Source organism: Python bivittatus, unplaced genomic scaffold, assembly GCF_059951505.1.
Source record: "Python bivittatus isolate LINGU-HERP-01145 unplaced genomic scaffold, Pbiv_v1 ctg000060_np1212, whole genome shotgun sequence".
Taxonomy (NCBI): Eukaryota; Metazoa; Chordata; class Lepidosauria; order Squamata; family Pythonidae; genus Python; species Python bivittatus.
Window position 1 is genome coordinate 108536 of NW_028277044.1, and position 144179 is coordinate 252714.

A 144179-nucleotide genomic window follows, 5' to 3' on the forward strand; every position below is an offset into this window, starting at 1 on the left:
TCCAGAACGGTTTTTAGCTTCCCGTCTAGCGTACAGCACTGGTTAGCCACCCATCCAAATACTAACTTAAAATATTTGCTCAGCTTGGCTGCTTAGCTTCCAAATCTAGAAAAGGTCAGCTAGGTACTAGTTTTCAATACATTTGTTTCTTCATTGTTTTTCTTCTCAAACTCTTACAAAAGTGCAACTTTTTTGCATGTCTGTTTAGAAGTAAATCCTTCTGAATTTGATACAGCACACTTCTAAATTAGCTTGTCCAAGAGTGTAGCCAAAGTGCATCAGATACATTATTTGAAATGTCTCCAAGATACATTTTTCCATCATATATACACTTCTGCTGTTGTCAGAAAGTTTATAATTAATGAACAGTTTTTTTAAAAAATGATTTTCTTGTAATTTGGACTTTCTTGCAAAATGTTTAACTGTGTTTAACAGCTAGTTAAACATGTTGCTAAAATAACGTTTGTAGCTTAACAAGTGATGAAAGAAGTTTAATCAATGCAGTTGCAATGAAATAGCATTGGTTCATCCTTAATACAGAAGGCACCAGTCTGTCCTACGCACACACACACATACACACACACACATGTATGTCATTGGAAGGCATTTCAGTCCAAGTACTTAATATTTCCTCTTTGTCTGTGATTAATCAGTGCAACTGAAGCAAAACTGAAAGAGGAATTATATTACCATTTTTGTTATGAGATGATTTTCCTACAGTGAACGTTGTCATTTTATTCAGGGCTATATCCAGTTTGTCCTAAAATAAAATAAAAACACAAAAATTAAGCGGTCAAAACATAGAAAATGGCATCAGAATGTATCTCTTCCCCATTTTTCCTGTACACAAGAACCTTGCTAGATCAGAACAAAGACAAACCTGCTTTCTGTTCCTATGGTGACCAACCAGATATATTTAATCACAATATGAATCCAATAACTTTTCCTTAATGTTGCTTTCTGCAGTTAGTGCTCATTGGCATTTTGCTTCTGAACTTGAAAAGAGCATAGTCTAGTTTTAGTAATTCACATTGATCAGAGCTGCACATTGTATTAAACTATAATTTACTTAATCACAAAGTGATTTGTGATTCAGAATCACAAGTGGTTAGGTTCATGCAACCCACTAATTTAAAAATTATGGGTTATAAACTACACAGAAAATCAAAAGCAAATAAATCACATTATGCCTTATAATGATGTTGGAACTCAGCAAATTCTTTAAAGGTGAGTGTCTGAATTTTTAAGGAAGTGCTGAAACTCTCACCAAGAGACAATCAAAGGCCATAAGAAAGACTTTGGGACTGACTTCCAACAGCTCATCCTTTCTGATTCCTTCTGATCCTCTTACAAACAAGACAGGAAAAATGGCTTCTTATACCAAAAGTAGCTTTTGGGGTGTGGAGATCTGAAGTATGCACTCTTGTTGGCTCTGGAACCCTTGACTAATCAGAGGAGATTAGCTGCTGTCTGATTCAAGTCCAAAGTAGCAATAGGATACTGTAATAGTGAGCCAAGGCTTGCAACTCACCTAAAATTTTAGAAGTACCCACTCAAAAATGAAGGGCTCTTTAAGAAAATTTGCAAATACCCATTCTTATTATTAAGACTATTATTGGGGAAGTTCAGGGAGATGTGCATTTCCTGACATTTTATGACCTTAGCTTACTTTTGATTGTTTTTCCTAGCAAGTTACCAAACAAAGTATGCTTGATTATTAAGAATGCTTCCAGGGTGAGCAGGGCAAAACATTGCTCTTCATCAAAGCCCTTTGCTAACTGCCTCTTCAGCACAATGAGATGTGCAAGGTTCTGTTATTATAGTGACTCTCAATACAAGTAGTTTTAGCCTTCCCCTGGAATTCCCCATCACATCAACCCGTCCCTCCCGGTCAGGCAGAGAGGGCATGTTGTGGACCCTGTCAGTGAGAGAATGTCGGCTGGTGGGGCCGAGGAGAGCGTTCTCTGCTGTTGCCCCCACCCTTTGGAATGTTCTCCCCCAAGAGGTGCGGCAGGCCCCTACCCTCCCAATCTCCTGGAAAGGATTAAAGACCTGGTTCTGTCAGCTTGCGTGGGGTGACAACAATCTTATCCAATCCTGGGGGTGGCTGGCGCCTTGATGACGCTCCCTGAGTGACTGCCAATTTTATATCTATTCTTTGATTTATTTTCTATTTATTAAGATTATCATATATTGTAATTTAATTGATTTTAACTGTTTTGCAAACCACCCAGAGTCGTTTCAACGAGATACATGGTGACAAATTTGATATATAAATTAAATAAATAAATAAATAAATTGATTTCCTGATCTGGTCTAGCTAGTGGGGCTGGCATTTACTGATGGCTTTGGTCTAGTTTCTCTCAGCCCAACCTACCTCACAGGGATGTCTTGTGAGGAAAACTTTGAGAAGACACATATTATTGCCTAAACTCCCACGGAGATAAACTGAAATTTAATCAATAAAAGATGCCATAACTTAAATGATTTAGAATTCTAAACATTTCCCTTCATAGCATTTTGGTTTAAAAACTGACTACTTTCAAGAAAACACGGAGAACTGTGCATGAAACACACAGCAAGTTCCAAAGGTTTAACTGTTCACAAAATTTTGCTATTTTATGTTCAAGCAAGCAAAATGCCACTGGTAGTTTTCCTCCCAAATTTGTGCTCATGCCACTTTCATTCAGATTCTTTTGAAAAACACTTTTTTCCCATTTTCCCTAACTGCCCTTAAAACACTGTTTAAGTGTACTATCTGCAAATGTTTGGAATGTGACTTCAAAATTTCAACAATAGTCAAATTAAAAATCAGACATTACTTTAATTTCCACACTTCTTATTCTGAAGCATCAAATAAGCATATGAGCATTGCTCTGCACATCCTGCAAGCATGTCCCAAGCCAATTTGTATTTGCCAACTGTAGTCATAGGAGAAAAAGTCAGTATCAGATGAGGAATGAAAATAATATTACTTGGCTCAGCAGCTGAGAGAAGAATCACCAGTAAACCAACAGTAACAATGCTCAGTTTAGAGGAGATTCCAGCAGCATCCCTGAAACATGAAAAAAAGTAATTAATGTAACTTTTCACATGTAGGTGTGAAAACAATTGTCAGGCACAATCAGAAAAACTTGGTGTTACAATGCTGACTTCAAACATGCTTATATACATTTTAAAATTTAGCTTGCTGATCATAAAATATTAACATATTTTTCCTTTTCATTTATATCTTGTTACAAAACAATTCATTCACATAACTTTATCAGAAGAACATGAGACTTAAAAGCTTTGTTTCTAACTCAGAATAAGAAATTCTTGAGCACAGCATAAGAAATTGTGAAAAGAAAAAAAATGTTGCAAAATGCCTGCTAAGCATTCTGCCAACACAGAGCATTTCCTTAGAACCACAGCATTTATAAGCTTTTGGGGTTTGAGTTTTATTGCCTCAAAGCTTTTCCCCATCGCTGAACTGCCGAAAATTATGTTGGGATGAACTTTGCTGTCCCCATTGCTGTTCCTTCCCCCACCTCAATCACCTCTGTTTCCAAGGCCTCAGTCCCAGACTTCTTCCAAAATCCATAGCTTTTTGGGACCACCCTTGGACAGTGGTAAAATAAAGGGGAAACACTACTCTGAACCAGTTCAGCAAATAATGTAAATAAGCCATAAAAATTACAAATTACAAACTCTTAACTCAGTGCCAAACTGGAAATAAAAGCTTAGAAGTGTATTTTGCTATTACTTTTGTTGTTATCTCAGCTTTTTAAAAAAATTCCACATAAGCTTATTTCTAGTTTTTATAAGCACATCCTGTTTGCACAGGAAAATATTACTAGGGTGTGATAATTAGTACAAGAATGATATTCGGGGGATGAGATGGAAGGAAGAAGTGACTTAAAGGATGTAGAAGTTATTGAATGAGTAGAGGGAGGAATATTTTTGCTGTCTGGCTCTGAAACTGGCACCAAATTGCAAAAAAAAAAAAAAGGTGGGGGAGGAAGTTAAATAAAAGTCATAGAACCAAAACTTTATGTCAAAGAGGTGCCACTGAAAATGGCATTCCTAGAGCAATCAATCTCTGTTTAGTTAAAAAAAAAAATTAAAATATTTAACATACAATTTACCCATATTATGCTTTGAGTTTCCAAGTGTCCTAACAACAGTTGCTTGAAAAATATTTATAGATTGAAAATCAGTTTGGGGGAATGATATTAACCACAATGGTGCTGTTCTAGTTGAATTTGCAGGATCTGAACCATCTACAGTTTGAGAAGAAAAAGAAAGTAGTGGACCCACCACTTGGAGAAGATGGCAAGGTGACAGGAAGAGGACAGAGTTCCACGACTCCTATTTTGCTGCAGATACTTGGGATTTTAAATTGCAGGTGTGTTTCTTAGCCAAATATTATACTAGACAATGATAAGAAATGGATCTCTCTTCTCTAAAGCCAGCCTGAGCTTTAATTGCCAGGGTCATTTCTATTTTTTTTTTAATATAGGAACCATAACTGCTATACTCCAGTCAAGCATGCGACTGGTTATGGAAGGAAGGAAAATAGAGATGCCAATATGGGGATTGTCTAGGGGGTCCCAGGCTTCAACAGTTTAGCCTCCATAATAGATACTTCAAGCCAGCTTTGAAATGGTCCACAAGCAAGTTCAAAGTAAGAGAATCAGCTTATGTTTTGCCATATAAGGCAAGAAAATGGGATTTCTGTGCATTAATTGGGATACAGCAAGTCAGTTGAGATAGTCCCGCATATGTATATATCAAGAGGAGGAGGAATCTGTCATTTTTTTAAAAAGAGAAACAACTATACCCACTTGGCAACAGCTGATTGAGTATAATTGCTTCTTTAAAAAATAACAATTCATGGAATCATAGAAGAAGGAACCTGAGAGGTCATTGAGTACAACACTCTGCAGGATTCATTACACCATCCAACCAGATTCAGCCAATATTTGAAAACCTCCAGTGAAGGGGAAGAGGGGCTTCTTCAAAGGAATTCATAGTACCTTTTGGATCCAGCAGTCCATCAGAACTCCAGAGCGATTTGCTTTCTGGTTGTTGAATATGCCTAATAACCATTTTTTGACAGCCACACATTCACAGTTAAACCATTTTGGAGAGTTGCACAGATCTAGCCTTCCCTCTTGTAACACAGTCCTGAAAGACTCCAAATTACTTTCCATACACCTTCAACATCTTGTGGGGCCCTAATTGTGTGTACAGCATTACATCGAGCTTTTTTGCTCACTAGGGAAATCAAAACATAATCAATAGTTGAAGATTTATGATCTTGGATTATTGAATCTGTATTGGTCAGGGTGGTCACCTTGAACAATTTTATAAGATTGAAAGATCTTGACTATCTGGCAATTATGTGAGGCAACAGCCAACAACATTACAAATATTATCTATTGAGACTCTTGGATCAGATTTAACATCCAGAGGCCACAAATGAAATAAGTGTTAAGTGCTTGGCGATATAATTCTGACTCACCTTGGCATTTAAATCACCACCAGTGATAAAATAAGCAAGAGAGCAGAGGGCTAAGCAAAGCTTCAGATATTGTCCATGTTTGCTTATTAGTTGTTTGAGTTGTGCATGGGCCATTCTGATTTTCAAAAAGGGGAAAAAAGAAGGCCCAGGTAAGTACAAGGCTGTTTGATGTCAAAACCAAACAAAACTCTGGAAGAGATTACTAAACAGTCAGGATTAGGATTAGGTTCTTGTAGAGAAGATGGTAAAATGTGGGCTGGACTATACTGCCATTAAATACTGTAGATACTGGTTTAACAATTGTACCCAAAGAATGTGTGTCAGTGACTTGTTGTCAAGCTGGATGGAGGTATTAAGAGCATACTGGAGAGCTCCGTTCTAGGCCCTGTAAACTTTAACATAAATGACTTGGATGAGAGGTTAGAAAAACTATTTTCACATTTGAGGATGACACAAAGATTGTGTGAATAGCATTTCTATCTATGATTCAGGCGTGCCCCCTCAACTGAGTCAGTGGTTTCCATGGTCTCTAATGTATTCTAAAGCCACCTTTACTAATAATGCTAAAATAACACAAAGGTTATTACACATGGTTTATTAATTAAAGGCTGTTGGTTTAAAACCTGGGAGAATTTTTTAATTACTATTTTTCTTTCCCTGGGCTATATACTTTTCTCTTTTTGTTTTTGTTTTGAGTTCAGCAATGCACTGTTTCATCATTTCTCCAGTCACTTGAGATAAAAGAGTTTCATTCCCTCTACACTTCACGCCTCACCCAATATCTTAAAATATAGTTTAAATTTGGAAATATATAACGTTATATAATATCATAGAGGATGCAGTGGCGCAGCGGCTTAATGATGCTGAAAGTTGCCGGCCAGAAATGGTCGACACTTCAGCGGTTTGAGCCCAGCTCCACGCAGCAGAGTGAGCTCCTGCTTCCTCCCCAGCTCCTGTCAACCCAACAGATCGAAAACTTATGTGAGTAGATAAATGGGTACTCTCACCCCGGTGGGAGAAAAATGCTGGTGGTGCCTTGCAAAGGAGACGGGAGCAGTTGCTGGTAACGCGGAAGCCGCGCACACCCAAAAAAGGCACGAAGCAATGGAAACCCTGCCTCCTGCGCTCGCCAGCTGGGCTCTGCTCTAGGAAGGAGGCAATGGCAAACCACTTCTGAAACACCTTGCCTTGAAAACTGTAGGGACTCGTCCAGGCAGTCGCCGCAGAATCGATAACGATTGAGTGTGGATAAGAAAAATATATATATATCATAAAGTTGTGATTATATACAGGGTTTTTAATAACCCATTGTATTATGTGGCAGCTATGACTTTGGTACTGTACAGTGCTATGAAACACACAGATGTTTATTTGGCAATCAAAAAGAACCAAAGTAGAAACTGATCAAAATGCAGTTGTCAAAGCAAGATTTTTAAACCATATAGAGGTTTTGAAGTCGTAGCTTTTGTGCCTTGTGTTAAGCTTCCATACAATATACAGTGGTAATAAACTCAAGATGTGAAGATAATAAGCTATCTCAAATTGATCACTTTTTACCTATAAACATTTACAGCATATACTCAAATCAATTTTACCCCCTGTCCTCATGATGTTGGTCTTGTTTCTACCCTAGGCCTTAACTTATGCAGCCCTGTTCTGTTGTCTTCTATACTTCAAAAGACTAGTCAACCATAAAACACAGTGGAAAATAAAAGAATCCAGACAATTTCTCACTATCATTTCTGTTGCCACAGCAAGGGCTGGAATCCACCATGTTCACTCCTCTGGAGAGGCTATAAATGGAGGAGTCTAAAGCTTTGTTTAAGGCAATGTAAATTTTGCAAGATTTTAAAATCTCCATTGGGCATTGGCCAGAATCAGTTCTCAGTATTATCATCTGCCTGTCTTACAACATTCACATAATATATTATTAACTAGCATGTAATCCAGTTTACATTTAGGAATTACTTTCTCCATGTTGGTAACCATCATAGCTCCAATCATAAAACAAGATTACGTATATAAAAGAAAAGGTTTGCTATCTGAGTACAAAACTGGAGACCAAAAATCACTTGTCTATTCAGTATAACCACAAGCTGCAGGAACAGGTTTTTCAGGATTTGGGTGGAGATGAAGATTCTGTCTTGAAAGAATTAAAATAGTAAGTAGCTATGGGATCAGCTAATTTCTCTGTACAATTTTGATATGTGTGAGTTTTCTGTTAACACCCTAATTGTTCTTTTTTTTTCTTTTTTAAGGCACTTTTTTACAATCTCAAACTTAATTCTTTAGTTATTTCTTTGTTCAATATAGTGTTTTCCTAAATGGCATATTATGCTCTTGCAAAATAAAGCAGAATAAATAGTGAATGCTTCCTTTAAATCCTTCTCTCGTCTCTGAAGATTTGCCTTTTCAGTGTCTAATACTTTGCCTGTGAAAGACAGATAGTAGCCTAGTTTTACTATTATGCCAAAGATATATTTGTGTACAATTTTAATCCTATGGTCATCTCCCACTGGTGAGATTCTAGGTTTAAAAAAGCCTCCTTCTAAGCAATTCTTTTGATCAGCAGAAACAAAGTACAAATGATCACAACACAACTGTCAATGCAAAATTTCTTAGGTCTACAAAGGTTTTGAAGGCATTGTTTTTGTGCATCCTGTCTGAGCTTCCATGCAATATACAGTGGTAGATCAAATTCAAATCAGGATAAGGGAAGTTCATAAAATGAACTGCCCCTGCCCTCTAAATATCTCAAATTGAACACTTTTGAAAAAATCACATGCTGACCTATAAATATCTGCTTACCTCTTTATGTAATCAGTGTCAAAATCCAGAGTCCCCAGAAATACTGTGCAGTTCAGCTTACAAAAAAGTAGTATTGCCTCTACCTGAGAGTCTTCACAGCTTTGAGTCTTCTCCACCAGGGGATGAGGCATTCTGAGAGGAGGGAGGAGGTGTGGAAAAGGGAGGGCACCTTGTTCACAGTTTAAATACAGTAATTTAAATATATTTATTGTTGTTTTACACTGGTACTTGCCCAATTTTTATTATATGAGGGTGGATGGGTGATGGAATTCTACAATAGGATGAAACAGTGTGTTCACGTGTATCTATATACAGTATAGTATAAGCTTATGTGCATGCATATATCAACAACATTTTGAAAAAAACCCAGGCTTTTCTTGGGGAAATGATGTATAATAAATTTAAAAATCTAATATTGCATATTGGCTGTAAATTTAAATTGCTACCAAAAGAAATTTCCCAAAGGAAACAGAACATGGGAAATCCTGTTTATGTACTAAGTGTTATATAAACAAAATAATTTAAGGATTAATTGCCTATAAGTTATTACCTATTTATTAATGCAGTGTATCCTTAACTTTTTTCTCTTTTCTCAAATTAATCCCAGCTAAGCCTTTATTTCAGAGCCGTCGGCTCTCTGACTCTTCGATCTCATCGTCAAGTTGCACTCTCCCTCCACCCTTCCTTCAGGTACGTGTTCCAGTTCAATTATCATTCTGTGCTCTTTTTCTAGCCACCTTGCCTATGGGGCCAATGTCCTTTTGCTTGTCAGAGGGCAGCATGGAACATTTACCCCAAACTTCACTTTCGATATGCATGGCATTTTTATCTCCACCAGATGGATCTCTTCTCTCCTGCACAGAAGCTGAAGTGCAAACCATACGGTTCCCTGCCATCACACTACTTCAGCCAATTACTACCAGATGCTTCACTACCACAAGTAGAATATATTATAATTTCCCTGCCAATCTTTTTCGAGTTTTTATACTGCATATCCTGAGATATTTTTAGGCGTTCTACTTTGACAGATAGCATTTTTATAGAAAGAGAAGAAAAATTATTTCAAAATCATTAAGTTCTCAATGTCAGAAATCCATTAAATCCATGTTTCTAGAATTCAGGATTCTAGGATATCATAATGAACATTGAATAGTTTTGAAACTAAACAGATAAACATAAATATTGATGAACATAGATGAACTAAATAAATCAATAAATTTATTAAATAGACTTATAATAAAAGGAATTTTTATGTAAAAAACATATAATATTGTCTAGGAAGATTAATGTTTATGAATTAGAATATATGAGATTGACATATTTGTTTAAAGGTGTGGAAATCAATTAATCTCTGATGCTACCATACTTGCTCACCAAAATATTTGTTCTCAACGTCAACAAAATATAACCTGGGATGAGGGTTGCTTCTCTTTTTAAACCTGGGCAGAGTGGCATGAACTTTTCTACTGCAAAAGAATTTCAAATATTATGCTGAGGCAGAACAAGACAAAGTTCTGCCAATATATAATATACTAGGAACAGAGGAAACTCAGATCAGAAATTCAAACTGAAGATGCTGTGAAATGTTAATAGAACTGCAAATGTAAGAATAAATAACTTTGCAAATACCTTGTTCCACGACTGACTGATGAAAAATGGCCCTTGCTAGAAATACTCTACTGCTAGCCTTGAGTTTCAGGCACAAAGCAGCAATGTGCTCTCATTCTACATCTTAAGAAATAAGAAAGAGATCACTGTTGAAGTGGTTATCAATTAGCAAACACATAGTTTAGATGCTAAGAGAGCTTTCAATGGGTGTGGAAAAGGCTTTTGGCAATACATTTCTTTCCCACAAATTTCAGGAAAATTCATAAGAGCAGATAAAGATGAGTTGAATGCACGTAACACCTCAGCTGTCAGCTTCTGTGTCAAAAGGTTAAGGCAGCTAACATTTCAAATGCTGTGGTGAGAGGCAGCATGAATCTTTGAATCACCCCTTTTTCAGGTACACTGAATGCATCAAAGGCATGCAAAAAGGGGCAGGATTTCTATCATCCTGCTTGTGCCTGCCATTTTGATGCTGTTGAACCCTCAGGAGATACTTCTGCCCTTTAAAGATCCTCTTGGTGGGAATGTGGCAAAAAGCTTTATCCCATGATGTTCCCAAACTGAGATGCCCTTCCTTCAGAGCTAAGATGGCTTCTCTGGTTTTAGCAAAGGTGTAAAGACACAACTTTTTATCTTCACATTATAAATTACTTTAAGGCAAAGATTCCCTTAAACTGAGCATGATTCTCAGTGGCTACTGCCATAAACATCAATGTACTTTTGGGGCCGAGCAATATGCAAATTGTTTGTCAGTCCTTCCTACAGCCTTGGGATGTCCACCTCAGGGCCAGCCAGTACAATCCTGCTTAACCTTGAGGGATCAGCTACATTGGCTGGGTGCTGCCATCTACTGTAAGCAAGTAATTTTTAGTAATTTACTGTTCTTGTAATACTGTGACATAATTTCATTTTTAATATTGCAGTGGTTCTTTTTAATTTAAATTTGTTATAACCCATCTTAATATCTTCTTAGTAGAAAGGCAGTATAAACATTGACAAATAGATAAAGATAATGGATAAAGAAATATTTGTTGACATTTGTGTCCTGATGCAGCCTGTACATTAAATTAAAGGAGTTTCTTTATACATTTGAAGAATCTCCAAATATACAGTACATTTAAATATTTATAGCATTTACTATATCAATGGATAAATTAATGGCTGTTAATTTAAGTTCATCATCCTGCCACCCTGATGCCACAATTTCCAGTATTCCTTTATAGCAATGCCAAAGGTTTTTTCTGTCCCAATATATTTTGAGGCAAGTGGTTGAGAAAGACATCCAGGTATATGTATTGTACAGATTATGATGATACTCCATCAGAGTCGCTCTGGCTCAATGTCACATTGATTCCTTATTTGGCTTGATAGCATGATACAGTTCACAGGTGTAGAGACTAAGGAAGATGCCCTTGATGGAAATATGCAAGAGATATTACCTCTGCAAAAGGGCCTGAAGAAAAACAAGAGTACATTGCTATACATGCACAGACTTTTGTATCTTCAGAATCCCAGCTCTGCCTGCACCATTTTTTACTCACTGAAAAAAGTGCTGTTTGTCTTTGTCAGCCGGAAGCAGAGATGGTCATGTTAGAAATACATCAAATACTTGATTTCTGGAATTGTAGCTAAACTGAGTGATTGGAGTTCTCAGCCATTGAACTACAGTGCAACTTAATGACATGCCTGACTTGGGTGTGTATTTAAATACCTAAAATGTGTTGCATGATAAATCACCACACTTGATTTTACTCCATTAGCAACTTGTCCTTATAGTATGGGAAACTTTCAGGGAGTGGCAAGAAACTGGGAGAGGTAGAACCGGTTTAAGAACATTTTTACTGTCAAGCTTGAAACATAACATTTAATCCATTCCTCTCCACTCCCCACTTACCAATGAAACACTAATACCAATGAAGGTAGTTGCCTCTTGTCCACACCTGTGTTCCATCTCAGAAGGAACTATTCTATGTCACCACCACAGGACTACTGTCTATAGATAATAAAGCCTTCCCCAACTTGGTGCCCTTTGAATGTGTTGGAGTTTACCCCTCATTTACCTGACCATTGTCCATAGTTGCTAGGGCTGATGGGAATTATAGACCAAGATATCTGAAGGCCATCAGGTTGGCAGACTGATCACATCTTGATTCTCTTATAGAGCACCACATTTAATAGAGTTTAATGGGCGTACCATAATGGTATGCCTTAGAAATCAATATTATGGTTGCATTTTGCTGGTATTACAGCTGGGTTGCATTGTCTTAAACAATAGTTATTATAAATCTATGCATATTTCTTCCAAGAATTTTATCAGCAGTTATGGAGGGAAGAGAAAGTCTAAAATGTATCTTTGCAGAAGAAATAATAGGTAGTTCCAGATTATTAGATTGGGTGTTAAGATTTTTTTGGGTCTAAACAAGGGTTAGCCAAGTCATCTTACCAAGCCAAACTGACTATGGTTGAAGGGTTAATTATAATACTCAGGAAAGTACAGAGATGTGGTGCTGCAGCCAACTGTGAGCACATTCTGTCTGGTAATTATCTGGGAATTCTGCCTGACAGACACGTGTTATCCTTAAAGAGTTAGTACCTATTGTTTTCCATATATAGAACCCCTGAAATTTGTCACAGCTCAGAGGATTGTCATCTCATGCCAGCTGGAGCCTAAGGGTGTACTTCTGCACCCTTCTCTCAATCTGGGTAAGAATCCTACACAGCAATGAATGCTGCATATCCAGCTGTCCTGACTGATTCAGTAGCTGGGTGTGTTTTACCTCTTCTAGCAGAGTTTAAACTTTCCCCTTTGGTAAGAGCATAATTCACACTGGGATGATGAAAGAGCAGGAAAAAGTCACCAGCCAATTAGCTGTTTGTGAGAGTCAACCAAGGTGTGTGTGTGTGTGTGTGTGTGAGAGAGAGAGAGAGAGTCCCCCCATTGTCTCATCCAGTTTAAAAACTATTCATTGGGCACTCCAAATACATATTTGTATGGGCCAACCCATGTACTTTACAAAGAAAGCATGAGAATCTGTCCATCACAGTTTACATCATTGGTATAAATCAGCACAATTATAACTTTGAATACTGTATGCTTCAGGAGCCTGATAATTTATCTGAGTTCCTTTCAAAGCACAAACTTGCCTTTCTGGAACTTCAATGTCTGGTTCACACATTATCTTCAGTGATCATGCCATGACGATCTTCTCCTGCTTCTTCCTGTAGATGGTGGAGCCAAGACCGCAGTTTGCTAGGGAGACTGCAACTTTCACAGCAGGAAAAAGACTGCCCATCCTTTCTCCTTCCTAAGTGACAAAGGATATTTTTGGCTGTTAATTGCCAGGAATTTTGGAGAACATATTTTCCTCAGGGAGCTGTGGGGGCAACCCAGAGGAGTATAAAACTTCCAGAGACTTGACATCTTTCTCTAATTAAGTTTTCTGCAGTTGACAGCTGGAGTTGCCCAACTTACAGCCACCCATGCTGAAATTTTAAGTCTTAATTTTAATTTCTTCATATTGTATTTTATTTAGATTATCCGACTGGCTGAACTGCTTCTTTTGGAATATTTGCTGAAACATTCCTGACAGGGATTTTTTCATTACATTTTTATTTATTTAACAAGCTTTATAGGAGGGGGAGAGAGAGAGAGAGAGAAAGACACACACACACACACACACTTTTTTGTGTTTGTAATTGTAACTCGTATTATAATTGCAAATTGTAATTGTAGAAAATCTACAAAAATATAGCTACCCAAGTTAACAAAAAACAAAGCAAAACAAAAAGGCAGAAAAGGAGGAAAGTATCTATATATGTCACATATAAATGAAATGTCAAACTTTTTTAAAACTATGTTTAAAAATATTTTTTCAAATCCTGAAGAGTATTTATTATTATTTATAATTTATGACCTTTTTATGCTTGGAAGAATACCTTGTTTGACTGCTTTATTCCCTATATTTTATCATATCTTTTTTCTTTTTCTGTTAATGGCTCATTGTTTATGTTTTAATAAAATATAGAAGTGTAATTCTAATCTACAAGGAAGATCAAGAAAAAGAGTTACTTTGGTCTATTCTTTTTTACTTATTCAGTTTTATTACCTTCCTTTTCCTTCTTTATTAAATAACTTAAAAGGAACCATGCTTTGATATTATCAAGCTGTTTTTTCAGCACAGTTAAGAACTTTGTTAATCTGGAGATATTTGCTCTAGATATTATATTATTATTTATTTTGCTGAAATCAGATACACGTCACCAATTTGTTTAAACTGGCTGAAGCTGGCCGTTTCTTTTTGCCACAAGAGGGTGCTCTAACATAAGGAATAAGATGAAATGAAATTTCTACTTAATATGTTAAGTATTTAGGACTTTATATTCCTGAAACTATTTCCAAATACAGGGAAACAAATATGTTAAAAGTTTTAGAAAAGGTTGCCTTGGATATTAATAGATGGATAATAGATGGAGTCTAGAAAAGTATATAGCAGTATATACAGGTAATCGTCATTTAGCAACCACAACTGGGACTGGTAATTGGTCAGGAATCGGTCATTAAGTGAAGCGGTTACTAAGTGAAACAGACTATGCTTATGATTTTACTTCAGCTTTCCTTTGCTTTACAGACATGCAAAGGTTGTAAAAGCGAGGATTGGTTGCAAAGTTACTTTTTCATCACCGTTGTAACTGTGAATGGTTGCTGTATGAGGCCGTCACTGAACGAGGACTACCTGTTACTGTCACACTGGCTAAAGTTAATGTTCTTTCCTTGTGGGAACCCCTAATTCTTATGGATAATTTTGAATCTGCCTGGAGAAGATCAGTTTACCAAAAATTACAGAGTTATGGCCTCTTGCAGGACGTATTACTGGAACAAGGATAACTGTGTTGGCATTTAGCCTCTGTACACCACCACATTGAAGTTGAAAGGAAACACACATAGATGGGAGCGAAGTCAGGACTTTCAAATTTTCAGTCCGGAGTTTCAATTCAAGGGGTTTGATAAAAGTGGGGCACTAACCATTCAGGAAGTACAGCCAGTGGCATATACGCCCCCCCCCCCCATTGTTGGTGGCTCATAAGTAATGGAACAAACCAACATCATGACAAATGTAAGGATCGCCTTTAATACCTGGATGAAAATCCTTTGCAGTCAATGACTATCTGAAGTTGGAACCCATGGACATGACCAAATGCTGAGTTTCCTCCCTCAAGATGCTTTGCCAGGCCTTTAGTGCAGCTGCTTCAACTGCTGCTTGTTTGGGGGACTTTCTGCCTTCAGTCTTGTCTTCAGTAAGTGAAAAGCATTCTCTATTGGGTTGAGATCAGGTGACTGACTTGGCCATTGAAGAACATCCCACTTCTTTGCCTTGAGAAACTCTTGGATAGCCTTTGCTGTAAGTTTTGGGTCATTATCCATCTGCAATATGAAGTGGCGTCTTATCAGGTTGGCAGCATTTGACTGAATCTGAGCAGAAAGTATAGCCCTATACACTTCAAAATTCATCCTGCTGCCTTTATCAGCAGTCAGGTCATCAATCAACACCAGTGACCTGGTTCCATTGGCAGCCATACATGCCCATGCCATAACACTGCCTCCACCAGGTTTGACAGATGATGTGGAATGCTTTGGATCATGAGCTGTTCCTTTCCTTCTCCATACTTTTCTCTTCCCATCGTGGTGCAAGGTAATCTTGGTTTCATCAGTCCAAAGAATCTTATTTCATCAGTCCAAAGAACTGGGCAGGCTTTCTTAGGTGTTTGCTGGCAAAGTCTAATCTGGCCTTTCTGTTCTTGAGTGTTACCAGTGGTTTGCACCTTCTTGTAAAGCCTCTCTATTTACATTCATAAAGCCGTCTCTTGACTGTAGATGTTGACAATGACATGCCTACCTCCTCAAGAGCGTTCTTGACCTGGCTAGATGTTGTGAAAGGGTTCCTCTTCACCATGAGCAGAATTCTGTGGTCATCCACTTTAGTTGTCTTCCGTGGTTTTCCAGGCCTTTTGCTGTTGTTGAGCTTGCCAGTTAATTCCTTCTTTTTCAGGATGTTCCAAACTGTTGTATTGGCCACTCCCAATGTTCTTGCTATCTCTCTGATGGGTTTGTTTTCTCAGCCTAATGATGGCCTCCTTCACTCTCATGGACACCTCTTTGGACCTCATGTTGAGAGTTCCAGTGAACAGCTACCAAATGCAAATGTAACATTCAGAATCACCTCCAGGCTTTTATCTGCTTGATTGGTCATGGGGTATCCAGGAAACAGGTCACACCTGGCCATGCAGCTGCTTGTCAGCATTCGTTCCATTACATATGAGCCACCAATGATGGGGGTACAGTATGTGTATGCCACTGGCTGTACTTCCTGAATAGTTGGTGCACCACTTTTGTCAAACCCCTTGAATTACAGCTGGAAGTCCTGACTTCACTCCCATCTGGGTGTGTTTCCTTTCAACTTCAATGTGGTGGTGTACAGAGGCCAAATGCCAAAACAGTTATCCTTGTTCCAATATTTCTGGTCCTGACTGTAAATCAGTGTGTCATATGAACCAGACCACAACATTAAAATATTATATGGTATGTTTATTTTGACTGAGTGTGTTATGTGAAAATAGCCATTATGGTTAGGGTGTGCAGCAGGGTTTTTCACATTGGGTTCCACAAGAACTTCATAGGCTTCCACAATGGATTAAGGGCAACATTCACAAAAATGCATTGGCCTCTTCTCTGTGTAAGATGTTTTTCCCAGTTTCAGACTGGTTATCCTAAATGCAGCAGAGAGAGCCAGGATAATTTTTAAAAGGTTAAAAAGACAAGAATTGTATATGTGCATATGCATGTCCCCAAAAGGTTTGCTGAGCCATTAAAGCAGCATCCTGTGCATGCTTAGTAAGTCCCATTGGGCTGTGTAGGAATGAAAGCTTAGGCTTGCATGTGCCCTTTGGAGGTGGGCTTCCTCTGATAAGTGAGAATTGGTTTGCAAAGGCAGGCAGGCAGGCAGAAGGAAGATGGGTGCTGAAATGGCTTCAGCCAGACATTCACAATGGAAAACTCCAATTTAATTTCACTATGTTAATCCATTACTTCTGTTTATATCATATTATTCTGCATGTCATGTTTATGGATACCAGGCCACCAGCATTCCTAAGTGACATCACAAATGCTGATTTTTCTGCATAATTTTTCAGCTTCACAATATTAAACAATATTAATGCGGACTGGATTGCAGTTGTCGCTGAACTCTCAGATGGGTCTGCATTGTTAAGGTCTCACTGTTACTAATAGTTTTTCCTGGATTGTGGCTAGGTGAAGGACTCCAGTTAGTGACCTGCCATAATAATCTTCTTGCCTTATGTATCTTGTAATTATTTTCATTTTTTGAACATTGATTTTATATCCAGAGAATTTTCAAAGCCGCTGTGGTTGTGCAATGCTTGGTAGTACATCATTCGCTTAACACTTAAGCTTATATTCCTCTCTGCAGATTTTGAGGCTGGGTATTTTTCTTTTTTCTTTTTGGTACCATGAACCTTTTCTGCCAATATTTCCAAGGCAATGATAAATAATAGAGGAGAAAATGGACATCCTTGTTTAGTGCCTTTGCTTATTTAAAAACCTGCAGAAAATGTAAAAAACAATAAATAAATAAATAATAAATTAAAATTAAAAAATAAAGATACCATATTATATTTTAATGTTGTGGTCTGGTTCATATGACACACTGATTTATGGTTTAGCATTTTGAGTTGACCATGATCTGAGCCATTTGTCATTGATATATACTTTCAATCCAGTCTTTAAACTCTTCTCATGGATTTATTTTCTTCAGTGCTGCATGTAAAAATGGCCACTGCAGGTTGTCAAAAGCTTTTTCTGCATCCAGGAAAATGAGTGCTGCCTTCTTTTTTGTTGTTGTTGATGTACTCTATTGCATTAATGATGAACTGGCTGTTGTCCTTTAAGCTAACATTGTTTTGAAGATTTCATTGTCTATATTCAACAGAGAACCCAAAATAATGTGTTGCATTTGTGTGTGTTTGCATTTTCTCCCCAGAGACTATCAGGGTATATTCATATGAATTGCCTGCGCATGTGTATCTGTGAGGGTCTAATCAGGGTGGGTACAAATGGATTGCCTCTGAGTATGTATTTCTGCTCTCCCCCCTTGATGTTGTCTCTCTGTGTGTTTGTGTGTGTGCATGCACTGGGATGCACAGGGTAAGCAGCACATGCTTTGCTCTGGATCACATGACAAGGGTGAGGGAGGGCTCTTAACAGTCCACAAGATCCACAGCTGCTGCCCAAATGCATGGGGATGCATGGGGGAAAATATTCTGGACATTTCTGCCAGAGCATTTGGGCAAATCAAGCCCATTTTCAAATGTGATTTTTCTTTTCTTTTTTTTCTTTTGCCAGTTTCTCCCCACACACAAAATCTGGCCTCATTCTGTTCAGACTGATTGACTAATTGAGTAATTTATGGGATTTGTTTACCACCTAAAACCAGAATTCTAGGTAGATTACAGAACTTACCTATAAAAGGCAATACTGTACAAACCATTAATTAAAATGGTAGTCAACTCTCAAATTAATGCTAATAGTAATAAGTTAAACTTATTGAAAATGGTACACTGGTAATAATTAATGCCTGAAGACCTTCCAGAAAAGCCATGCTTCACCTATTTCCAGAATGCCCTGAGGGTGGAGGCCATCCTGGTTTCAGGGGAGAAGCTGTTCCAAGGGAGGAGAGCTGCTGCAGAGAACACCCACTGCCGGGCCCCCTCTTGCCTTACCTCCTGGCAGGTGGGGATTCTTAGCAGGTGCTTCTTAGTTGCTTGGGCAGGACAGGCAGAATCTGTTGGGGAAATAGGGTCCCTAAGATACACAGGCCCTAAGGCATACAGAGTGTTGTAAATAGTGACTAGCACCTCAAATTGCTCACAGAAACCTACGGGTAACAAGTGCAGCTCCTGCAGCAAAGGTGCAACATACCATGGTGTCATTGCATTCTGTACTAGCTCAAGTTTCCAGGTGGTCTTCAAGGGCAGCCCCACATAGAGCAAGTCAAAGTAATCTAATCTAGAAATGACAGAGGCATGAGGGACTATCTTCAGTGCATTCTCTTTCAGATAAGATGGCAACTGGTACACAAGTTGAAACTGTGTAAAGGCCCTCCTGACATTTGAGCACTATCTATGAGTCCAGATGCCTCCCAGATTATGACCCTGATCGATCGATCGATCTATCTAATAATTTGGAAGAAAAAAGGAAGAATATAGTACTGATACAAAGTCAGTTTTAAAAGAATATAAGAAAATATAATAAAAAGGGAGAAAGACCAAAAACAAAACAAAACAAAACAAAATAATAAATAAAATACAGGTAGATAACTAACAAGTCTTGAACAATCAGCAAATCTAAAGTATCAAATGGCTAATATATTCTAACATACCATCAATGACTTAAGAGTACTATATGTTTCATGCCCAATTTCTAGTCAGGGCATGTCTTTATTAAGCTGTAAGAGTATTTGATTGGCACAATTAAAATCAATAAGAAGAAAAGATCTTTCTGTAGAACAATTCCATCTTAATTGTGTCCGGTCTCTTTGTTTTTTGTTTTCTATCAGTGTCACATTGCTTTTTACCTACTGTACTTTGAAAATCCACAATTGAATGTACAACACTTTTGTATACATCCATAATGGGAAGTATGTGTAACTATTTTAATTTTACTTTATTTTTAATATTTGCCTTTTGCTTATTGTGAAACTTCAGGTTTTAAACATAATTTTTTCCAGTAACATTTTCCCCCTCATAACTGCATCACTGAAAGTTAATAGTACTAGTTAAGTGAAACTCCTTCCAAAAATGATTAGGTATAAAAAGAACACATAAGGTTTTCATTCAAAGTATCAGTGTTTACTACAACCTATACTGATGATTTCAATTTCTGCAATATAAAATTTGCATAATTACCACCTCCATTTAACACTTTCGGCTTGAATTACAGTACATGGTTTTATATTTTTACTTTATTTTCTTTAAAGAGTTATTCTGTGAGCTCTCTAACTCAGAACCTGTTACAGTCTATATTTTTTTTGTTATGTTACAATCAGGGAATTCATTTAAGACTAATTAATTCATTCATTTAAGTTCAGTCTTCCCTAAATTTGTATTCTCCAGATTTGATAGAGTGTAACTTTCATATTTCCTAGTTAGCATGGTAGATGAAAATTCTTTAAGTCTGGCAGGAACAGATTGACAAAAGCTGATCTAGTCCAATCTCTGAGTCTGAAACAAGAAGATTTAATGTCTAAGCTTTCTATGTCTAAACAACTGAAAAATACTGTTATGGCTGTGATGTCAATCAAGCTAATAAGTCTTTAATTTTCTGGAAGGTGTTGATCACCTTTTTAATAAATTGGGATCTCAATGGTCGTTTCCATCTCTAGGAGCCTGAAGGGTCCTTTGACGTAACGTTTTCTTTCTCTTTTGTTTCCTTTGTACCAAATTCCATAATCACCCAGAGAGTGTCTTTTTTTCACTTTTATTGTCAGGTTCCTAACCATTCAATGTGCTATTCTGCATTCTATATTGAACCAATCATTAAATTGTTGAAAGGACCTTAAGTTAACTCTGGTTTTCCAATTGATTCTGCATTAGCTTTGGTTTTAATTATTATACTGTACAGATAGTCTTCACTTAACAATAGATTGTTTAACAATGATTTGAAGTTATGATGGCCTCGGATCAGTTTGAGAGTAAAAGGGCTGCCTGCCAGGAGGATTTCAGCTCCATGCAGAGCTGAAGCTGTCCGGCAGGCAGCCCTTTCACTCTCAAAGAGCTGGCTGCCAGAAGGATTTCAGCTCTGTGCTGAGCTGAAATCCTTCAGCAGCCAGCTCTTTCGCTCTATCCGCTTAACGACCTGGAGATCACTTAGTGACCGCAACCAGGAGTGCCCAGATTGCAGTCATTGAGTGAGGCAGCCATGTGGGCATTTCGCTTAATGACTGCTTCACTCAACGATCAAAATTCTGGTCCCAGTTGTGGTCATTAAGTGAGTACTATGTATATTTTGATAGCAACTTAAAACATCTGGATACCCTGACAGCATTATCTATCATAATGGTATATACAATCCACCTTCTGTGAATTAAACTCTAGGAGAGAGATATAGCTACATGTTACCTCCTAATTCCATAATTTTTCTGCAATTTCTCTTTTTGACTAAACTGTTATTAATATATACTAACTTTGGAAGATTACCCACTTTCTGATACTTGGGTGTTTGCAGTTTTCCCTAGTCAGTAAGCAAAGAAGGTTGCAAACATGTTTGCTTCAGTCCCCAATAATATGTTACAACTTTAATTTCCACTTTTGCTCATGGTAGACCCCTTGCTGTCTTTAATTGGAGAGCACTGGAATGAAAAAAAAAATAGGGTGCATATTTGGTTTGCCTTGTTCTGTGCTTTCATTTCATTATGTCCCTGTGTACAAGGTTTTTCATGCCTTCCACCTCTTAAAATTCCACTAGAATTTTATACTTTTACAGAGCATATCCTGGGTTGTATTTTTGGTTACAATGACCCCTAGGTGTGTGATCAGTTTCATCATTATTAAGAATCATCAGATGTACATAGCCAGACCTTATTCTATGGAACACAAATCAATTTGTGGCAAATATCTGCCAAATGTCTTGAATGTAACATTGCAGTGATTTTTTTCTGCTAAATGTACAAATTGATTCTTTTTTTACTCAAAACATCTAATTCAGGTAAATGGTCAACTTCCTACTGGCTTTGAGCCCAATATTTTGGAACCAAATGTGCTGGTGATTATTGCAACTCATAAGATGACTTTCATATTTTGAAATTTCCTATCTTAGTAGAATGGATTATCAATTATATTTATTTATTGATAAATAGGTGTAATTGCCAAGGATATCCCTGGGATGGAAGTCATTCAGGATTTAATTATGTGCCATCAAGTCGTTTTCGACTCCTACTGACCACACAGATAGATTTTCTCCATGATTCTATCCCTAACCTGTTCTTTTAGGTCTCTCAAAGGTGCACTCATGGATATAACTGAGTCCATCCATCTTGCTCCATTTATAAAGTAAATCCCAGAATTTATATGCTGCCAGGATATAAATGTTTATATCCCAGGATTGTGGGATGTGGTGGCGCAGTGGCTTAATGACGCCAGAAATGGTCGACACTTCAGCGGTTCGAGTCCAGCCTTCGTGTTAACAGGGTGAGCTCCTGTTTCCTCCCCAGTTCCTGTAAACCCAACAGTTCGAAAACTCACATGAGTAGATAAATGGGTACTCTCACTCTAGTGGGAGGAAAAATGCTGGCGGCGCCTTGCAAAAGGAGTTGGGAGCAGTTGCCGGTAGCACGGAAGCTGCGCACACCCGAAAAAGGCACGAAGCAACGGAAACCCCGCCTCCTGTGCTTGCCAGCTGGGCTCTGCTCTAGGAAGGAGGCACTGGCAAACCACTTCCGAAAAACATCTTGCCTTGAAAACTGCAAGGACTCATCCAAGCAGTCACTGCAGAGTCAGTAAACGACTGAGTGTGGATAAAAAAAAAAGATATACTTTGGAATCCTTTAGGTTATATGGGAAGATAAAGTTCATCAGAATCAAGTTTCAAGCATTTTGCTATGTTATACTTATTACTTCCTATCCTTCCATTAAAAACTCTACTAATATAATAGTATCCACTGAAAATTTACCTTTTAGTATATCTACTGGATTTCCCAGTAAAGCTCACTAGTCCTGATTTTGAAATTTGGTACAGTGGTACCTCGGGTTATGAACGCCTCTGCTAATGAACTTTTCGGGTTGTGACCAGCTCCGGCCGCAAAAATTTACCTCGGGTTACGAACTCCGCCTCGGATTACGAACCAGATCCGCGGCCATTTTCTGCCCCTGCCGCGTGGTCCGCGGCCGTTTTTCCGCCCCTGCCGCATGGTCCGCGGCCGTTTTTCCGCCCCTGCCACGTGGTCCGCGGCCGTTTTTCTGCCCCTGCTGCGTGGTCCGCGGACGCCAGAATGGATTAACAGTAATTACATTGAACCTTATGGGAAAATTTGCTTCGGGGTGTGACCAATTCGGGGTGTGACCAGAGTCACGGAACGAATTAAATTCGTAACCCGAGGTACCACTGTACTTCTAATATTATTACAGCAGGCTCCTTCATGAATCACCAAGGAGGGATCACAGTCCAGATTTATCTGAGCTGCCTCCAGATTCCATTTTCTATTTAATGAAATAGCTACCCCGCTCCCCAAAGGCAGCCCATAGAATGTAATTTCCCTGCTGAAATAACCCATGATCTAAATCCTACTAAGTAAGTTATGTTAGTCTTGCTTTCTGGGATCCAACTTTCTTGCAAGCATACTACATCATGCTATTTTAATAAACTTTAAGGAATCCTTAGCAGTTGTACAGCTTAGTTATTTGTAATGTGAAGACCTATTAATTGAAGAACCAGGAAGACCATTTTTATTTATGACTTGAGCATTAATGGTATCAGCTTGATTTGACAATTATTTCAGACCAATCAATAAAGACAAATAAAGTACACTTGGCAAACTTCACAGACTTTTGGTCTATTTGTGTCTGTATTCAGCTGTAATTTCCAAAGGGGAGGATTAAAACTCATATATGTAAAACCAGTTGTGACCTTCAGCTATACTGATACAGTTGTATAACTATAATTATTCACAGGGATGTTCTGTTTTTCTGCTTTTTCCTCCCTCTTTGCAGCCCAATATATTAAAAAATTGTAAATAATTAGCACTAAGAAGTATAGTACTAAAGATATAAAATCTGAAAACTTAGGAGCTCACAAAAATTGTGTTGCTGCTGACTCCAAGCCCAACCTTGAAGTCCCTCCACTTAACAAATCTGCAGATGACCTAATGCTGGGAGAACTGGTTTAGAGGACAAAGATTTAAAAACAGCTAAACAGGTTTGAACAATGGGCTAAAATGAATGAAATGGAATTAACAAGAAGAAATGTAAAGTTCTACATCTGGTTAAGAAAAATGCAAGTCACAAGTTTAGGATGGGGGTGACCTGGCAGGGATCTGGTTGTCCTTGTTGCCTACAAGTTAAACATGAGCCAACAGTGTAATACGGCTCCTTATTAGACAAATGCTATTCTGGGGTACATTAACAGAAGCACAGAGTCCACAGCATAAGAAGTAAATGTTCAATTCAACTCCAGCCCTTTGTGTCTGGACTCTACAAGTCAAAAAAGACAGTAACAAATTGGAGCTGCATTCACAGGAAGGCTACCAAGATGGTGAGAGTCCGGTAACCCAGCCTAGAGAGGAACGGCTAAAGGGTCTGGATATGTTTAGCCTACCAGAGAGATGATTAAAGAATGATATGATAGTGGCCTTCAGATATCTGATGAGGTGTCATGCAGAAGATGAAGTGGACTTATTCTCTATTGGCCCAAAGAACAGTACCTGAAGCAGTGGGTTAAAACTCCAAGGAAGTACAGTGGTACCTCGGTTCACGAACTTAATTCGTTCCGCGACTCTGGTCACGACCCGAATCAAATTTTCCCATAAGGTTCAATGTAATTACGGTTAATCCGTTCTGAACCATATGTATTTTTTTTTAAACCACAAAAATATGACATAAAGTACAGTACGAAGAGAGAGAACACTAACCTTGCTCGACGTGACTTCTGGCGTGGAGGACAGGAAGGCGGGTGGGGAGGCGGTTATTGCTTGGAGGGAGAGTCCCCCTCCCTACAGGAAGCCACGACCACGTGTCACAGGAGGGAAAATGGCCGCGGATCCTGTTCGTCACCCGATCCGGTGTTCGCAAACGGAAGCAAAATTTTGTGAACGGTGCTGTTCATGACCTGAATTGGTCGTGAACAGGAGCATTTATGACCCGAGGTACCACTGTATATTAAAACTTGATATCAGAAGGTATTTTCTGACAGAAAGGGCTACCAACCAAGTGAAATAGGCTGCCACATGAAATAGTGAGTTCTCCTTTGCTGGAAGTCTTCAGACAGAGGGTGAATGGTCATATTTCAGAGGTACTCTGGCAGATCCTGCATTGAGCAAGTGGTTTGACTAGATGACCACTAGTCAACTTCCAACTCTATGATTAAATACAGGATCCATATTACAGTAGTCATATTTATTCTTTCTGAAATTAGTGGGACAAGTGAGATTTTTACCACGTAGATCATTCATTGCTAGGCTCTGCTCAGCACCGAGTTCAAAACTGCCTTATTTGCTTAACATCAGATTGGCAATACTTTGGACGCCGTGTGATCAGAGCTAAGCAATAAAACCTGTTTTAAAAGCATTTCTATGGAGGACCGAGAATGAGAGTAACCCTTTTCTTTAAGGGAGCCACGAAGTCGCAGGGACAGGGACAGGGACAGGGACGAGACGGGCCCAGGGGAAGGTAAATACTTCGCACAGCATTTTCTGTTGGACTCCTTGCTCCTTCAAATTTCAGCCATAGCATATTTTAACTTCCTACCGTGCTTCTCTGAAAGCAGGGCAACTAAGATTTTAAGATCGTCCTGACGAGGAAGATTAGATGGGGGGAGGGAGCAGCCACTGTCTGATATTCTCAGTCTAAGGCGGGGGTCAGCCTTCTCCTTTCTTTTACCTGCATGATTATTCTGGAACTGCATTTCTCAATCTTCTCGAAATTAAAACTAGCGTTCGCTTTTCTCTATTTTATATTTCCTTCCCTCCTTTTCCCTTTCTAACGCTTTCTCACGTGCACATACGTCCCCTCTTTGGCAAACCTGAGGATCTAGGAAGAGAGCCGGGCTGGAGGAAACTATCCGGCTGACCTGCTTCGAATCAAGCAAGCCAAAATTCTCCGCGCCATTTTCTCCGCTAAAATAAATGCCTAAGATCATTCCCACCACGGGCTGGGCGACGGGAAAGGAGGAGCCCGGCGCTCCCCCTCCCGCTCCACGGGCAGGCGACTCCCCTCCCTCCGCTCCGCAGCGCAAGGGTGTCTCCCCGCCCTGCTTTGTTTCCCCCTTGCGCTTGGTCGGTCCCTGCCCGCCAAAGCTCCGCGTGGCGCGGGGGTCCCGGCGCTGCTGCTGCGCGCTGGCTCGCTGGCAGAAGGTACTCGGTGCGTCTTGGGCGAAGGGAAGGGCGCTTGCCGAGAGAAACCCGGGGGGGGGGGGGATCGTCTTCGCCGAGGAGGGGAGGCTCTTGCGCACCATTCTCAGGTGCCTCCGGGCATGGAGGCCGCTTTGGTAAAGCCGATGGTCGCGGAGGTGAAGCCAGGCGCCGTGAGCGCCGAGCTGGAGGTGAAGAAGCTGCAAGAGCTGGTGCGCAAGCTGGAGCAGCAAAACGAGCAGCTGCGCAATAGGGCCGCTGCTACCTCCCCTTCTTCAGCGCCTGGCCCGAGCAGTCCTCTGCAGCCGCGGCTGCTATCTGCCGCGGCCGCCGCCGCTGCGCAAGTTCCCCGCAGCGGCTCCCCGCCGGCCGGCGTGTCGAACCCAGCGCCAGTTCTCGTGTGCCAAGCCGAGCCCTTCGTCTACTTCAAGCCATCCCCCACCGGGGGACCCCACGAGGCCTTCGCCGCCGCCACTGCCGCCCTTATGCCTTCGGCCAGCCTTTTGGATGAGGTGGAAATACTGGATCTCCAAGGGCTGAGCTGCTCTGGCCGGGAAGAGAAGGAAGAAGAGCAGCAGCAGCAGTTCGTGGAGGAGGAAACCTGGTAGGTATCTATCACGCGCGGGCGCGCTGCAAGTTCTCCGCACAAAGAGCTGCTTCCCGCCTTGCCCTTTCCCCCTCATTTCCTGCGTCTCTTATGAGGGAAGCCCCTTCCTCTTTCCGTATCCAGCTGGCGCTTTCCAAACCCACCTTTCTAGCATTAGCTGCCCAGTCCTCTTTGATCTTGTTATCTCTTTGAGCTCGGTTGTTATTTACATCTGCCCTGGTCCCCGAACATCTCCGTTTTTCTTGCTGATTATTCAACCCATTGCTGCTTTCCAAGTCCTCCATTTGCTTCCAACCTGCCTTTTTGCATGTGCGGTTTAAAAAAAAAACATTTAAAAACACTGGGCTTTAAAGACCTGTCTTTGTACTTATTGGTGGATAAACGCCACACATGAGCATGTATGTACATTTTAGGATTATTTCTGAAAATGGGAAAGGGTATAGATTCTTAAAATAAAATTCAGCATGGAGCCAGTGACTGAAATTGGGTAGCATTTCATTCTTTGCTGCTTTGCCTTGACTGTATTGTGCATAATAATCATGGTGCCCGTCAAGATTCTAGGTTGGTGCTGTCTGAAAGACGACAACTATGTACAGTCTAATGTAGGAAAGAAAATATAAAATGGGAAAAGCTGGGGAACCCAAATGAGCCAGTCTTTTTGCAATCTGTGGAGCTTGTGACTTGGTATTACATGCGTGTTTGAAATGGAGGTAGAGTTGAAAATGAATGGGTACTGCCACCTCAGTGGGGTCATAGAAAATCTCATGGCTTGGAAAAATGCACGTGGATTTCAGAACTATGGTCAGCAGCCCTTGTGGTGGCACGGCCCTATTTCTGAATAGATGCAAAGCAATAAGGGCGCCTGCAAAAGGAATGAAAATGGAGGTGGCATTCATGATTTTTCTCACTGCAGAAAATGGTATAAACTCCAAGAGTCAGAAAAGCTAGTGGGCTTTTTCTCCATTGTTAGAAAAAACTGGAGCCATTGTAGGAGAAATACAGTCTTTTCAGAAGAAGTGGAGAAGTTTGGGAAGAGAAGACTGCTTCATTCTTCTTCACTTTCTTACAACCGTACCTTCTTTGATGCTTCCTCCTCGTGAAATTTAAAATGCTTCCAGAGAAAAGTATATCTAGAATCATGTGGAAAGAAGAAACATTTGCTCTGTACCCCATATCAAATATCTTTGATAACTTCAGCTCCATACTCCTCGTTGCATCATATAGTCAGTGCATTTCTTCAGAATCTCAGCCATTAGTATGGCATTATTTGTGTACAAAAGGACACAGATCCTTTTGTGGTGATCTAACATCACCACAAGCCTTCCTTAAGCGTTTATCCATAAATACATTAAACAAAGACATCACATGTAATTGTTTACTCCTGCTCAATGTTGAACAATTTGCTAAGAATTCTCTTTATTCTCACACATGCTTTACTTCCATTATATACTGCTCGTATCATATTCAGCAATCAAACTTCAACTCTTTACTTCTGTAAAACATTCCAGAATTTAAGTGATTCAGCTGGGGAGATAAAGGTATCAATATCAATGGCAAGAAATGCAGCCACACTGGTTCACCAAAGATATTTTAATCATCAGCTGCAGTGTCTTAAAAGCTGAGTAATGCTTAAAAGAGCTCCGCATGGTAGAGCACAGCGGTTGGCCTGAAAATCAATAGAAAAATCTCCCAAAGCTTGTGAATCTAATTCTAACCATATCATGAAATGTAACTAGATAATGAGCAGATACAGAATGTCAACTCCATTTACCTTGGCTAAGAAATCAGTGCCATACACACAACTGACTAAGAGATATCATGCTGAAGAACAGCTACATGGCTCAGTTTAAGATGGGTCTTTAGACAATTACCTCTGCCACCCAGTTGTCCAACACATGAAAAACACCAAAGCAAGAACAGACACGTTCAGCACCATAGTCATACCAGAAATGACCTATGGCTGCAAAGTGTAGAATCTAAGAAAATCTGGAATAGAGAAGCTTTGAGTAATGCAGTATGTGGTGGAAGGGCAAATACTAAAAATTTCATTCAGACGCCAAATCTGAAATGTAGAAATTCACTGTAGAACCAATTTGAAGATGTCATCAAAGTGGCACAGAAAGAAATTATGAATAGAGCATGTTTTAAATATGCAAGGCAATGGATATTTCAAAGATGAAATATTGGTAGCTCCTTTAGATGCTTGCAAGATTGACCACCTATGAGTTGGAGAGATGAAATACAGAAAAATCCTGGACCCAGATAGAACATTATAGCATTGGACTATATACAACACAGACACCTGTTGGTTTTGTCATTTCTAGCAGTGAACCTGCCTAAATGAATGCAATGACTAAAGTATTGAAGGAGTTACTTCATTTCTTTTCTCCTATGTCCTTTTTTTCTCAAGATCTGCTCTTGTCAATCCTACTGAGTACCTCTCCTCGCTCTTGATTCCTTCACTAATTATCTCAATCTTTCATCATAGCCAATCAACCACGCTTTTAGATTTATATTCTTTTATTACGTGTCCGTATGATTAGATATATGCTTAAACTACATAGTCAAAACAAACAGGTCCTTTTCTTTTGGTGAAAAGATATTCACCAGTTACAAATTCTCATTTGCTCTTGGGTTGCCAAATGGCTGGATCACTTTTTCTATACTCTTGTCTCATTCCTGCCTATGCATTCATGTTACTTGCATTGCATTCATTCAGAATGTTACACAGTTTTTGTCAAAACTCATCCTGTCCTAGCATTATCATCATTCACTGGACTGTAACATGCAACTATTGCTATCCTATGGATTCTTATTTTCTTACGTATCCATGACAATCAATTCATACTTTCTGACATAGATTTTAGCTCTTTCATTTATAACTGAACCTATATCTTCACTTTTCTGCATGTTTTCATCCATTTCTCACCATAAGATCAGGCAATCTTCATTCAAAACGTGTAGAGACATCATTCCTGTTCCTGTTAGTTTACACACATATATAGTTTTATTTTCTTTCATGAATTTACAATCTTAATCCTTTACTATTCTACATTCCAATTTGCAATCTTTGTTATGCCATAGTTATCACTAGATGGTTCTTCATGGTGGCTTTGGTTAAGAGTTTTCACACACACCATTTAGTAAGTAGATTGTATTATTATTATTATTTATATATATATTATATAATGTTATAACATATTATTATTATTAATAATAATAATAATAATAATAATAATAATAATAATTATTATTATTAGGTTTAATAAGTACAGACTAGGTTATGGTCAGCCCTTTGAGGTTGTCCAGATCAGGAAACAAATACCACAGAAAGACTAGGACTATACTGATTGAAGCTGTTGTAACAGAATCTTGCAAGCCTGACTGCATTTTTTGTTTCCTTCCTATTATATTCCAGGGAGTCAGGGAGAAGCCAGAATGAGACTCTTCCTAATACTTTCTCTGTTTCCTAGGCTTGAAGCATGTTTTGGCACCTGTTGCAATGGTTTCTGCATAGTTTCTCCAAGGTCATCTCTATGGGTCCCTATATTACCTCCCCATTAGACTCAGTCTCCTGTCCCATGTGCAAAGAAAACCCTGGAACAGAGTCATGGAGAAAAGAATCAGATTCACTCCTCTCCCCCTCACTCAACAGCTTCCTGAGATCACTAGACAAGTCCTGGCAGAGGTAGAAAGAGTGGGCACTCCCCCCTTCTTCCTGCTATTGCCTGAGCTGATCCTCCTTATGCCCATCTGGCAGCTCCCCCACAATACACGGCAACTCCTGCAGCCTAGAGGTAGATGGAGCTCAAGATCCTGCTCTTACCCCTGGCTACACACTCATCAGTTCTGGAGACCCATTATGCTGGGAAACACAGAGTCCTCTTCATCCTGGACCCACAGTCACTTTGTAGCAGTGGCAGATCATGGGCATAGGGCCTTCCTGGGAATTTAGATGAAACTGGTGTACAAAGCATGGGATATGAACAACTGTTGCACTTTTCCATGATCTCCAATTCTGGATAGTCCTTCCAGCACATCAGATATTTGAATTGCTTCTCCTTGCATCTAGAATCCAGAATAGCTTCTACTTCATACTCTTCCTGCCATGTACCAGAACTGGGAAGAGGTGGAACCGTCCTAGAGCATAAGCTGTGGGGGGTGGGGTGGGGTCCTCCCACACAAGTAGCAATTAATGGAAAACAGGGTACATTTTCATTGATGCAGGCAATTGTAGATGAAAGACCATTCGGTTAATTTGCTGAATAATTGGGAAGGAGCCAGTAAACTCTTGAGTCCAGTTTTCGGGAGAGTTGGGCAGAAAATAAAGACTTAATTGAAAGCCGCACCAAATGTCCTACTGCAATTTTTGGCGCCGTCTTGCTTGTGCGCATCTGTCACTCACTGGTACGCAGCTTTTTCCAAATCTGGCTTTCTTTTAAGAGGAGCTGAGGAGCTTGCCTAACCTGCAGAAAGTCTGAGCACGACGAACTGCAGATACAGGAGTTCTGGAGGAAGAAGTGCAAGGGTGATAACCACAGGTTGCCTGAAAAGGAGACACACCGATGGAAGAAAGCATTTGGTTGTTGGAAGCAAATTCTGCAAGAGGCAGTAGTTCGGTCCAGTTGTCTTGTTGATAAGAGACAAAACTCTGTAGATATTGCTTCAGAATTTGGTTTATATGTTTAATTTGACTGTTAGAGGCTGGATGTCAAAAAGCTGACAAATGGATTTTAATGTCTAATAATTGAAAGAGGACCTTCTAAAACCTGGAGGTTAATTGAGATGTGCAATTCAAGATGGCATGATTAACTAGTTTGTGGTGTCTAAAAGTGTGGTCTTAAAAACTTGTGCTGTTTCCTCAGCTGATGGAAGGTTCTTGGAAGGAATGAAATAAGCTGTCATAATTACAAGAATGCTAGTATACTCTGTACAGAGGGGAGATCAGTAATAAAATCCATTGAGGTGCATTTCCAAGGGCACAGAGGGGAACTCAGAGGCTGGAGGAAGCCAGCCAGTTTTCCAGGAAAAGACTTTGCTTTGTGACAAATGTGAGAAGAGGAAACATAATCCTTGACATTTGCCCTCACTCTTGGCCACTCTTGAGTATCTAATGCAGATATCTCCCATGTCTAGCAGTTTTACTATCATGGCAGAGTTGTAGCACTTCTTCCTTTAAAGAAAGAGAATGTATAAACAGGAGAGGCAAAATTGCTTGGCTGAAAGATTGTGGTAGGGGGAGATGAGTAAGAAAGGTCATATTCAAGTTTACATGATAAAGCTTGTTCTGTCAGCCAGGAATATATGGGACATAAAAATTGAAACAGGAGAAAAATTGTGCCCACCTGATCTGTCGAGGTGTGAGAGGGTGTGTTTTCTGCAGGACCCCTAAATTCTTGTAATCTATATATACCTGTGCTGGATGGGCTGCACCTTCCTTTATTGCTGGAATGCTGTCTACCACAGCCAGCTCCTTATTGAAAACGTTATAGTTCTGTTTACCTGGTAGAAGCAACGTAAAAAAACCCAGGCGTTTAATACCATTGACCATTGTGTCCTTCTGGTCTGCCTGCAACTGTAGGGATTGTAGGCACTGTTTTACAGTGATTCTGTCCTTCCTTAGTGGATGTCAGTGGGAGTGGAGAGATCAGCCAGGCGTCCATTCCCTTGAGTTTGATACTGTCGTTCCCCCCCCCCCCGCCCCCAAAACTTTTAACAGAAGAAGAGTTCATGTGTGAAAGACTGGGAATTAGGTTTGGGAAAAGGAGTTCAGTTTATGTGAGAAGAGGCTACATACCCAGATGTGAGGGCAATGGAAAGGAAAGATAAGTCCTATAAGTCTGCCTGGGAATTTACTCTTACAATTTTCAATACTTTTTTCCTGACTAGCATTAAATATACTTTTCTGAAATCTGTGTAGTTATCACTTTTTTGGTTTGCCAGCTGTGGGAGCTTTGCATCATCTATTGCTCTGGGGTGTATGCTAACAATACCAACTGTATATCACCAGCCCAGGTCAGACAGTAGATGCTGTCAGTGTCTTATTCCAGTATCTGAAGATTGCCAACAATGCATTATACTTGTGGCTGCCTCTGAAGACTACTGAAAAGCTTCTGTGAGTCTTGAATGCAGTGACCTTAGCTGGCACTCATCATCTTAGTATGCGTGTGCTCCAGGCCATACCAATTCTGGCCCATATAACTACAACTATAAACAAACAATTCCTGGTTTTTTCAGGAGCTAAGTTGCTTGTCTCTCATGAGGCTTTTTGGTGAATATTAAACAACATAGTTGTGAAGAAAAGCTTCTTTTTATTTTTATTTCACTAGCACACAATTTTGTAAAATCAGTCATAAGCGTGTGTGTGTGTGTGTGTACGTGTCTTCCTCAATCTCGGGTCCTCTACCAGAGGCCTGGGAGTTTGAGGGTTCTGCATAGTATCTTACCTGTTCCTAGCACTGCATTCTTCTGGACAGAGAGCTCTGATGTTGTTCCTGGGATCTGTTGGAGCCACTCTCCCAGCTTAGGAGTCACGGCCCCGAGTGCTCCTACCACCACTGGGACCACTTTGGCTTTTACTTTCCACATCCTCTCTATTTCCTCCTTCAGGCCCTGGTACTTCTCCAGCTTCTCATGCTCCTTCCTGATGTTGCTGTCATCTATCACTACCGTTATCTTCTGGTCTTTGTCTACTACCACGATGTCTGGTTGATTGGCCAGTACCTGCCTGTCGGTCTGGATCTGGAAGTCCCACAGGATCTTAGCCCTATTATTCTCCACAACCTTCTGTGGAATCTCCCATCTGGACTTGGGAGGGGGTCTAGCCCATATGCTGTGCAGATGTTCCTGTACACAATGCCAGCTACTTGCTTGTGCCATTCAGTATATGCTGTTTCTGCCTGCATTTTACACCCTGCCACTATATGTTGGACTGTCTCTGAGGCTTCTTTGCACAATCTGCACCTTGGGTCCTGTCTAGCATGGTAAACCCTTGCTTCTACGGATCTGGTGCTTAGTGCCTGTTCTTATGCTGGTATGATGAGTGCCTCAGTGCTGTCTTTTAGTCCAGCCCTTTCCAGCCACTGATTGGATTTCCTGATGTCAGCCACCTCAGCTATCTGTTGATGGTACATCCCATGCAGGGGCTTGTCTTGCCATGGTATTTCCTCCACTTGAACTTCTTCCCATGTCTGCTCCTGCCTGAGGCATTCTCTCAGCAGCTCATCTTTGGGTGCCATCTTACTGATGTACTCTGTCCAGGACAGTGACTTTGACATTCATCAGACCCCACCCACCCTCTTTGTGGCTCATGTACAATCTCTGGGTGTTGGACTTGGGGTGGAAACCTCCGTACATTGTGAGGAGCTTCAGGGTCTTCACATCGGCAGCCTCCATGTCCTCCTTTGGCCAGCTCATTATACCGGCAGGCTATCTGATGACTGGCAGGGCGTACATGTTGATGGCATGGATCTTGTTCTTCCCATTGAGCTGGCTCTTCAGGACCTGTCTTATCCTTTGGTGGTACTTGGATGTTGCTGTCTTCCTTGCCTCCTCATCATGGTTCCCATGTGACTGTGGGACACCAAGGTATTTATAGCTGGTCTCTATGTCTGCTATGTAGCCCACTGGTAGTTCCACTCCATCAGTCTTAACTACCTTCCCTCTCTTTACTATCATCCTGCCACAGTTCTCCAGTCCAAATGACATCCCAGTGTCCTCACTGTAGATCCGTGTCAGGTGGATCAGTGAGTCGATGTCTCATTCACTCTTAGCATACAGCTTGATGTCATCCATGTAGAGGAGGAGGCTGATGGTGATTCCACTCTTGAACTTGTACCCATATTCAGCCCTTGTGATTACTGGCTGAGCAGGTTTAAGCCTATGCAGAACAGCAGCAGGGACAGTGCATCACCTTGGTATATGCCGCACTTGATGGCGACTTGTGCGAGCTGTATACAGCTATATATATGTATATATACATGTGTGTGTGTGTATATATATACATACACACACACACGTATGTGTGTGTGTGTGTGTATGACAAAAAGCAATTACACAAAGGCTCCCCTCCATTTGAATTCAAATCCAGGTAACACATAGAGTTTTTGGCAACAGTGGTGTGCCACTTGGAAATCTGGAAGATAGCCCTGGTTAGTACTTAAATGGGAGACTGCTGGGAAGTCAACTCAGTTAATTTACTAAAATAGATGGTCATAGACCAAAAAAATACAAAAGGTTGACAAAAGGATACAGAATACAAAATATCCATAAAACCTATTTGTACCTGAAGTTAAGCATACCTACAGTATGATCAGGTCCAGTGACTTTGGGTGTTGTTGTTGTTGTTGTTCAGTTGTTAAGTCGTGTCCGACTCTTTGTGACCCCATGAACCATATTGTGCCAGGCCTTCCTGTCCTTCACTGCCTCCCTGAGTTTGCTCAGTTTCATGCTGATTGCTTCAGTGATGCTATCTAACCATCTCATCCTCTGCATGTATGACAAAACACACATCCTTTGTGTGTATGATAACACACACTTCTCCTTTTGCCTTCAATCTTTCCCAGCATCAGGGTCTTTTCCAAAGAGTCCTCTCTTCGCATTAGGTGACCAAAGTATCTGAGCTTGAGCTTCATTATCAATCCTTCCAATGAGCAATCAGGGTTGATTTCCTTTAAGATTGACTGGTTTGACCTCCTAGCAGTCCAGGGGACACTTCTCCAGCACCACAGTTCAAAGGCATCAATTCTTCGGCGTTCAGCCTTCTTTATGGTCCAGCTCTCACAGCCATACATTACTACTGGAAAAACCATAGCTTTGACTATGCGGATCTTTGTCGGCAAGGTGACGTCTCTGCTTTTTAATATGCTATCTAGGCTTGCCATAGCTTTCCTCCCAAGGAGCAAGCGTCTTTTAATTTCATGGCTGCAGTCTCCGTCTGCGGTGATCTTGGAGCCCAAATAAATGAAGTCTGTTACTGCTTCCATTTCTACCCCTTCTATTTGCCAGGAATTGATGGGTCCAGATGCATGATCTTAGTTTTTTTAATGTTGAGTTTCACGCCAGCTTTCGCACTCTCTTCTTTCACCCTCATCAAGAGGCTCTTTAGTTCTTCTTCGCTTTCTGCCATTAGGGTGGTATCATCTGCATATCTGAGGTTATTGATGTTTCTCCCTGCAATCTTAATTCCGGCTTGTGATTCTTCCAGCCTGGCATTTCTCATGATGTACTCTGCATATAGGTTAAAAAAGCAGGGTGAGAGTATACAGCCTTGTCGTACACCTTTCCCTATTTTGAACCAATCGGTTGTTCCATGACCGGTTCTAACTGTTGCTTCTTGGCCCGCATACAGATTTCTCAGGAGACAGGTAAGTTGGTCTGGTACCCCCATCTCTTTAAGAATTTGCCACAGTTTGTTGTGATCCACACAATCAAAGGCTTTTGCATAGTCAATGAAGCAGAAGTAGATGTTTTTCTGGAACTCTCGTGCTTTCTCCATGATCCAGCCAATGTTGGCAATTTGATCTCTAGTTCCTCTGCCTCTTCGAAATCCAGCTTGTATATCCGGTAGTTCTCGGTTCACGTACTGCTGAAGCCTAGCTCGTAGGATTTTGAGCATAACCTTGTTAGCATGTGAAATGAGTGCTTGTGTGATAGTTTGAGCATCCTTTGGCGTTGCCCTTCTTTGGAATTAGAACGTAAACTGACCTTTTCCAATCTCGTGGCCACTTATCTATAGGGTTATTTATTTATTTATTTATTGCATGAATGTAAACACTTTTATTATTTTTGCCAATATGTTAAAACCTGTTTTGGAATTTCCACTGGGAGGCATTGAGATAGAAAATTGAGCCTTGCAAGGATTTTCATTTTAACTGCTGCAATTTGCCCTAAAATGTTGAAATGTTTTGTAGCCCAACTTTTCATTTCCCTGTTTAATTACTTCCATGTTGGTATATAAATATTAATAATTTTTCTTAATGTTTTTGGTAATAATGATCCCTAAATATTTTAAAGATTTATATACTATTTAAATCCCTAAATCTATAGAAATTTCCTTTTGAATTTTTGGGTGTGTGTGAAAAAGCATCAGATGTGATTTGTGGAAATTAACTGATAGTCCTGATACCTCTTCAAATTCCTCTAACTCCTTAATATAGTTAACTGAATTAGTTATCATTTGAGAGACTCAGAACCATATCATCTGCAAATAAATTTAAAAGATAGGTCTTTTTGCCCAGTTTCATCCCATAAATCTGATTGTTAAATCTGAGTGCTATTGCTAAGCGCTTCTGTGGCTAGGTTGAATAACAGATGTGACAAGAGGCAGCCCTCTCAATAACAGAATATGAATCAATAACAGTTAAGTCTTATCTGAGCTTTAGTTGGTCCATAAATATACTCAGTCTTCTGCAAAAGCCAGCTGAATTTAAATTTCTTTAATATTTGTTTTAACAATTGTAGTTTGAAAGAATCGAAAGCTTTAAAAAGTTTTAAAGTTTCTAAGGAACAGTTTATTAATTTTACTAATTTGATTAATATTTAATAATTTTCCTGATAGGAGTAGCTATATTTCAATTTGGAATGAAACCAGATTGATTGATACGGGTGAGATGGGTCTGTAAGATGCCAATTCCTGAGAATTTTTACCCAGTTTAAAGATCAGAATTATCTTATACTGTTTCTAAGATTCTAGTTCTCCCTGGTGCAGGGTATTGCATAAAAGTAGAATATATATATATATATATATATATATATATATATATATATATATTGTTTTCTCATTACCTGCATTTTTAGAATATCTCTATCTACTTTCTCTGTGCAAATAATATTTTCTCACACCCAGGGAATTTTTGAAAACTCACAGAATCTTTTGTTATGTTGCCTGATGTTTTAAACAACATGTATAATATTAACGTTCTTTTTTCTGTGTTATTTCTCTCCTCCTATTCTCCCTCCCCACTTTGAAACTCACCCCCTCCCTTATCCCTCCCCAACCCATCCCCTCCCTGTGCCATACCTCCATAACTAACCTTCATACCCTCCAATCCCACTTAGACCAATAGCGAAGAAATGGCAGAGGATCCTTTAAGGATCCTCTTTACAGTCTAAGGGATGTGTGTGATTACTGAGCTTCCTTCTCCCCCTCCCCAGCCAGGAAGCTCCCAATATTAATTTCTATAATGCCTCGGCATAGTTTAACCTACAATATTCTTTTAATTTTTTCCCTATTTATCTAACTCTTTCCTGTCCCCCTTCCTCTAAATCTAAAGGCTCAAAAAGAGTTAATACAGTCAATATAATTTCTTTTGCTCTGCAACTCAGTGCAGCATTTGTAATCTAATCTTCAGTTGTTGTTGACCCTACTTTCCACATTCCAAGGACAAATGGAATGATGGCTTCCTTTACTCTTTGTTAGAGAGCTCTGCCAGCAAGCTGTGCATCTCAGTCACAGTTGAAGTGTTTTCTTCCTTGTGACATAAAAACAATTAACTTGAAAGGAGATCCCCCACTTGTAACGAATCTCGTTCAGAATAAGCTTTTCTGTCAGTGGTTTAAATTTCTTTCTTTGCTGCATTGTAGCCATGCTATGTCTTGGAAGAACTCTCTCCCACTATCCCATTTAATCTCCTCCAGCTCATGTGATTTTCTTATAATTTTGTATTTTATATTTGAATTAACAAATCTGACTGAGATATCTCTAGGTTTCTGTGTATTCCTAGGAAAATAAACCTGATAAGCATCTTTAGTGTTTTTATCTGTTAGATTCAAATCAGAACTCAGCTTAGAAATATGATAAGTAGTCCAATAGGTCATTCCACTTTTCTCTGACACTCCTTTAATCCTTAAATTGTTTCTCCTGTTATGATCCTGTATATCTGCCAATTCAGTCTTAATTTTAGAAATATTCTTGTGAGTCTTATTTATTTGTTTAGTATTATTTGTAGCCATATTGTAAACTTTGCTGGCTACCTGAACTATATCTGCTACTTGCCATGATGTTTCCTTAAATTGTTTATTCATTTGCTGAGATATACCTGCCAAGTCTTTAGTTATTCCTACATGTTTATCCCATTCTGCCTTCTTCTTCTTCTTCTTCTTCTTCTTCTTCTTCTTCTTCTTCTTCTTCTTCTTCTTCTTCTTCTTCTTCTTCTTCTTCTTCGTCTTCTTCTTCTTCTTCTTCTTCTTCATCATCATCATCATCATCATCATCATCATCATCATCATCCTTATTCTTATTCTTATTATTTTATCCTGCCTTTTCTATATATAACTCAAGATGGTGAACATACCTAATCCTCCCACCTCCTATTTTCCCCAGAACAACAACCCTGTTAGGTGGGTTGGGCTGAGAGAGAGGGACTGGCCCAAAGTCACCCAGCCGGCTTTCATGCTAAACTCAGAGTCTTGGTTTCTAGGCCAGCACCTTTGCCACAGCACCAGGCTGGCTCTCCAGTGAATTCCACATCAGGCATTTGTCCATGTCTATGGGCAGCACTTCTTCCTCCATTGCATCTTCTCCGTTTCTGAGGAGGGGTGCTTCCTCAATCTCCTTCAGCTGTGTTATTGCCACGTGAGATTCATCTGGGTGGTTTATAAGAAGGTTCTGGCTAAGAGAACATCATTTTGTAAACAGCTGTATGACCTTTATTTTAAGTTCATATTATTTCACTTTATAGACTCACGCTGTTATCTCCATTCTTGGAAGAATAAATAGTTACATGATCCTGATTTACATAGGTCTAAATCTAATGTGGTTTGAAATATGCCTCAGCTATTGTATAATTTTAGGACTTGTACTTCATCTTCAGAGGCCAAAGGTAGAAAATCATAGCTAGCATCACTACTAAGAATATATTGTCCTGAAGGATTTTCTCTGCTTCTATTTAGGTTATATGCTGCCCCTGCTAAGTGTATCATGCCCCAAGAAAAGTCACTGAGTCCTCTGCAGTGGTGCCGACATGTTCTTGATAATCCAAGCCCTGAGATGGAAGCTGCAAAACGTTCTTTGTGTTTCAGGCTGGAACAAGGTAATTCTAAATTTTTATTCTTAAGATTTCTTTTTTTTTTTTCAATTAAACCTTTTTTAATTTATTTTAGTTGATTAGATATCAGTGCCGGTATAGGATTAGCCATTTGAACCCTGTTCTCTATGGAATTGTCCTTATAAATTTTATAACTTGTTTATAAAATGAGGGTTAGGAACATGTAAAACCTGAAACTGTGACTCTGTGGAATTGTTCTGCTTTTATCTCCCATGATTTCAGACACATATGAAAGCTCTTCATTATGTTTCTAATATCCTTATCTTTTGGAAATATGGCCAACAATTTGATGCACATCTATAGAGAGTTGTTTTTCTTTACTTTCAGTGCACATTTGGATGACTGCTGTCATTCTTAAACTCCCACTTAGCTCGTGCAGGAATGTGTTCATTCATTTGTTAGAAAATACCTTCAAATAAATTGAATAGAATCAGACAGAAAGTTGGTTCAGAATAATTGTTTGTGGAATAAGTGCAATATTTTAGTTAGTGTTACTATTGATTCCCCACATTTGGTTACTATTTTTTGAACTACATATTAATATTTTAAAACCTTTAAAATATTTTGACTTCCGGGGGAGGCATGGTGAACTGAAGACAGCTCTGTGAAAGCGGAGCTGATGACTGCAGCAAAGATCAAGGAACTGGTGAGTAGACTGGTTCCTTGGAACCTTTCTGGATAAGGAGAGGATGGGAGATCACCCATATGTGCTCTAGACAGCTGCTCCTCGTGAGGAGACCCCAGGACAGCAGTTTTCTGCAGGTTTGAGTGCTGGAAGACAACAGGATCAGCCATTTTAAGTGGGAGCCTTTTAAAGGACACTAAGTTTGCAAACCTCACTTTCTAAACATTTTCAGAAATTGCCCATCTTAAAGCTATTAGAGATCTTCAGAATGACAAGTTTGAAAAGTCTTCATTGGGTGAGTTTATATTAAACTCTGAACAAAAGAAAAATTAATTATAAGAGTAAGAATTTAAAGAATCTGAAACAAACAGGAAAAAGCTAAATAAGATTTTGATCTTACAAAGTTATAAAAGTACTAAGGTTACAGATAAATTTGGAATATTGAAACTTTTACAATAAGACTTTGGAATTAATTATAAAGATCAAACAGCTTCTTGTGGGAAATAGATCTGTTTTGCTTTTTGGAAGACATAACAGAGATGAGTAATTTCATGATTTAAAAACTGGACACTAGAGGGGACTAAAGATTTTAGGTAGAGGAAAAAAATACTAGCCTATAGAATGCAAAACATTATAGCAGTGTTGTCCAAACTTGGCCACTTTAAGATGAGTGGACTTCAACTCCCAGAATTCCCCAGCCAGCATGGCTGGCTAGGGAATTCTGGGAGTTGAAGTCCACTCATCTTAGTGGCCAGGTTTGGACAACACTGCGTTATAGCAGTGAAAATACTGAAGGAGACTTTTGAAGAATGGAGTCAGAAATTAGTAGCCATAATATTAACAATGTCAGTAATGATGTCTGCTTCTATAGATAGACTATGTCCCAAAAATGTTACTGAAGAAATGACAGATATAGAACAAATTTTATCTGACAAGATAGAGATGGTATCAAAGTAGATTTACAACTGACAGACCAAGAAAATGACTTGGAAAAGGATGTTTCACAGGATCTACAAAAGAAATTGGGTGATGTTTTAAAATTCAAAAGGGAAATACAAATGATAAACCAAGAGAATGACCTGGACAATTTTTTCCTATTGTATTTACAAAAGAGGCTTGTTAAAGCCTTGAAGAACTCTCTGTGATGGGACAAAGAAAAAAATGAAGAGAAATAAAACCCTACAACAATATTTGAGTGAACTAAAGATTAGGACTGTTAGAAGCAAAAGGGAGGAATGTAAAGTTGGTTTATTTGATCAAGGTTAAAACAAGTTATGTTATTGCTTCTGGCAACCCTTTATGGACTTTCTGCTGATACCAGGACTGAAAAGATTATATTTTATGGAATCATCTATAGATAAGGGATGGGATATGGGATGAAGAGGTAATTGTAACTTTAGAGGGGGTGAAGATTACTAAATTTGTTTATACTTGTGATAAAAGTTGAAAGTCACTTCTTTATATATTTCTTTTCTCTTTATTATATTCTTACTTTTTTCTTCTCTTTCTCTTTTTCCTTTCTCTTCTATTCCTTTTAGTTTGTATTAGATTTTACTATTATAATCAAAATTCTTAATAAAATTATATTAAAAACTCTTTAAAATTTATTTTATTATAAGCTGGCTTGTAAAGATTTGCTTTAAAAGGTGAATATATCTATTTTAATAAAAATAAATTTGGATTACTACAATATATCTAATGCAAGAATAGAGAACAAGATGCAAGAATAGAAAACAAGATGCTCGTGGACATCTTAGTGTATGCCTCAACTGACTTTATATTTTTTAACTTTTTAATGTAAAGCATTGTCCTCAGTCCTCATCTTTATTCACAGGAATGTTTCTGAGTTTCATACTAACCCGTTACTCATTTTTAGTAAATAAAATAATAAGTGGCGGGAGCAAAGTACTTTCTTTAGAAATGTGTCATCTGCCTAAAAAGAAAGATAAATGCAATCTTAGGTGATAAAGAACATCCTAAAAATGGGAGGGACAAATCTTCTATGTTTGTGTTCCGGTTAATAAGTTATTTCTGGTTTAACTCATCATAGCAGCCATTTTGTGAGAGTGCCCGCAATATGCTCTTAAAATTCCAAATCACCCACCAGCTGAAAAAAGTGGCCTACTGCTAGCCTAATGCATACTTGTAACAAAACAGATCCATAAAACATTTGATAACCCCAAAATAGTCAGACCTTAAGTGAATTATATAAATATTGGTTTGTGCTAGGAAAGGGGGCTGATGATGGAAAGGTACAATGTTAGGCTATTAATGGCCAAGTAACACTCATCCTTACCATATCAAGAGCTAGCTCATTGCATTGATTAATTCTGGCCTTCAGAACAGACTAGGTATCTGGAGCCAACAGGAAAGGATGAACTTTAACTCTTCTAACTAGAAGGCACAATTTAAGACTTCTTCCTGCCTGATGGAGAAAAACTCCCTCTTAGTCTTTTGCCTTCTGCAAGAAGTGATGGCTTTTCTTTTCTTTTTTCCAATAATTTTATTAAAGTTTATATAGAACAAATAAAACTAATACAAAAAACCTAATACAAAATTACATTAAAAAATAATATAAGAAAGTGCAGAGAAAAAAAAATCCGCCCCATAAAAATAAAAAGAAGAAACTTCCCCCTTTATCCCCAGTAAGTATATATATTAACAATTTATCACTATCTTTTAAAATACTACCAAATACATCTTCATTCCATACTTCACCCATTTTTATACCCATCTCTAAATTTTCACTTCTCCTTATTAATCAATAAAAGTGTAAAGATTAACGGACATAACTAACAACATAAGCATTTAGTCCCCCTTTCCATTTAAACATAATCCCCTAATCCCTCTCTTAATAATCAAAATCTAATCCCAATTAACAATTAAACATTACAAGATAAAAAAAATCAACTATTAATCATCCCCAGAGATAGCAACCTATTATTAATCCCAATTAACAATTAAACATTACAGAAAAATAAAAACTATTAAACATTACCGAAAATAATAACTCCTTATTTGTATACCAAAAGTAGTAACATAGATATTACTAACTAATCCATTACATCCATTTGGACATTTCCGAAAAAGAGTTATCCAAAGTAACCATTAAACATAACCAAAAATAATAACCCAATTAATCAAACCAGTTTTGTATTTTTTCTTCTTCCTTCCATCAATCCTTGAATCCCATAGATAAAATTTCTTAACATTTGTTTTCTTCTATTATTCTTGTCTCTTCTCTCAAAATCCTTGTCATCTTTATCAAAATCCATACGTAATTTCAATGTAGCTACTCCTGTAAGTCTCTTATATTCCAGTTTAAACAGATCTTTTGTTTAATCTGTTAAACAAGATTTAACAGATTAAATGACAAGGGTCATCCCTCTTTTGATACATTATTTGTGTACCTTTTTAAATTTTCAAATGATAGGCCAATTCCATTTGTAAATCCAATATTTCCATCTCTTTCTTATACATTATATTGTTTACACAAGGAATTTATCTTCGGTGATAACAGCAAAAAATTACCTCTGGTGATCCTGGAAAAAGAAGTGCGAGGTTTGCTTCAAAAGCAAAAGATTGGAAAAGCTCCAGGTCCAGACGGTGTGACTACCTCGTGTCTGAAAGTCTGTGCAGAACAACTGGCCCCCGTTTTCACGCATATTTTTAACAAATCACTGAAGACGGGCTATGTTCCTTCTTGTTTTAAGAGTTCTACAATCATCCCAGTTCCTAAGAAATCCCCCATTAGTGAGCTGAATGACTACAGACCGGTTGCATTGACATCTGTGGTCATGAAGACCTTTGAGAGGCTCATGTTGGCTCACTTGAAAGCCATCACGGATCCCCTGTTAGATCCACTGCAGTTTGCCTATCGGGGGAACAGGTCAGTGGATGATGCTGTTAATATGGCCCTTCACTATATTCTGCAACATCTTGAACTTTCGGGGTCTTATGCATGAGTTCTTTTTGTGGACTTCAGTTCAGCATTTAACACTATTGTACCAGAAATTCTGTACAACAAACTGATCCAGCTTACTGTGCCTGTGCATACTTGTAGGTGGATTATTAGTTTTCTAACAGGCAGAAAACAACATGTGAGGTTAGGCAAAATTATTTCCAGTACTCGGTTAATCAGTACTGGTGCCCCTCAGGGATGTGTGCTTTCTCCACTGCTTTTTCCCTTTATACCAATGACTGCATTTCAAAGGACTCTTCTGTTAAAATTTTGAAATATGCAGATGATACAACTGTCATTGGTTTAATTCAAAATGGAAATGAGTCAGCATATAGACGGGAGGTTCAACAGCTGGTCTTGTGGTGTGGTAGTAATAACCTAAAACTGAATACACTTAAGACCGTGGAGATGATTGTGGACTTTAGGAAGAATCCTTCTCCTATTCCTCCCCTTACTATACTTAACAGTCTAGTATCAGTGGTAGAGTCCTTCAGGTTCCTGGGCTCTATACTTTCCCAAGACCTGAAATGGACGTATAACATTACAGCCATTATTAAAAAGGCACAGCAAAGGATGCTTTTCCTGCGGCAACTTAGGAAGTTTAAATTATCCCAGGAGCTCTTGGTGCAGTTTTACAGGGGAATCATTGAGTCTGTTATTTGCTCCTCTATAACTGTCTGGTTTGGTTCTGCAACCAAACAGGACAGACTCAGACTCCAACGAATAGTTAAGTTTGCAGAAAGGATCATTGCAATCCATCTGCCTTCTGTAGAGGAACTATATACTGTGAGGGTCAAAAGGAGGGCAGAGAGGATATCTGCAGACTCTTCTCATCCTGGGTACAATCTGTTCCAACTTCTTCCTTCAGGACGGCGCCATAGAGCTCCTTATGTTAAAACATCCAGACATCAGAATAGTTTTTTCCCTCATGCCATTGCTTTGCTGAATACCATGTGATCTTTTTTTTGCTCTTATCCAAACGCACCGTTGATTTTGCTGTTATCACTGAAGATAAATTCCTTGTGTATGTTTTATACTTGGCCATTAAAGTATTGGTTTTTTTTATATTGTTTAAGTCCACCTTAAAATCCATTTCAGTTATCTTCCAAAAAAAGATCTTCCAAATTCTCTTCAGTAGCAACTTTTGGTTCCAGTATAGGGTTAAATAGTCAAAGCATTTCTTGAGGCAGCTTATAAAACATTTCCTTTAAAGTAGCCATCTGTGGCTCTCTAGTGATTAACCTTCAAAGCTTAGTTCTCAGGTCAAAATATAAACATGAAATTTTTCCTACACAAAGGGTCTTTTTAATTAACTTCAAAGTCTTTCTTAAAATCAATTTCTTCCAAATCCTTAGTGTTCAAAAACTTTCCAAAAAACAACACTACAGTCTCCCTTTTGTTATATATTGCAAAAAATGAAGATCATACAAAGCTGGAAACACAATTTTCTTTCTTTTTAAATAGATTCAACAGTCACTCATGCAGTGAATACCCAACTTGCAGTTCCGAAGATTTTTCAATCTTAAAGAATAAGAAAAAAATTAATCTCCAAGATGATTAAAAAGATGAGGTTTAGATGAACTTAAAAGGCTACATTAACGGCTCAGAGCATGGTGAAAACTATGGCTCCCAGCTGATCTCAAGTGGCTACAAAAACATCAGTTTCTGCTGCTGACTCACAAGACCCCGCCCCCCCCCCCAGCTATCTGGAATACATGAGGGTAATCTCAAAATCTCTCTTTTATCCAGAGAGAATTAAAGGCAGTCTGAATCCACATCCAGCTGGCTTTCAGCTGCAATGTCTCCCACAACGTGGGGCGTCAGTTTGCTAGCCTTACTGGAAGTCAAGTCCAAGAAGTGGTGGCTTTTCTTTTGGTTCCAGCTTGAGGGTCGGAAATAAAAGAGGAAGATTGGGTTGAACACCTATGGCTGCGTGACAACAGAAGAGACTGATTGAACACTCCATATGCAGGGTAACGCTCTCAATCATCTACTGGTATGCCTCTTTGGGGGAAAAAAAAGTGCTGTAATTTCTCTATCACATGACTCTTGAGCAGGCCTCAGAGATAGCCGAGCTGCAATTGTTTGGATTCTGTAGCTTCACAACTGCATGGAACCCCCAGAGGTTATCTTCAAAAGCAGCAAGGAGAACATCAGCTTCAGCAAAAGTGGTATCAACTGTGGTTTCCTCTGGAGGCCCTCTCCCACCCCAGAGAGCAGACCCAGGTGCATATGGTGCCAACTGTGATGGCTCTGTGGCAGCCTGAAGGAGTACCAACAACTACATCAGTACAAGTGGTGCCAGCAGCAGTGCCCTCTAACGGCTGGATCCTTGTGTAAGGCAAGGAGGATGTATGAGTGAAGCCTTTCTGCTTCCCATCTCTGTGAAAATGGTTCTAAGGAATATCAACTGGAGTGATTTGTCAGAGGAAGAAGGGTGAGCCTAGGGAGAATAGGAGAGTCATGAGCTGTGTTATCTAACCCCATCATGCTGATTAGGACTCCAAAGAGGGTTAGGTGACCAAGAGACTCACCATACTTAAACCAGAATAAGCTATTTAGAGAAGCCATTGATGCAGTCTTTGTAGAGAACAGCTCTGAGGAAAGAAAAAAATCAGGTACAAGAGAAGGGCATTCTTTATGTTGTGGTCCGGAAACTTTACTTAGACCAGTTTTCATTCCAACAGCAAATAGAACCACCCACACAAACAGAACCCCAATAGACAAAGCAGAGGAGGTAGATCCCAGAAGAAATGGACCCCAAATTGGCACTGTCATCTCCTAGGTGGGAGGGCAACTGCAGAGATTCTCACACACCAGGAACACACTTGTAGGGGCAGATGGATGTAGGAGGCAGTTGGGTAAGAATATGGAATGGAATTCATAAAGACACTAAGAAACAGGCTCCTGCCTTCCCTTCTCTCCATGAACAAAGAGAAATGTATCAGAATGGAAAAGTCACTACTGGAGATTAGTGTGCTAGAGCTTGTCCCGACACAGGAGAGTTTCTCCAGCTTGTCTTCTATTTTCTTTACAGTGTGGAAGAAGAACAGAACTTGGAGAACCATCTTAAATCTCAAACCTGTGAATGAGTTCGTCAGCCACCAAACTTTAGGAATGGAGACATTAATGTTGCTGGTGGGAACAATAATTCCAGATAGCTTTCTAGTCTTGATAAACCCGTTGGAAGGTTAACTTCACATCATTAGGCTACCTTGATTGAAGATTTCTATGGTTTGCATATGGGAAGAACCAGTTCCAGTTCAGAGCACTCTCTTTTGGATTGGTGTTGGCACCCAAAGTATTAAAGTGATAGCAATCCTTGTTGAGTATCTCCAGACATAGGGTGTTCATATCTGTGACTATCTGGATGCACACATCAGACTCTGATTTATGGAAATAGCATTGATCCTGGGTTGGTACTGCTCTTGAGCGTTTCCATGATGCCATTAACTTGAAATTGCTGCTGTAGATGAAACACAATTAAGATAGATTTGCTATATTTCTTCTGTAGTTGAAGGGCAGGCGGTTCATCACTAGTGGAAATTCGTATCCCATTCCACCTCCAGTTTCTGGGATTTCTCTTTCCTTCCTGACGCAAAGGAGCTATGGTTCCTTTGCATCTCTTTCTTCACAAAAAGGCAAACATGATGAAGGAAGGGAGCAAGAAACTGGCTTGCTTCTGTTTTTATTTGGAAGGACCACTGGCTGGCTCAGGATGTGGAGTGGAACCTGAGGTTATTGAAGGAGCTTTGTGAAATGGTCTAAAAACACTTCTGATCATTTGGGGAGGAATGCTGGCAGTCAAACCAAGAACAAATTACGAATGGGATGAGTATATGACAGTATTTTTCTGACATTTCAGTGGCTGTTAGTTATTACTAAGGAGTTGATCCTAAATTACTGCTGGTCATTTCCAGCCTTATTTCTTCATGTGCTGTGTTGCATTCATAGTGTTGAAAGAGCCACTATGAAAGAGCCATAACAATGACTCTTCTTTGCATGCAGAAACAGTAAGATTCAGTTTGCGATTCTTCTGTTTCAAAGGATGTGTCCAGCTCATATGACACACCTCTGGGATCCTGGCAAGAAAAAATGAAATTGCAGTAACTGTTTGATTGCATTGAGAATATCATATGCAGAGCTATTCTGACATTTTACCAAAACGAATATTTCTGAAATAAAACAGCTCTCAGAATTTTGAGAGAAACTACAAATGTTGCTATGATTATAAATGTTTCTTCATGGGAGAAGTCCTCCCTCAACTATGAAATCTCTGCAGGAATTTAGCAAGAGCTTCCTTTTGTTCCTGTATGATGGGAATAATTTTTGGTGCATTGTCAAATAAAACCTACAGTATAAAATAATATGAGTGATTGATTCAACCACTTCTGTGTCACTTGGAAATCTAGCAGGGCTATAGTGAGAATGGCTGAGATAATGTAGTATAAATTCTAATTATGGCAAGAATATATGAACTGAAGAGAAAACTAATGATGATGATGATTAAACATGTGATTTCCCATTCCTGCTCACACAGCTTGTGATTAATGTCATTACCACATTATAGGACATACAGAATTTTAAAAATAATAATTTTATTAAGCGTTTTAAAAAAGGAAGATAAAAACTAATACAAACTAATAGAAAGTAAGAAAGAAAAAAGAAAAAGAAATCAGAGAGAAATCTAAAAGTGCAAGAAAGGAAAAAAAGTAATAGAAAAATAGAAAAGAAAAAAGATACAAAGAAGTGGCTTCTGATCTTTACAGCAGTTATAAGTAAAATTATAAATTGATCCTTCTCTAAAGTTACAACATGAGACTCTTCTTTCTATAATCTATCCTATCTAATCATCAAAACCATAAATCATAAATTCATTTTTTTCTGTTTTATGCAAAAATCCATAAGGGGTTTCCAATCAGCAATAAACGTAGATATTTTCTTTTCTCTGATCAAACAAGTCAATTTGGCCATCTCAGCAAGTTCCATCATGTTCATCAACCATTCTTCCATTGTAGGTAATACTGAATTTTTTCATCTTTGTGCATATAATAATCTTGTTGCAGTTATCCTATATAAAAACAGAGGGGAGAGTGGATACCTAGGATGAAGGAGGTGTAGAGTGGGTTGGGGATATTAATAGAAATAAGGAGACTGTGATTGACACCTGACCAGCAGGAATGGAACCAGCTTGCCTTCTCCTGCGTCATTAACTGCAAGACTGGATTCCTTGTTTTGGATTAGAGCCTTACTACAGATTTTGGAGGAGGAAGGAAGCAAATCATAATAATAATTAGAGAGAAAATGGGGAAGAACAAGAAACTCAATAGGATTAGCCCAGGTGCTCAGATTCTACTCAATCCTGCAAAGCAGCCAAAAATTGAGGACTATGTGAGGAACAAGAAAACTGTGAGTAAAAATAATAATAAAATAGATTATTTCTATTCCATCCCTACTTCCAACGGTTATGATATATTGAATTGGGATTTGGAAACTGAAATTGAAAAACAACAATTATTAGATCTGTCCTCTACTTTGCATGAGGACTCAAACCACCTGACTCAACCCCTGTCTTCACTTCTTCCCCCCACTGTTAATACATCTCTGATGGGGGAAGAGCAAGTCAAGCAATCCCCAAAGGAATTCACAACAGGTTTTGTTGCAAGGCAATGTTTGCTAACACCACAGACCGTAATCTCAATTTTTGAACGTTTAACTTCCATAAACACAAAGGTGGACTCTTTAAAAACAGCCTTTGAAACTTTCATGCAAAGCTATGGAGAAAAGCTAGCAGCTTTTAAAGTAACTCAAAACATTGGTACCAATTCTGATTTGTTTATGGACAACCAAAAGAAACAAAAATGTTCAGAAGAACAAATTTAGCAACCAAAAACAGGCAGTCTTACCTTCTATCAAAGAGTTAGGCTCAAACAAGCACAGCTGCACACTTCAAACAAATCAAGTTGCTTTAAGGATTGTCCTCAACAGATTTAACATTGGACGCTGGTCCACCAGAAGTGCTATCATTCTATCACTTAGCTCACTTCTTCGTTGCCAGCATCATATGATTGATCTGAGTGCTGTTGAATGGTTTCAGAGTATGACAGGTTATAAATGAATTTTACTGTCTTTTAACCATCCCACTATTCCCTGTATGGTGTTTAAAATGAAACCTTTTCTTTCCACTTTTCAAATATACTCACTGCGTGTTTTCTGAGATGAAAAGAGATTTGCACTTTTTGGCTTAACATCTCAAGCTGACACTCCTCTGCCTCATGCTACGGGCAGTGTGCCAAATGATAAAAACCACAGCAACCCAGCACCACTAGTGTCCTTGACAAGACACTGCCCAAATAATCATATTGAAATGATGCAAGAAAATATTGGCACTAGAAGCTCTAGAAATAGGATTAATTAACTCTTTTGAAGCCTTACCAAACTCTGAAAAAGAAGAAATACTGAGACAACTGGATGAATTAAAACGAACACTGCTACTAACCCGGGCATCAGCTAAACCTCTAATTGATTTGATATCTTTGGATCTCTTATCTGACAATAAGGATAACTTGCTTCATTCTGTACTATCTGAGAGCCTTGTCCAGAAAACAGGACAAAAGGAAGTTGTTGTATCAAGAGTACACCCTAATCAAGATCTTCAGCCTGCAAATTCAGCCATCCCCGGAGACTGCAAATTAATCGACAGCCCAAAGTTGCTGCCCGTTAATGATTCCCATACTGATGAGAACATTACCTCATCATCTTCAGTATGTCTTTTTGCACCTAGACAAGAATACAACACGGCCGCCCTTCGCTCAACGTCACCTCTTCTGGATATTGATGCTATTTTGACTTACCAACCTGCCAAAGTACCTTATCCAAATAACCACCTCTCTCAAAATTTTCTGGAGCCTACTCAACAGCTAGGCAGAGGTGAAGGCAGGCAAATGTTAAATCAGTGTAATTTTTTTTTGATACCGAAGGGATTTTGGATAATATCACTTCTGTGGAATGACTGAAAAATTCCTGTGCTCTAACCCAAAATTACAATACCCTTCCAACTATTTCCATTAACTCCCAGCACGAAGATTCTATCCAGTTTCTAACATGGAATATTGCTGGTTGGAAGTCTAAAGCAATGGATGGGGACCTGGTGAATTTCCTCTCAAATTTTGATCTCATAGCACTCCAGGAGACCTGGCTGACACTAGATGAAAAGGAGATACAACTACCAGGTTTTAGTTCCTGGACTATCCCTGCAAAAAAGTATAAGACTAAAGGGCAGGCACCACAAGGACTGATTATTCTTGCCAAGGCAGAGCTGGGCTGGCAAGGACAGAAATTGATCCTTGGAGATTATTCTACCCATTATCTAGCCATTAAATTGTCTTATAAATTCTTTGAATTGGTATTATTGAACATTTGTCTTCCACCACATACGTCTTATCTCTCTCCTAATATTTGGGTAAATCTAGAAGAGACAGTGTTAAAGATAAATATAAATCATCCTAAAGCCACTGTAATTCTAGCAGGAGGCTTCAATGCCAGGGTGGGGGCCTCTCTACAAAACTTAGTTCACTTGGGTGTTATACCTGAAGATTATTTAATAAATGATCCACCCTGGCTTTCTAATGACCTTAAAAGAAATATTGCAGGCTCACAACTGGTCTCGATTTATAAATGTAACCTTCATATTTTAGGTGGTAAGGAACCTGATTTTATATATCCTTTTAAATATCATTTAGGAAACTCCAGCAGTGTTTTAGACTACATATGTGTTTCCTGAGACACGTTTGAGCTGTTTTCAGATATCCAAGTCCTACTGAAGGAGGATAGTGATCATCAACCAATCACAGTCTCTTTTCTAGGCAGATCAGACACAAGGTTATATATGTCCTATGATAAGAGGATATTAGCCAATCTTGAAGTGAGGCAAGACAGGAAACTTAATTGGGCTAAGGTTGATACCAAGGCTTTATCAATCTTTTTGAATTCTGAATAGGCCCAGACTTGGAGAAACTCAATTTCTTCCTTTTCTTTAGGTTCAGATAAAATCCTGACCCAATATGCTGACTTATGTCATGTGCTGAGAAAATTTTTAACTGTTAAACTTCCTATTAGAAACTGTCAGCAAATTAGTTCAAATTGGTTTGATTCTGATTGCTTACACAGTAGAAAACTTCTGAGGGTAGTAATGTGTCAGGTTTTGGGACATTCTACTACAAAAAATCATGCAAAAATGCTAAAAATTAGGCATGACTATAAGAAATTGATAGGCTTTAAGAAAGCTTCTTATAGAACTATATTATGGTCAGATTTGGGAGTTTGGGCAAAAGGGACAAATTCAGTTTTCTTCTGGAATACTATATCGGGTTTGTTGAAAGAATGTAAATTCCAATTTGATATTCCCATTCCAGCTTCAACCTGGGAGGATTATTATGCTAATTTATTTTCTAATCCTAACCAGGGTCTTTTGCATAAACAAAGTACCGATTTTTTACCCTTTGACAATCTTCCCCCTGGCCTCCTGTATCTGTATCAGCAATCAAAATTATTATTTGATCCTTAAAATCTAATAAGGTGCCCGGAGAAGTTTTTTTATCTCTGGAACTTTTTAAGACTCATATTGATTGGTGCACCTCACTATTAGCAGGGCTGTTTACCTATATAAATAATACAGGTTGTATTCTAGTCGGATGGGAAGTTGCCATTATAGTTCCCCTATATAAAAAAGGAGATAAAGGTGATCCAAAAAATTATAGACCAATAAGCCTTATTGGAATTGTGGCCAAGATGTATGCAAAGCATTTGTTGAACAAAATAGAAGACTGGGTTATGGAAAATAATCTGTTAGTGGAGGAACAAGCTGGATTTAGACCAGAGTACTCCACAATAGACAATTGTTTTACTTTATACCATCTTCTAGCAAAGCAGTTAACAAATGGCAAGAAACTGTTTACGATTTATAGATCTTAGCATGGCTTTTGACTCGATAAATAGAAATATTCTGTGGAAGAAATTGGCCAGCTTAAATATGGAACCCAGACTCTTACTCTTGGTTAAGTTCATACAGGTGTAAATGGCTCTTTAACTAAGAGTATACCCACCTTTAATGGGGCTATTCTAGCTCCAATGCTTTTTAATCTCTACGTCCGTGATTTACCTGGATTCCTGTATGATGTGGGCACGCATATGCCAAAGATCCTTGATAAATTTATTAGTATTTTATTATATGCTGATGATATGGTTCTAATGGCCCATTCCCAAATAGGCCTGAGAAGACTCCTGCAAAAATTGAATATCTATTGTGCTCATAATTTTTTAAACATCAATAAAAGCAAATCTAAAGTGATGGTATTTAGCAGGAAATGCGAGAAATATAACTGGCAGATTAATGCTTTGTAAAATCCACCAATTGTCTGCACTCTATGGCAGTAAATAGAAAACATTACCACAAAGTTCCATTTATCTATTTATCTATTTTATTTCCAATTTATTCAAAAGTACTTTAACCAAAAAATAATATTTCAAAATAACTATCCCCTTTATCCATTTTAAACTTTTCATCCACTTCTTGTTTGCTTGTTTTTCCCAACAAACACTTTTTAGGATGTTAACCCTTCTTTTTGAATGAAGAACAGGGTAAGTGGATCATTTTACTCATGAGGTAACAAGATAATTTAGGAAAAGAAATGAGTAACTTTTCCTAAATGAGTCCTGGGAAAAGCATCAAGGTACACTGGAGATCCTGGCCTAGTGCTAGATCAGGATGTATGATCTTACCCACTCCTTGTTAAGCTTTTCGTTTTATCCATTTTTTGTTAAGCTTTTTGCCAAAAAATTTTTAGATCTTTAAAAACCCTTTTTTAGTCCAGAAAGAATATTGACTCACCAAGTGGAATTCTCTTATCCTGCCACTCAGGACTGTGCTGGCCAGAATTCGCCCTCTGGGCACCAATCTCTGCTGCAGTGCCATCCCAACTCCTTCAGGGACGTCTAGTCCGCCATAGATCCTCACCCAAAAGCCCCAGCACATACAGAATCTATATGAGAAGAAATACAGCAGTTGTTGACATTTTTCTTTCTAGGCTTTAGTTGTGAAAAGAACTGGAACCTCTGTTAGAAAAAATGTTAGATGTAAATATCTTCAGGTATTTGCATAAGAAATTTTAAAACAAAGAATTTGGTAGCTGATCTAAATTCAGTCATCACCTTTAGCTTCCATCCCATACAGTAGTCACTCTAGCTTTGCCTGTGAACAGTAAGGTATCATCAGATATTGACTGGCATGTTGTGTCTGCAGCTAGGAGATGGTTGTTCCTGCTGTTTTTCCTCCTTTTTTCTGTATAAAAGAATGACTGTTTGATTCTACAATGTGCTTTTATACTGACATTTCCATCATCATCAGAATATAAGGAGACCAGCTGAATTTCAAATTCTGTTTTTCCTCCTTGACAATTGTCCACAATTCTGACTGAACCTAGTTTCATACATTACAGCATGGCTTCCAGAAACAAATGTAAGAGAAAAATAAAAAGGATTTTTCATCTATATAAAATTCACAAACAGTAGCAAGTCTATTTCCTCTACTTCTTCTGTACACTTGTACCAGGAACTGCAATAAATGCCAACTATGATTGATTTCCACAAGCCATCTTAAAAATGTTTTGAAGTTAGAAGCAAATCATTGTTGATCTTGACCAATTTATTATATCAGTTCCTAAGGCTGGATTGACATTCTTGGTCTGAAGGAAGCCCAAAATAAATTTACATTGGCACTTTTATAGGGATCATAGTATCTGTTTAAATTGATAAGTACTGCTCAGAAATACTTTTAAAATTAATTAATGTACTTATTTATTTGCAGCAACTGTATAGCTCAACTGGCTAGCTTATAATTCATATGGGTGTAAGGGATTGTGAAAAAGCCACAGGAGAGAGGCTTGAATCTTTATCTCATGAAAGGCATCTCAGTGTAGTTACTGAAGTAGAAAAAAAGCATTTTAAGGAGACTCCACTTTAATTAACTCAGTATAACTGAGGGTGGGAAATTTCTTTTACAGTTTCCAATATTCTGTATTTGCCCCAGACTACTTGCTGAGATCTGTGTTCTTGCTTCCTTGGTTTTGCCAGCTATGGGAAGCTTGACAATGGACCTTCTGTATGAGAAAATACTCCTTTTAGTTTGTTCTTAGTTCTTCCTCCCCTTATTCTCTTTTCCCTTTGTCCTAATCTGCTGAGCTGTGCTATGACTGATAGTCATACCTGTTGGAATTCAACTTTGCATACACTGGCTTTCAGCCCCTATAAATATATTGACCCCCTACAAGCAATAGATGTAGAGGTAATTTGTGGAGGAACTTTGCACTTTATTCCTTTCCTTGTCTAAAAAACATTTTGTATGTCTCTGTAACAAACCTCTTATTGGTTATATTGACGCCCTCTTAGTTCCAGTCTTTTTTGACTCTGACTTGTTCAGTTCAGGTACTTGCCTGACTCATTGGAGGAGAGCACACGATAGGTTCTTAGCCATAGACAAACTTAAGTAACTGAGGCTTTCCTAATACTGTATTAGATGAGTTGAGTCTTTTGATTAGGCAACCTTATATGTTGAAATAATAATATTTTGTAAGTAAACATGCTGTTTATTTTCTATTATTATTCTCCTGACTTTTGGTGGGGGGTGCCTTCAGGTCAATGTTGACTCCTGGCGATTGCCTGGACAAGTCCCTGGAGTTTTCTTGGCAAGATTTCAGAAGTGGTTTGCCATTGCGTGCTTCCTAGTGTTTCTTTTTCCATGCATTTTTTCCATGTGTAAAGCTATAAACAAAGGGTTATTTGGCTGAGAACAGAGATTTGGAAATACTTTTTTTATTGTAAACAAGTGCTTGTGGTCTGCAAAGCAGGCAAATTAAGCAGGCAGAATAGCTAAATACGTTTTAGCAAAGAGAGCCCACTCTGTTGAGATGCAGAACAACAGGAACTACAGAAGGTGATCCCTTTGAATAAAAAATGCTAATAAATACTCTTGGGGGAGTTAGTGCATGTTCTGGAAGAACAAGGGCCAAAACAAGTTGGGAAGAAGCAAGAAGAATGGGATTCTGCAAACAGTGGTAGTGGCAAACATCTGGAGAGGGTATGCATACAGCAAAATATGCATGGTTTGAATTGCAGGGACTTTTTCAGTAGAGCAGCATGAATTCTTAAGTTCTTTTAATGTTGCAACTATATAACATGAAACTCAAAGCTGCAAGTTAATTATCCATATGAGTTTCTTTGTGGAAATTTTAAAGCAATTGGAAAGAAACAATGTTAATGGTACTAGAAATAGTTAAAAGATTCTTACTTCTTGTTTCCAGAATATATGGGGATTATTAATATTATTTGAATGAAAAAAAATTAAATTTTTGTTCAGGGATATCCGCAAGTATATAATTCAGAAAGCAAACAGAAAAAGCAATACTGTAGAATCAACATTAGCAGCATTCAGTTATCAGGCAGGGAATGTATACTAGGGTTACAGTAGACTTATTTGACTTTTTATTAGACATATCTTTTTAAATTTAATCATAACTTATTTGGGTGAGATGAACATGGAGGCAAAAGGTGCAGGCAAAAGATTCTGAGTGGATTTGAACAACATGGGAAAAAGAAAGAAACATCATGGCATCAGTACAGGTTCCATTTCTTCATCAAAGTCTGCTAAACAACCAAAGATAGAAGAACATTTTATAGAAAAGGAACCTGTAAGTAAAACAAATTTCCCTCCCACCTTTAATAAATTTGCAGCCCTTGAATCACTTGAATGGGACCTTCAAACAGAACTGGAAAAATAGTAACTGCTAGATCTTTCACTACCTGTCAGGGAAGAGCTGAATGAGAATTCTCTCATTCTCTCCCAGTCTCTCACTTTGTGTCTCCAGTAGAACTTTCTAGTTCACCTGCTAACCTCAAGGAAAATTAAAACAAGCTTAAAAATAAGATGCAAAATCAGAATACAGAGAGGCTCCCATGGGAAAATTCAATGGAGTTTATGACAAAGTAATGTCTTCTTGCAGCGCAAACTGTTATTTCATTATTTGAGCAGCTGTCAGCTTTAAAATATGACCTGGAATTGCTGAAAAAAGACTTTGAGGTTTTCATTCAAAAATACAAAGCCAGACCTACCACTTCCGCAGAAACTCTGGCTAAGCAACATATTCTGGACATGCACTCTGATAAAGGGCAAGCCATTAAAGTAAAACAAACTGACAAAACTGCGCAGCAGTCAAATGTCTGTATTAATAAATTCTTACTCTCTGACAGGGCAAAGAGTGGGGGCTTTCTACATACTAAGCCTCTTTGGATACTAAAAAAGCAATTCCCTGCAAGTTAAATCGTTCACTTCAGACACAACAGATTGCTCTCTGTATCTCCCTGAACAGTCTCAATATTGGATGCTTGGATTCCAGGAGAGCAATTGTAACTTCCCTAGGACAACTTCTTCACTGTCAATACAGACAGATTTATGTGTTGTTGAATGGCTTCCAAGTGCTCCAAACCGAAAACAGATTCTGTTGTCTTTTAATCAGCCTACTATCCCACTGATGCTATTTAAGATGAGATTATATTTAGCATCATTTCAAATCTTAAGTGCTTCTTTTATACAAGTGGAGACAAACGTTTTAAGGCCAAACCACTGGCCCAAATCCAAATCAAGTAGGAATTTATGCAAAAAAAAGGATGCAGTGGAAACAGTGCGAACAAAAGTTTTTGAGACCAATCCTTGCTGCAACCAATGGAACAGCAAAAGACCAGTTAAGGCTTGAGACAGGAATGCCTGCAATCCAGGTAAGGGCTTGGAGGATGAGCATAAATTTCTGGCTGAAAATCCAATTCTTTCCAGTCAGACTGACCCTTTTAGTTTTAACAGATAATGTTCCTTCTCCCTGGAAACAGGCCATGGAGTAGCAGTTGGCATTATATGGCCTTTCTGTACCATTCCTAATTTCTTTAGCTTATGACCAAGCCAAACAACTGCTCACCCAAGAATAAGGGGTATGGAGTTTCAGACTGAAGTTAACAGGCTACCCCAACATGGCAGAAATTGGATAAATTAGGGCATTTGGGAACTAGCAAGATATCTACAAAATCTAACTTTCCCCAAGCTCAGAATAGCATTTTTCAGAGCCAGGCATAACATCTTACCATCCACACTGCTGCAAGGCAAATACTCCAAAACCCCATTAACTGAACGTACCTGCCCATGTGGCAACAAGGAGATCGAAACAATTTTGCATGTATTACTACACTGTAACTTTACAGGGATGTCAGGTCTGCTTATATTCTGCCCCTAATATGTAAATTTCCAGAAACACCAGACAATTTCTTTGTGAACCATCTTCTAGAAGATTCAAAACCCTTTATCACCTGTACGGTAGCCAAATTCTGTGTTGCGGCAACGAAAATAAGGCATAGCTGGTTACAGACATAATCACTTCTTTTTTATTTATCACTTTAGATTTAACACGTACTAGCTATCTTGTTTTTAGATGATATATATATTTACTTCATAGTCTGTAATATTTTAGATTAACACTTGCACAGGTAATTAATGTGCCATTATAGCAGTGTATATCACATTTTTATGTGTTATTTTATCTTTGTTATGCTTGTGTTTTATCTATTTGATTTTACTTTAGTGTTGTATTTTTTAAATTTTTGCTGGTAATTGACAGAAATACTGTATATATATATGAATACATGAAAGGAATTTTTAGACAGGATTGCTTTTATCAAGTGCAACATATAACTGAGAAATTAAACACTGTAAAGAAAGGTGGTTTCATAGACAATATGACACTCTTCATAGGAGATTTCGACACAGAAATATATAATGTATTTCAAAATTAATAAAAGGCAATAAGTTTGAGGAATTGAAAATAAGAGTATGCAAGTCTGAAGAAAAATGCAGTTAGAGCCATCTACTGGCTATGTAAGGGAAAAGAGTCAAAAATACCACCGATCTTCAATCTTAACTCCAGGAAATTAATTCTTCACTTCTTAATTCTTGTTTCCTGACATTTATTGATTTTTCAAAATACATTTTCACCAATGAAGTTTGGAAAAAGCTAAAAGAATACATTGTAAGAATGAGCAATAACTTTGGAAGGAAGTCTGAAACCTAGCACACTGATAGTGGAGGTGAATACAGTGGTACCTCGGGATACGAACTTAATCCGTTCCGTGACTCTGGTTGCAACTCGAGTTGGTCTCAAGTCGAGGTAAAGTTTCCCATAGGGTTCAATGTAAATCCGGTTAATCCGTTCCGCCCTCCGAATTTGGTCGCAACCCGAGGCGAATTTCCCCATAGGGTTCAATGTAAATCCGGTTAATCCGTTCCGCCCTCCGCCTGAATTTGGTCACAACCCGAGGCAATTTCCTCTTCAGAGCCTGACTCCCGCCAAGCCTGTTCTGCATTTTCTTTGGAGCCATGCTAACACGCACACCAAAAACCTTCACAAAACACCGCAAAACACACCACGAGCCTCACCGAACATCTCCTTGCTACCGCGACCTCGCCCACAGGAAGCCGTGACTGCGTGACAGCAGGGAAAATGGCCGCGGATCCGGTTCGTAAGTAGAGGCAAGTTCATAACCCGAGGTAAAATTTTCCTGCCGAAGCTGGTCGTAACCCGAAATGTTCGTTAGTAGAGGCGTTCGTATCCCGAGGTACCACTGTATATAAGAAAGGAAATTGGACAGTATCTGAAAGAATAGGGAAAAACATGAGAAAACAACTTATTTTCAAACTTATTGAAAATTACCAGAAGCATGGTTCATGATACTGAACTGGCAGAGTAACGGTGGAGAGAAGGCTGCAGAACAAATTAACTATAAGAGGCAAAGATGTGATGCCATTTGAATTGTGGAATGGGATTAAGGCAAACATAAAACACAATAAAGTGTTTGGGTCTAAGATGTTCCTAAAGAAAAAGGGAGTAAATTAAATTGCAGAAGAAGGCATCTTAATATGGTACGAATTAGGATGTGGGAGATGCAGAATTCTTGACACTATCACCAATTGTGAAGGAATGTAGATCTGGGGGATGAATCATTAAGTGAGAAGAAAGACAGTGCAGTCCTAAGAAGGTGGAAAGTGTGAGAAAGAAACTGAGCCTCACCTTAATTTTGTTTGTTGTAAGATGAGGGAGAGAGGAACTCTGACAGGTTTCAAGACCTTGCTTCTTCTGTTTCTTGATCTTGCCTACTTTGAAGGACTGACATCAATCTTGAAAACCTCCCTCTCTCTCATCAAAGAGGCATTGGACCTTGCCTTCTGTAATATGATGACAGATCCTTGAGGCACCCTACTGTCTGAAGAAGAAATACCTGAGACATTATTACAACATCAGCAGGTATATACACAGATAATGAGCTTGCACAATGCCATGATACAGCAAATACAGCATGTGGGACAAGGCTGATCTCAGCTGGGAGCAGCCCCACAAACTACTGTATAGCTGGTGTTGCTGTGTTCTCCTGAATGTCTACTGGAGAAGTTTGGAGGGGCTCAAGATGAATTCCTGATTTTCATCACTCACTGTGAATTGTTAATAGTGGTGGCTCAGCAGTATTTCCTACTGATCAGATCAACGTTATCTTTGTTCTTAGTCTGGTGAAAGAAGGGGCATCCAAGATGGGCACTTCCACTCATTGAGAGCAATGATGCATTATTAGATAATTACCAGAACTTTCATGCAAAGATCTGAAGCTGTTTTTGATGACTTGGCAACCACTAATTGGGAAATTTGCAAGCTGAAGCAAGGAAATCACTGAGTTTGTGAGTTTAGAAATAGAGCTTTCTGCTGTTGTAACTTCAAATGGTCAGGACCACCAATACTTTCAATGAATTGAGAGATGCGTACAACTGGATCTGAATGAAAGAAGCCCATAAATAAACAACTTTTGACTTTCAGTATGGTATATTTGAATAAGTGGAGGTAGAGGAGCACAATTATAGCATCAAAGATATGGCCAGGTACTGACTGTGGCACAGATCACAAACCACTCATGTGCAAGTTCCAAGTTAAGCTAAAGAAGAAGGAAAAAGCCAGTCAGTTTCCATGATACAATGTTGAACATATACCCACCATTTTCAAGGAGAATATCAAGAATCACTTTGAAGTCCTGAACCTCATTGACAGAGAATCAGAGGAATTATGGAATAAATGTAAAGAAGTCATTAAGGATGAATGTAAAAAGAGACTGCCAAAAATAAAGGGAAGAAACAAACTGGATGTCAGAACAAAACTGTGGAAATTGCCAAGAAGAGAAACCAAAGCCAAGAAAGACAAACATCTCAGAAAGGAACTTAACAAAGTGTTTCAGAGAGCTGTTAGAAGAAACAAGAAGCAGTATTACAACAATATACGTAAAGTCATTGAAGATGGAAAGAGACATGAAAAAACAAGGAAAGTCTTTCAAAAGTTCTCTGAATTCAGGAGGAGGTTCCAGTCTTGAACTGGTATGTTAAATGACACCAATGGACAGATAGTAACCGATTCAAAGGAGATCATACTAAGATGGAAGGAGTGTACTGAAACACTGTACAACAGAGATGTTAACATCCAAGATACCTTAGAAGATATTCTGTACTTACAAGAACCTCTAGTACTAGAAGATGAAGGTAGATCAACACTTGGTGCCCAGCTTGGATTACAACGTTGCAGTGAGCCATGGTCACCTGATTGTGATTTTTGATGTTCCCTGCTGGCTTCCCACAAGCAAGTCAATGGGGAAGCCAGCAGGAAGTCGGAAGTTGTGATCACACAAGGTCCTCACTCACAATCCGTGTAGTCTACCTTTAACAACGGCAACTGGGACTGCCAGAATTTCTGTCACTAAGTGACGTGGTCATGTGACATTGTACTTGATGACCATGTCGCTTAATGACACAGTTCCTTAACGACGTTGTAACGCAAAGACTACCTGCAATTTTGCATGCTAGCAAAATAATCCTTAGGATCATCCAATGGAGATTAGAACCCTACATGGAAAAAGAGATGCCAGATGTTCAAGTTCACTTTAGAAAAGGCCAAGGAACATGAGATATTATTGCTGATGCATGCTAGATAATTGAAAAAGCCAAAGAATACCAAAAAGAAGTCACTATGTGTTTCATTAATTAAGGAAAGGCCTTTGATTGTGTCAGTGACATCAAGCTGTCAAATGTGGTCAGAAAAATGGGAATCCCAGAACGTGCCATTGTCCTCATGAGAAACGTAAAGTATATACAGGTCAGGAAGCCACAGTATGGACAGACTGGCTCCAGATTGGCAAGGGAGCTTGTTGTTGTTGTTCAGTCGTTAAGTCGTGTCCGACTCTTCGTGACCCCATGAACCATATTGCGCCAGGCCTTCCTGTCCTTCACTGCCTCTCTGAGTTTGCTCAGTTTCATGCTCATTGCTTCAGTGATGCTATCTAACCATCTCATCCTCTGCCGTCCTCTTCTCCTTTTGCCTTCAATCTTTTCCAGCATCAGGGTCTTCTCCAAAGAGATCTCTCTTCGCATTAGGTGACCAAAATATCTGAGCTTGAGCTTCATTATCGATCCTTCCAATGAGCAATCAGGGTTGATTTCCTTTAAGATTGACTGGTTTGACCTCCTAGCAGTCCAGGGGACTCTCAAGAGTCTTCTCCAGCACCACAGTTCAAAGGCATCAATTCTTCGGCGCTCGGCCTTTTTTATGGTCCAGCTCTCACAGCCATACATTACTACTGGAAAAACCATAGCTTTGACTATGCGGATCTTTGTCGGCAAGGTGACGTCTCTGCTTTTTAATATGCTATCTAGGCTTGCCATAGCTTTCCTCCCAAGGAGCAAGCGTCTTTTAATTTCATGGCTGCAGTCTCCGTCTGCGATGATCTTGGAGCCCAAATAAATGAAGTCTGTTACTGCTTCCATTTCTACCCCTTCTATTTGCCAGGAATTGATGGGTCCAGATGCCATGATCTTAGTTTTTTTAATGTTGAGTTTCAAGCCAGCTTTTGCACTCTCCTCTTTCACCCTCATCAAGAGGCTCTTTAGTTCTTCTTCACTTTCTGCCATTAGGGTGGTATCGTCCGCATATCTGAGGTTGTTGAGGATTCTCCCTGCAATCCTAATTCCGGCTTGTGATTCTTCCAGCCTGGCATTTCTCATGATGTACTCTGCATATAGGTTAAATAAGCAGGGTGACAGTATACAGCCTTGTCGTATTCCTTTCCCTATTTTGAACCAATTGGTTGTTCCATGACCTGTTCTAACTGTTGCTTCTTGGCCCGCATACAGATTTCTCAGGAGACAGGTAAGGTGGTCTGGTACTCCCATCTCTTTAAGAATTTGCCACAGTTTGTTGTGATCCACACAATCAAAGGCTTTTGCATAGTCAATGAAGCAGAAGTAGATATTTTTCTGGAACTCTCGTGCTTTCTCCATGATCCAGCAAATGTTGGCGATTTGATCTCTAGTTCCTCTGCCTCTTCGAAACCCAGCTTGTACATCCGGTAGTTCTCGGTTCATGTATTGCTGAAGCCTAGCTTGTAGGATTTTGAGCATAACCTTGCTAGCAAGTGAAATGAGTGCAATTGTGCGATAGTTTGAGCATTCTTTGGCGTTGCCCTTCTTTGGAATTGGAACATAAACTGACCTTTTCCAATCCCGTGGCCACTGTGGCGTTTTACAAACTTGCTGGCATATTGAGTGCAGCACTTTAACACCATCATCTTTTAGTATTTTAAATAACTCAGCTGGAATACTGTCATCTCCACTAGCTTTGTTGTTAGCAATGCTTCCTAAGGCCCACTTGACTTCACTCTCTAGGATGTCTGGCTCAAGGTCAGTGATCACACCAGCGTGGACATCAGGGACATTAAGATCTTTCTTGTATAGTTCTTCTGTGTATTCTTGCCACCTCTTCTTAATCTCTTCTGCTTCTGTTAGGTCCCTGCCTTTTTTGTCCTTTATCATGCCCATCTTTGCACTAAACGTTCCTTTCATATCTCCAATTTTCTTGTAGAGATCTCTAGTCTTCCCCATTCTATTGTTTTCCTCAATTCCTTTGCATTGTTCATTTAAGAAGGCCTTCTTATCTCTCCTTGCTATTCTCTGGAAATCTGCATTCAGTTGCTTATATCTTTCCCTTTCACCCTTGCTTTTCGCATTCCTTCTTTCCACAGCTATTTGTAAAGCCTCATCAGACAGCCATTTTGCTTTCTTGCATTTCTTTTTCTTTGGGATGGTTTTAGTTGCTGCCTCCTGTACAATGTTACGGACCTCCGTCCATAGTTCTTCAGGCACTCTGTCTACCAAATCTAATCCTCTAAATCTATTCATCACCTTCACTGTGTACTCACAAGGAATATGATCTAAGTCATACCTGAGTGGTCTAGTGGTTTTCCCTACATTCTTCAATTTAAGCCTAAATTTTGCAGTAAGAAGCTCATGATCTGAGCCACAGTCAGCTCCTGGTCTTGTTTTTGCTGTCTGTATAGAGCTTCTTCATCTTTGGCTGCAAAGTATATAATCAATCTGGTTTCGGTATTGACCATCTGGTGATGTCCATGTGTAGAGTCGTCTCTTGTGATGTTGGAAAAGAGTGTTTGCTATGACTAGCTTGTTCTCTTGACAGAACTCTATTAACCTTTGCCCTGCTTCATTTTGTACTCCAAGGCCAAACTTGCCTGTTATTCCGATTACTCCTTGACTTCCTACTTCAGCATTCCAATCCCCTATGATGAAAAGGACATCTTTTTTTGGTGCTAGTTCTAGAAGGTGTTGTAGGTCTTCATAGAAGCGGTCAACTTCAGCTTCTTCAGCATCAGTGGTTGGGGCATAGACTTGGATGACTATGATATTGAATGGTTTGCCTTGGATACGCACTGAGATCATTCTGTCGTTTTTGAGGTTGTACCCCATTACTGCCTTTCCCACTCTCTTATTGACTATGACTGCAACTCCATTTCTTCTAAGGGTTTCTTGCCCACAGTAGTAGATATAATGGTCACCCGAATTAAATTCACCCATTCCCGTCCATTTCAGTTTGCTGATTCCCAAGATGTTGATGTTCAATCTTGTCATCTCATGTTTGACCACATCCAGCTTGCCTTGGTTCATAGATCTTACATTCCAGGTACCTATACAATATTGTTCTTTACAGCATCGGACCTTCTTTTCACTTCCAGATACATCCACAGCTGAACGTCCTTTCGGCTTTGGCCCAGCCGCTTCACTCTTTCTGGAACTACTTGGAATTGCCCTCCACTCTTCCCCAGTAGCATATTGGACACCTTCCGACCTGAGGGGCTCATCTTCCGGCGTCATATCTTTTAGCCTTTTAACATTGTCCATGGGGTTTTCTTGGCAAGGATACTGGAGTGGGTTGCCATTTCCTTCCCCAGTGGACCACATTTTGTCAGAACTCTCGGTCATGACCTGTCCGTCTTGGGTGGCCCTGCACGGTATAGCTCATGGCTTCACTGAGTTATGCAAGCCCCTTCGCCACAACAAGGCAGTGATCCATGAAGGGGTCTGTTACTATAACCTTATAATAAAAGTAGTATTGGCCTGCATGAATTTGGTTTCCTAGTTTGGTCTACCTTGAAGGGCTGACATCCCAGGATGAGGGAGGTTCTTTGCTTCCTCCCACATTAGATCTTTTAGTTATAGTTACCCTACAATGGGAGGGGAGAAGTTCTTTCTAGCTCTTCTCTTCCAGACATATCTGTTGATCTTGATGAGTTGTCAGGCCCATCTTCACCTGAGGGAAGGGGAAGTTATTATATGTCTGTTGACCTTGATGAATTACTGGGCCCATTGCTAAAATGGTGTGAAAGAATGTACATCTGGTCCTGTGTAATGGTATGTGGGAATGACCTTAGAAAACAGGAAAAAGAGCCTCAGACTAGACAACAGTCAGATAAGAGGCAGCTTAGACCTAAAAGATGGCTGCGCACGCAGATGCTGCGGCTGGTTGCTCTCCCTTTTAGTGCATGGTATGGATGATTTTGTGTGTATTTTTGCTTTTTTTGAATATATCCTGTGGGGCAAGAACCATTTATAGCCAGCAAGCTTTGTTACAAATTGGATTGAAATGTGAAAGGGCTATTACAGTCAATTTTATACGCTTTCATAATATATCGGTGGAGGCAGCTAGGACCCTGGGGGAGCCATGGATTACCATTCCTGTAGGAAGGAGCCGGAGACAGAGGGATAGAAGGAAAAAGAGAGGCTGTCCTGCTGGCGTTTTTACTAAGTTGAGTAAGTCCCCATACAAGCCTTCAATTCCAAGTATTTTTCTTACTAATGCAAGATCCCTTATCAACAAAACGGATGAATTAAGCCTGCAGATTGCACAGAGCAAGTTCATCAAGAACTGTTGCATTTTGCTAATTACAGAAACCTGGCTTCACTTAGTTATTCTGGATACAGCTGTTGAGCTGGTGGGCTACATAACTCATCACCAGGATAGGAGCAGAGACTCTGGCAAGAGTAAAGGGGGGGGGGGGTTAAGTCTTTATGTGAACAAAAGCTGGTGTACCAGTACAAAGTCTGTAGACAGCCACTGCTCCATGGATCTGGAGTATATGACTGCATTCAATGATTGCATTCAATACAATCCTTCCACATAGACTAGTGTCTAAACTTATGGATTTTGGGCTTTCATATTCAATCTGTTTTTGGATTTTGGACTTCCTGTCTGGCCACTCCCAGAGGGTTAGATTAGGCAATTATATCTCCTCAGCTCTTACTCTCAACACTGGCTCACCACAGGGCTGCGTGTTGAGTCCCTTACTTTATACTCTTTATACATATGACTGTACCCCCACTCACTTCAGCAATATTATCATTAAATTTGCAGATGATACAACAGGCTTATCTTCGAAGGAGATGAGTCTGCCTACCGGGATGAAGTGGACCGGCTGCTTTTGTGGTGCGGAGACAATAATTTGGCCCTTAATATCAATAAGAGCTTATAGTGGACTATAGAAGGAATAGATTAGACGTCCAGCCCCTGGTTATTAATGGAGACCGAGTGGAGCGGGTGGCCAGTTTTTTTTGGGTGTTACCATAAAGGAGGACCTGACCTGGGGCGCTCATATTGCAGCATTGGTTAAGAGGGCCCAGCAGAGATTATACTACTGAGACTTCTCAGGAAACAACAACCGAATGAAAAACTGCTGGTGACCTTCTACCGCTGTATTATAGAGAGCATTTTATCCTACTGCACCTGTGTATGGTTTGCTAACTGCACAGTGGCAGATAGGAAAGCGCTCCAGAGGGTTACCACCACTGCCCAGAGGATCATTGGTTGCCCTCTCCCCTCTTTGGAAGAACTTTACAGCTCCCGCTGCCTTAAGAAAGCTCAAAACATTCTTAAGGACCCATCCCACCCGGGACATTCGTTTTTTGAACTATTACCATCTGGCAGACGGTACAGGATAATAAAAACAAGGACAAATAGGCTGAAGAATAGCTTTTATCTTAGAGCTGCAACTATACTGAACTCTACTGTATAGTGCAATATTAATGTAACATCAGGGGTTGTGCAATGGTGAATAGAATGTGAAGGATGTGTGATTTTTATTCTATGGTTTTTATATTTATAAGGTGCACTGGGGATGGCATTTAATTTCGTTGTACGGGGTACAGTGACAATAAAGGTTTACTACTACTACTAGACCGCAGAAGCAGTGAGGGCGAGGCAAACATTTCAGAAGGGACCCTCCCTAGTTTCTTGGACTATAAAGGCGAGGGGGACAGAGGTACTTTTAGACTTGCAAGATTCACCTTACAATAAAGTTAGAGCTAGTACTTCTGGGTGTGCTTCTTGTCTGGACTACCTTACAAGGCTGACACCTTGGAAAGGGAGCAATGAACGTTTAAGGGAAGACAGCTCAGTCCTGATAAAGTAGAAAGTATGAAAAAGAAACTTGGAATAATTCAGCTTGATTAAAGTGAGGCAGAGAGAAACTCTTATAAGCTTTCAAGATTCTGTTATTCTACCCTGCAACAATAAATAACATTCCTGGAATCCCTGTCAGGCCTGCTTCTTGATCCTGCTTACCTCCATGGGCTGATATCAAGAGAGGAAAGCCCAATTCAGAGGTCAGCAGACAACTTTAGTCAAAGGTAAGATGTTTGAGCTGCAGAAGAGAAAACCAGAAATCTGCAGTGTTATCCAGAGAATGTAAGAAACTAGGTTCTTCCACAAGGCAACACATAGAAGAGATGCCATACACTAATAAAAACAGGTGACTACAAGCTGCTACAGAAAAAAATCAATCTCTTTATAAAAATAAAACATGGATTTTTATAGCATTACCAAAGGGGAAGCAATATATATTGGATGCAAAAGGGACTTCCAGAAGGAGTCAACTAATACTACAAAGCCAGCTGAGTCACTAAGAATATTCCCAAAAGTATGGCAAAGTTTGAAATTGTTGCTGTTGTAGTGAAGCACAATTCAGTTAGAACACTACTCAGCATTGCAGCTTCAAGAGTAATAGATATTCAATACCTAGATATTAAGACAGCTTTCTTGTATGGGGATATCAAGAGATTGGCGGCCCTTCAGACAGTCACTCCTGGCCTGGTTAACCTTATGGCTTGACTACCGCAATACAGTCTACATGGGGCTGTCCTTGAAGTCTGCCCAGAAGCTTCAGCTGATCCAAAATGCAGCAGCACAGGCAGTGGTGGGCATGCCTTGGTATGCTGATGTAACACCTCTGCTTCGTGAGCTGCACTGGTTGTCAGTTTGCTTCCAGGTGTGATTCAAGGTGCTGGTTGTTACCTATAAAGCCCTACGTGGAATAGACCCTGGTTACTTGAGGGCCCACCTGTCTCCCATAGTATCTGCCCAGCCAATCTGATCTGGCAGGATTGGCTTGCTCCAGGTCCCTTTGATTAAACAATGCAACAAGGCCAACTATCAGGACTCCGAAAGTGCACCTTCTCCATAGTAGCACCTGCCCTCTGGAATGAGGTTGCCCTTGAGATTTGACCAGACCCCACCCTACTGGTGTTTCAAAGGGCTCTCTTTGCACAGGCCTTTGGCAAGGGTGATTGAAGCCCCCTTTTTTCTTTTTCTTAGTTCCCATCTGGGTTAGTTATCTTTGCCATCTTTTTTGTATCTTTTTCTATTTGATATCTTTTTTGGGCTTAAAATTTTGTGAACCCTTTTGAATTGTTGCTTAATGAAGGATAGACACAAGGCAAAGTTGATCCCTCTTTTTAAAAGCTGTAAGAATAAGAAATTAGCATATGTTTTATTAATGTATGTTGATGATCTAATTGTATCTTATGAGGATGAAAAAGACCATCAAGAAATCATAGATAATATTCACAAGTGATAGAGGTAAAACAAATGAGAGAGTTTTTAACAGGAAAGAAAATGGAAACTTTTTTCAACCAGAAGCAGAAAATAATGGATCTAATAGAGTGCCTTGGATGCAGGGTTAGTCAGAAGTCAAGATGGTAGCCACAACTGCACAAAGTCCTGCCCTTTGTTTACATCTAACACATGTAAAAAAGGACCAGCACTTCAATCATGTGGTTGCAATGACTGTCTTGCAAGCTTGTAGATACCCTGCTTTGACTAACAATCCATTGAAGTGTGTTGATGAAGATTCTCAGTCATCCAGGTGGAATTATCTGGAGGTTGAGTCATGGCAACTGGACTTCTTTTCTTTTGGTTTGATATGTTTTGCTGCTTGTCCATGACTGAAGAAGCTGCTTGGACAAGCAGCGAAACGTATCAAACCAAAAGAAAAGTCCAGTTGCCATGACTCAAACTTCAGATAACCCATTGAAGTAGAGATGCCAATGGAGACAAATTTAAAGGAAAAAAACCAGTGAGTCTCTACAAGATAACACCCAATACAGGGCAGCAAGTGATAAACTCCATCAGCAGGAGGGAGACTATACAGAAAGGTAAATGCACCAACCAAGAAAACTGGGTTGCAGTCAAGAATAGAAAGGTATCTAAAGGGAACTGCATATCTAAAGTTATTAATCCCATACTAGTGAGCTATGTGGAAGCAACTTGAGCTGAAGGTAAGGAGGAGAGAATATCAATGAGTGGAAACATACTCTAGTTATTACTTGCCTTTGCCCCAGACAGAGCCAAGTATTATTACGTGCAGAATGTGCAGCAGAGCCATGAAAGTGATGCAGAAAGTGGTAGGAAAGGGAATGTTGAAATTCAGTTTTCCATAGACTGGCTCTCTACATCTATACACCTATTGACTGGGGGGGGGGGGGGAGGAATAGATGTAGCAAGAGTTAGCCAAGGAACACTGTACTTCTATCACTTTTCCTAAAACACATTTCATACTCCTTACTTTCACCACTTCCTTCCTCAGTTCTATTCTGAAATTACTTTTATAGGAAGAGCAGAAGGTGAATATTCTTTCTCTTTCCCTGTGCCTATTCAAAGTATTCCTACTAAAATAGGCTGGAATGGATCTCACACTTTCCCTAAAAAGAGTGGATGGTTCTTGAACATGTTCTTTCTGCCCCCTTCCAGTTTCTTTGTTACAAATGCTGTGTTTTTATTATTGAGGTTCTTAGAGTCCCAGCTGCAAAAACAGTAGCTTTGTTCACTGTGGGTCTTCTCAAAGGCATCATTGTGGCAAAATAATGAATGCTGCTTATATGTGGGTTGCAGACTGCGTCTGTGAGTAACAGGGAGATGGCCTTGGACCAGACTATTAGACACTGCATCTGATGCCAGTGCAAAGGCACAAAGACCATTTTCATTTTAAGGGGATCTATTTTTTATGACTTTTAATGAAAAGAACAAAAGGTTGACAGTTGTCTTTAAAATGGCTTTTGCTTTTCTTGCATTTTCTTTTAATAAAACCAAGACCACATGTTTAAGTGTTCTCTCTTCCTCATATGTGCATACACAATTTAGGTAAATGATTCAGTCCATCATTAAAGGCTGTATACCACTCTGGTATTTAGCATGATTATAATGGAAATAGGTCTGCTCTTGAGTGTATAAGTTTGCATTAAAAATATTTGTGTTTATGTAACTTGAAACTTCACTTTGGTGAAAAGAAGAAATATTTATGTCTGTTGGCTTAAAAGTGGGATTCAGTTTGTATTGACTACTTGATGAGTGAGTCTGTGGTTTATCATGAAACTTCACTTGTTCAGGTTTGTCCCCAGTAATTAATCCCATTAATACTATGTACTGTATCAAATACCCTTTGTGATAATAGAAGCCTCACTAGTATAGCATTTCTTTTAAACATTTTTTTAAACATGAGTTTATTATTCTATATGCAATTGCAATGATTCTAGTCCTTAATAAACGTATACATTGCTTCTAAATTTCTTATTCCAGCGTGTACACTAACTCATTTTGTCCATAATCAACATATTCTTTACTTTTTCTGATAAATTTCAATTTAAATAATTTTTATAAATATTTGAACTAAGAGGTATTTAAAATGCTTAGCATTAGAATGCATTGTATGGAAGAAGTGAAAATTAAAAAAAGAACAACACTTTAAACCTATCCCATTTTGGTCCTTTCCCCCCATACCTTGGTTCTTTTTTATTTATTTTAAGCAGGGATTTTTTCCCTCCTGCCTATAGAAAATTATTGACATTCCACCAGTTCAGTGGGACTAACTCCCATGCAAATGGTCATCTCTCATACCTCAGTTGGCTTGGGAGTAAATTCCATTGACCTCAGTGGGACTTATCTCTGGATAGATGTACAGACATCGTTTGATCTTTCTTGTGATATTAACTTCCTAATAGATAAGCATTCTGTTGCTAAATGCAAACTGATATTTTTCTTTTCTGTGCCCACTAACAGCTAGTAGATGGCGGAGTCTCTTCTCTTCATCTGTATCCTTGGCTTTTCCATATAGTCCTGTTGCAAGGCTCACTCCATATAGCAATAGCTTTAACAATCCTGCGTTCTCTAAAACCTTCAGCAAAGCAATATTAACACCTGAAAGAACAGGTAATGCCTGCTTTCTTACTAATAGCAGTTTAATAATATCTAAGACCAAGTCCTGTAAGTTTACAGAAGTTGTATTTAAGGACAAATGATGATTCAACCTGGACTAGGTTGGACTAGGAGTAAGGAGATCCAGATTCTAGTCCTCCCTTAGGCACCGAAACCAGCTGGGTGACCTTGGGTCAGTCACTCCCTCTCAGCCTTAATCAGCATCCGGTTCTGCAACAAGCCGATACATAAAAGCCATCATGGATTGATAGATTTGCTGTAAAAACTAGGCAAATGCAGTGCAAAAACAAGTGATCCTGCAACCATGTGGGACAAATGCTAAGAAAAATAACATCAAGTCATCTGTACCTTGTTGCTGAAAATTGAGGTGGTGGTAGCATCCAAGCATCATTTTCTGGTAACTGTAAAAGCTGCAGTACCTTGGGACAATCCAGAAGCACTTGTACTGAGCCCTTCTGCTTAGTCTTGATTCTTAGCTCTGATTTATGGGGTTGGGGGTGGGGCAGTTTGCTATACCCAGAATCTTTCAGAATAGCTCTGCAAAGTTTAGTACTTTTTTAAAATACACATACTGGAAGCAGAACTGAGTTGTCCTGTTCTCTAATGGCATGCACCATATATGCCTTTTCCATGATGTCTGCATACCCAACATAAATTAATTCCGAGAAAGGAATTAATACCTGTGGAAGGACAGAATCCCAATAATACAGGGGATGTGAAAGATTAGCTACCGTCATCATTAACCTTCACAAGGGCCACAGCTCCAGTAACACATGGGAAGTGAAGAATTAGCTACCTAGATAATTGGCCTATTAAGACATCCTTCCAGCAGAACAGCAGAAGACTCAAAATGCTGATCTGTGGAGAATTTGCCCTTCATTACTTTATTTTTGATGGTATGTTTTCAAAGAAGATGCTTCCACTTTCTTCTTTCCCCTCCACTTTTCACATTAGTTGAAGGGTGCTCAGAGAACTTTATTTGCAAATACAACTGCTGTTGTGCATCCCACTGAATAATGGGGTAGGTCACCTCCCCAACCTCATGCCCTCCAAATATGTGGGACTTTCATCATTAGAATCTTCAGTCAGCATGTTTAAAAGCCTCTCCATTTACAATTGGAGTGTGCACGGTTTAAAATACGTGCTATATTGAAGTCCAGCATATTTGACAGCTGCCAATTTGCGGAAATTTGAAATATGATCACCCAATAATATTTTGGATAGATTGCTATAATCTCACCAGGTATGAGAGTAAGTTAGGGCATCCTATGGAAGCAATACTTTGGTGAGGGCCTATGCATTATTGCATCATCAGGCTAAATAGAGAAGTCTGTCAGAAGGAAATATAAGTGCAAGCTGGAAGTAGTTAGGGCTATATGAGCAAGAGCTAAGCAAGACACTAATTTAGTTGTAATGGTGGTTTTGTTTGTTTTGTAAAATAGGAGATTGTAAAATTTGCCATTACTGACATTAGAGTTAAAAAATTCATTATTAAAAGAAAACTTACAAAAAGACAGAAAATAACTAGGAATCAATCCAAAATAAATCTGTACTAAGTTTTGATTTTTGTTTCTTTGTCCTACTTTTTAATGTAAGAAAATTATAGGATTCTTATTTTATTAAATTAATGAATAAAGATCACTAGAATACCACTTGTAAATACATGCCATTTAAATGGACTGCAGTAGTATTGTGAATATTTTTAAAATGATTTGGAAGAAGTGCTTTTAGCCTTTCACCAGCACAGTATTCCCTAGCAGTTTAAAACCATTTTTTGCACATTTCTGAACCTGCAAACAAATTCAGCAATTTTATGTATTTTAATGAATCAACTTAAAGCAGCAGCATCCTTTTTCAGACTTGTACAAAAACTTAAAATAAGATCTATTTAATGAATAACATAAAACAGTTGTGCTCGTGTGAGGTCCAGGCACTTATTCCTAATCATCTGCAAAGTATGCATAGTACAATTTTTTGTACACTTTCTATAGAATCATTGAGACTTTCTCCCAAGTAGGTATTTATGATACTGCGATGATGTAGGCATACCATATATAACAGTCACTTTCTTAGTCCTAATTTTATGAATTAGTTACACTTCTTTAAAAGTGAAACTGCTTGCATCATATGAGATGTTTATGGGTTTAATCTTTTTCAACAGATTGCATTTCTAGAAGCTCCCCTCTTAGTCCCCAGTCATCTCTAGACAGTGAATTGAGCACCTCAGAATTAGAAGATGATTCCATTTCCATGGGATATAAACTACAAGACCTCACAGATGTCCAGATCATGGCTCGGCTGCAAGAAGAGAGTAGGTTGAGACTTATATTTTTCCTCCTTCCAAATCGTTTTTTTTATTTTTTGCTTTCTTATTAGAGAAAAAAAAGTTTGACCTTTGCAACATATATGAGGTTGTAGAAGATGACTTTAAAAAACTTAATCTAGTTAAAATTTGAAATGCTTTGCAGCACTTTGGTTTTAAAGGGAAAAAGGTGTTCAAATAATACTTCTCTGTAAGTCCTTAAAACATCTGCATCTTTACACACGATTGTATTGGTTCCCCTGTGGCTGGTGCATGTTGCTTGGAAAATAGATGTTGGATTAAAGGAGTTGGCAACTGGTATTGCATACATACAGCCATAAATTTCTCATTTGCCTTTGGATATGAAGTACTTCACAGCCCTAAAAGCAGTATGTTCACAGCATACTTCACAGCAGTATGTTCATGCTGCTTTCAAGAACTCAATATGAATAGCCAATGTAAATTACAATTGAATATCCTAACTTATATGGCATTTGATCTACTGCAAAGAGAAGAAACCTAATTGGGGTGGGGAATGGGCTAATCGTCTGCATAAAAAGAAAATGGGAGTGGGATCTCTGTCACTTCTGTACTAAAAGAATTTCTTTCAGAAGCTTATGTATACTCATCATTTTCAATTATGTTGATGAAATTATAAGTGGGGACCTCTTCTCATATTGTGTTAAATATACTTTATGCTCTCATTAGTAACTTCATTTTCTGAAGAAAGAGGCAACTACAACATGAAGATTACTGTACATGCAGCTGTGGTACCATGTTTTCCTACCAATCTAATGGCATCTATTGTAAGAGGTTGTGGGGTGTCTGGAAAAGGAATGGAACAGAGAGTGGATATAAACAATCAAGACTTAGCGGGCAAATCAGTTGACAGCTTTTCACATTAAATAACAACCTAAGTGGAAAGAAACCTAGGAAGAAGCATTTCAAATCATTCAGACATACTATCTTAATGAACTCGCTATAAATAAGGGTTGGAAATTTCCTCTTCCAGTTTCCAAAATTATGTATTTACCACAGACTAATATTAAAGAGACCTCACTGAAATCTGTGTAGTTCTTGATCTTGCCTAGCTCTGTGAGGCTTGACATTCTACCAAGTACCGTATTTTTCCGACTATAAGATGATACTTTTTTTCTAAAATCCTTACCCTAAAAACTGAAGGGCGTCTTATTCAAGGAAGTCAGCCGAGAATCACGTGGTTCCAAACTGCCCATACTTTGTTTCTGCAGAGAGGCTTCTTCCTATTGCTAGCCTCCAATCACGAGTGAAATAGCTTGTCTCCCAAACAGACTTCCTCCAATCACGAGACTGATGTAACTGATGTCAGCTGATGCTGAACAAACCAATTAGAGGAAGGCTGATTGCAGAGACAAGCTATCTGCAGTTTCACTCGTGCTTGAATGTAATCAGTTAAGCAAAAGAGTCTGGAAATAGAGCTGCAGAGAGACGGTTTGGACCTCCTCCCACCGAGTGTATCACGTCAGTGTTAACTAATTACTAAATAAAAATATGTTCTGCACTATCTTTAAAATATTGATTTTTTAATTTTGGGCTGGAAAAGTGGGGGGCGTCCTGTACATGGGGGCGTCTTATTATCAGAAAAATACGGTATATCCTAGTTAGTATACTCCTCATATTTTATGTATATGACAGACATCGGAGCAATTAGCAAAACTATGGATGTTTTCCCAGTGTATTATGAAAAAGGTTTGTATGGCAAGATTAAAATAATAATGCAATTATTTTTATATTAGTAGAATTATGGATTTTGCCATTTTATTTTCTGGACCTTTTTTTCTTTACAGGCCTGAGGCAAGATTATGCTTCAACTTCAGCATCAGTGTCAAGGAACAGTTCCAGTGTGTCTCTTCCTTTGGTCAAAAAAGGGACCAGCAGTGATCAGGAATTTGATCGTTATAGCCTTGAAGATGAAGAAGAAGAATTTGACCACTTGCCCCCTCCACAGCCTCGGCTCACACGTTGCTCTCCTTTTCAAAAAGGAATTCCCCATTCACAAACTTTCTCCAGTATACGGGATTGTAGAAGGGGCCCAATTTCCCCATATTTTCCCTCCAGTAATAATCAACAGCAGCCATTTTATTCTCCTCAAGCTCCAAATCTTCTGGAGTCTCAGTCAAACAGAATTAATGGAGGTAAGGCTGGCTGGCTTGTTTGACCTGAGTTTTTCTTGACATCAGTTTGCATCTGATCCTGGACACACTGTAACACCAATTGGCTGTTCTTTTTTGACAATATACCTAAAAATAATTCATAAAGTATTAATATTCTAGAAACAGTTTCCTTCTTTTCATATACACCCCATGGTTCAATTTTTTTTTTTTAATTTCCCCACACAAGCACATATTTTTCCTTCCATAAGAAGGAGATTCCTGTGTTTAGCAGTATGAATTTTGGTGCTTCAAATGGAGATCTTGGAATCTTGCTATTCCCAGCCATCTCAGCCATTCTGACAGGGATGGGAACTATAATCCAACACAATTGGAAGGTATCAAGTAAGGGAAGGTTAATTTAAATGAAGGATCAAAATTCACACATCTCAGTAAACTGCACGCATTGTGAGAGTGACTCTGAGTAATGGATGCTGCTGGCTCATTTTCTGCCAATTGTTTTGCACTAAAATTCTTAATTGTAGTGAGTCTGTCAACATTTATTTATTTTGGGGGAAATATAATATTCTTTTTTATTCAAATAGTGATATACAGTGCATTTGGAAAGTATTCAGACCCCCTTCACTTTTTTCAATTTTGTTATGTTGCAGCCTGATACTATAATCGTTCAAATTTATTTTTTTTCTCATTAATCTACACTCAGTACCCCATAATGACAAAGTGAAAACAGAATTTTAGAAATGTTTGCAAATGTATGGAAAAGGAAAAACTGAAATATCACATTGGCATAAGTATTCAGACCCTTTGCAACACTTGAAATTTAGCTCAGGTGCCTCCCATTTCTCTTGATAGTTGCTGAGCTGTTTCTACCACCTTGATTGGAGTCCATCTGTGGTAAATTAAATTGATTGGACATGATTTGGAAAGGCACACACCTCTCTATAGAAGGCCTCACAGCTGACAATGCATACTGTATCAGAGCAAAAGCCATGAGGTCAAAGGAACTGCCTGCAGAGCTCAGAGACAGGATTATTGCAAGGCACAGATCTGGGGAAGGCTACAAAAAACATTCTGCTGCACTGAAGGTTCCCAAGAGGACAGTGGCCTCCATAATTCTCAAATGGAAGAAGTTTGGCATAACCAGGACTCTTCCAAGAGCTGGTCTCCTGGCCAAACTGAGCAATCGGGGAGAAGAGCCTCAGTAAGAGAGGTGACCAGGAACCCGATGGTCACTCTGACTGAGCTCCAGAGATCCTGTGTGGAGATGGGACAAAGTTCCAGAAGGACAACCATCACTGCAGCCCTCCACTGATCTGGGCTTTAAGGCAGAGTGGCTAGACGGAAGCCTCTCCTCAGTGCAAAACACATAAAAGCCCGCTTGGAGTTTGCAAAAAAGCACCTGAAGGACTCTCAGACTGTGAGGAACAAGATTCTCTGGTCTGATGAAACCAAGATTGAACTGTTTGGCCTCAATTCTAAATGTTATGTCTGGAGGAAACCAGGCACTGCTCATCACCTGCCCAATACCATCCCAACAGTGAAGCGTGGTGGCAGCATCATGCTTGGGGGTGTTTTTCAGCAGCAGGGACTGGGAGACTGGTCAGGGTTGAGGGAAAGCTGAATGGAGCAAAGGACAGAGATCTTCTCAATGAAAATCTGTTCTACAGTGCTCAGGACCTCAGACTGGGCCGAAGGTTCACCTTCCAACATGACAACGATCCTAAGCACACAGCCAAGACAACACAGGAATGGCTTAGGGACAATTCTGTGAATGTCCTACAGTGGCCCAGCCAGACCCTTGACTTGAACCCTATTGAACATCTCTGGAGAGACCTGAACATGGCTGTCCACCGACAGTCCCCATCCAACCTGATTGAGCTTGAGAGGATTTGCAAAGAAGAATGGCAGAAAATCCCCCAATCCAGGTGTGCAGAGTTTGTCACATCATACTGAAAAAGACTCGAGACTAATTGCTGCCAAAGGTGCTTCAACAAAGTACTGAGTAAAGGGTCTGAATACTTAAGTAGATGTGATATTTCAGTTTTTTCTTTTTAATAAATTTACAGACATTTCTAAAATTCTATTTTCACTTTGTCATTATGGGGAACTGAGTGTAGATTAATGAGAAAAAAAATTTGAACAACTGTAGTATCAGGCTGCAACATAACAAAATTGAAAAAAGTGAAGGGGGTCTGAATACTTTCCGAATGCACTGTATATAGTGTACAGTATGTAACAACTTTACAATTACCGTATTTTTCCGTTAATAAGACCCCCCCATGTACAAGACGACCCTCACTTTTCCAACCCAAAATTGGAATATTTTAAAGATAGTGCAGAACACATTTTTATTTAGTAATTAGGTAACATTGACCTGATACACTCGGTGGGAGGAGGTCCAAACCGTCTCTCTGCAGCTCTATTTCCATGCTCTTTTGCATAACTGATTACATTCAATCACAAGTGAAACTGCTGATAGCTTGTCTCTGCAAACAGACTTCCTCCAATTGGTTTGTTCAGCATCAGCTGACATCAGTTACATAAGGTTTGTGATTGGAGGAAGTCTGTTTGCAGAGACAGTATGGGCAGTTTCACTTGTGATTGGAGGCTCGTGATTGGAGGAAGCCTGTTTGCAGAGTCGAGCTATTTCACTCGTGATTGGAGGCTAGCAATAGGAGAAAGCCTGTTTGCAGAGACAAAGTAAGGGCAGTTTTGCAACCGCACGGTTCTCTCCTTGGCTTACTTCCTTGCATAAGACACCCTTCAATTTTTAGTGTAAGGATTTTAGGAAAAAGTATTGTCTTATAGTTGGAAAAATACGGTAAGTACACCTGGCAAATAGTATATCAGAAGTCCTGACAATAAGCATGTAAATTAAGCTAGCTGTAATTTGAACTAGTTTATTGTATGTTCATGAGATGACATTGCTTATATCTACACAGATATGCATCATGTTGGCTTCCATCAGGCCAGTGCAACTTGAAACCCACTGAGTTTGCTCACCACATATTGTGCCTCAATACAGCTTTGACTGTTTTGGAACTGCAGCAAAGCTAAAGTCTTACAAGCAGCTGACAGGGCAAAAAGTATGACTCTTGAATACGTCTGGCTTGGTTGGTTAACACAGATTTCATTTTCAAAGTTAGGATGGCACAGAAATTAACACATAACCTTTTCTGCCGCTTTTCCAATCAAGCAAGTTAGGACTAGAAGGGACAGAAAACATGAAGCCGGGAAGGTTGAGGATTGTTGGCACTGAATTGAACTAGCTTCAACTGGCATAGATTTTCTGAACTGAAAACTTTCAGAGCCATGTAGGGCAAATTCTTCTGTTTCTTTTTCAGAATATCATAGTCACCATCATTCCCATCCTAGGAATGAGATCCTAGTGTAAAAAGCATATTATTTGCTTTTTCTAAGTTAACGTATTGCCATAGAAATTGGCATGGTGAAATCAAAACAGATAAGGATTTTACCATTGTCCAGCTTGACCAGCTGCATCCTGTAAATCCCACTAAACTCACATCAGCTGGTCCTTTTGGCTCAATCCAAAAGAGCTTTCTCTCTTTGAAATTCATGCCTGAAATTGAATGCATTTCCAGACAATGCAAATGTCTTACTTTTGCTGCAGACAAACTCCGAAGAAGCATGCCTAATTTAGCTCGAACGCCAAGTACACTTTATGTCAATACCAACGGTAGCCCCGCAGTTTCTGTGAGGAACAGTCTAAGTTTTGATTCTAACTTGCATGGAGCCAGTAATGGGATATCCAGAATACAGTCTTGCAGTAAGTATGAAAATGTTAGTGTTTTTTTATTTATTGAAAACAATTCTATTACCATTTTTTCCCAATCTTGGATCTTTTGACCCAATAGTTATATAGTTCCTATGGCAAACCATTGGGACTGATAGGAACAACTGAGGACCCAGATTTTGGAAAGACTATTTTAGAATATTTTGTTCTTGCTTCAGATAATTTTCTTCAGGACCACAGGTTTATATGTGTGGTTTCCAAAAAATTGCAGGTAGTATGACTTTTCTCTCCTCCCTTCCTTCCTTTTAGAATTGTTTGTTTCCTCAGAGCAATTGATTCATTATCAGAAGCAAAGGATAAGACTTTAACGTTGTTGGGGTTGTTGTTCAAATGTGAATCTGCCAAATGTACCATGAGTTACAGGTAGTCCTCAACTTATGACCATTCGTTTAACATCCATTCGAAGTTACGACGGTGCTGAAAAAAGTGACTTACAACCGGTCCTCACATTTATGACTGTTGCAGCATCCCCACGGTCACATGATCAAAATTCGGGTGCTTGGCAACTGGCTGTATTTCCGACAATTGCAGCTTCCCTGGGTCATGTGATCACCATTTGTAACCTTCCCAGGGGGCTCCCAACAAGCAAAGTCAATGCGGGAAGCTGGATTTGCTTAACAACATGTAATTCGCTTAACGACTGGTGATTTGCTTAACGACCATGGCAAAAGTTGTAAAATCAGGTGCAACTCACTTAATGACCGCATCGTTTAGTAACAGAAGTTCCGGCCCCAATTGTGGTTGTAAGCCAAGGACTACCTGTATAAATTGGACTTGAGAGAGGGAATGAGGGGCTTAACATTTAGAGGGACAGGAAGTTAAAGGGGCATGTATAGTTTCATTTCCTCAAAACTTGGGTGTGGCTTCCAGAACCCCTCCAAACGTTGCCACCAAGTTGTGAATTTTAAGAGAAAATTATGAGGAGTAATTTTAATTTAAGAGAAAACATGAGGAATAATCATATGAACAGTATTGATTTAATGTATTTATCAAATTTTGCCTATTTCCCCCTTGCTCTGCCTCTTTTTGGAGTTAGCTGGAAGCATGCTTTTGAAAGGCCAGCTGCAGTTCTTGACCTGAAAAAGATTACTGGGGTGTGCACAAAATGGAAAACAAGTTTTGCTTCAAACTTGGAACATAGTTCTAGAAGTTCTGTTGAATCATTTCAAATTGGTTGTGGCATGGAAGGAATAAAACCTGAAACATGCTGGTTGTCCTAGATTTTGGGTGAAACAAAATCTGGATGCATCTTGAAGTGATTTTACAGAACAAGTAGGGCAAGACTGATATGAGTCACCTACATCTCCTGTCTTCTCTTCACCAGGTCCCTGTGAGGTATATCCCACTGGTCATCCATCTGTTGATTTTGCCAGCACCTTCCCTTCCCTTCCCTTCCCTTCCCTTCCCTTCCCTTCCCTTCCCTTCCCTTCCCTTCCCTTCCCTTCCCTTCCCTTCCCTTCCCTTCCCTTCCCTTCCCTTCCCTTCCCTCCCCTCCCCTCCCTTCCCTTCCCTCCCCTCCCCTCCCCTCCCCTTCCACATCTGCTGCTGCTGCAGCTGCTGCTCGTGTCCAAACATTATTATTCTACTGGCCCTTCTGCCCCCAGTATTCAGTGTGTTCTCTTTCCTCACTCCCCTCAGCCAATGCTGCTGGCACTCCTGATGTCCCATGCAGATATCCCATTAGTCTGCCCACCCCCCACCCCCAATCTTTTAACCAATCTTTACCTTCCTATTTTTTTAATGAACTTCTCATGATTTGGGAAAGATGTTGGTGGTTTATAAGCTCAGAACACCTGCATATCCCATCTTCTATTATTGAGAAAATGGATAGTCCGTCAAAGAGCTGTTAACAAGAGAATGAAGAAATCTTGGTTGTAACAAACTTAGAGATAAATTGGGTACTAAAGTGAAAATATCGAGTTGTTGAGATTTCTGCTACCTAATCTCTTTTCCCTTGCAATAAATCTGGTTAAACAAGCCTCTGAGAATCTTGCTTCACTGGAGTTGGGTGGGCAATAAATCCAAATAAATGAAATCAGTTGTCAAGTGTTTGTCATCTTCCTTCCACTCCTTCAGCTGCCACCAATGTACTAACAGGGCATATCCTACTGATAATATCTTCCCTTCCCTTCCCCTACCTTCCTTCCTTCCTCCCTCCCCTCAGCTACTGCTGCCATGGATGTTCTAATGTGGCAGATCCCCACTAGTCTGCCTGCCCCTTCCAATATGTTCCTTTTCCTTTTCCTTTTCCTCCCTTAATGTCAGCCTATTGAGGTAGTCCAGACAGGGAGCATGACTAGATGGACTAATTCTACTTTATTGTAAGGTTACATTAACAGAGTCTTGTAAGTCTGAAAGTACATTTCTCCCCTGTTGCCTTTACAGCCCAAGATACTAGGGAGGGTCCCTTCTGAGATGTTTGCCATGCCCCCATTCCTTTTGCGGGCTAAACTGCCTCTTGTCTGACCATTCCCTTGGCTGTAGGTCTTCCCTCTGTCTCCCAAGGTCATTCCCACATATCATTACACCTAAGCTGCCACTACTGATGTCTCAGCATTGCATATCCCCCAAGCCCAACCCTTCTTTTCCATTCAGCTGCCACCACTGTTGATGTACTGGCCTGTGTGCTTGCTCTTTATTGCAGTGGCCTCATAGTAAGGAACGCTGCTCCCGAATCTTGCCAGCATTTTCACTTCTGCTTTCTTTCTTCCTCCTCTGCCTCTCCATAGTTGCTACCAGTATACTTGCTTTTTTCCTGCTTTTCTCCCTCTGATTCAATTCTTCCCAAAGCAGTTGCACGGAACAAGACAGTCCTGTTTTGTTCGGTGCAAGGACCAAAACATCCAAAACATGTTTCAGTTTGGGCATGGGCACTTCAAAAGCTGTAACATGTTTTGTGTATCTTTAGAAGCTGTGGATCCTAGCATATTATTGGTGAATAAGGATACAGGTAGTCCTTGCTTAACAACCACAATAGGGACCAGAAAATTGGTTGTTTAAGTGGGGTGGTTAAGCGAATCACCACATGACTGGACCAATTTTATGACCTTTTTTTTGATGGCCGTAAAGTGAATCACCATGGTCGTTAAGCAAGTCACATGGTTGTTAAGTGAATTCAGCTTTCCCAATGGACATTTTTTGCCAGAATTCGCTTAACGACCACATGATTTGCTTAATGACTTCAGTGATTTGCTTTACAATCGTCATAAAAAGGTAAAAAATCATGTGACCGCAGGGGGTGGTGCAACGATTTCCGACAGTCATAAGAGCAAGTATAAGTCGTAAAGCACTTTTTCTGAGGCCATCATAACTTCAAACCATCATTAAATGAATGGTTGTTAAGCGAGGACTACCTGTAATCAGGATTGGATGAATGTAGTGTAAGGTTTGCCCCGTTCGACAGAGAAACTCCCGTGACACGTGTGGTTCACAAAAGAGGTTTACTCATGCGTAACGTAGTCACAAGCAAAGCCAGGACTGGCTTGGTACATTTACATTACTCCTTTATAGTTGTCTCAATCCCCCCGCGGGCCCCGTTGCTAGGTTACATATTACAAATTAGATTGCAGATTGCCCCCTGTAATCCCCCCCTTCTACTGGAATGGCAGGTTCAGCCCAGTTCTCTTGTTTCTTTGATTGTTGTTGCCTGTGGCGTGGTCGTTGCCTTCGTTGGGGCTTCTGTCGCGCGCCCAGCCGGGAGCATCCCCTCGCGCGCTGATCTCTTCCTCAGTTCCGCGGCTCTCTCCTTTGTCTATAGCGCCCGCGGCCCTCTGGCCTTAACACAAGGCATCCGCTCCAGATTAGTGAAGTGGCGCCAGGCGGCCCATTCGTTAGCTTGCGGTTTCGCATTTCCTCTTTCTGCGCTAGCGCTCGAGCGGTGAAATTGACTAAAGCGCGGCTAGGCAAGTTCCTAGGCGTGCGGTGCAGGCTGAACCTGACATGTAGTACTTACATGGGAGACCACCAGGAACTCTCAGGACTGAGATCTTTTAAATAATGCCAGAAACAGTGGAAAACCACTTCCATATTGTTGCTAAGAATACAACATGGAATTTGTAATCCATGTAATCCATGTCTATTAGAAGTTGAACTCAAATTGAGAGAAACTTTTATAATTTATATTGGGGAAAATTGGTTTAGTGGAGATTATTTTGTTCTGATATTAAAGGTACTTTTATTTTATGTCACCAAAGATGTAATAATACACTGGCTGAACACAGAGCCTTTCTCAGACTGAGCCTTTCTGCAACCCAGATCTTCAGAGAGAGTGGGGGACTCCCCTTGTCAGTAAGTTTTGTTATGGCAGTAGAGAGGAAAGTGAACAGATTCTTTTCTTGTTTTGGGGACAGTAAAGTGAGAGGGGCTAATGCTTTGGTGGCTCCTTGGCCAAAGAATCTGCTACATTGTTTCAACCATTTCCAACCTTGAAGGTGAGGATGCTTTTTTCTGGCCCAGGAGACCTTAGTTCTCAACCCCAGTTGAGATAAGCACGTCATTTTCTGTTGAGACTCGACATTCTGAGTCAGGGCCATTTCCTGCACCCAGACACAGAATGATTTTATCTCTGCACCTGGAACTTAAATAGGGGCACCTTTTGAAGGCAAATCTTCTGGGAGCAGCAAGCAGTATCTTAGCATGGTGAGACTCTACCAGATGACTTGAATACTGATACAGAAGGAAGTAGCAGCGGGTCATGGAATTCTAGAATTGCTGGGTTTTCTTCAGTCAGGCAGCTGCACTGGGTTCTGCAGTCTGCGGCAAGCAGAGGAATCCTGTTTTAGGACATCCTTATGTGAAATGTAAGTTTTCTCAGGAGCACTGGACTAATTTTCTCTCCTGTTATTGGTTCACTTCATGGAATTTGATGTTGGTTTTAAGGGCTTTAAACATTATTCTCATTAAATCCATTAGAGAAGATCTAATCAATATATTGACTTGGAAGATGATAGTTGTGATCATCTTGGCCAGAAGAGTTGGGGAGATAGGGGCTCTCTCAAAGAGACATGGTATCTGTGTTTTCAGCAAGAGAGTGTGGTTTGGAGACCTCACACCTGTTTCAAATCAAAGGTTAATTCAGAGTTCTGTAATAATCAGGAAACAATTATGCCCAATTTTGTCCAAACCCTGGCCATCCCAGAGAATGCACATTGAATAAACTAGAAGCCTAAGAATTTAGCTTAAGTCTGCTCTCTGGACTTACAAGAATAATAATGAGAATTCAGATATGCCATCAGTAGATGCGCTAGGGAGTGTATTGCCTTGACTTATTCCCCCAGTAACCATCAGGTTCTGGAAGACATTATGTCCCCCTTGGTGTAGCAGATTCTTTGACATAGTCAACAAAAGTTTAGTTAGAGTATGTCTGCAGAGCAGCAACTTGGCATCTACCTCTAATAAAGTTTAGTAAAGTTCAATAAACTTTATAGGATTGACATGTTTACTGTGGTAGAGGCTGCCTCATGGTCTTGTAGAGAGTTGTATGATTATTTTGGCCTGCCCAGAATACTGACTTTTATATATCCCTTTCCTGTTGGCCCTGCATTCAGTGACAAAAAACACAACATGGACTTTTCATGAGGTGTTGTTCTAGTCACTAGAAAATGGACCTGACAGACTTGCCTGGTGTTTCTGTGTGTTTGTTGATGATGTATGGACTCCATATGATGCAAACAATTTTCTTGCTGCTGCTTATGTTCAGTAAAGGTGTGAACAAACTGTATTTTGCAACTGCAACCATGGGACAACTGAGGATGTGGAGGTTCCCCTTCACTTAGCCCTGCCTTTGGACTGGAAAGGTCCATCTAGTAACTCCCAAGTCCCCTTTGGAGGGAGATAACTTTGATAAAACTTAGGTAGTTCAAGATCTTGATGTTTTCCTCTATCAATTTCTGTATCAAGAAATAAGCAGTTGGTAACATTAGAACAGAATTACATATGAGTACTTTAGTGACAAATCATGCAAATGCCATATTTAGAATGTGCTGCTCAATCTGTACTGTAGCATTTTTAGCTGTGAAAAATCAAGCTGAAAATGTGGTTTCTGAAAACCTAATTTGCAGTTCATGAGCTGAAGTATCCTAATTATGCTATCTACAGAATGTGCTATGAGAAGGATATACATGGAAGTAAAATGATCTAATTGTTATTCTCTCCTCCCAGATAATCCTGACTATTGTAGCAATAGAAACTAAAGAGTTTATTTTAAAATCTGAAGTATATCAGTATATTGTTGTTGTAGTGTATTTTAATTAATATTTATTTTTATTTTAATTAATATTCTTTTTTTTTTACTGTAAGCCACCCAGAGTTGCTCTGCAGTGAGATGGGCAGTGACTAATTTGAAATGTAAATAAATAAATAAATTCGCTTTTAGTTTGGCTTTAAATTTTAAGCTCTGAAACAGAAACACTCTTATTCTTACCAGTCATGTGTAAAATGCTTTTTAGAGCATAAAGCAAAATAAAAGTATTTAAATTAATAGAATATATTAATGAATACTAAAATGAATACTGTTACAAAATGATTGATTGAATCCACTCAAAATAGAGTTCAAAATTAGTTCTTTTATTCTTGTGTTATTTGGACAGAAAGCAAAGCAAGCGTTTAATCAGTGTTTAATCAAAGTTGATTAATACATACAATTTCTTTAGTTTCCTGTAATATGTATTACAGTAAAATATATGCCCACCAAGGCTAGCAATAAATGTAAATGCCCGACTAGGCTAACAACAGTGTATCAATAATCAATTGCCCAACAAGGCTAGCAATAAATGTAAGTGCCCGACTAGGCTAACAACAGTGTATCAATAATCAATTGCCCAACAAGGCTAGCAATAAATGTAAGTGCCCGACTAGGCTAACAACAGTGTATCAATAATCAATTGCCCAACAAGGCTAGCAATAAATGTAAGTGCCCGACTAGGCTAACAACAGTGTATCAATAATCAATTGCCCAACAAGGCTAGCAATAAATGTAAGTGCCCGACTAGGCTAACAACAGTGTATCAATAATCAATTGCCCAACAAGGCTACCCAAGTTGCTGTAAGTATTCTTGCCCAACAAGGCTACACATTCACACAGAATACTTACATTCACTCTCAACACAGTTGATCAGGCTGTGCTAGAGTGGGCTGGGAATCAGACTCAGGGCGTCCCCTGCTCCAACAAGAGTCGTCTCGCACTTCCAGGGAAGTATGGTTTCCATACTTCCTTTTATACCCAACTTGTTTACTTAGAATTCATCTAAATCATCTCCATCCATTCTCATCCAGGTACGGTACATGCCAGGAACAGTTCGTGTTTGGTACAGCTGGGTAGCTTGTTACAATGGTACCTCTCGTCCCGTTTTCTTATAAATTTATGATGTGTCACTTTATTCCTTACACCCACCAGCGTTCCAGCCTTAACAATGTTGAGAACTCATTCGTACAAGGCATCTAGCATACATTCCATCATTCCTTCATGCCAGCAATGTGAGTTTCCTAGTAAAGTTCATGAATAGGATAAACATGGCTGTTCTATGGCTATATGATTATATAGATTTATATATATATATATATATATATATATATATATATATATATATATGGCTTAAATTCATTACAGTACTAAAGTATTAACTAAAGAATATTATTGAATACTGAAGTGGATTAAAGGTTATTAAATGCATGGGGTAAATTTTAACCCACTGTTAGAAGCTAGGTGTCTGAAATCTTTTCACTAAGCTACTGTTAACACTAAGTAAATCAATAGAGGTGAATATGTGTAGCTCAGGGTTGAACTGTGGAGTCCTTGGGGTTCTCTGAGCTTGGTTCTTTTCTTGCAAACATTTCATTACCCGGCTAGGTAACATTATCAGTGTTAAAATGGGCTGGGGTTTGCTGTCCATTTATGTGCTGTGGCCTGTCTTGCCAGTGCTTGTAAGGGGGGGGGGGGTGTTTGTTTGTTTTGCTCCTCTGGTAGTTCTTTGATTGGCATATGTTTGCTGCTTGATTCAGACAAGGCAGCAATTAACAGACATCTACATACTATAAACAGCATCTACATACTATTCAAAAGAGACAAAAGACCAGAAGATCGCCTCACCAGCAATCATCACCAGCAATTATCACCCAGATAAGTAAAGGTTGCCACCAGGCACACAATCAAGCAGCAAACATATGCCAATCAAAGAACTACCAGAGGAGCAAAACAAAACCCCCACCCTTACCAGCACTGGGAAGGCAGGCCACAGCACATAAATAGAGAGCAAACTGCATCCCATTTTAGCACTGAAAATGTTACCTAGCTGGGTAATTAAATGTTTGCAAGAAAAGAACCAAGCTCATAGAACCCCAAGGACTCCACTAAGTAAATCTTCTCACTAAGCTACTGTTAGGAGAGCCCATGATGGATCAAAGTCTAGCACTAACAGTAAAATGTGCTTTGTAGATTTGATCTAAGATTCTTAAGAAGAGAATTTGAACCAATAATGCTCAAGCACACCTTTTGACTTAGTACCTACTATTAAAGTGCTCCTTGTGCTGTTCCTGCTATTAAATGTCTTTAGGTGGCTACTTCAAGTACTAATTTTGGATATTATGAAAGAGCAGTGTTATTTAATGTATTTTTGTGTTTTATTTTAGAATTATGTATTATATAAAGGTGCTAGGAGATTTTCTGCTTCCAGCTTTCAAATTATTTGATGTGTTTTGGATAAGAACACATTTAAATCAGTGCTATTGTTAGCTACCTTTTCTCCTGTCTCCACCTTTTCTCTTCTGTGAGGATTTTAAAATATTTTCTCAAACTCATAAGCATCTGGAGTTGCCAAATGATGACACATGTGCAATGGGATTATGACACAAAGTCCACCCTTAAGTATTTGCATCACAAGCTGGGCTTCTGTTGGAAGGCCATGATGCAGTGCATGTTTTATCACCTGCTCCCCTTCCTTCCCCATGGATATACATGCCTGAGTTTCATGGGGAAAAGGCCAGATGTAACAGGAAAGAACTATATAGTAGCTGTATATCCAAATACATTCTTAACAGTATATTTGCTTAAATCATCTTGTATATGGAGTCACTGTCAGAAATTATTTAAATCTCTCTTGCATTAAAGCTCTCAGTTAATTTTTCCTGTTCCTCCTCTTTTACTTTCTAGTTCCTTCACCAGGGCAACTTCAACACAGAGTCCACAGTGTGGGACACTTTCCAGTATCTGTCAGGCAGCCTCTCAAAGCTATGGCCTATGTGAGCCCAACAGTTCAAGGAAGCAATAGTGGCAGTGGCCTTGCATTGTCCAGCAGCAGCTTGCAGATGCACTCCAGCACAGGCATTCCAGTGCCAAACAAGACTGCTAACACAAGCATTGTAACACGTAGTAGTCTTCCTAGGCCTTCCCTGGCCATAGGTGGAAGCAGTATACCTAGGAGCAAAATTGCACAGCCAATTCGAAGGTAAGAATACATTTGTTGAAGGAGAAATTGAGCCTATATCCTTTAAATAATCATTCGCACTCCCCAAAGTTCTGTCATGAACACTAGAGATGCCTAAGTAAGAATTCTCAGTATCAAGATTGTATAGCCATGTAAATTTAATCTTTGGTGGTATCCACCAGATGGTGATGGATTCTAACTTTCGTCAGTCCCAGGAACAAGGTCAGCAAGTAGAAGAGATGGGAATTGTAAACTGATTTTAAAATAGAACTGTCCATATAATATTGTTAAATGTATAGAAGCTTATATGTAACTCTGTCAGTAAGTAAGAAGCTTATTACACCAAAACAGGCTCCAATAACTAAGTAGAATGGTCATGAAATTTTAGACAAGCACCACAACTCTTTAAAGACTGATACCTCAATCACAAACTGTATCCATAGGGGAAACCTCCTACAGGTTATCTGAATCAGAGCAAAATGTAAACTAAAGACCTTTTTTCTTTATATGAACCACTGCATTTTCAGTGAAAGATTTTGAGGATCACCACTTAAACCAGATGTTAGTAATGTGGCACTTGGAAGCATCATGGCACATCTGACCTTCCCCTAATGGCATCTATGGGACTCCAAAATAATTAATTTTCATTAAAATGTCTAAAATCTCATGAAATGATCAAATCACACAAGATTTGGTTCCCAACATGAAATCTTACGAGATTTTCAATAAGAAGGCCAAAATCATGCAGTATTTGGCAATTTCCTTATATTTTTCTTATTTTTGTTTTGTTTTGCTTGAATCAGGACTATCTCAACTGATGTCCAACTAACCGTGTCTGAGATTGGATACTAAGCAGATTCATGCTAAATTGGTCTTTAGATGGAAAATCCCAGGAATCCCAGTGTTCTAGGTTAGACTGGAAAGTTGGAAGAAGGCAATGGCAAATGATGAAATGTATTAACCAGAGCTGAGCTTGACTTGAAGTAGGCTTTTAGTGACCACCTCCAGTATCCTCAAGGGCCACCAGTACCTGCCAGGTCAGGGGCTGGAAACCACTACTTTACTGTTCTAGGAAATTCAGCCCACAGATGAAAGGATAATGAGAAGTAATCATTAGTAGTGCATAGGTAAAGTGAAGTATTCCATAATGAATAATGGGATGCACTGTGCTCTGCCATCAACCTGAGAAATCTCTTCTTTTTGCATGAATGCGACTGCGCTGGGAGAATAATTGTTTCATTATCTAGGAAACTGGGGAGTATATTTGATTTAGTATGCCTTATATTTGCAAGTCTGCTCTGATGTATTCCTGAGATGAAAAGCTGCCTGCCATGGTTTTCTATCTAGTCTCTCAAAAAGAAAAGTTGTTGTTTTCTATTTTCCTCCATAAGAGGAAGCTTTTGATTGCAATATACCCTAAACAGAATGCTGGACATATACTTTGGCCTGCCAGGGTATCACAGCTGTATTTGAGTCCCAGTAGAACCTACATTTGGCTTCTGTGGAAGAAGGACCACAGCTCTGGGATGGTTTTTGTGATGGGGTGTGTACATGATTTTGAGGGATCTGATTGAAAGAGGCAGGGCCACACAACTTTCCAGGTTTTTTTTTCTCTTTATACACTTAGAAGACAGTAAGAAGCAATTTCAGAAAAAAATTACCAGAATAGTGTCACTTTCCCAGCTTTAAGCCTCACTAATTGTTTCACATACCAAAGTGGGTTCTCCCATTCCTTTTCTTCAGATAGTATTTCAAAAATACAGTAACTTTTTTTCCTCTAAACTCCATCTTTCAGCTCTATTTAACTGTGTGCATGTAAATATATGTATATTATCATCTAAGATTAATATAAATGGGTACTCAGCACATATGCAGCTCTCTGTATTTCTAGTTAGGAAGGTGTTTAAAGTTATACTGGTTGGCATCTCTCCATCATTCAGATTGTCAGCTATTGTCTGCAGGCTCTTCTCTGGCATAGACATTTTTTAATCTTCTTCTGTCATCTTCAGCTCCACCCAGAGCTTTCTTCATTGACAAGAAGGGCCTGTTGTGGCACCTCCTCTTCGGTACACTTCTTCCAAGAGCACCCAAACAATTTTTTCTAATAGTCTTCCACGTCTGTGAATTAATCCAGCTCAGGTTTACCAGTTCTTATTGGGTTTTACTGAAACCAACAAGCCAGTTGCTTTCTAAGTCCTTTTCAGCCATTTTAGCTACAAGTCATCAACTCCATTTCCAACCTTCTTTTCCCAAGCTTCTCTATTCCAGAATCTTCTCTGATACTATTTAAAACTCCACCTCTAACGTTGATGTGATATCTGATGCTGATACTAGGCCACCTGCTGCCCCTTATACGAGAATTTCCCTATGAGAATCTAATCTAAGCTTTTTATCAAAGCAAGTAAAAACTGTTTTGTTTTGGTGTCTACATGGTTATATGGATGTTAGTGACATGCTATGTTGGAGAACTGAGTCGTCATAGATTTACATGCAAAAGATGCAAAGTTCAGTTGAGAAGCATCAACTAGTAGGTAATGGGAAACACATATACATGAGATCCATAGTAGATAATGAGTCAGATAGTTGTCTCAATTGGTTTGTGAGTTCCTGTTAGCTCTGGACTGTATTTGGTTTTATAGCCAATAAATTGGTGTGGACAAGGTATGAATTCTTTTAATTAAGCAGCTGGTTTGACATTAGCTATTGTAATTTCCTTGGACAAGCGGGTTAACTGATCACTTTTGTTAAGCCAAGGTCCATTTCATAATTTGACACCCAGTTTTATTGTGTTGATAGTTTGGTAATGAATTGTTGCTAAATGTTTGATTTCTATTATTAAACCTAAAAGCAATACTCCTGCACACTCTTAAACTATTTAATAGGGACATGAATAGGATTTGAACAACTTAATTGTGCACCCAATCTGTACTCAAAATTGTTTAATGCTTGGTGGATGAAACTGACTTCAACTTTCTTTAGATAGTAGTCTGAAGGCTGAAGAAAATGTTTCAGTTTCTGGGATGAGGCATGCTTAATTGCATCTTCTGACTTTACTGAGCGAGTGAACAAGAAGACCTAACAAAAGATTGGCAGAGGAGTTGGCTTGGGAGGTCAAGAAGGGGCACTTTTTTGTTCATCAGAGGAATACAGAGATAGTAGGTTTTAAGTTTCATCTCTGGTGTGTTTACCTTACTGTGTCTTGCTTAAAACACTGGATTCTATCTCACAGTGTCTCCTGTGTCTCCCCTTGGATTTGTCGATTGATGACTGGATTTCTGGTCTTGACCCATGCTAAGTCTATTAACTACATTTACAATTGCCATCTTAAGATACATCCAATTCACCCCTGTAAGAAAACAACTTTTTATATATAGATCTGATCATTACCATTCATGTAAGTTGATCAGGCATTTATATTCTAACTTTTCTCAACGTTACAAAAAAGAACCATTTCAGCTGAGCTCTACTATTGGAGCTTTACTAGTGAAGACATTATAGTATTATAGTTATTTCAGCTTTTGACTGCGTTGGTCTGCTGAAGACACAAACCCAATGTCCAGGGCTATTATCTGAGTGCCTTCCCTTAAACCCAGTGCTTCTTCACCCCACCTCTATAACATACAATTAAAAAAAGAGAGAGAAGCAAAGTCTCTCTTAAGTCAAGGTTCACTCCTGGATAGTACAGGTGGTTTGCCATTGCCATCTTCCAGATTTTTTAAAAATTTCTTAATCTCCCATCTGAGTGCTAATAGGCTGAACCCCAATGAATTGCCAAGTTCAGCCACCTGCTGAGACACATTAATATATGAAACAGCCCTTCAGTGCCCACCTGTGAGAACATTGGTGAGGACCTGTGGAACCAGCTAGTAGTCAGGGCCAAAGACAAATTTGGATGCAGAGCAAAGGAGTAAGCTAAAAGTCAGGAAAGTATTTTTGATAAAGCATGTCTCAGTGCTTGCTTCTAATCCTATCTGTCCAGCATGACCCATTTTCCAGTTGGCTTGGATAACATCATTTGAGGAATGGAAAATACTTCAGTGAGAAGTTGCTATCTGACATTCATTATATACCACAGAGGACTACATTTAGATCCAACAGCTTGGATACTACATGATTTAGGAATATGTTACCCATGAGAAAGATATCACCACAAGCCTAAGATTTTAGTTACTAGGGTGTGTTCTGGTTAGATTTGTGAACCCATAGCTATATTCTGCAGTATGGTTTAGACCAGGTATTCACAGCCCGTAGAAGGGAAAGGGCCACATTAAAATTAAAAATAATTGCGGGCTGCAAAGGGATACTTGGTGTGCCAATCAGCTGTTCAGCAGCTAGCAGAGTGGAGGCAGCACCAGAGCTGGTGGTGTCAGTGAGATTTGGAGGCACTTGGCAGCATGTCTTTCGGGGTGACAGTGGTGGACTCTTCCTGGCAGTGGCAACATGAGTTTTTTAAAAATGCCTGTGGCCCACACAAGGGTGCTTGGGGGGCTGTATGTTGTGCAGGCCTGATCTATACTTTCCTGCAGTTCCTGTTGGGCATTTGGCCATTTCATTTTAAAATAGAAAGGAGTGATCTTCAGGAGAAGACAAGCTTTTTGCAAGGTTGCTTTTGTTATAAATTGTATTACTGAAGAATTCTAATTTCCAAAGACCTCTACTTCAAAAAACATGATCCTTGCTGGACCAATTATATGAAAAGAGTCACATAGTAGAATGAAGTGGGGAGGAAAATGTCAGCAAAGGATTGAAAGAATCCTGCAGTCAAATTAGGAAAATACTCAAAAAACAATGTAATAGAATTTTAGAAAGGGACCTGGGAATTCCCCTAGACCACCTTCTGTTCAGTGCAAGATCGGACACCACTCCTAGCACAGAACTCCTGGCATAGTTTCTCTATTCAGTAAACATTTGAAGCTTCTTGTGATACTGGACAGATCTGAGCAAAGGATAAGAAGACTGACTTGTCATATGTTTGAAAAGACATTAGAAGGTCTTTTAAATTAAAAAGATGTGTGCACTGTATTCTCCTCCAAATCTTTCTTTCAATGGTGCTAGGATCATGTGGGTCATGCTGTGAGATTTCATCTGTGAGGGCCATCAGCTGGAACTTGTGTGCTTAGTTGTTCATGGAATTTTGCCTTATTTTATGCTAACCTTGTTTCTTTTTTAAAACAGTTTTCTCCAGCCACCGAAACCTCTTTCTTCATTTACTACTCTACGGGATGGCAACTGGAGAGATGGCTGTTATTGATGTCAGGTCAATCTGAATCACATTCAAGAAATAGCTCAGATCTCCTACCCAGCTGGCTGGGTAAATATAACTTTAGGAGTGCTATAACACAGTGCTCTTTGTTATTCTTCTGTCCTTATCGTTGTCACTAAATATATTGCACTTAGTTGTCTGCTTAAACAAGAAGCAGTATTACCAAGTTATCATTGCAGTATTCTTACTTAAAGTTTTAAAATACATGCACAAAGTACCTGAAGTGTCCCTCTTGGGAAGTCAAAATGTGACTTCTGAATGTTTGGTCAGAATGAAGTATTTAGAGCTTTTTTATTATTATTAGTGTTCCTTGCCTTATTTGCCTTCCCCTCTCTTTAGAAAGGCATTTTTGACCCTCTTGCAGATTTACAAATTATTACCTACTTCATATTTTTCTTTCATAGCCTTTCCAAGAAACCATATTTTTTTTTGCACTTACATGTTTTTGCATTTGCTTGAAACATAGAGTGTTGAAGAATTTTTTATGTATGTACCATTTTTTTTCTTTTAATGATCAGTTACTTGGTCAGAATATATTTTAAGCATATGCCCAAATCCAATTAGGTCTATCTGTGCACAGAAAAGATCAACTTTATGCAGATCTCTGTTGAGTTGCTCAAATAATTAATGAAAGTTCCAGTCAATCTTCAAAGTGAAACAGTCATTTAAATGATACAGTCAATCATGCAGGGTTGTGTACAGGAGCAGTGGGAGAGAAGGAACAGAAAGCAGAGATTGGATTTAGATGAAGACTAAATGGATCAGAAGTATGATATACAATAAAACATTGTGAATTTATGATAGTATGCACTAAAGCTTTTATTGAAATTGCCATACCTTTGAATAGTCATGAGTTTGTTCTCTCATCTCCTTGTTAAGTTAATATCACAATGTTCTATTTATAAGAAGTGTGTAAATTGCATTGCATTTAAAAGTTGCAATGATCTCTTAAATAATCAGATTTCAAAACTTTATTACAGAGAATACACTTGTAGTGTTTTATTAACAATTGTATATGATGAAAATGAATACATTTTCATGGAAATATTACATTTTTGATAAAACTTTCACAAAACATTCAATTGCACTAATAAATGCTTTCTTACTACAGAGGATGATTTGAATACTTGACTACAACTTGCATTCTGCTGATCTAGAAAGTTTCAGAAATAAAGAAATCTATTTCAGCAATATAATATTTTTGGATGTGCAACAGAAATGGACTGTCTGTGTTTTTTATTCACTCTGCTTCATTTTTATTTATTTAATAAATACATAGTCCCAGTGAGGTGAGCATCCCTTAGCCTCAAGGAAGTTAAAGACATCTGGCAGTCTGACTCCTGGTTAGAATCTGCCTGCCTCCAGTATCATATTTTAAAAGAGCAAAACTCCTTCTGAATGCCAGTTCATGTGTACCAAAATGGCACCATTCACATACAAAAGGTAGTTATCAGAAACTTGGAGAGAGCCTCAAGAATTGCAGAAATATTTCAAGGGAGGAAAAAAGCATATAATAACTAGAAATGCTGGGAAAATGCTAGAAAATCTGTGCACACATTATATGCATTATGCACCCACACTTCCACATAATCTAAGATAAGTGCACAAGTTGGAATGATCTTAATCAAAACCACTACATCAAGAGGAAGAACACCTAATTTTTTTTTTGCTCCAGCACCTTTGTTTAGAAACAATTGCACATAAACCCCAGATGAATGCAATTTCATTTTTTGAAAAAATGATTTGGTGCGAATGAGTATCTTTTGGAGGAGATTCTAAAATATTGTGGGAGTAGTGAAAAAGTGGGATGAACTACTCTGAAAGCGGGTGTGGTTGACTGGCACACTAAACAGAAGAGTGCCCCATACTGCAGTGTTTTGTTTCAAGTCCCACAATCTTAAGTTTAAAATTAGAATAGAAGATTATTCCAAGATTAAACCCCAGGAACTGGAATGTAAAATCAAGAAGTATCTCTTTGTTCAGTCTCACATGATGGATTTCCAAGTCAGTTCCTTGCACCCTCAGTTTCCAATGGTCTTTCAGGTCAGTCTTGGGCTGGGAAGGGATGTGTCCTGGCAGACATTCAAGTGGTACAATTTCTTCAATCACTTTATATAGTCACCCCTAATAAAAATTTACCTGATGCATCTATACAAGTCATACACCTCTTCCAAATTCTACCCAGTATAGTAATTGTACAGCAGAAACTGGACACATAATATTTCAGAGTAAGGTAAATGGAGTCCCAATGTTAATTTGTTTTCTGCACTTTTTCTCCATTTGAATTTGATAAAGTAAGATGTAAAATGTTGAAAAACAAATATTGAGACGGTGAAACTCACTTCTGCCCCAACCTGCACATCCTTGTCCATATGAATAAACAGCTAAACTAAAGAAAATCACAGTGCTACATCAGACTGCATGCCACAGTATATGTCACAAGTCCTTGCTTGTAGGAAACAAAACATTTGCTCCAATGATCCCTGATCTCTCCTGGAGAAAACCTATTAGTCACAGCAGAGTCAACTTAATTAAGAAATGGGGACTATTGAACAATATACTCCCAACTTGGAATCTGCAGATTCCACTATTAATAACTTATAATAAATTATATAGAGCTGAGTGCTTTAGGAATTCCTGGTGGTTTATGTTACATAAGTGAAATTCTTAAGTATAGTATGGCATGAAAAACACTCAGATAACATGAAATTCAGTATATCATTCTGTTTGGCTGCAAGGCCAACTGGAAGGTTTGCCATCAGGCTCTTCTTCCCTCAATTTTTGTCTGCTAAACCAAAGAAAATCCACAAGATCTGGAGCTTCGCAATTAATTTATTTTGAGAAAGCTAACAAATGTTGAAAGTTCATCTGGACACATGGTAAAACAGCAATGCTATGCCAGACTCCACCATAAGGCATCACAGACCCTAATTAGTGAGAAAGAAAACTAAATAGCTCTGTGGGATCAACCTATCATGGCCATAGGTTATGACATCATAACACAAACACCTCTTAGTCACCTCTAGTATGTGACATTGTGACAAAAGTACAAAAGCACAGTGGTTGCATCATGAAGACATGACACACATTTTGTTACTGCAACATCATTGTGATTAGGAATGACCCTATGAACAAGGGTCAATATAACTAAGAAATACAGATTGTGGAAACAGTACAAGCTGTTTTGTATTTTAAAAACATCAGAATTTTTAAAGATTTTGAAATGAAGGTTCTCAAATAACCTTTTTCCAATACTTCCTGTGGTGTTTTTCAACTTAGAATAGAATAGAATAATATAACTCTGTACTCCTGTCTGCCCCGCAAACTGTACAGGCTTATTTAGGAGTGCAAATCCCCTCGCCCCTAGGTAAACCTGCACTTTCCTGTTTGTGATATTCATTATTTTCAGAATAAATTCTAATAACTAATTTTGAATAATCTAGAAAATACGTTGCTTCTCATGTGGAAAAGTAGAAACCTAAGCAGGGACAGCTGTTCTCAAGACAAGTTAAAAACCATTTCCTGTAAGTTTGGGCTTAGAAGTAAGCTGTGGTATGGCAATAATATTGCTGATACTTCATCCCTTTCATTCATGGCTACATTAAAAATCAATCCCTGATTAGCAATATGAATACTGTAAAATGTTCCTAGGGGTACATTTGAACTAAAGACTAAGACATGTAATTACCTTGAAGCACAACTGCTGTATTGACAGTGTTGAAAGCCAAGACGGGCCTAAAGAGGGAAGGGCTTACAATCCCTCTATAGATGTATGCGTCTAGAAGTTAAAGTATATGCATAACTGGGTACAACAGCAAAGTATCTGACTGGATATAGCACATTGTGCACCTAGTAAGGTCAGTGAGGCCATTAAGGTATAGCTATAAGGTAGCGGGGCAGGACTACAAAGACAATGGGGCTTTGAAACAACAAAGAGACAATATTGGATGAACATTCTTTCTAGGGAGTTACTTTCTTTTGCTTTCCCAGAGCTCTGCTGGCCTCCCAGCATCTCGGCCTTTAGAATGCTCTCCTCTCCCTTCTGCTTTCATGTTGGAGTGTAACAGTTACTCTAGTGGAAAACAAGCTGCCTTTTTGAAAGTTGAGTAGCTTTTTTTAAAAATGGAAGCCCCTTCTGGAATGATCTTTGGGGCCTTGTATTAAATCTGGAAAGCATGAGGAAATTTTAATAACTGGGTATTAATAAATGGATTTTAATAACTGGGTATGGATATTTTTTCCTTGACTGAGCCTTCTGCGCATATGTGTATACGTAGGTAGATATGTAGATAAATAAATAGATCCATCTATACTGTCATCTATATGAGAGCTAACCTTAGCCTTAAATTCACAATGCATTCCCAGGAGTCTTCTTTCTTTATGTGGCCAGAAACTGTTAAAATTTAATCTTGATCACACCTTACTCAACTCAATTTTCTGCATTTGTTGTTGTTGTTGTTGTTGTTATTATTATTATTATTATGCCAAATCCAGTCTAAACATCTGGCTGACTGTGCATACAACCATAATAATAATTTAAACTTGTATGCCACCCGACTCTCAACTAGTCTGTTAAGTAATGTAATGTAATTGATAACATCCACCAGACAGTTGGGTTAGCATACTGGGGCTAAAATGTGTTTGCCTAGTTAATTTTGTTATTACGAACCTTTCTATGCTGCTCTACTCTCAATGGCCCAGAGCAGTATACACAAAATAAATAGAAGATTAAACGTAGCACATTATTACGTAGAACAGTAATAATGTACTGGCACTGACCAACAGTGGTAGATACCAAAATCTAACAACCACAATTGGGATTGAAACTTCTGTTACTAAACAATGTGGTCATTAAGAGAGTCATGCCCAATTTTATGACCTTTTTTGCCACGATTGTTAAGCGAATCATCACAGTTGTTAAGTGAATCATGTCGTTAAGTGAATCCAGCTTCCCCCATTGTCTTTGCTTATTGGAAGCCCCCTGGGAAGGTCACAAATGGCAATCACATAACCCCAGGACATTCCAACCATTGTAAATACATTTCGGTTGCCAAGCACCCAAATTTTGATCACGTGATTGCAGGAATGCTGCGACAGACGTAAGTGTGAGGACTGGTTGTAAGCCACTTTTTTCAGTGCTCTTGTAACTTCAGACATTAAATGAATGATTGTAAGTTGAGGACTACCTTATCCACCAAATGCTTTCTTGAAGAGTCCAGCTTTTACTCCTTTACAGAAATTGATTAGGGAGAAGATAATTCTTATATATGAATACAAGTGGTTGTATAAGAGGGGGGCTACCAGTGAGGAAGCCCTCCAGTGGGACCCCTAGATGCAACTCTTGGAGATAAGACACCCAGCAGGGAATCTCTCCCAGCTCTTACCAGACAGGCAGATCCAGTCTCGGAGACCTATAGTTTAGTGTGTTGTGCCACTATATTTGAAAGGGTTCAGCTTCATATGAAGATAGATTTTCTTCCAATCTGTGCTTCATAGTCTGTGGTAAAAATGCAATCACTTAACCACCCAAAAAGGTGAGGAACTGACTTTTTCAAATATTGTTCTGCAGAATGTTGATGAAGATTCTCAGTCATCCAAGTGGAATTATCAAACCAAATGTATCAAACCAAAGGAAAAGATGTCCAGTTGCCATGACTCAACCTCCAGATTGTTCTGTAGTCTTTTTCAGTTGTGAATCCCCTCATATGTAAACAAACTTCCACCCAACTCTCTGAAGCATGGCACATTCCCACACATAGCACTTAGCTGGGTGGGACATACCAGCAACTCAGATGCATGGCCTTTTGTAGCTGCAGGGAGGTATTTGGAGCTCTTAGGATGTCTACTAGCACTAATAGACATCTTCCTTTTTCCCATGGCTGTTTCGTTATCTCACAACTCGTATTAGAAATGCAGAAAGTGATGGTGTAATTTCTCTTAACTATTTTTAATGTAATTTACAATCAACAATTATGATACTATATTTGTGATCTGCATACATATTGTACAAAATGCAGGATCAAAACTAAGAAGGATTTAGCTTAATAGTTCTCGCTTAACAATCACAATTAGGACCGGCAATTCTGGTGCCAAGCAGCATGGTCATTAAGCGAGACATTGCATGACTGCGATAGAGTTATAACCTCACTTCTGCCATGGTCGTTAAGTGAGAGATCATGTGACCACAAGTTGCGATTTTACTGCCAGCTTCTCCATTGACTCTGCTTGTCAGAAGCCGGCTGCGAAGCTTGCAAATGGTGTTCATGTAACCACAGGACACTGTAACCATTATAAACACCCACCAGTTGTGAAGCGCCTGAATCTCAATCACATGACCACGGGGATGCTGCAACGGTCATAAGTGAAAGGACCAGTTGTAAAGTTATTTTTTTCAGCATTGTCATAACTTTGAAAGGTGGCTAAACACAGCAGTCATTAAGGAAGGACTTACCTGTATAAGAAAAGAGAAATTGGAATTGGAATTGGAATTAGCAAATATGAATTGCTGGAAACATGAATAGAGTGTTAGACCTGAATCTTGACAAATCATCTCAAGAGAAAAAAGGAGGAAAGCTCCTGAAAAAAAGTCTTTCAGTACATGGATATATTGGCTTTGACAGATTCCTGGAGACTACAAAACTCAGAAGTAAGGAATTACACTTTTTTTTTCAGCAAGACACCAAACATTACAGAACTGATATGTCTCTGTAAAGAACTCTTACACCATCCAACAAAGAAGTAGAAATTCTCCCAACAACGTATGTGAATCATAACCCAATTTTAATAATATGGCTTCAAAGAGAAAAACCACTCTTCAAAAGGGTGATGAGTTGTTACTTCAAGAAGGTATATTACAGAAATGTAAAGAAGATTAATTAAAAAGGCAAACTCCAGAAATGTCAGACACAACATTGGGTAATTGCCGATTTAGGACGCTAGATGGTCTTGGTATACTTTTGTATTCAGTTTCATTCAAATTCTAGTGAAAGAATTTGCAAGCAACCAATATCCATCTGTCCATGTATTGCTAAAGCAGATAAAAATACAATGGTTCAGAAACTCAAAATATCCAGAGCAAATCATTTTTCTTATCATTTTTCTTTTACTAAGTTTATGTTTATCTCATGCTTTCAAGAAAATCTGAGAGAACTAAGCAGATAGTTGTAAACGTTACTTTACTTTAATCTGAATAATAATCCATTCCCATAATAGGGAATCCAGAACCCAGAGCTTACTTTTTGAAGTCTTCTGCAGCTATGGAATCTGTGCAAAGGCTTTCCTGGCTGCAGCAGCTGCCACCTTATCTTTGAACTTAAGCTGAGAGTCCAGGAATGTCCCCAAATTGTGCAACACTTCCATCTGGGTAAGTGCAACCCTATTCAGAACTAGAGATGGAAGATCTATGTACCCCTAGCTGCTCTGTCTTGCTAGGGTTGAGCATAAGTTTGTTCCTCCCCATTCAGACCCCTACAGCCTCTCCAGACACTGGGACAAACTTTGACATCATCGCTTGGGTGTTCAGCTGAGTATCATCAGTGTACAGATGATATCTGCCCCCATGCCAATGGATTACATCACCCAGCAGTTTCATGTAGATGCTGAATTGGAGGGATAAGAACATTGAGCCATGTGGCACCCCACAGGTCAAGGGCTTTGGACTCAATCTCTCCCCCTCTAGTAACACTGACTGGAATTTATCACAGAGAAAGAGAGGAACCACTGCCACACCTTGCCCTCTACTCCATAGTCGGTTCTGAAGATCATGACTGATAGTCTTGAAGGCAGCAGTTGGTGATTGGGTGAAAGGAGTTATTGAAATTTTTTAAAGATGTGAAGGGGAAATTTGGTACAAACACTTAAAGAAAAGAAAATATGCTTCCTTCTGACTGTTAGTTGCCAGTTCAACAGCACAAACTGATGCTACAGTTCCAAGTACGATTCCTCTGGTGAAATGGGTTGAATATTTAGTAGTCTTAGTAGTGCAGGTTTAAATGGGTTTTATCCCCAGAAATTAACCATAAAATTCCTTCCTAACTGGCCACCACTTTCATCCTTGGTCATCTCCACATTTACAGCCCAGCCAAAATAAGGGAAAGTAGCCAATGAATATCTGATTAGAGCAGAATATTCATTGCTTTATGCAGATGCCCAAAGACTGGTGCAATTCTCTTACACTTCTAATCTTTAAGAAAGTTGATAAAGGTAATCCAGTTAATTTTTGTCCAGTCTCTGATTTGTAAATTTTATGCAAAACGTCTATGTTAGAAATTAACTGATAGACTAGAACAAGTCTTGATTGATGAACAAGCTGGTTTTAGGACAATGTATCAATGTATTATCCAAAACCATCTGGTGGAAAAATACTCCTCTCAATCTTGAGTGCCTTTTATACTTTCTTGATAGATTTGAAGATGGCTTTGATTTGATCCCTAAGAATAAATTGTGGTTGAAATTAATTAATGCATGTATTAATAATATTAATTAACTAATCTATGGATCATCTTATTAGATTAACTATGATGCTCCATAAGAATACATACATGTAAGTTAGATGGAGATCTCTCAGCCCCAATTTCCATCATAACAAGATTGTATTCTGGCTCTTTTTTGTTTAATCTTTACATCAGTTCCTTAGTTCAAGCCCTAACAAATGCTAGCAAATAGACCAATAACTCTTTTGCTTCAACAGATAATTCAGTCATCCTCTCCCTGACACAAGGTGGTCTTCAACACTATCAGAGCCAAAGTGCTGAGCTTAATATTTTATGGCATACCAATGTGTGCCACACAGAAATATATTAAAACCTAAGAGGTATTCCAGTCCAGTTTTTAAGAACAACATTCCATGTGTAGATAGGGAGCACAGCATGTTGACAAGTTACATGCAACACTGCTACCACATGCAGCTTGCCAACAACACATGCAAGGGATGTGGGAGGGGAAAATAAATATGACTTCAAAGTAATTTTCCACAGACATTTGGAGGGAGGGAAGCTGGTTTCACCTGTTCACCTAGATCCAGATCTATACCAATTTTCTACCTTCATAATTGGTCTGAACACCCATTTCTAGAAGAACTAGAGCTTCAGGAAGCCAAGGAGTGCAGTAAGCAGCTACCGATTAGGACCCCATCTCTTCCTTTCCCTTCTTCCATTCGTTTCTGGAAAGTCTGTCTAGCTTGGAAACTAGGACTGTGGGACAGAAAAATACCCTTGTCCCCCACACGCTCATCCTGATCAGTTATTGGTCTTGAATGTACTGGCTGGCTTCTCAGCATCCCTACCCTTTGTCTTTCTTGCCTGCCTTTTCCCCCCCTTCCTGATCTCTCTCTTATGTACAGATTGCCTTTTCAGACCCCTTTTTTATTTGCTCCTTCTCCTGCTGAGTTGCAAAGATAAGGCTCATGTGTCAGTACCCTGTCCTCACTTATACAAAACTCACACTCTCTTTCTTAGGCAAAAAAGGGCTTCATAAATTGTAGGTTAGGCTTCCTCTCTTCCCTAAAAACCATCCCATTTCTAACCCAGGGATTTACTGTATTTGTGCTTTTTGAAATGTTTTTCATGTTTTAATTGCTGCTTCCTCAACATTGTTTATTGCTTTAAAGCTGTAAAGCAATAAACTTTACAGTTTAAAAATCACTGTGTTATTTTTCTAAGGTGTATACGTGTGAGAGAAATCACTATTTCTGAGATCCGTATTCGCTCTAGGATACCTAGGTTTCCCATCCAAGCACTAATCAGGTCTGAGCTTGCTTAGCTCAGCCATTTGAAGAGGCCAAAAATGCAGCTATGCAGCTAAGAACAACTGGGATGTTTGATGGTACACTTCAAAAATTCTATATCTATCTTCTGCCAAAAAACTATAATTAACTGTTTTGGCTAAAAGACACATTAAGACACATTAAGATATTTTTTTAAAATATAAAGCAATACCCAGAGAACACTGGACCCTAACCCTCAATGTTAAATGGCCAGTATTTTTGCATACTGTGAATGAATGTTCACCTTCAACAAAGAAACAGATGTTTTGTATGCAGCTATATCCTTAAAAGAAGGACATCAGATAATGATTCATAATAAAAGACAAAGAACATTTGAAACTCTTTTGCCACCACCCAAGGAGGAAGAATGAGGATGTGTAGGAATAGATATGAGAGGGAGCATCCTGACTAATTAGGATTTACATTTACATTACAAAGTGATGGGAGCAGAAGCAACTATAAGCTTTTTGGTGCCTTTAAGCACCTCCTGCACCATCATTGTTCATCACTGTTTTGAGGTAGAAAAAGCTGCAGAGAGACATTGTATAATGCTAATAAGCATTTTAGCCAAGTTTTTATGCATTACAAAAGATCTAAAGGAAGAGTTGCTTGATGAAAACAATTTTTGCACACAGGTAACAGCATTTATCACATCTACGGGTAGTCTTCACTTAACGACCATTTGTTCAGCGACCATTCAAAGTTATGATGGCACTTAAAAAATGGACTTACAACCAGTCCTTGCGCTTATGACCATCACAGCGTCCCCACAGTCATGTTCTCCTGCCTTGCATGAACTGCCTCTGATTCAACCCCCCCCCCATTTGTGGTGAGGGGTGGAGGTGAGCATGCATGCATGACCCTCAGCCAGTGGCAGGCTGAGACTGCTGAAGGGGGCAGGAGCCCGGCGATTTGGGAGGTGTGGCAAGACAGTGGCAGCAGCAGTGGGTGGCACTGAGCCGAGCGCCAATAGAGCTCCCATGCTCTGGGGCTTGAGCCCAGCCAGCAGCAGTGAGCCCAGCAGAGGGGAATCAAGGTGAAGATGAGAAAGGTCAGCTGGGGGCAGTGGCAGGGGGCAGGAGTGGGTAGGCAGTGGTGGAATACAGCGGCTGCTTCATCTCGGCCATGCTGTGCAGGGCAGCCAAAAGGGCAGAGATGGAGGGGGGAAATAGGCAGGTGGGTCGAGTTGAAGTGGAGGCAGTTCATGCAAGTCAGGAGAAGCATGAAGACTTTGCTAATGACCGCAATCAAGACTGCTGTAACTGTCTTCACTAAGATACTTGGGCAGAGATAAGTCAGAGCAAAATACAAGTATTAGACTAAGCTAATGAAGGAATTCAATAATTATTAGTTTTAAACTACTAATAATACTTGAGATAAAGTGGAATTATTATAATTTGGATCATCACCACTCAGTGCAGGTCCTGATAGGTGTTATGAACTATAAGAAATTTAAAAGCCATAAAAGCAGTTTTTGTTAACCAAATCAGTAAGATGTTGACCAAATCCATAAGAATAGGGAATGGAAAAGAGAGGAAGCTAAATCATAACAGCTAGAGCCAATTATACTGCTATCTATTATATGCTGAAAATATATTCCAAAATAATCAACTGGCTCTACTTGCCCTCCCCTGTATTCCAAATATGTAAATTGGATGGACAAGTGGGAATGGGGGTGGAACCATTCTTATCCTGAGTCAAGAACAATGGAGAACTGGGGGATTTATTGGTATCATTTATCATGTGGAAAGGGAGAAAATATTCATTTTGCCTAAATGGAAATGAAATCTGCCTTGCAGCGGAGCTCATTGAATTATTAGCCAGAATATCTACTTCATTTATGATCTCACTTTCTAACGGGTCGCATTTTGTTTTTGGAAACTCTCAGACCGCTTTTTTGTTTTTTCATTTCTTTCAGTTCAAACATTTACAACACAATCCCATGCACATTAAATTAAGCTACACTTAATTTAGTGTAATATTTATCAGAGAGCACCAAGAGCTGGGTTCTCGTCCAGGTATTCTTGACTAGAGTGGTGCTGTGCCTCTGGGGCAATTTCCCATGGCTAAGGTGATTCTCTCCTTTGCTGCTTCCAGCTGTTCCTGAAGCCGCTTTAAACACTCCTATCTGGATTGCAAATGAGGGCCATTGCAGCATCTAACTGGCTGTCCACTGCCTCTTGCCATTCCCATCCATGCAACAAAGGCCAGCTTTCCTGGCTAGCCCTTGTCTGGGCAAGTCTCCTGGTGCCTGCCTTTTCCTTTTAGTTGCCTCCTCACTGGTCCTTGTGCCTTTCCTTTGCTTTGTCAGATGTTTCCACATAGAGATGCCTTTACACCTTCACATCTTCTTTCCTTTAACATTAACATAAACTCTTTCTCTCTGTCCTCCTCCCCTATTGTACCATAATTGCTCCCATGCCACAATGATTAAAGCACAGGGAACAGGTTGTTCTTTTGTTTCTATGCTCCATTGTAGGTCCACAGAAATTTTGTAGTAAGGAAGTACTAATGGTTCCTGCTCCAGAGAAGCAAAGTAACATTCACTGGGACTTTAAACTTTGTCCAACATACCTATGTTGCAACTTAAAGATTTAGGGGAGAAATAAAGGAAAGGGAAGCTTTGCTGTAACATGGACAGGGGCTGGAAAAGCCAGGAGAGCATGCTTCACCCAATCTGGGCAGAAACTGAAAGGGTGTCCATAGAACATAGAAAGGGTTGAATGGACCAATGAGCTTCTGGAGGGAGGTAAGAAAATATGGTGCAAGGAAATCATCTTGATGGGCTATTGTTAGATCAACCACAAGATAATTTTAAAAAATGGTAGTTGCTACCATAGAACATAGCAGCCAGCAGCAGCCAGCCTCTGGAGGATAAGGAGTATGCCACGTGCTATAGCCAGTCAAAACTCAATCAGAAGGAAGCATTTGAGACCATCCACTTGGAAGGGCTTAAGACACCTTAGGACAGAAAACACATGAGTGAGGGGTGCATCTACTATGAGCTGAGAGTGAGTGGAGCACAATGTCATCCATTCACACCAGCTCTGTTTTTTGAGGTCTGCACCCCGCCCCCCCACTATGTGCAGTCTTCAATTCCTTTACCAGAATTCAAGGAGGTGTGTTTTTAAGTACTTACATTTAGGATTGTGCTGTAAAAATCCCACTCAATATAGCTGGTGAGAGAGGGAGATACTGCTGCATTGAGTTTTGCTTTAGAAGCTAATTGCTTTGGTTTATATCCAGGTTGCCTAACAGTGAAATATTATTGGTAAAATAAATTCAAATAACTAATTATGTATTGCTGAGAGAGGGGAATTGGAGATGGCAAAGTAGAAGTGCTTTGCTATGTAAAGATGTGTATGTCAGACAAATTCATTCCCATTCTGTTGACCTACTTACTTTGCAGGCTTGTCTTGGTTTTCTTATTATCTATAGAAAAATTCTCTGCTCAAGACCATTTAGGGCAATGGGTTGGACTTAACATTATTCATTATACAAGATACAGATGGTTTTTCTATTTTCCGTGCTGTAACATTTAAAAAAAATCCATTGCTTATAGAAACCCAAGGTTCCTTAACAAGATGCTATATACAGTATCTCACAGGATTTCCAGGAAGCACTATAATAGAAGCTGCATCTTAGCAAAGAATCCTAGGTTCCTGTGAAAAGAATAAAAAATGGTAAAATCTGATGGCTGCCTCATGCAGTGGATAAAGTCCAGCACTCTTATATTCCTGACTCTTGGGGGTTGGGGAGGTACGTGAAATGTTTCCTGGATCTTAATTCTGCTGCCGCAAAAACTGTTAGCAGCTAAATGCCTACCTTTACTCCAATTATGATGTACTTCAAAATTCTTTAAAATCCCTAAGGATATGTTTCCTAATCTATCAGAAAGAGACATCTGAATAAATATTATAATAGAAGTGAAACAACATAACACTATACATTGAACTGAGATTTGATAATAAAGTGCAAACTATCCATGTACAAAACTCCATGATCTGGTATTCCCCAGTGCAAGACTATTTCTAGGACATTTATTTACCAGTTAGTTGTTTACTAACATCTGTATTCCACTTTGCTCCAAAGACTCCAAGTGGCTACCATCAGTTAATAAAAACATCATAGCTTAAAAGATTCACTTCTGGAATAGACGGATTGGTGCATTTCAGAAGAAAATCTTCCCTTCCTCCAGAGAATACTGCAACTATGCAATTATTTATCTATTTATAAAATTTATATAACTACCCATCTCATGAAAGTGACTTTGAGCAGAGTACGGAGATCAAAACTAAAACACAATAACACAATACAGAAAATCAGTATTCAAAAACCTGTAAATGCATGCCTTTGACTGAAAAACCTTTCCCTTTCAAATTGCTACAACAAACAATGACACAACAGGTCTCGCTTAACCTCCCAGCCCAAATGCCTGTGGGAACATCCAGGTCTTTAACATGTTACAAAAGGCCAAAAAGGTTGGGGTCCTCCTCCAAGGGAATGTTGTTCACAGGGCAAGTGCAGTAACAGAAAAGGACCAAGTTCTTGGTCCCACAAGATGACACTGTGTAACAGAGGAGACCTGGAGCATTATGATTCTAATGGGACAAAGTAATGAGTATAACTTTGGTGGGGCAAGCAGAGACAATTGCAGACAGGCAGAGCGGAAGGGTTCCTTCAGTCAGGAGTAGAATTATCTTTAAGTAGATCTTGTGCAAACGTTAGTAATTTGATAAGCATTTAGGATTTTTGCTAGCACAATGGACTGTTTAAGTGATGACCCTTCTGGGGAAGTTAGCAGCTGGGAAATTGACTTCACCACCTAACACGGGCATTGTGGACCTGTGAATGTCCTACCAAGCCATTCTGGGCCTGTTAAGAGCAAGTAACCCAAATAATAGGAAGTGGTAATTGTTAAGGTGGAAAACTACTTCAAAGTAAATTCTGCCACTGGGAAATATATTGGATATTAACACGTAGTCAATGGTACTGACTCTCTTGGGTCCCACAAAGTAAACTTTCTGCCATTTAAGATCCTTAAATCATAATTGATGACAACAAGAGTCACTCTCCAATCTCCTGTTATCCCTTTACCTTCTAATAAGTCTGCCTTCTGCACCAAGAAGATCCATATGTATAGGCTTGGATCATCAGGGAGCCCTATTTTCCTCCTTTTCTTGGAAAGGAAGATGACTGTTCCACAATGGTTGTCTGTATATTCCTACAGCTCTTAGAGAAAATATCTGGAACATGACAATAATATTTTTGTATTGCTTTGGGATTTTTTTGTGAAAGTTTAAGTTTCCTCTTGTCATACATTGCAGGCAAAGCAGAACTTTGACAAGCAAGTCTTACACCCACAAATGTCCCTGAAAGGATGTTGGGATACTGTTTCCTTGGATTTTATTACTGAGCTCCCAAATGTTAAAAGCTTGACTATTATTTAGTCACTGTGGGTCTGTTTGCTAAGATGGCTGACTTTACTCCTTTACTCCTTCCTGCTTCAGCACAGACTGCCAAGTTCTTTATTAACAATGTATTCTGGTGCAGAAATAGCCTTAATTGTGTCAATTCAAATAGAGACGTACAGTTTATAGCATGCTTTTGGAAAGCATTTGTTAGCCCTTTGAGGTAGTCCAAACAAGAAGACAACCAGGAGCATCAGCACTATCTTTATTGTAGGGTTACATTAAAAAGAATCTTGCAAGACTGAAAGTATGTCTTGCCTCCTCTCTTTTTAGTCTCTGGAAAACTGGGAGGATCCCTTCTGAAACACTTCCCATGCTTTTCCCCATCTGCGGACTGAGCAGCCTCTCATCAGACTATGGCCTAGGCTGTGGGTCTTCCTCCTTTCTCCCAAGGTCATTCCCACATACCATCACACATTTTTCCAATAGCAATAATTGGAATTCCAATAACAATAATAGTCCATTTATCCTCCGCCCATCACCTGCAGTCCTTCAGAGCAGACAGATGCAATTCAAAAGCAGTATCTTCACTGCTATGTCAATTACCAACAGAACAGTTGGCCTGACGTTGCCTCCAACCGGATTTGCATATAACAGTTCAGTGCATTCTTCCATTCACATGACCCTTTTGAGGCATCTGAGGACTTTCACCCTTGCTACTTGCCCAATTTGCTCTGTTTTTGAGACATCTAAATTCCTATAGGAGCTGTAAGCAGCACAATTTCTCAAAGCACCACTGTATCACTCTTACAAACACGCTGCTGATCACCATCAGCAAGACAAACCTACTACAGTAGGAGATCTATGTGTAGATTTGCATAAAATTTGTATGTGCTAATGCATGCAAAGAAGTGCATTGGAATAATTTTTTAGAGTTTAAATAGAAACATTTCTCTTTGCAGTGGAGAAGGCTATGATCAGATGCTTGGATGCTTCAGCAGGATCTTGTCAAACTGGAATCATGGGCAAGAACCAACAAGGTGAATTTAAACATACAAAGTAAGTCTTACATTTTGTGTAAGGAAATCAAAAGCATGAATATAGGATGGAAGGATCACATTGGGCAGCAGTACATACAAAAAGGATCTGGATCATATGCTGAACATGAGCCATATGATGAAGCTGCCAAAAACCAAATGCGATCCTAGACTGTGTATAGAGTATATACTGCATCCACAAACTGGAGAGGAACCAAGATGGTAAAGAAAGAAGAAATGTATGAGAAAGAAGAAACTTAGGAGGAACAGCTGGAGAATGTTTAGCTTACAGAAGAAAAGGCTGTGGGAAGGCATGATAGTTGTCTTAAAGGGCTGTCACATAGACAGCTCAGTGTTCTCCCACTGATCTTGTTGTTGGCAAGAAACAATGGGCTTCAATTATAAAAATGGTGCTTTTGATTTTGACATGGTAAAATGGTAAAAGCTTTTTAACAGTGGAAGAGACTACCTCAGGTGGTAGTGGGATGTCCTTCACTGGAAGCATTTAGAAAGAAGCTATTTGGCTTTCTGGCAAAGATGCTGCAGTAGTGGATTCCTGCAGGAGGTAGAGGTCCCTTTGAGCTCTTACATTCTAAGATTCTATTGTTCTTTAAGCCATCTAAAATGTTCCAGAAAAGGAAAACAGTGAAGTTTTAAAATGCAAATGAATGAAAGAGTTTTCCTTGCAATATTTTTGGAAAGCTATGCTAACACATTCCTTCCTTCCTATCTTTTTGGAGCAGATAACATAAAATCCACACTGAGTTGTTTTAGGTGCCAAGAACTTTGGTAATACAGAACATGCTTATAAAGTGTTAGACTTGAGCAGATGGTCCTTGTTCCTGAAATGATTCAAACAACTTTATTTTTTGCCTGCACATTTCTTTGATACTCCTTTGATTGGATATAAGTTTTAGTTCACCATACTGTACAGACTTTTTCTAGACTCCATCCTTTTGGGCCATTACCTACTTTATTTCACTTCCTGTTGCACCATGCTTCTTCACCAGCTTTCTAGCAATTCTCCTTCCTCATTCCCTTTCTAAACCACAGCATGAAAATAAGCCAGAGAGGCTTCTTCAAAAAACAGTGACTTAATTCATGGCCCTCATGGCCTTTGAGAAGTTTCTCCAGTGTTCATTTATGCCTCAGTTCCTTGTCTCCTCTATCTTTTTTTTAAGTCTTTTTTTTTCCAACTGGAATTTTTAATCTATTGATCTCACACTTCCAGCTACCTTTGGACTTTCTATCTTTTCTTTACTTCTCAGTCCTCCTTCAGAGTCCTCAACTATCCCCATGTAAATTATTTAATCCCACCCAGAGTAATAACTTTTATTGTCCTCAACTTACACTCCACAAATTACAGATTGAACAGTCAAAGCCATTGTATCAGGTGTGTAACAGCCCCAGTCTATGCATTTGTAAGGACTCTGCAAATAGCTACATGATTTTCCCAATTCTTCTAAATAGCAGTAGCACTGATTGCTGGGAAATTTCTTGGAAGAGGGGGAATACATCCAGATGTCACTTTTTTCTTTTCCAAGCTTTGGTAGGTATGTGAGCAATCTGGCATAGCAATCTGTGCATTGTCTCATGTGGAGAATTTTATATGCAGAAAGTATGAAGAGTTGAAGAATCTTGTATGGAACAAATATCTCTTCCAATCTTCTTTACAGCAGTTATAAGTACAATTATAAATTTACCTCTTTCTCTAAAGTTACATCATGACTCTCTTCTTTCTATAGTATAGCATAGTATAATCATCAAAATCATGAATCATAAATTCATTTTTTGCCAGAGTCCCCATTTAAGTAAAGAGATACAGGTAGTCCCTAGTTTAAGAATAAGTTCCATTCCAAGTCTGTTCCTGAAGTTGAATCTGTAAGCTGGAACAGTATTATTGTATAATACTGTATAATAGTATTGTATAATGAACTCGAACTGTTGTGTATTTAACTCAAATCATTGTGTATTTAACATGAATTTTGCTACAATAGGCTTCATTCGTAACTATGGATCGTCTGTAACCCATTCTTAACCCAGGGACTACCTGTATATACAAAAGTAATGCATTCAGCAAGCAAATTATTCTAAGGCATATTTAACCATGTGCAGCACTGTTGACACAGTAAAACTCAATCAGCCAATTTAATAGATAAAGATATTATAGTCATAAGAAATTATCAGATCCAGATGTGTGTATTAGTGCAAGGCGCATCAGACTAGGGCCGGGGAGATCAAGATTTAGATTCCCAACTCAGCCATGAAGTTTACTTATGCCAATTACTCTTTGTAAGCATAACATACTTTACAAGATTATTCTGAGGATGAAATGAGAGGGTTAGGACAGACAACCATACCTGCTATTTGGAATTATAAATGTCCTTGAAGAATTTTAGCTGATAGGGGTTTTAAATAATATTTTCAAAAGTAACAGTCCATTTGAAAAGGGTATTTTAAAATACTATATAAACTGCCCTTTGAAGACAGCCTATCCTGAATGTCACATATAACTATTTTAATAAATAAATAATAAATAAATAAATAAATAATTCTTCTCAATATGAGAAAAGAAATTGTGGATTGCTCTAACCTGACATTCTTCCTCTGATTTTTTTTTAAAGTATCAATGTTTATGCAAGGTTCACAGCAATCTGTTTTTGACATTTGCAACCATAAAAATCTGTATTTTAAAATAATGTTAAAATTGAAACACATTATGCCAATGCATTTAATTTTAGGATCTTAAATTGACCCGGCTGATTCTAGAGATATTTTTATCAGACCAGCTTGTGGTGTTACATCCCATTCTGGTTGCTATGGAAGAACAATGATTGTTCTCAACCAAAAATAAATCTCCAGTAGCAGTGTATTACTTAGGAGAGAAATATAGCCAGAAAAAATCCACAATTATTTCTGTGTACTGAATATACTGAATAGCTTTTACATTTTTAAATTAATCATCTCCCCTCAGTACTGGAATCTAATGGGGAGGTTGCCATACTTTCAGCAAGAAATGTAACATTTATTGAAGGAAATTCCTGGCAGGTTTTAGAAAGACAGGAGAGAAGAAAGAACTTTGCACTTGCCCAGACATTTTTGAAAATGATATAACATACTGGGGCTATTCTGCTGAGAATGGTGAAAGAAACTGTCTTCCAGTCGAATATTGGGGGAAAATTCTAGCAGCCAAAGCAGTTCAGCAGTGGAGCTAATTACCCAGAAAGGTGCTGGGATCTTCTTTACTGCACTGTACTGGACGGCCAGCTATCTTGTGAGGATGTTTGGATTTGGATTCCTGCTTGGGGCAGATATTGAACTTGAAGGTGTCAGTAGCTCCTCAGTTCTGGGATTCTATGATTTACTGGTTTATTTGGATTCAGATTTACCCTGCATGTACAATGATCAAATGAATCAGGAATCACAAATTTTCTATCCAGAACTTTTAAAAAGTTCTGCAGCTTCAGCAAATAAATAATGCAGTTGCTGTGTATTTAAAGATGGAATTTAATTCACTGTGTTCTCCTGTACAAACATACTTTTGCTCAATTTTAACAGACTGTATTCCATTAAAAAAAATTAAAAAATAAATTAAAAAAAGAGCAGAGCAGAGCAAAAACATCTGCTTGGTGATGAAAAGATTTGCCAAACCTGTGTATTTAGTGTTAATAGCTGGGTGTTTCAGACCCTTGAAAACAATATAATTTGTGCCATTAGAACTACAAAGCTGACTATATTGTGAAGAAGATTCATTGGAATCATTGTCTAAATTGTTAATTGGAAGGGGAAGGGGAAAACCTTGGAATGTTAAGAAATCATGACAGATTAGCAGGAAAGGCAACCAGGTTAAAGGGAATGCATGCTTAACAGGAAGGTACTGAGAATGTAATTTAAAAGATGGTCATCAAATTGCAAAGACAAATATTTGTTAATTATAGTAAAGGCTAATGTTATTGACAGAAACATTCTATCCCAAAATTCTGACAATAGATGTGTGTAGTTTGCAGCAGCAATAGAGGGGAAAATTAAATGGAAAGGATTGAAATAGATCTGCATGTAGCTATAACAGCTACCTTCACAATAGATGTGTGGTGGGAAGGGAAATTAGAGGGGGGCACTGAAGGGAAAAGAGAAGAATCAGTCAAATGTTCTAATTGTGCTATCATGAAGGGGGCTGTGGCTCAGTGTGAATGTATGTATATGTGCAGGAGAAATGTTCTTCATGGATGACTCCCTAATCTAGCAGCTTAAAATAGAACCTCTTGATCACTTGCTGCAACAAGTTCTCAACATCACCAACCTGCCCATTTTTGGGGTTTCTTTTTCATGGTTATATCAGTCTCTTAATAGTTCTTATCTTATAGGAGATCAAGAGATCATTTATTCCAATAGCATAAAAAAGGCTCTAAAAAGTACATGTTTTTAAATCTTCCAGCTTCATATATGATTTGGAAAAAAATAAATAGATTTGTCAGATGATTTTTTCTTTTTTGTGGGGAGGTTGATATGGGAATATTGATCCCATTTATTATCACACTGTCCATTCCATTTTATATATATAATTTTATTAAAAGTTTTAAAAACAAAGGTAAAAATGAATGCAAACTAATATAAAGTAAGGAAGAGAAAAGAAAAGAAACAAATAAAAGAGAAAGCTAAAAGTGCAAGAGAGAAAGAAAAAGTAAAAGAAAAATAGAAAAGAAAGAAAAAAGATATAAAAAAGTGGCTTCCAATCTTCTTTACAGCAGTTATAAGTACAATTATAAATTTACCTCTTTCTCTAAAGTTACATCATGACTCTCTTCTTTCTATAGTATAGCATAGTATAATCATCAAAATCATGAATCATAAATTCATTTTTTTCTGTTTTACGCAAAAAGTCCATAAGGGGTTTCCGGTCAGCAATAAATGTAGATACTGTTTTTTCTCTGATCAAACAAGTCAATTTGGCCATCTCAGCAAGTTTCATCATCTTCATCAACCATTCCTCCATTCTAGGTATTGCCAAATCTTTCCATCTTTTTGCATACAAGAATCTCGCTGCAGTTATCATACACAAAAATAAAGTTCCATGACTTTTTTCCAGCTGTTGGCCATCAATCCCAAGAGGAAAAGCTCTGGTCTCAATTAATAATCTTTAATATCCTCTGAATCAGTTTATGTATTTGAATCCAAAATTTTCTAGCTATTTTACAAGTTCACCAAGCATGATGAAATGACCCTTCTTGTTGTTCACATTTCCAACATAAATTTGAAGTGCCTTTATACATTCTAGACAATTTCTTTGGTGTCATGTACCAATGGTACATCATTTTATAAAAGTTCTCTTTAAGATTATAACATAGTGTAAATTTCAATCCTTTCAACCACATATTTTCCCACTGTTTGATCTGTATGATCTCTACATTTTTAGCCCACTTTATCATACATTCTTTCACTTGTTCTTCTGTTTCAAATTTCAATAAACGTTTATACATTTTAGCAATTACATATTCAACATTTGTACACAATCTTGTTTCAAAATCAGTCTTACAATGTTCAATACCATAAACTCTTTTGTCTACTTTAAATCTTTCTGATAACTGTAAATAAGAAAATCATTGGCAACTATATCCCTCTGCCACTAATTGTTCTCTTGATTTTATTTTGTATTCCCCTTGATAAAATTCTAGTATCTCACAATAAGTTAGCCATTTGTGTTTACCTATTATTTCTCATCTATAAAATGCTTCTTGCATTTCTTTATGCTTAGCATAAAATGCTAAGAGCCACAAAGGTGTTTTTGGACACAGCTTGGATTTGTAACTATTCCATATTCTCAATATGACACTTCTAACATACTTATTTTTAAAATCCACATTAACCTTGACTTTATCTATGCCACCCAAATCTCTGGTCATGTTCTTCTAACTCCAAAAGTCTTCTATTTCTCAGCAGTACCCACTCTTTCATCCAAACCAAACAGCAAGCTGCTACATACAATTTCAAATCAGGTAGACCCAATCCTCCTCTTTCCTTTGCATCTTGAAACACCTTATATTTAACTCATGTTTTTTCCCCTGCCACACAAATTTAGATATATCTTTTTGCCACTGTTTAAATGGTACATCAGTTGTCAAAACAGGTATTGTCTGAAACAAAAACATCATTCTAGGCAATGTGCGAAACAAGCACCACAAATCTCTCTCTGGGTTAGTCAGAAGTAAAGTTTTATTGGAAGCATTTGCAAAGGCTGGTGGGCTTCGTTGCAAATAAGAAGCCACACCCACATACACGCTCCGGCCTAATTATATACATTCCCGATCGCAAGTCCCTCCCCTTTTCCCCATTGGCTAAGGTACTCAGGGTGTACAGTCTTTCCGGCCGCTCTATGATTTCTCCCTGGTCCCTCCCACCTCATCCATTGCAAGTCTATGGTAATTTGCTCAAGGTTTCAGCTAACTGCATTATACTGATAAAGACTGCCCCAGGTTAAATTAGTTTTTATTTACATTGTCCCACACAAGGAGACAACTTCCTCTCCATCTGCCACTATTTGATAACCATAACACTTAACACTACTTCCTTCTCTCTCACACAGCTGCACTCTTAGCATGCTCAAGCTACTATTTCTTTGTCAATAATAACACATTTTATCCATCTCTCACAGCAAGACATTGATTTTTATCACAGAACTTCTCCCCAGCAATTATAGGTGTAATTTCTCCCATCTTAACATGTCTTTTTAAACTTCATTCCATGTCTTAACATAGTTATTTTGAAATAATATACAATTCATATTTCTCATAGTGATGCCAGGATATTTTACTTTCTTCTCAATCTTAAAACCCATTTTATTCTTTGTCTTCTGTTTGTTCATTTTAAAACCTGCTAATACACCAAATTCTTTTAGTTTTCCCATTAATGTTTCAATTCCCTTTAAAGGATCTTCCAAAATCAGCACCAAGTCATCTGCAAAATCCCCTACTGGGCCTTCTCCTAGCTCTAAATCTCTGTTTGGGGGGTTCTGGAGTTAAGCCCCCATCAAACAAAGAATCAGTGTTGTTATTCATCTTAAAAAAAATACAGGTTTTTATTTTTCAAAACCGCTCAGTCTCTTAACACAACAGCTACTGCAGAGGCTACTCTGACCATGTGCCGGCTATGTGGCAACGCATTGGATGGAACACACCCCTCCTTTCCTGCACATGACCGGGCACACCTGAACTTCTCTTGGACGTGCCTGTACATAGTCCATCTGCCCTTGTGTTTAGATACATGCATGCCCCCTTTTTTTTTTCAAAGCCTCTTTCTCCCTGGCAGAAGAATGGGGGATGGATGCCCTTATCGTGTGTGTCTGTTGCATCTGAGCAGATAGAAACAGAACTTAAGGAAAAGCCTCTTTCTCTCTGACACAGAACTTAAGGAAAAATCGTCTTGTGCTTTTAAAAACCTCTTTCTCCCTGGCAGAAGAATGGGGGACGGATGCCTTTATTGCGCACAGTGCGTTTGAGCAGATGGAAACAGAACTTAAGGAAAAAAGCGGTTTATGCTTTTAAAAACATCTCCCCCCCCAGCCAGAATAATCGGTCTGCCATTGCCGTGTGTGGTGCGCATAGCCATTTTTTGTATGTGCTGCATAGATAGATTAGAAATTCGGCTGACAATCGAGGTGCTGGGGCCTTGCAAGGGTTAAAACCATAGCGCTCCAGGGCCTCTGGGGAGAGCGGCTTATTGCCGTGCAACCCATGCATAGAGATGGAGGCTTGGCGGGGTGGTGGACGGGGGTTGGGGAGGCCCCCGTTCCCACAATGTGCCGCGCATCTGCGAGCCACATGCTTCCAGCATGAGGGCTGGCTCTCCGCTTGGAGTTGTGGGTGGCAGCAGCAGCAGGACAGGGCAGAGAGCTGCCAGGTGCAACACTTCCAGTAACAATGCATGGTTTTGTGGGGGGCGTACGTCACTTCCGGGTACATCACATCCGGCAAGGCGTGTGGAGAGCACATGGCCTCTGTGACATCACCTCCACTGATGTTACCATAACTCAGCACTTTCTTATCTGATCAACTCCTATCGAAAAAAGTATACACTCTTACTATTCACCTACCCCTTGTGCCTATGCTCAGGTAAATGCTATATGCCCAAAGATACAGATTTGCACAGATTATATGCATTTACTGCATATAATCTGTGCATATCTCAGCACACACATAATAATAGCAGGGGAATTGGTTCAATTCCCCTGCTATTGGTTAGTGTAAACAAACTTTCAGTGAGGACATGGTAGAAATCTGGGCCAGATGCAGGAACTGGACTTGCAAAATCTCTCCGTAGAAAGGAGAGATTGTGAGATAGTCCACACACACTCCAGACAATTGTTCCTCATGAATAAACTACAGGGACAGAAGTTTTTGCAGTCAGCACATGAGTTGAGCAGCTGGGAGTCAAGGGATTACATCTAAACTCATAGTCATAATGTAGTCTTTGAGGACTCAAAGTTCGGCAAATCCTCATTTCTTAATCAATTTGGAATTAATTTTTTTATTGGTTTTTAACATTGAGAACCTCCAGAATGTCAAGTTTTTATGGACTTCACTAGGTGAGTTTCCTTCAATCCACTATGAAAGAAGTTTTAAGTATGTGTTTAAGGATTTATTTTTAATTTTTTTTTTTTTTGGAATTAACAACAAAAGGGTGATTAGAGTGTTGATTTTAGAAAGTTAAAAACAGACTAAGGATCCAGATGGATTTAATAAAATTTAGAAATTAATTATAAGAAACCTTCCTGTGGGAAAGTGTTCATGTTTCTGCATTCAGAAGAAAAACAACATGATAAGACTTTGAAGATTGGACACTAGAGAGCACCAGAAGGAAATAAAACAATGGATGTATTGAGAGATATTTGTGAACAATGGACTCAGAAGTTAGCTTTAAAGATTTCTGCCATGATTGATAGATTAGACCATACTATGGAAGAGGAACAAGTTTTATTGGATAAGACTGAAATTGATTCAAATGTGGACTAAAAAATGACAAGCTACAAGAAGGATATGGAAAAAGGTGAAATATTGAATATACAAATGAAATCGGCTGATGTTCTAATAACTAAAAAGGAGGTAGAAATAATAGACCAGAAGTATGACTTGGATTTACAAAAGGGATTTGTTAAGGTTGTCAGTGATTTTGTGAGAAAAGACAAAGAGAAAATGAAAAGAAATCAAGTGTTTGAACACTATTTGAAGGCACTAAAGATTAAGATTGTTGGGAGCAAGGGGAAGGAATAAGCCTTGGTTTATTTGACCAAGGTTAAAATAGATAGGTTGTTATTTCTGGAAATTTATTATGGATTTTCTTTGACCAGGACTGGATGATTATGTTTTAAGATTTTGTTTATAGATAAGAATTTTATGAGAAAGAGTTCATTTGTTGTATTTTAAATTTATCCGATTAAGGTTAAAATAATTATGTTATCTCTGGTAAATTTTACTAGATTTTTACTTAGATTTGAATGATGAGGTTTGGGGGATTTGTTTAATGATAGAAAATGGGATATAAATGTAAAAGGAAGGAATTCGTGGGCTTATTAGATCAAGTTTAAAATAGATAGGTTGTTATTTCTGGTAACCCTTAATGAACTTTTGCTGATTAGGATGGATGATGAGGCTTTAAAGATTTGTTTATAGAGAATGAGGTGAGATATGGGATGAAGAGATTGTTGTATTTTAAGAGATGGTGATAAATTGTTAAAGTTGCTTGTACTTGCTGGGATGAAGGGGGAAGTTACTTTTTTTCCTCCTCTTTAATTTTTTTTCTTTTTCTTTTTTCTTTGCACTTTTTCTTTTTTTTTCTTTTTTATAATTTGTATTAGTTTTATCTGTATGTGTAATCATCAATAAAATTATTAAAAAAACAATAATTAGTGTAAACAACTATATGTTCTATATGAAATGTCATCTTTACTTCTCTGATATGAGAGCACCTCCCCATCCTTCTTATCTATCAATGAAAAAGACCCAGGTTGTACTTTTTAGGCGCTGTGCCTGATGCACTTTTGATAACTTAGATTTTCTGCTTAAATAGTACAATGACTGATGATTACCCAGCAGAATTACTGTATTAATTGGGCTGGAGAGAGGCCCTCTTTGATATAGCCATATCTAGGAATGTAAGGAGTTATGTACAACTGCTCCTTGTAAACCTCAGAATAAGTAATTTTCTTGAAAGCTTTGCTTTGATTTAGATTGCCATTTGGCAAAAAAGGCATTGGTTAGATCTTTTGCTCTTTCTAAGAAAAGTTCAAGCTCAGTCTCAGCTCTGGATTTAATTCTATAATATACCATCTAAGCAACTGCTGCAGAATAAAAAGAAGGTGGTTACTAGAACTGGCTGACAACAGTTGCTTTTAAAGATTTAAAGGTTTTTAAATTCAGTTCTATGTTGCAGTTGCCCCACCTGTGAGCAAAAGTCCTTGGTCACCATGCCACATTCTTTCTGGGGAGTGGGATTATTTTTATGGGCAGAGCACCCTTAGAATATGTCTTGCCATATGCTCAGAGACGAGGAGTGCTTATACAAGCTTTCTACTATAGCAGATACTAAATTATTCATAGCCAAATAAAACAACTTCTCTGTGGAGTTCAGTTAGGTCCCTATACCAATATGGCATCTCTGGCATCATAATCAAAATTTTTGAGAAATATTTTTCAGGTATCTCGTCTTCCTAATGTCTCCAACATGAAGTGGAGATAATTAGTGTTGAGATTCCATTGTGGATTAATATTTTAAATTACTGGCTAAAACTACTGTACACAAAATCCCTTAAATTTACACAGAATTAGATATCAGGAGCTGCTCTTTAATAGGACAAGACAAGTTGCCTGGATGTCAGGAGGGTGAAGCAGCTCCAACTATAACTGCAGAGCAGTTAAAGGAGTTGCAGACCTTGCCTAAAGGAACTATGAATTAGCATACAGTAACTTAACCACTGAATTTGTAGCAAAACAATGCCTGAACTGTGAAATGGTGCCTTTATTTCTGAACAACAGATAAAGTCTATAACAACGTAATGGAGATAAAACTATACAAATATATTCAGATAAGGACACAAATAATACTGAAATGCCAAAGCCAGTTAAATTGGCTCAGAAAAAAAGATAAAACTGTCCATAAAAAAAGCAAAATCCTGAGTGAAATCAGAAGGGAAAGATGAAACAGAGAACAGAGCAGAACAAAACCAACCCCGGGAAAATGAAGTCCCAGAGACTTCTGTTAACCTAACGCATAAGCTCTCTCAAGTGATAAGAACAATTCTGGGGTTAGGCTGACTGCAATTAAATCAAGTGCTCCTATAAATTAAGAGAATTAATATTAATAAAGAAGATGGAACTCACTTAGAGGAATTCTTAACTGAGACAGATGATGTGAAGCCAGATCTATCCTGGTCATTTGGAGATCAAGGAGTGGCTTCCGTCTTATTATGATGTGATGATGAGGAGGAGGATTATGTTGTTGTTGTTTTTTACAGCTAAGATAGCCCTTACTAGATTGGCTGCAAATGTTGTTATTCTTTGTGTTTGTGCTGGTCTTTGACAGTAATAAAGATCTCTGCCAGCAATACATACAATACATCTGATGTTTGTTCTAAATGTTGCTAACCACAACTCTAGAGTTTCCTCTTTCCTCTTCCCAATTCTCCTCCTTTAGCTAACTTTTTAAAAAATGACTCTGGCTAGGAAGTGTTGCTTCCCATGCCGTACATTAAATCCAATAAACTATTCCTATTTCTTTCCATCGGAATAGGGATGTTGCTGAGTCCACCCTGCCCTTGCATGGTGCACATGCTTTTTCTCAGGACACTGTTACACTGTTTGGGTGGTGGTGGTGAGGATAGAAACCAATCCCAAGTTGGGTGCCTAGCTGGGTGAAGGTCCTCCTGGCCATAGGAGCTATGAGTCCAGGAAGACCTCCAGATCACAAGCCTACTCCATCCCACTGAGATTCAAATATTGGTTTAAATAACTGATACCCATGTAAATTATGTAAATTATAGTTTAAATAAATTATATCCCCATGTAAATTATATTATAATCTACTTTCACCAAAAAGACTGAAATACTGTATTAGAATGAAAAAATTGTATAGTGATATAATTTATGATATAACTTTCCAAATTAATACTGAGCAAGCTGTTTGGGCATTTGATCCCAAGTCTACTAGAAGCACTGCATTAAATTAGACTTTGCTACATTCTTGAAAGAGATCACAATCTCCCTGGGAGTGTCTCTCACAAGTAGCAGTAGAATATTGCAGTCTATATGTGCTGTATGTGCTCCAGATTTCTTCAACTTCTCAGGACCCCAGAAGGGCACCTTCTCTGTAACAGTGCCTGCTCTCTGGAATGAGGTTCCCCCCGAGATGTGGATGGACCATCTCTGCTGTTGTTTAGATGAGCTGTGAAGACCTGGCTCTTCCCCCAGGCCTTTGGCGAGGGAGAGTGAGACCCCTCACTTTATTGCGCTTGCCATCTTTCATCTTTATCTTTTTTTGATTTCATTGTTATTTCTTTGTTTGTTGTGAGCCACCCAGAGTCATTGAGACTCAGGTGGCATACAAGTTTAATAAATCATCATCATCATCATCATCATCATCATCATCTTCATCATCATCATCATCATCATCATCATCGAAGTAGAGTTCTAGTGTTTCTTGTGATGTCTGTTTCCTGACTTGGTTAACTCAAAGGGTTGACACTAATCAGCATCAGTCTTTGTGAGAAGCTGGCTGATAAACAACTCTCCTTGTTGCCTCATGCTTGATATCTGAGCACAGTATAAGCACTAGGTGGGCACAGGGCAAAAACAAGCAGTGTCAAAACAAGCAGATCCTGTAATCACTCAGGACATAATGCTAAGAAAAACAATAAAATGTCACATGGGATAAGAATAGAGTTAATAAATTCAGTACATGTACAAAAATATTTTTTAGGATATTAATAAAGTTTTTTGGCATCAGTTCTGATTTAGACCATTTAACAGAGCATTCCATACTTCACTCAAATGCTTTAATCAAATGCCTGAGAGCTGGCATCAAAGAATAAAGTTCAGAAATAAACAATATAATAAAGAATTGGGGAAAAGGATTCTAATTGAATTGGATTTATTTCATACCACTGTCTACAAATTAAATTTGAGTGTGAATGCTATATCCTAGAAAACTTTATTATGGTAAGTTAAAGAATCTAAAATATATTAGAATGCCCGGCCACTATTATATGGCTAATCTTAAGGTAAGGTTTAGCAAAACATCTAGGTATAATAATTACTAAAAATCTAATAACCAAAATTTTCAAAACAATTTCCAGTATCTAAAATTCCTTTTTTGTCCATTAAATTGGAAAACTTAATAAATACCTATACCCCTAGCCAATTTAGATTTGTCAAAAATATATATTTGATCAATCCAACTCTAAACGTTTCCCATCAGGGAGATATGGATCTCTTGCAAAACAAAACAAACAGAAAAACAAAAATACTCTTTCAGTTTCAGTGGAATCAGTTTGTAAAAAATCTCTCTCCTCTTGATTGGACATCTCAAACCTTTAACATTCCAAGAAACAATTGACAACATTAACCAAAATTTAAAATATTTAATTTTATGATGATAAAACATAATGCAAAACAATTTTAAAAATCAGCACGCATCACAAAATAAAAACAAGAAACCTCAATATGAAAAAAATAAGAATAGAACAAAAAAAAAAGTAAATAGAAATATCAATATAAACAAGAAACAAAAGATAGCATAATGCTCTACATCTACAGGCAACTTCTGTTTAGTTAAATATAATTGTCCCACATTTCTACTTTTTCATTAGTCACCAAATTCATATAATACCCATCAACATCCAAAATATTTTATATAATTAAATAACTATATAATTTGAGATTCCTTAATTAGTATTGCTACCAAGACCTAGCTCTCTGGAGAAATCTGTAATGCTGGGAAAGGTGGAAGGAAAGAGGATGACCAGCAGCAAGGGGATGGAATCAGTTACAGTGGTGATGGGTGCACTGTTGGAAGTTCTGAAAGACCAGGGTGGGGACAGACCCTCCTGAAGAAAATCTATCTATGTGGTTTCTGACAATTACCATATTTTTCCATCAATAAGACGCCCCCATGTACAAGATGACCCCCACTTTTCCAACCCAAAATTAAGAAATCAATATTTTAAAGATAGTGCAGAACACATTTTTATTTAGTAATTAGGTAACATTGACCTGATACACTCGGTGGGAGGAGGTCCAAACCGTCTCTCTGCAGCTCTATTTCCATGCTCTTTTGCATAACCGATTACATTCAATCACGAGTGAAACTGCCGATAGCTTGTCTCTGCAAACAGACTTCCTCCAATTGGTTTGTTTAGCATCAGCTGATGTCAATTACATAAGGCTCGTGACTGGAGGAAGCCTGTTTGCAGAGACAAGCTATTTCACTCGTGATTGGAGGCTAGCAATAGGAGGAAGCCTCTTGCAGGCGCGGTTCTCTCCTCGGCTTACTTCCTTGAATAAGATGCCCTTCAATTTTTAGCGTAAGGATTTTAGAAAAAAGTATCATCTTATAGTCGGAAAAATATGGTAACTGGATGGCACATAATCATTAACAACACTACATGTGCTTTTGTGCACATTTCTTAATTTGTGAACCACATTGCAAAATTCTGAAAAACTGATTTTGGCACATAAAACTCTTCTCATTTGTATATTGATTGGCAAAGTGTGAACTCCAATGTACAAAATGGTACAAATATGAAAATAATTTGAAGTTTGAGTTTAAGTCATTCACTCAGAAACCATTTCCAACATTTTGTTTCAGATATAATTCCAGTGAGGTTGTTTCAGGAGGAAAGTTTTTCAAGTGTTCTGTTTTAGGTGTTATACAACCAAACCTAACTCTGCCCCACACCCCCTTCTTATTCACAAATGACAGAATCCTTCCTCCTTATCTTACCAGATGTGTTTTCAAATGGAAGTTAGCATGACCAGAATGTGACTTATAGTCACAGGATAGTCTGAATGGACAAGTGTGCTGGATAGGTAGACAGAATTGGAGCTCTGCAGACTGTAGATTCAACAGCAGAGCATTTGGCCATGGGGTGGGAGTGGGGGGTACAGAATATTACCTGACAAGCAGCTACCTGCACAAAGGTATGAAGTAGCATTTTTTAGTCTTTGCCATGAGTAGCTTGTAAGAGTTACCACATTCAGCGCCAAACAAAACTCTCACGAAACATGGGTTCAGCAAAAGAAGTTTACTCTGGTATAATGCAGATAGATACAAACAAAGCCAGGGTTGGCTTGGCACAGATTACATAGTGTTTTATAGGTTCTCCATTCCCACGCTTCTCTCCATTGCCTGGGTTACTGATTGCCCGCGGTATTCTCCCCCTTGCCCAAATGGCAGATTCAGCCCATTTCTTTGTCCCCCTAGATTGCTGTCCTTTGTCTATGGGGTTGTTGCATTCGTTGGGCTTTTCTTCTGCAGCCTAAGCCAGGAATTCTTGATTGCGTGCTGATCGCTGCACTTCTGCGCTGCTGCGGTTTGCTTTGCCTGGGGTGCTTGAGGGAAGCCGGCTGCAATACAAAGTATCCGCTCCTGCCCTGAGTTAATCGCGCCACCTGTTGGCAATTAACTTGTGGTGAGTCCCACTTCCTCTTTTCTGCTGCCTGTGCCTGAGGCAGTGAAATTGACTAGGGTGGTGAAACTGAACAGCAGCATTGCCGGCTGAATCTGACATACCGCCCCCCTGAAGAGAGACCCCCCCCTCTCTAATTGGGCTTACCATGGTACTGCCCCCGATCTGCCATAACTAGGTGGCCTTTCCTAGTGCTTTGGGGGCTCTAGCCTTACTGTGGCTGGGTTTATTACTGGCTGGAGGGGTCCCCGAGGATTCCCCTTCTTTCCCTTTGTCATCACACAAGTTGAGCAGCTGGCCACGTGCACCCCCGTGTCCTTCCGGAGGGATGGCCACCAGAACTGCCTGCGCAGGAGGTGGAAGGTTTTGACAAATCCACAATATCCCGCATTTTCATCGATGTGCTCTCTCTCCAGCACCTCCCTACGGCAACACTCCGGCACATAGAGTTTTCCCTCTATGCCTGCATGAACTCGGGGAAGTCTTCCAGCTCTGCCGCGTTGGCATCGTACAGGGGGACGACCCATCTGGCCGCCTGCCCCTCCAACAGGTCAGCTATGTAGGCAACCCTCTCCCCGTCATTGCTGAACAGGTGCCCACTCCGGTTCATGAAGTTCCTCACCTGCATGAGGAAGCAGGGCAGTTGCTCGGGATCCCGAGAACTTGCTCTTCAAGCTCCTGAACCAGAGTGCCTCTGCTGTCCACTGGTCCTCCATTGCGCCTCCCGCGGGGGTGGCTGCCATCGCCAGCCTGGACATGGGCCCCATGGTGGCCCCTGCTTCCACGCCGACCTCTGTGGCTGCCCCAGCCGGGGCCCAGGGTCCACAAAGCAATGCCTGCAGCATGCCCTGTATGGCTGCTAGCTGCCGTTGGAAGTCGCTCTCCATCTGGGTCAGCCTCTCTTCCAGCTCTCTGCTCCTGGACCCCGAGCCACAACTTGTCATGACCCCATGTCTTGTCGACCCTTTGGGCCCCATCCCGACGCTGAATGACCACCTGGCATCCCGCAAACTGGCTGTGGGTGCTGGTCCTCTCCCCTTGCTTGGGACTGACCCCGCCATCGTGACCTCCAGTCTGGGCTCCTTGCCACTCCACGAGCTCATGCCCTCACCATCCCCGGCCATCTTCTGGTGAAGTCGATCGGGTCCCTCAGTTGCTCTGTGAACAAAAGTGTGAGCGCTTCTCAGTGGGTACTGGGTAGTGCTCAAGGGTGAACCCTGGCTTTATGTAAGAGTTACCACATTCAGCGCTGAATAAAACTCTCGTGAAACACGGGTTCAGCAAAAGAAGTTTACTTGGGTGTAATGCAGGAAGATACAAACAAAGCCAGGGTTGGTTTGGCACAGATTACATAGCGTTTTAGAGGTTCCCTGTTTCCACGCTTCTCTCTGTTGCCTGGGTTACTGATTGCCTGCGGTATTCTCCCCCTCGCCCAAATGGCAGATTCAGCCCATTTCTTTGTCCCCCTAGATTGCTGTCCTTTGTCTATGGGGTTGTTGCGTTCGTTGGGCTTGTAAGTTTTGTAGACCTGAATCTCAGAAAATCCAAAACCAGGAATTCAGGCAGAGGCTGTTAAAAAGAAAACAGCTCTTTAATCAGCCGAGTGAAGAGCTGGGTGGGCAGCAGACCCAAAAAGTTCTGGGCGCTCCACACCAACAAGATTCCAAAGGCAGTTTTTATAGCATTGCAAAGACAATAGATTGCAACTAATAAGGCAGTTTAAGGCAGTTTGAACCAGTGTTCCCCCCTTTACCCTCAAGACCTTTTCCCTGCGCTCTCCCCCCTCAAGATCTTCTGTGTACATGTCCTTCAGGCAGTTTCTTCCTAGCGCAAGCAAAATACAGAGGCAGATAGCGAGAGCCAGGCTAAGAAAATTCCCCCCCTCCTTCCTTCCTTTCAGGCTTTTCTTCTGCAGGCTAAGCTGGGAATTCTTGATTGCGTGCTGATCTGCTGATCTCTGCGCTTCTGCACCCCTGCGGTTTGCTTTGCCTGGGGCACTTGAGGGAAGCCGGCTGTGATACAAAGTATCCGCTCCCGCCCTGAGTTAATCCGCCGCCACCTGTTGGCAATTGACTTGTAGTTCCGCTGACTTCCCCTTTTCCGCTGCCTGTGCCTGGGACAGTGAAATTGACTAGGGGTGGTGAAACTGAACAGTGGCATTGGCTGTGCCTGCTGAATCTGACACAACTAAAGCTATGTTGCCTTACAGTCTGATGGGTTATGGCCCCTATTCAGCAAAACCCTTGGCAGCAAGGGATGTTATGCAGGGGAAGGAGGCAGCAGCAGCAGCAGCAGCAGCAGCAGCAGCGTCAGGGAAGAGTCAGCCTTCCAGACAGCTGGTTCAACCTCTGATGTATACAGACAAACATGTGGCAATAGAGTTGGTACTGATTACTCTGCAGCTATGAGAGGGAGTCATGGACAGAGGAAGCCTTTGGTTTTTTTCCTCTGCAATTGCTTGGAGTGGAAGAGGCATTACTGCAGAGAATGTTGCCTCTGCAATCATATGCAACTTGCTCTCAGGATCACAAGGAGCCTAATTTTCCAAGATGTGAAGAGGGATTGGGGAAAGGCCAATAATCAAAGACAACAGGTGGGAGGAATGGAAACTGGCAGCAAAAAAATAAGTTCAATGAAGGCTAGGCCTACCCGATCAGCATTGCAACAATCTGGATGACCAAATTTGGATGGCAGCAACCCCCCCCCCAGAAAATTCCAATTCTTTGCTGCCATATAGTGGGAATCTGGATTTTTTTATAGTCCAAATAGCTTGTCCTGAGTCCCATAGCTGAAAGCAGTTTTATTTTGATGAAACAGGTCAGATTTGTCTGAGTTTTACTCTATCAAACTGCAGACACTTCAAGTTCAGGACACATTTTCTGTATCATACGTACCCCTACTGCCTCAATAAGCATTTTTTCCTCCACAATGGGGAAAAACTGAAATTTAAGCCATGCCAGTTCATTCAATTGAACTGAGATATTAATTCTAGCTAATATAAATGTTGTCCTGTATATTATAAAAATAATTAAAGCTCTATAATAGGAGTCACCACTGCAGCAAACAGAGATTCTGTCTTTCTGCAGGTCGAGATCAAAGACTTGCAGTTTAATGTCTGGGTTGGCCCTCTTGGGTCCTGATGCATCAACAGAGATCACAATAATCCAGGTCTAAGGCTATGCTTTTTTTCCAAGAGGAAGTCAACACTGGCTAGGATTACCTGGGCCAAAGAGCCATCTGAGACAAATTTTAGCTAATACTTTTGTTGGTAGGCTCTCTCATCAGCCTCTACAAGGAAAAGCATTAGGTTCATGGTGAAGAGCACCCAACATAGCTTATAAGAACTTGGGCTATTTCTTCCAATGCTTTCTTGTCTTTACAAGCACAAAGCTGAGCACCATAAAGCAGAGAACTCAGCAACTTGGCCTTGAATAATTACAGCCAAGATAAAATTGCTGCCTGGTGGCTAGCAAACTGAATTACAGCATAGGAAGACTTCTGTTTCTTTTCCCAAAGCAGTGGTTTACTAGAAGACTCTTACATACAGTGGAACCTCAGTTTACGAACTTAATTCATTCCGTGACTCTGGTCGCCCCTTGAATTGGTCGCAACCCGAAGGAAATTTCCCCATAAGGTTCAATGTAATTACCGTTAATCCGTTCTGGTGTGGAGGACAGGGAAGCAGCTATTGCTTGGAGGGAGAGTCCCCCTCCCTATGACCACGTGTCAGGGGCGGAAAATGGCCGCAGACGTGTTGGGCGGAAAAATAGCTGCGGACCACATGTCGGGTGGAAAATGGCCGCGGACCACATGTCAGGGGCGGAAAATGGCCGCGGACCATGTGTCAGGGGCGGAAAAATGGCTGCGGACCGTGTCACGGGAGGGAAAATGGCCGCATATCCTGTTCGTACCCCGAGGCGGAGTTCGCAAACCGAGGTAAAGTTTTGTGGCCGGACCTGGTCATAACCCGAAAAGTTCATTAACAGAGGCGTTCGTAACCTGAGGTACCACTGTATTTAAATCTTTGATGTGGGTGCCATTTATTTTCCAATTGGTAGAATTTCTGTTATATTGGTATTCTGGCAATTGTAGTGGTTGTTGCAGCCAACTGGTTTCTGACAGCGCCCTTAATCTGTTTTCAAAGCTTGGTGCATCCACTGACCCTCCAAACATTGGAGAATCCTGTGTTAGATGTAAGCCTGAGAGTAGTAGTACCTGGTTCATATTTCAAAACCATTCCTACACACTTTTCAGCCTTAGAACAAGGTATTAATGCTTTAAATACAAATATGAATACTGACATGGCAACTTTTTTACAGGCCTGTGCTCCAATTTTAAGATTTTCCTATATTGCCTAAAAGAAAAAAGTTGAATTTGTTTCATCATTGGCTTTCATATGTTCTGTAAAGGTTTACTGGAGTAAATAAGCAATGCATTTTCTTTTTGTCTTCTTCAATATTTACAAGATGAAGAAACATTTTAAAAGACCAGCACTGTTGAAAACATTATAGAAATGTAAATTTATTTGTGAAAAGGGGAAGGGAGAGAACAAACAAGATAATTTGGTCTACACTACTCTATACAGGTACTTTTGTTTGCAACACACATATTAATACATGGAAGCAATGCTACTTAGAGCCCTCCAAAGGGACTTGGGCCAAAACTGGCTGACTGAATAAATGGATTCAATTATCAAATGCAAGACCAGCTGATGACTGTGTACAATTAGCCACATTTGTCAATTTTCACAGCACTAGCTGTAGAATATACAGTTCTCACAGCAGTCTTTGGTGTCAGAGGACTCACATGACTTAAGAACAAAAACTATCCAGTACTTACTGCCATCATACATAATGATGGATTTTAGCAGTACTGGCATGACAACAATGCAACAGTGAATCAACATCAGTCAGTGCAAACTTCCTTCACTAAAAATATATGACAAATGTGCTCCTTTTCAAAGAGGCAGGCTAATAAAGGATATCTGAATTCTGAAGAATTGAAGAATGTAGTTGGCTTTTTACTTTATTCTTGAATAAAAAGGAATATGAGAAGACGATCCAACAGACATTTCATTAAATAAATTTATTTGTTAAAATAATTTAACTCCAGATACAACTGCTGAGTTTGCATTGAGTTCTATGTACAATTTGATTTATTTTGAAATAGTTTGATTTAAACAACTGATACCTTATAAAATGTAATGTTTTTTTATTTATCAGTTGTAACAGAGATCAACAATCAATTGTTAAATATGTTTATTCAACTCTAGAAATCACAAATTGTCAATGATTAACTCTAGTTTGCAAAAACACACTGCAATCCCTTTTTAAAATCTTGATCAAAAACTCATAAAGGAATAATTCACAATAAAATCCTGAAGTTGCCAAATTTGCTTTATCATGGAGTTTTGTAGTTATTTCAGTTATTTCAGGTGTACATTGATGAAAGACCATGTGTCACCTCATCCTAAGCCTTTAGGCAGTATATGTGACAGAAAATAGTAGCATGCTGGCTGACAAAAAATAATGCCAATTTTAAAATAAAGGGATATATCTACTGTCAGTACTACCAGATGAGAAAATCCTCAGAAATTGCTATCAGACAGTGTGTTTGCATGTGTACTGAATCATCTTAAAAAACATTCTGAACAGATGTTGGATTTGCTTAACCAGTTTCAAAGGAAAAGAGGAACTGACAGCTGCAGAAAAATACAAAGCTCTACACAAAGAAGAGTGGGTCTTTGGATGAACTGATAATATTTTAAGGCATGTTAGCCCTCCCTCCCAAGTAATTACTACTGAATCTGATTAGGATGCAAAATGGGTGCAAAATTCTTGACAAGCAACTCCCAAGGCATATAATATTGCTGAGCAGATAAATGGGAATATATCACCATTACTTTATAGAGTTACAGTTTGTATGCTTGAATAATGACGTATATTCAAGGTCACAGAGTCAGAATGACCATGTAGCCCAGATTAATATACCTGTTTTGACCTAGTTTTTAAAACCTATGTTCTGGGATAGCCAATTGCAAGATGATCTTTACTAACACAGTGTTGGCAGAAGATGACAAAGTCACCCACTGTTACAGATTGGGGAGAAAGGGTAGGGAACTGACACTCTTCCATTGGCACTAGGAATCTCTTTTAGCTGCCACTAACTCTGCTGGTCTAAACACATGACATGGGAGAGAGGGAATCCACATAAACATAATTAATGGTAGCCTTAGATATCCCTCCTGCTGATTTAAAACATTTTGGTCAAATATACTACTCAGTGACAGAATCTTAAGTAACATATAAATGGTTTCCTGGAATTAGCATATCACCTACTTTTGTGTGAACGTATGTTGTTTAGTCTGTAAAAGAACATTATGCAATAGGAAGTACTTGTTGTTTTTTTTTCCAAAGAACACAAAGACCTCCTATCAAAATAGTGCCTTGGCAAAAATTAAAAAAAAAAAGCCATTTATGCCCCTCATTCTTCTTACATCAAATAATCTGACACGTAATACAGGACATATTTTTGGAATCAGTCAGTGTAAGATGCAATCAACATTCTTTTATACCTGTTTATTCCACTTTTATTTGATCAGTGAAATTATTTTTTTCAGACAAAGCTACTGCTGCATAACATTTCTTCTAAAATAATTTAGAGATTGTAATTCATAATTCTTACCTTAATAGATGGAGATATGAGATGCACTAAAGCCCAGTAATTCCCAAAGTGGAGCAAGCAGTTTGGGAAGGAATTACATTTCTAAAATAGGACCTCATGTTTAAATGACAACTCTTTACTTTCTTATGAGGGGACAACAAAGGCAATTACAGCCAATAATCCATCATTATTGTTAAAAACTGATCTGATCTAAATTAAATGTGTTCTACTGTGTAAGATATAAAGTGGCCAAGTGTTTTCAATGTTTTTTAAAAAGGCTTTTAAAATTCATTTGCTTTTGATACCCTTTAGATTGCAGTTTGTTTTTCTGCTGATCGAGGCAAGTTATCAGAACTCAAATTCATTACAGCATTTGTAAAAAGTTGCACCCACCAACACACTCACACCCACACACAGCACATACATTCCTTTCCACTCATCTACACAAAAAATTACAGAGCTACTTCACAAGATTGAGAGACCAAATTGCAGGATAGTATTTGGACCATAGGCTCAGTGATATTGCATTTTAAAGGCCAATTTATCCATCAAGGTCCATTATCATTCCAGCATTTCAATCTTAGACTTTCTGATTGGAAACTTCCTGGATTGTAAAACATAGTAGATATAATTGGTGCTGTTAGTCATGCAAATTTTAAGTATTTCACTGCTATTTAAATTAAAATCAGAGGCTGAGCACCATTTAAAAACAATGTTTTCACTCACTACTTGTCACAGCAATAACCAGGGCAACAGGATCACTTTATGGCAGCACCTGACTAGCATGTTAGGCAATTGAAGACACAAATCCTTTTCTCATTCCCACATGGAATTAAAATATTTTGTATTCAACTTCTGAGTCAAAGTAATTCTACACAGTTAACCAGAATTGCCAACATTAAAGATATAAAATGGCAAAATTAAATTCCATAGCTTAATCAGGATATCACATCAAAGTCACAGCCCTTAAAGGCAGAAATAAATTGGTATCCTTAAACTAAAAAATGCAGGATGCTTTTACAGCCCCCATGAGGTTTCTGCAAAAAGGAACATCTGGATACAACATGGCTTCATTTTCCTTACAAGGTGGTACTTGTTAATGTGCTAGCAATGCTCCTCATTAGTAAGGCCAAACAATTCTTTTTACCCCATCATGGCTGCTTCTTCCTGGATCAGTAAAGAGATTAATGCATTTCCTGCTCTATAAAGCAAGGGCTGGTTTGGTTTCTTGACTGAACAGCAGCTGAAGCAATCCACCATTTTTCTGAGCAACAATGCAGAATATTTAACACATTCTAGTGTTTCAATGTTCTCTTTACAAGCTGTTGAATTTTTTTCAGAGCTTCTCTCTTTACTTTCAAGTACTGATGGAGTATTTTCCTTTTCGCATTATGGGATAACAAAAATAACGAATGTAAAGGAAATAACAGAGAACTACATCAGTTTGCCAATAAATTTACCAACACTTGTGTCAAAAATGAAATTAGCATATTTGACTGATTTGGCCACAAGTGATGAAGTCCTGAAATTCAGTAAGTAGATACATTTTGTTAAATTTTTACTTATCAGTACAGAATATGCAGAGTGCAAAAGGTCTTTGCTGGTGCTCTCCTTTTCACCAAAAACATCTTAATTTAAAGCAGTAGCTATTACCTGACAAGCCAACATGCACTGATTGTGCTCACCCTGTAAATCTGTTGGCTAAGCCAGAGAGTAGTACATGCAGAAGTTGTGCTGCAGGCAAGTGAAGCTTATCCTCAATTTTGTAGTAAATTGATCAATATCTGTGTTTCATTTGGAGGTTCAGTGCTACTCCACTTTGGATTTTAGCCGAAGAGAACCAACTTTAAATCACAAAGTGAAATAGTCTATTCTGTCACCTTATCCAAAATACAGCAAATTAGGTCCAATTCCATCCTTGGAATGCTATTGTATATTACATGCAGAACAGCATGGGTCATCCTTATCTGGTTGAGAGGCATAGTTCATCTGCCTGACAATCTCTGCAAAGAGCTCATCGACCATTGTTTTGCTTTTAGCAGATGTCTCCATAAAAGGACAACCCCATTCTTCAGCCAGAGCTCTGCCTTCACTTGATGAAACTTCTCTCTCACTCTCCAGGTCCACTTTATTTCCAACCAAGATTACAGGCACCTTCTCATATCTGCAATTAGAGGTAAACAAACAAGGTTGAAGTCTTTTGCCATCTTTGCAAAAACAAAAGCAGTCAAAATTGCCCATGCTCTCAGCCATTAGGTCTTTAGCTTAGTCTTCTAGGAATGTTAAACTTTGCTTTATTTAATAAATTCCAAACTGGAGGACATATTATTAAAGCCTTATTCCAGAGGCAGGCATTCAATCTCAGAACTACTTTTTTGTAGTACCCAGAAACTGTGATTTATTTATTCACATGCATGACTCTGGGAGGCTTACAACCATTAAAAACGTCAGCAAAAAACAAGAAGATACAAATAAGAAACAAAACATATAAAACCATATTAAAAACGTAACACATTCAGTGGCCAGGTTACCAAAACATTCAAAGCGTTCAACATAATCATCGATCACAATCACATAACATCACAACTGGATCCCCAAGCCTGATAGCAAAGCCACATCTTCAGGGCTTTTTGAAAGGTTAGCAGGGTTGAGGGCGAATCTAATCTCTAGAGGGAGGATGTTCCAAAGGGTAGGCACCACAGTAGAAAAGGTTTGTCAGATGACGCTCCTTAACAGATGGGACCTGCAACATGCCTCTCCTGCTGGATCTGATGGGATGGGTAGATGTAACTGGGGAGAGGTGGTCCTTCAAATAACCTAGCCCTGTGCCATGTAGGGTGTTACAGTTTATTACCGGCACCTTCAATTTGAACCCAGAAGCATACTGATAGCCAATGCATCTCACAGAGCAGAGGTGTCATATGCACTGATCAAGAAGCTCTCATAACTGCCTGCACAGCTGTATTTTGTACAGCTGCAGCTTCCGGATGCTCTTCAAGGGTTGCCTCATGTAGAGTGCATTACAGTAATCCATTTGGGAGGTGACCAAGGCATGAGTGACTGTTGAGTGGAGCTTCCCAATCCAGGAATGGGCACAACAGTCTTCAGTCCCACCCTAGCAAGACTGAGTGGCTTTGGGTTTTGGGGCCTCCTGGTTCCAAAAACTTACTATCTCTTGTTCTGGATAGGATGGCACTACCTCTAACAGATGCTATGCGCAATCTGGGGGTCATCCTGGACTCACAACTCCTGTTTAAAGAACAGGTGGCAGTTGTGGCCAGGATAGCCTATGCGCAACTTTGTATTGTGCACAATTCAAACAGTTATTTTAAAAAAAGGATGGTCAGAACCTTCACAAAACTGAGACAAGATTAACTTGATTTAATTTTTGGATCCAAAACACACAGCTTCTTACACATCTTAATCAAAATACTTTTAACACATATTTTTAAATATTTAGGTATTGTCTTGTTATCCTGTGCATTTCAACTGAATACGGAAATTCAGTATCCAAACTCCAGGGCAGGTATGCATTATTTTGTACACGCAAGCACTGTCTAAGTATTGTACACATCAGCATGATAAAAAGTAGGCAGCCACAAGACTGACTCACTGCAATTATTTTCATGAATGCTAGTTTAAAAAATGAAATGACACTGCAATCTTTTTAGAATTCTAATTTTGCAGTAATCAACAGTTTCAGTGCTCCAACCAGCAAAATACTGTTTCTTAGTATAAAAGCTTCAGTAAGCTAAATAAAGGAACTACTGCCAACATCTCTATAATGATTTTTGTAAATGTTTTAGGATAAACAAGTGCAATGTTTGATATACTGTATACACATTACGGTAATTTAAAAACACAACAGTAATCTTTATTCCATAGAAGGTGGTTCATGCATGAGTATAAATGTGTTCATTTATTATTTATTGTAGTGTATGAACCCATCCATTATGGTTTAGCTTTAAGTGCAAGCAAGCCTTATTCAACAAATCATGGTTAAAGTCCCTGGCTTAGCATTATCATTACCAATATGGAAACTTTTCCACCTCCTATCTGCTTTGTCGTTTGGGATATGGTTCTTCTCCCCTTGTATGACGCTTTGGACTGATTATGCTATAGAATCACAGAGGGAATCTAATCCAACCCCCTGCTCCATAGAGCTTCTCTGGCAGATGACCATCCAGCTTCTGTAGCTTTACCCACTGGGGCAACAGAGGTTATCTTTTGTACAATAACCATCTACATATCTGAAGACTGCTATCATCCCTCACCTCAGCTGTTTTTTCTCTAGGTCATGCATCACCATCATTAATTTTTTTATCCCACTTTTTTATATATAACACAAGGCAGCAAATATACCTAATACTCCTTCTTCCTCCTATTTTCCTCACAACTACCCTATGAGATGGGTTGGGCTGAAAGTGAGTGACTGGCCCAAAGTTACGCAGTCAACTTTCATGCCTGAGGGAGACCTGAAGTCACCGTCTCCTGCTTTCTAGGTCAGCACCTTCACCACGACACTAAGCTGGCTCTCATACCCAGATCCTTTAGTCATTGCTCAGGGGGCATGGTTTCCAGACCCTCACCATCTTGGTTAAACTTACGGAATCTGACCAAAGCACAATAGAGTGAAACAATTTCTTCCTGCAAACTGAACTCTATGTTCCTGATAATATACCCAAACGCAGTATTTGCCTTTTTAGCAACTACTTCACACTGCTGCCTCATGTTTAACCTTTGGTTGCTACAGGCACCCAGATCTTTTTTATTGCCAAGCCATTCTATACTTGTGCTGTACATGTTTAATACCCAGATACAGAACTTCATCTTTCTCCCTGTTTAATTCCATCTGATTCATTTCAGCCCATTGCTCAAGCCTAACAACTTTTAAAATGTTCACCTAAATATTAGTTACCCCTTTCAGTTTTATGTTATCTCCAAACTTATATTTGCTGAATAGCACAGGATCCACAGCAGACGCCTGTCCCCCAAGCTGAACTGGAGCCATGCTTTGGTTGTGGTCACTCAGCCAACTGTGAGTCCCTCTAATAGTAATATCACTTGAGCAACACTTTACCATTTTATAAAGGAGAATATTAGTCACAAACTTTGCTGAAGTCCAGGTACACTAAGTACACACAGCATTCCCCTGATCTACTAAGCTAAAAGAGAAAGAGGTGGTTAGTCTGACATGAAGTGCTTGCAACAAATCCATGCTGTCTTCTGTTAATGCGTATCCAAGTGCTCTCAAATGTGCTGGTTGAAAATCTGTTCAAAGGCCTTCTGTCTTCTGTGACCTCACCAGTCATTCAGTTCTCAAAGATTTCTCAAAGATTAGCAAGAGCAGTTCTGTGATCACCTTCATTAGTTCCTTTAGTAACTAAGATGTAATCTATCTTAGTAGCAAAATAGGAATTAAAAATTTCTACCTTCTCACCAACACATGTACCACTTTGTAACTTTCTCCATGCAACAGATCTATACTCTCTTTGGCTTTCCTTTTATTTCTAACATACCAGATAATCCCTTTTTGTTATTTTTGGTATCTCCCACAAATCTCAGTTCATTCTGAGCTTTAGCTTTTCTGACAGTGCTCCTAGAGTTTCTGCAGAAGACCCTGTATTCCACGTTGTTTATCTGTCCCTCTTTCCATTTTGTGTACATGTCCCTTTTTCTTATCAGTTTTTTTAGATATATATCCACATTTGCCTCTCCCATTTTTCTTTCTTGTGTGGGCCTCAGTATCTTATCCTCTAGAATTTCCCATCCTTGCTGGGTCCTTTTCTGTTTCAGAATGCAAAAAGAGTATTTTTCAGAAACATTTGAAAATCAGAAATGGTTAGAGGTATAAATGTCTTCAGCAACCTATGAATCACCCTCAAGTACATCTTTTTACTTTAAAATACTGGAGTGCAGAAATTAACAGAGCCTTAATGTATATTCCTATAAAAATAATCAATTTTATGCAGAGGACATAAAGATGTAAATATTTCTTCTTGATGCATCCACAAACAATGTTATAGTTGAAAATAATAAAACCAAGCATGCCTCCTGAAACTTGCATGTTCTCACTTGTTAAGGAGTTGCAGTTGGAGTACATGTAGTGACAGGAGAATTGTTCATTTGGGAAAAAATCACTTTGTTCTTTAAAGGAACACCTGTTAATCCTGAAGGACAGCTGCTTAGGTTTGCCTTCTTTTTACACAAGGATGTTATATAAGAAAAATGTTCATACAAGAAAACTCTTTCTATCATGATGCCAGTTGCCTCATATCAAATCAATGTCAGCATAAACTAAATCTTATAAAATAAAACAAAGTGCAGCAGGCTGGGTGAAGAAATTGATGTGTCTGGACATAACCTACTGTTTCACAAATAAATCTACAGCAAATCTTGGCTCATTTTCTCTTCATAGTTAAACAAGAATTTCATAACCCATCTTATTACAGCTTAAAATTTCACAGTGTGCAGCCCATTTCCCAAAGCCTTAGCTTAGCATTTACAGAACCTATAAAATGCTTTAATCCAACCAGACTACTCTTTTCAGAATGCAGAACCTCCCTCATTAGTATCACTTGTTCCCTCTGAATCTCCAAGTTACACTAAGAATGGCACTTGGACTCACTGCAAGGGGCCATTCTGGTCCCCAGAAAAGGGACTCAAGAGGTTAATTCCCCTATTATAGTCAGAAGGCAAGACTTAGATTTTGCATCCTGTAGAAGGAATTCTTTCAGCTGAGAAGAAAATCATTTCAATCTGTATTAATTTGCAAGGAAAAAAACACACCAGAAAAAAGCAAACATCTGCAACACACATTTCCAATATGTGAGTTCATAAAAAAGAACAATAACAAAAACCTGAAATGCTTAGTTGGAATGGGACTATCAGGTCCTCTGTAGAAGAGATTGCTTGAAGACTGCCTCTATTGAGGCAAATTGATCTATCTTGTAATGGTTAATAAAGGAAGTTACCTCTGCCCAACTTGCTACTTTACAGAAGTTTGTCAATGGGATTCCCACTGCCAAGGCTGTGGTAGCTACTGCTGCTTCTCTGACAGAGTTACTTGTTAAGCCAACTGGCATCTACTTGCTGCTAACCATGGCCATACATTCTCTGATCCATCTGCTAAACAGAGAACTAAGAGAATTGCCTCCCTGCTTTTCCTGTTTGTAACAGACAAATGAATTATTGGCCTTCTTATCTCCCAGTATAAACTTGAGGTAAATTCTTAAGGTTGTATGTACATCTGGCTTGTTACAAATGTGTTCCTGGGATCTAGGTTGGGATTTGGACAGAAATTTAGTAACACTGTCTCCTATGAAAGACAACAGTGACTTTAGCATGAAGCAAGGAACCCCTTGTCTTGTGAAACATATGTAGATCTGTCATTGAAAAGGCGCCCAACTCCCCTCCCCTCCTGGCTGAGGTCACTGATACCTCAAAGGTCATTTTCCAAAATAGATATATTCTTTAATACAGTCACAGACCACCTCAAAAACAAAAAGAAAACAAATAAAAATGATGATGGGAATCTAATCTTTATCAAAGGTAAAGTCCTAATACCAGTGTATGATGGGAGAAAGCAACCTCCTCCCTCCACCCCACCCCCAGTGCTTGGTCATTTGGATACCAGGATAGTTTCCAATATAGACATGGCAATCCAGCCTTCAGGTACTCCTGTTCAAATTCCAGCCACATAATCGATGCCATCCCAGAATGGATTCCTGTCTCAGTATGTCAGATCTTATCAGCAGATGCCACAATTTCTCCTTGCTCATTTCTACCAACGAAGAGAACCAAGGCCTCTTTGGACAAAAAGGAGCAGTTAGAATTACTCATGCCCCAGCTGTGGCTCTGATGTAAGGGCCAATGTCAGGTTTAGCCCAGGGAACTCCAGGAGACCATGCAGATTCAACCCAGCAAGATTTATTAGCTACAACCTCTATCAAGAATCTTCCCAGACTGGAACCAGTTCCCAGGGTCAGTCAGTAAACACAGCCTGCATTCCTCAGAGAGGTGCCAGCCTCATCCTCTTATCTCTTCCCCGCGCTTCAGGAGACGAAAGAGGATTCTTCACTCCCCGACTCTGGCCTCCATTCCATTCCATCACAGCCAATGCTTCATGGATCTATTACAATGCATCTTCTGCTTTATATTCCATGGCATCTACCACCACCTCACTTCCCCTTCTTTGCATCACCATCTTGACAATGAGGACTACAATAGGTTTCCCTGAATAGAAGGTGCTTCTATTCTCTTACTCACTGCCTACTGAGGAAGGAGTTTTATACTTGATGGATTCAGACTACTCCTTTCTTATGATCCCTGTGAAAAGATCTGGAATTGAGACACTAAGGTTGGGGGGGGGGGGACATTAGGGACACCCCTGCTATGCATTGCTTTCCCTGTGACTTATTATGTGCTACAATAATAATACATTGATTCTCATTACCTTCCTCATTAGATGTAAAAAAGGTCAGCTTTAAAAATACTTTGCTGGCTACTTTGGGTCTCCAAGTTCTCACCCTAAAACTGCTCTTACTCATGGTCTGAATGACCTATTGGGTGAGTCTCTGAGGCATCACACAGTTTCTACTCCTGTCCACTTGTCTGGAGTTTAGCTTCCATCTCCACACTAGGGAGATGAGTTGGGTAAGATGTTCCTTACCTCCCTCCTGCACTTGACTCTGTATATCTAATAAGCCCGTTCTCTCTTCTTTTTTGCTCCAAGAATGGCAACTAAAATATTCCAAAGACTATGAGGTAGGAGAAGAATGAGAGACACCCCAATACTTTCATGGCCTGGTGCTCTCAACTATCTCTAGACTCTTATTTAAGGCAGAATAAAATTCAGCTCTAAGCACTATCTTTCCAGTCTGGGTGTGGCCAACTGCAGAACAGAATCTTGTTGCCCAGGAGTTGGGGTTCCTGTGGCCCTTTGCTGTATCTAAACAGTTCAGCTAGGACTTTTCCCAGTCTAACTGGGTTTGCCCTCTTTCCTTTCATAATAAGCCCATTTTGAGCTTCTCAGGTCTTCAACCACCGTGCTGGTACTAGGGAAGAGGCCAACTTATCTGTCAGAGCAAGATGAGGGGATGATTGGGCCACTGTCTAGCTTCCTTGCTGGAGGCTGCTGGGGTGAGCTACTGTCGTTGTTGGTAGCTTCTACCTACACCTTTCCATGGCTTTTCAGGCTAAGCAAACAGGCAGCCACTGATAGTTGCGGGGCAAGAAATTGCATCTCCCCTGAGTGGGAAAAAGGAGCCCATGACTTGCACATCTTCCTTCTTGCTGCCACGTGGGATCCATTCTCTAACTCCTTGAGGCTGGCAAAAAAAAAAAAGGCTGGCATCACCCCATCTGCAAAAGGGGCACTGACCCTACATTCATTGTGCCATGTTCTAGCCACCCTATGCAGGATGGCTATTGTGTCATGTTCTAGCCATGAACACTGTATGAACATTGTGCCATGTTCTAGCCATCCTATGCAGAAGCAGGAGAGTCTACAAGCAGCACAGTGAAATCAGAGAGCACCCTGTCCACTTCCTCAGAATCTATAGGCCAAAAGAAGTCTCAGATAAAATAGCTAGATAAACCCCAGCTACCACATCAGATATCATACTTGACTAGGAAAACTCACCTCAGGAAGTCAACAAAGTGCTGTGCAAAATGGCCTTACACATAAGAACCCTCGTTATTTGGAAAAGTCTGCCTGTAGTTCACATACAGTGGGGCAAAAAAGTATTTAGTCAGCCACCAATTGTGCAAGTTCTCCCACTTAAAAAGATGAGAGAGGCCTGTAATTTTCATCATAGCTATACCTCAACTATGAGAGACAAAATGGGGGGAAAAATCCAGAAAATCACATTGTCTGATTTTTAAAGAATTTATTTGCAAATCATGGTGGAAAATAAGTATTTGGTCAATATCAAAAGTTCATCTCAATACTTTGTTATATATCCTTTGTTGGCAATGACAGAGGTCAAACGTTTTCTGTAAGTCTTCACAAGGTTTTCACACACTGTTGCTGGTATTTTGGCCCATTCCTCCATGCAGATCTCCTCTAGAGCAGTGATGTTTTGGGGCTGTCGCTGGGCAACACGGACTTTCAACTCCCTCCAAAGGTTTTCCATGGGGTTGAGATCTGGAGACTGGCTAGGCCACTCCAGGACCTTGAAATGCTTCTTACAAAGCCACTCCTTCGTTGCCCGGGCGGTGTGTTTGGGATCATTGTCATGCTGAAAGACCCAGCCACGTTTCATCTTCAAAGCCCTTGCTGATGGAAGGAGGTGTTCACTCAAAATCTCACGATACATGGCCCCATTCATTCTTTCCTTTACACGGATCAGTCGTCCTGGTCCCTTTGCAGAAAAACAGCCCCAAAGC

General features: G+C 39.2%; 2 protein-coding genes across 3 annotated transcripts in view; one reads left to right on the plus strand and one right to left on the minus strand.

The window, feature by feature from the left end:
• The first annotated feature begins 26148 nt into the window (after nucleotides 1-26148).
• On the plus strand, nucleotides 26149-95343 carry SLAIN1 (SLAIN family member 1). 2 transcript variants are annotated; one of them, XM_088136620.1, is made up of 8 exons: nucleotides 26149-26656; nucleotides 39551-39690; nucleotides 72143-72292; nucleotides 74460-74609; nucleotides 76427-76774; nucleotides 80382-80537; nucleotides 89710-90004; nucleotides 95159-95343. In XM_088136620.1, exons 1-8 carry the CDS (start codon nucleotides 26175-26177, stop codon nucleotides 95232-95234), a joined length of 1797 nt encoding a protein of 598 aa, XP_087992746.1. In that variant the 5' UTR covers nucleotides 26149-26174; the 3' UTR covers nucleotides 95235-95343. The 2 variants fall into 2 exon arrangements, with proteins under 2 accessions (XP_087992746.1, XP_087992747.1); XM_088136621.1 differs by lacking the exon at nucleotides 72143-72292.
• Nucleotides 95344-128428: 33085 nt separating this feature from the next.
• The window catches only part of RAP2A (RAP2A, member of RAS oncogene family), a 25361-nt gene continuing 9610 nt past the window's right edge, over nucleotides 128429-144179 (minus strand). Inside the window, exon 2 of the mRNA XM_007428389.4 lies at nucleotides 128429-135954. Within this exon, the coding sequence (XP_007428451.1) occupies nucleotides 135717-135954 (238 nt within the window). The 3' untranslated portion in view covers nucleotides 128429-135716. The remainder of the gene's footprint in view (nucleotides 135955-144179) is intronic.

Excerpts from the sequence above, each read along its gene's own strand:
- SLAIN1 (XM_088136620.1), top strand. The coding sequence starts at position 26,175 with ATGGAGGCCGCTTTGGTAAAGCCGATGGTCGCGGAGGTGAAGCCAGGC. Across the intron at positions 80,538-89,709 it reads ATCCAGAATACAGTCTTGCA|TTCCTTCACCAGGGCAACTT; the intron begins GTAAGTATGAAA and ends TTTACTTTCTAG. Across the intron at positions 90,005-95,158 it reads ATTGCACAGCCAATTCGAAG|TTTTCTCCAGCCACCGAAAC; the intron begins GTAAGAATACAT and ends TTTTTAAAACAG.